We start from the raw sequence: 140,064 nt of genomic DNA on the forward strand, positions 1-140,064 counted from the left end.
TGATTGATCATCATCGGGTCTTCTACAATACCCTATGGTCGAATGATGACATCACTTAGGCCACGCCCCCTGAGAACAGGAAGTGTAATGTTTTACTGTGAACTGTCGCTATCTGACCACTTTGACCTCATCAACATGAAACTGTGCCCAGACACAGAGAACATGTTGGTGTATTGAGGATTCCAACCCCGACCAGCTTCGATGGAGCAGGTGGGCGTGGTGGCGTGGCGAAGTCACCTGTAACGCCATCGCCATACGTTTGGCTCTCAATTCCACATTTTCGGGCCCAGCTGCTGCAAACTCATAAGGATGGACCCTCATCCACTCCCCAACAGGAATCCATCACAATATTTGGTGGGCGTGGCCTAATTTCTCTATAGCGCCCCCTAGAAAACTTTAAATGATCAGCCCCAAGCCATGCTTTAACCTACAAATACGAAACTTTGTACACATGTGTACCTTGTCAGGACGTACAAAAAAGTCTCTTGGAGCCATGGTCTAAACCCCACAGGAAGTCAGCCATTTTGGATTCAAGTTCGGTTTTTGACCCCATTTTTGCAGTTTACAGCCTTCATATTTGATCTATCTCCTCCTAGGGATTTCGATTGATCGGCTTCAAACTCGGTCAGTCTGTTCATAAGGCATGTCTCATCTAAAGTTATCTAAACGGTGAGTTTTTGAGTATGCTGAAGGGGGGTTAGCAGGGTCAAAGTTCACCTACTCGCCATAAAAACATAACTGCTATATCTCCTACACAGAAACTCACAGAGGCACCAAAGTTTCTGTGATTGATCATCATCGGGTCTCCTACAATACCCTATGGTCGAATGATGACATCACTTAGGCCACGCCCCCTGAGAACAGGAAGTGTAATGTTTTACTGTGAACGTTCGCTATCCGACCCCTTTGACCTCATCAACATGAAACTGTGCCCAGACACAGAAGACATGTTGGTGTATTGAGGATTCCAACCCCGACCAGCTACGATAGAGCAGGTGGGCATGGCGGCGTGGCGAAGTTACCTGTAACGCCATCGCCATACGTTTGGCTCTCAATACCACATTTTCGGGCTCAGCTGCTGCAAACTCACAAGGATGAATATTTATCCACTCCCCGACTGGAATCCATCACAATATTTGTAGGGCGTGGCCTAATTTCTCTATAGCGCCCCCTAGAAAACAGCAGCCCATAGGTTATGTTGTTATTAATTATTTAAATACATTATTATAACTTTTTATATATATATAAGTTTATTTTGTGGGTTAAAGTACAAACATTCATTCATTTTTGCTAGAAATAATACAAACAAAGTCATTCAGCAAAACTTATGACACAGCGAAGTAAGAACACACTGGGGTCAGTGTTGATGGAGTACCACTGGCACCTTGTGGAGAAATACTGGTACTGCTAGTGCAATACCAGTATTGCGACAGCAGGAGGCAGTGGTACTCCATCAATGAGAAAACAGATCGACGCTACATAATAACAGTCAGCCGGCGACAGCTGGAGCTGCAAAGTTTTCCTGAACATTTGCTTTTTGGAGCCACAGAACTGGACTACGCTCAACATTTTGCTTGGATCTTGGAGTTGCAAATACGAACCACGCTTTGGAGCAAGAAGGCTCTGTTGGACCGGAGTTGGAGAAGTTTAAACTGAGCAACAGCTTCCGCGGTGCGGGCGGAGGCGCTGAAAACTGCGTGAGAGCTTCTGTGGTGGCTGGCGTGAGGCGGCGGTTGCTCGTACCCCGCGGTGGCAATAGGCCGGAGCGGCGCTTGGCTGCGAGGGCCGTTCGAGGCTGCTTGCAGCTTTAATTATTATTATTATTCTTCCACCCAAATGAATTGGCTTTTTGGGGCTTTATCATATTCAAAACTCACCAAACTTGGCGGAGGCCTTAAGCCTGTTTAAAATTTACGTATTTTAAAGTCGTCGCAAAAATTGCAACAGAAATGTCTCTACGGCGCCACTAGAAATTGGAAAAACACCCTTTTTTACCCTCTGCTATTCACTTATTTTATCGTAGACACATGAAATTTGGTACACTTGTAGAACTCCCCAAGACGCTCAAAATTTACAATTAATGTCATAGTGCAAGTATCACAGGAAGTCAGCCATTTTTGATTGAAGTTCCCATTTTGACCCCATTTTTGCCGATTTTTGCCGTTTACAGCCTTTGTATTTGATCTATCTCCTCCTAGGGATTTTGATTGATCGACTTCAAACTCGGTCAGTCTGTTCATAAGGCATGTCCCATCTAAAGTTATCTAAACGGTGAGTTTTTGAGTATGCTGAAGGGGGGTTAGCAGGGGTCAAAGTTCACCTACTCGCCATAAAAAAATAAACTGCTATATCTCTTACACAGAAACTCACAGAAGCATCAAAGTTTCTGTGATTGATCATCATCGGGTCTTCTACAATACCCTATGGTCGAATGATGACATCACTTAGGCCACGCTCCCTGAGAACAGGAAGTGTAATGTTTTACTGTGAACTGTCGCTATCTGACCCCTTTGACCTCATCAACATGAAACTGTGCCCAGACACAGAGAACATGTTGGTGTATTGAGGATTCCAACCCCGACCAGCTTCGATGGAGCAGGTGGGCGTGGTGGCGTGGCGAAGTGACCTGTAACGCCATCGCCATACGTTTGGCTCTCAATTCCACATTTTCGGGCCCAGCTGCTGCAAACTCATAAGGATGGACCCTCATCCACTCCCCAACAGGAATCCATCACAATATTTGGTGTGCGTAGCCTAATTTCTCTATAGCGCCCCCTAGAAAACTTTAAATGATCAGCCCCAAGCCATGCTTTAACCTACAAATACGAAACTTTGTACACATGTGTACCTTGTCAGGATGTACAAAAAAGTCTCTTGGAGCCATTGTCTAAACCCCACAGGAAGTCATCCATTTTGGATTCAAGTTCGGTTTTTGACCCCATTTTTGCCGTTTACAGCCTTCATATTTGATCTATCTCCTCCTAGGGATTTCGATTGATCGGCTTCAAACTCGGTCAGTCTGTTCATAAGAAATGTCTCATCTAAAGTTATCTAAACGGTGAGTTTTTGAGTATGCTGAAGGGTGGTTAGCAGGGGTCAAAGTTCACCTACTCGCCATAAAACATAAACTGCTATATCTCCTACACAGAAACTCACAGAGGCACCAAAGTTTCTGTGATTGATCATCATCGGGTCTCCTACATTACCCTATGGTCGAATGATGACATCACTTAGGCCACGCCCCCTGAGAACAGGAAGTGTAATGTTTTACTGTGAACGTTCGCTATCCGACCCCTTTGACCTCATCAACATGAACTGTGCCCAGACACCGAAGACATGTTGGTGTATTGAGATTCCAACCCCGACCAGCTACGATAGAGCAGGTGGGCATGGCGGCGTGGCGAAGTTACCTGTAACGCCATCGCCATAAGTTTGGCTCTCAATACCACATTTTCGGGCTCAGCTGCTGCAAACTCACAAGGATGAATATTTATCCACTCCCGACTGGAATCCATCACAATATTTGTAGGGCGTGGCCTAATTTCTCTATAGCGCCCCCTAGAAAACAGCAGCCCATAGGTTATGTTGTTATTAATTATTTAAATATACATTATTATAACTTTTTATATATATATAAGTTTATTTTGTGGGTTAAAGTACAAACATTCATTCATTTTTGCTAGAAATAATACAAACAAAGTCATTCAGCAAAACTTATGACACAGCGAAGTAAGAACACACTGGGGTCAGTGTTGATGGAGTACCACTGGCACCTTGTGGAGAAATACTGGTACTGCTGGTGCAATACAGTATTGCGACAGCAGGAGGCAGTGGTACTCCATCAATGAGAAAACAGATCGACGCTACGTAATAACAGTCAGCCGGCGACAGCTGGAGCTGCAAAGTTTTCCTGAACATTTTGCTTGCTTTTTGGAGCCACAGAACTGGACTACGCTCAACATTTTGCTTGGATTTTGGAGTTGCAAATACGAACCACGCTTTGGAGCAAGAAGGCTCTGTTGGACCGGAGTTGGAGAAGTTTAATGGGCTCTTTGCATCTCAGCTTACACGTTCGGGAAAACACGGCTGAAATGTTTTTCCAAGGTAACAATTAATAATGTACATCGATCCGAAACCCCAACAAGTAAGGCAAAGAAAGGTTTTAAGATGTTCTCCTCGTTATACATTCACAGATATGAAGGTGAGTTTTATTTTCTTTAAACTGCTAGCACAAGCCTGCTAGCTTTCTAGTAAAAATCTGCTATTTAATTATCTAAAGATTTCTCAGCCATTCTAACGGACACTGTTTGTGCCTTATTTTCAAGCATATTACGTGTGTTATTGTTAACGACAATAAAGCAGCGGGGAGGGGGAGGGGGGACAGATTACAGTTCAGACTTTTTGCTTGAAGTATGACGAAGAAAAACGAGCACAGAGCTTACTCTGGTATCGGAGTTCTAGTTCAGCTGACTGTTCAGATTCAGAGTTATTACTTTTAGAAAAATATGGCCGTGTTGCTTAAGATTTCTGTGTTATTTCGTTTTATTACTTTTGCATGCTTGTTGTGAATGGCTCATTAAGACGGTGTTTAGAGCGGTGTGTACGGCGTTAGCTTCAAGTGGGTAGCTTTAACTTGTAGCAACGAATATTTACAAGCTGTCTTAATTGAGGATGGCTTGGAAATCCATGAAAACTTAAACAAAGTACATAGTATTGTTTTATTTGTGTCTTAAGTACGACTTTGTCTTTTATAGCAGTCATAGTTTCTGAAAGTGGAAAAAAAAGCCGCATTCGGGTATACAGTTGTGACGTCAGCGCGGCAGGTGCAAAGAGCCCATTGCTGTTCGTTTAAACAGTCGTAACTCGCGGTGCGGTGAGTAATTTATTCCTTCCTACTGGTTCTGGAAGCCGTCATGTTTGGAACAGTTATTCTGAGGAGGATGCTAACCCAATGCCTGAGGCCTGCAACGTTTTTAATGGTAACGAAGCGCTTTACTAATTCAATAAACTGAATAGTGTGTGTGATACATCCAGTTTCATACATTGAGAGTTGTTTGTTATTATGTATAGAAGATGTTTAAAATGTCGTTTGAAAGAGCTCTGAAAAAATGCTAAGTATCTTTTTACAGATCCATTGGGGTTGTAATATTTAGTTGCAGCACTTCCTGTGATTAATACCTAATTAATGGATGGGATTCAGCCTGTGCTATTGTTCTAATGTGCTGAAAGTTAACTGTGCTCTCTTAATGTGCATTGCCCTTGGTTTATTACTGAACAGTGCGGTTTATTAAACTGATACATCTTAACCTTCACCATTTTCCTGACTCATTTCACGATAACGTTAAAGTTGCACTGCATTTAGATCTCAGTTGTAGTTAACATCAAGCATGTGGTGTGGCTTAGTGTAAAACTTTCACTATTTACCATGAAACATCAACATTAAATGACTTCCAAATGCAAGATCACAGCTGCATCATCACACTTCCTCTGTCTTTCTAGAGAACAGCCCTGAACACATTTCATGGTCACTTGATGACCTCACTGTAGCCCCGCCCACTTTTAAGAGGCAGTCACATGTTTTTTCTGCTGTATGTTTTACTGTTATTCTATAATTTATATGGGTTTCATCATGTGAATACTGACTAAAAATGATAACATAATGAACTCTATGAATGCTGGCTGCTGACCGAACCGCATTGGGGTGTAGAAATGACGAAATGCATTACTTCGCCACGTGCATATGATCGGCTCTAAATGACACGTGGATCATCGGACTGGCGCCAAATTGAAAACGTATGACCTTTGTTGACCTCTAAAGAGCAAAACAGCATTGAAATGTATTTTGACTCCACTGCGCCCCTACATTAATCCGCCAGCTGTATTTCCTCGCTAAACCAATGAATCTATACCACATTTTTTTGCATCTTGAAGGATAGCCGCCGAACGCATAGATGCGTACCGCCTGGAGGACGGGCGCGGAAACTGCGCAACAACTTCTGTCTTAGCACGTGCGCAGCGTTGATGGAAACTGAGCAACAGCTTCCGCGGTGCGGGCTTAGGCGCTGAAAACTGCGTGAGAGCTTCTGTGGTGGCTGGCGTGAGGCGGTGGTTGCTCGTATCCCGCGGTGGCAATAGGCCGGAGCGGCGCTTGGCTGCGAGGGCCGTTCGAGGCTGCTTGCAGCTTTAATTATATGTGTTTTCGTTAGGATACTAAATATTGAAACTCATAGTGTATGCCATATTAAAGTGAACTGAAGCTGTGTTTGGCATCAAAACCACAAATATTTTTTATATTAAAAATGCAGACAGTAAAGGTTTAACTTTCATTTATAGGGTGACAATTTAAAGAGTTGCACAAAATTATTTGAAAGATTTTGCAAGTTAATTTTTGGCTGAATCAGTGTATTGTATGATTTTTTTTTTTTTTAAGGTCTGGAGGCACTGGTAGTTTTTATTCAACCGTAGTTAACAGGAAAAACAACAAGAGGGCATCCAATTTCGGTCAGCTGTATCAAGCATGTCCTCCCTATATGGTGCACCTGCTCTACCAAAATAAAAATTATCTTTCAAAATATATGTCTAAATTATGGCTTTATGTCTTAATTGTGGTTTGATTTTATTCATTTTATACATTAATTTTGTAACACCTTTTTGTTGTTTCACATCATGATTTAACTAATTTAGAGGAATTCTTTAATAACAAAAAATTTGCCAAAAGCAAAAAATGCTTGAAAAGTTAAAACTATGCTTCCCTTTTCTTTTAATGAGATTAATAAAGCTGTGAGGACATATTGTTCTTTTATAAATTGCAATCATTGTGAATTTATAAGCACAAAAATAAGCCTGATTAGCAGCTCTATCTGTATGCCCAAATCGGCTGTGATGCTCCCCTAAAATGATCATTTGCATATAAAAAGCTTTGTTGGCACCACAATTAAACAACAAGATGATGAAAGGAAAAAAAGTCATGTGAAACATGCTTTGTGTTCTATGGGTGCAATGGGAGGAAGGGACTAATTTTACATTTTTAAAACAAATTAACCAGTGGAGACAAATAACAAATAGGACGTGAAGTAACAAAAGCAAATCAGGCAAAACATCTAATCTCAACATGTAGCTTGTTTAAAATTTAAACACATAAACATGTTTAAAATATTTCATTTTAACATAAAACAACTCACTGACATTCACTCAAAACTGGTTTGAAGCTCAGAAAATGAAACCCAAACAAATTTAATCAGATTTTCACTTTTTATTTTCTCACAGACAAGAAAAAGGTACTCATGAAAGTTCAGATATAATAAATAAATTAACTACTAAAAACTGTTGGCTATTAAAGCAATTGCAAAACAGCAGAAAATGCGTAACTTTGCCAAATTACAGCGCTCACATGAGGATCCATGTTGCAGATGAAATGATTACAAACCAAACGGAGGCGTGATTCGACAGTGCACCAGAACTGATCGTTTTCTTTGATGTGTGCATACCCTGACATGATTCAGTAAAAACAAGAAGCAGAGGAAAGCAACATAAGATAATTTTTTTAAAATATATTTCTTAAAGTCTTAAAAAGGTAAAAACGGAGCCAAGAGATTATTATTTCTTATGCCTAAAATAGAATGTAATTTATTTGACACAACCTGAAAGTTTAGTTTACTAGTTCACCCGTATCTGAGTCGATAAAAACACTAAACTGTCCATTGTTTTCTAAAGTTATTCATTTACTTTGGTGGCAAAGACATAATAGAGAAACGCCTTCTGAAAGACATCATTACTATGTACTCATTATCATGCATACAGTATTGAGTTAAAGAAAAACCATTGTGTGAATATTACTAAATGTCACAATCTTACTGAGTGTGTAGCTTAACTGACTGAGGTAATGTTGCTTGTTTCCTGAAGAGCAAACTGTATTGTATTCTGAATGTGGAACAGAAATTGAACCCTTTTTTTTTTATTCAAAACATTATTTGGGTTTGTTTAAGAATGCTACAAAACTGTGGAGGCAGTCAATATATTACATCAGGATTCTAACCGATTTCTTTTTTTAATGCTTTTAGCATAATTTTCTCCAAGAAACGATCAACACGTTTTACAAATATTTAAAAATACATTTTTCCTGGTTTTTCCAATAATTCATAGGTGTCTATAAGAAAATTGGCTAGAAAACGTAGGCAGAATTCATAAAAGCCAGTACAGATTTTTTGCAAGTAAATTCAATGACATTACAGTTTCAGAATTCACAAATAAGTTTATAAACTGAAGGTTGTCAAATTAGGCACTTTGTCCTTAAATGTAAGTCAAGGAATGGTTTACTTTAGAGGGATTCTGTTGAGAAATTGTGTCTAATTGCCATTTTACTTGCAGTAGTTAATTTTCCAACTGATCTTAGTTTAACAAAACAGATCTGATTTCCAGCCAACAGCTTGCCAGAGTAGAACCAAGAAAAAACACTAAATTATTGCAAATCAGGACAAAGCTATTTGCATTTTCATGACTTTTAGTATTTAAAATAACAGTGATGACACTTTATTTACTACTTATTAAAATTTCTCCTATTCAACTTTGTAGTACCTTGTTGTCTTGCTTAATTTGTAGTTTTGGAATAGTTTATGTAAATTATACTATAATTATTTACATAAAAAGGTAGTCTATTTAAAGTCACACCTTGCTGAAGTTAATTTGTGTCAAGTGAAATTTTCTTAATTTGACTCAGTGATGTGACTCGAGTCTACAAAGAGAATTCAGCGACACTTGTAACCACAAGCAAATACTATTAGCAGACCCAAACATTATTCCATCTATTTCTACAACAGCTGCAGTAGTGCTCAGATCTTTGTCCCTCTCCATGAGGCATCAAAATAAGTAAAGTTCTACCATGTAATCCCGCCCATAACATTGCTCCTAAGACATTTTTGTAATGGGTGTTGTTGGTGTTGTAAGTGGCAGAATTTCACTTAATCTGACAAAATGTTGACTGGAAAACTCTTTCACCCAAGTGTTATTTACTGATCACAACCTGTGAAGTGAACCCAATAAAGTTCACAATTATCCCTTTACGAGCAACACATTTCAATGTTGTTTAAATTCTTAATCAGTCTGTTTTTATAGTAGTTGGGTTTTCAGAGTTGGGAATTTACTGCATTTCTAATGCTGAACACATTTGTGGTGCAGGATTTTGGCTCTGGCGGGATTACACCACACCTCCTCTATTTGTTTCAGAGAAATCAAATTTAACTGAAACTGAATGGACCCCAATCCCAGTCTGTATAATTTTTAAAACAGTATAATTGATCCAGTTATTACAAATATTGTTTTAGGACTGTAAACTGATTTGGGGAAAAACAATACAAAATGGTTAAAACACTGATATTGAAAATTGTTCCAGTGGTAAATTTTCTTAATTAAAAAAAAAAAAAAACTGAACTCAATGGCACTAAATTGCATTTTTAATTCACAGAAAGCTCAAGTTTTAAAAACTGCTTTTCCTGCGAGGCAAAAAAAGAATGTCTACTGGGTTTGAGCAAAAAAAGTTTCCTTGAGAAAAATGTTCATGATTCACAAAAAGAGACAAACCATGCAAGGTCTCACATAAGTAGAAATGTTTTGGATGTCTTTTTTTTCTTTATACAAAGTTTCTTTTATAAGAAAAATGGACCTAAAGGTCCTAAATAGTCCCATTCCTTATAAGACGGCAGCAAAGGAACTTGCGTACATATTGTTTGGTGAAAGGCTTTGCTTTGTGCATCCACTTGGTCCCCACTGTCCATCACCCAGAAGAAACAAAATCCACGCAGGGTGTGAGTCCTGCATCACCTCCGATTCAGTAATTTTTCAGCTGCATTATTACCCCATCTTAATTTCAAGGCACAAACCTCAATCATGTAGCATTATTTGATGTGGCATGATCTGTCTGAGCTTTCTGTGGCCGTCTGTGGGGCCCGACTCGCCAGCTGAGAAACACTAATATGGATCATCTTATGTGTTGGCTCCAAAGTGGGGGCAGCAATGCTGAATCTGGAGAAGAAATATGCACAGTAACTTTATAAATGTACAATATTGTGAACTGTGAAATTCATACAACAGGTTATAATGTAATAAGTATACTTTAAGAGCTACACCATTATCATTTCTGTCATTGTATGTTTAAAGTAAGTGGCATGGTTATGTTTTTCAACATATTTTTTTTTTTTGTTTTTGCCATTTCTTGAATCAAATAATGTTAATATTTACTGTAAAACACCTAGAGGACATTAAATGTACCTGCAGTTATTATGGGAATGGATGTCATTCATTTAAATTTTTTTAATTATGATTTGATCATTTTTCTAATGAACAAAAACATTAATTACTTTTATAAACAAGAACTGGGCTTTGAAATTTGAATTTTCTCAAAAGCAAAAATTATTGAAAAATGTATGCACTGTCATTACAATTAATTCAGGTTCCCTTAAAACTGCCAATCACTAAACTTCTGGCATTTTGGATGAAAATTTGACCACTCTTCTTGCCAGCATCTGTTGTCTCACTTGATTGCCTGACTTGTAAGTATAATTCAAGAAAGACTGAAAATTGAGTGTAAGCTTGCAAAGACTTGCCAATACTTTTATATTCGGAAGCACTGTATAGTTTTAGATGAAATTGCACAATGATTGATGTAAATGTGCTCCCCACCACAAAAAAAACATCTAATAACATTATGGTGACACAACAAACAGTGCAGTAAAACTCCTTAACCTCCTAACACAATGCTAAACGGTGCATGGAGATGGCAGAAGAAATATTTTTCAGGAAGTTTCTGTCAAAAAATGAAACAGAACTACTGGCTTTGTTGTAAGAATGACCCAGCACAAACTTAAAACTATGAAACTTAATCTAGACTTCACAGTCTCTTCTCTCATGTGTGCATCCAATTCTTTTTTTTTTTTTAAATGATAGCAGTTGTATAATCACTCCATCTTAGGGGGAAAAACCTGTCCAAACAAACCATTCTGAGCACCAATAATGAGTGGGTGTGAGTAAATGTCTAAAAATAACCCAACCTGCTTTTACAGGTTGGTGTTTCAGCAAAGCACAAGAATCAAAAAAGAAACAAGCCCACCTGCTGGCTCATGTCTGCTCCTCAGTCTGAGGCTGTGAATGGCTGACACCTTCAGATTCCTCCTGAACAGCATCCTCCTCCTCCTCTTCCTGATTGGGGTCCTTCTCCTTTTCTTCCCTTATGCACTCATCATTTGATGCCACCTCTCCTTGTTCTTTTGCTTCCATTTCTCCTTCACTGTCTCTACACTCAGCTGTTGCCGCCTCGTCCTCTTCTTCCTCCTCTTCGCCATCCTCCTCTGCCTCCTCATCGCTGAATGGCTCCTTTCCCTCCTCTGCCTTCCTGGTGGTCTCAGAGAACCAGTCTCTCACCTGCTCATAGCTCATTTTGGACTTTGTCACCAGATCGTCCAGGTCTCTTTCGTTCAGAGCTCTGTGCTTGAGGTAGTAATCCTTAAGAAACATCTTTCCAGACTTCACCTGTAGAAAAAGCACAGAGAGAGAAGTTACAGCGATGTTCATCCACTAACTCCAGTGACAGTACAATTAATTCTTGCTTCAAATAAATATGTTGGCAAAATAAATGCTCAATAAGAGCAAGGATTCCACCAATTTGTTTTGATCCAGAATTGATACCTTAGTTGAGATGCAACAATCACAATTTAAACTATTTTTGTAGCATTTCTACTATAAACTGTCAACATTTGATAGTTGACAGCAGGCTGTATTACAGAGGTCTAGAAAAGCCTCTGATCGAAGACACTTGTTGTATAACATTCTCATTTAGAGGATGCTCAGGATTCTCCATAATTTTCTTGATTACATGAAGAACTCTTCTTTGCATCATCATCTCCAAATATTCCAGTCGTCAGAACAGAAGTAGTTTCCTTCAACAAATTCTTTAGCCTTTTGCTCTTTTTCTGCCCTCAAAACATCCTTCTGACAATAAAAATAGATCTCTTTACTTTTGCTTTACTCGTTATCAGAATCAACCTGATAAAATGTTTACGGATCATTCAGTTTGAACTGGCTAATCAACGATAATTTGATTTGGGTCACCAGCCTTTTCATCTCCACATAAAATCTTAAATTTACACACTGTAATAAAACCAGAGCTGCTATGCTACAAAATTTGATCATCGCAACAAAAGGTTGATGTAATCCAAAGTTTAAGCACAGACCTTGATGACTCCTACGCCACCTTGTGGAGAACGCTTGCAAGGGTACGGCCGGCGTGTCCTCCTGGACCAACCACGAAACCGCTTCCTGGACTTTTTCTGGCCTTTTCCTGCACCATTCAATGCCTCGTCCACCTTAACGCCACAAAACAGCAGATAAGACTTCAGGAGCCTGAACAAACTACCAATATTGTAAAGCTGGCATCCTAGTTGCAAGCAATTAGGAAAGTTTGTGTACCTTGCCACTCTGGTACAGGTAGTACCACTTCAAGTTGCTGTTTTTGCAGGCGTAACGTGTGTCTCCAAACCAGTTGACGATGTAGGTCCGTGGCAGGCCAGTCTTCGTCGCCATCTGATCGTACTCCTCAGAAGTTGGCCACTGTGAGTGAACAAAGGCTTTCTTCAAAATATGAAGCTGCGCTGGGGTCTTCTTCAGGATTTTCCTCCCAACATGGCCGGTGGTCTGTGTCTCCTCAGATCCTACAGGCGTCATGGATTTCACCTTTTCCTCAATCTCAGTATCGCTGTCTTTTAACAGCGCTGCCAAAGGTGTTTTCCGTCGTTCTGTGAACCAGGCGTCCACCTCCCGTCTCGTCAGCTTGGTTTCCGCACGCAGCCGGCTCAGCTCCTCGTCTGAAGGCATGTCTGATTTCTGGAAGCTGGCCTCCAGGACGTGCAACTGCTCTGTAGTTTTTTCCTTAAATCTCTGTGGCGTAAAGTCGGGAAAGGCGTGGCGGAATTTGACACGTGGTTCGCCGGTTGACCCAGAAGAACCGGGAGCGATGGCGGTGGTGGGCGAAGAGTCACTGGCATCGTCGCTAGAGTCTATAACGATGGTGGTGGCAGAGGTGGTTGTGGGTGCATTGACTGCGGCGGTGGTGAAGTCTGACAGTGTTTCACCGCTGATGTTTTCAGTAAAGCTGGTGCTGCTGCTCCTCCCTGCTCTGCCTGCTCCTGAGAATGCTGCCCTGCTGGATGAAGTTTCACTCAGCAGCAAGCTATGGTGATCCCTTGAGTTCCTCTGGTTGTAACGTGTGTCGCTGAACCACTTCTTTATTGCCCTTTTGGAGAGTTTGGTAACCTCCATAAGCCTTGAGATCTCCTCCTCCGTGGCAAACTGCCTCCTGCTGTAGCTGGCTTTTAGCTCTGCCAGCTGTTCTTTGGACTTCTTCGGTTTGGTAGCTGTTGCATCCAAACTGAGCGATGTGCTCGCAGACGAAGCTGAAACCTCTGCGTTGGATTCAGGGGCTGAAGCTTCGGCTGCTTTGGGCTGGTTTCCAGGCACCCCGGCGACAGTCAAAGTGATGGGAGACGCTACGGGGACAGTGCTCCCACTGCTGGCCACCTGAGTGAGGACAAGACCTGGCTGTCCAACAATCTGACAGGTCTGAAAGATGGACTGCAGTCCGTTTGTAGCTGCGCCGATGTTTGCGGGGATGACAGTGATGGTCTGGGGAACTGTCTGAACTGTGCCGTTAAACTTCTTTCTCCTCGCCTCCTCCACCTGCATAGAAGAGGGGACATAAAAAGATTATTTTATGTCATGGATATCTTTTTTACCCTCTCCAGGCAACAGAAGCTTTTCCTTCTTGCTTTGCATCATGTCAACTTGTCAACTTTACTGAGGTTGAAGTTGACCCGTCAGCAGACTGAGATACACAAGTGGTTGCTAGATTTAAACAATTTCACCTCTTCTCACAAAATGCCTTTCAAAATCAATACCAGCCCTTGAATTCCTTTAACTTTTTGGAAGTCTCTTCAGTATTTCTACTGACTTTGCAAACCAAGAAACTAAGAGTTCTTCCTCACTAGGACAATCTGGAGTGGTCAGTGCAAGTTGTAGTTTTTCTCTCAAAGGAAACGCAACTTTAAAAAAAAACTTGAAAAAAAGAATTACGGTAGAATAATGTAATTTTCAGTCATATTGACATGGATGTATTTCACAAAACAGCATTGGAAAAACTATTAACGCATCATACGAGTCAATGCCAGATGTTACTACTCGTGAAAACGACAAGGAATGATGGTTTATATTTATTCCAGACAAAGCTTCCCCTTTCCATCAATATGCTGTAGAACTGAATTGGCAATTATAATTTTTTGCAGTTTTTTATGCAAGATGTGTATTTTTTGTACAATTTTGGCTTAATTATCTCAATATCTTGTTTTTCCACTATTGGTATATTTTCGAGTCTGTGGACTGGCATCCTATTTGCATGCAATTAGGAAAGTTTGTGTACCTTGCACATACTTTATTTTATGATAATTAAAATTATTTTATGATTATTTCAATAATTGATCACAATGCATATGTTTATTTGTTTCAGCTATACAAGAGGCGAATGGAATAATAGTGAAAAAGTCTGCAGAAAGGGAGAGACTGCTTGGTTTGCAGGACTGAGCAGCTGCATTTTAAACTACAGCAAATCCACATCAGACGGGACAGAGAATATCTGAAGCTTAAAGCTGATGCTTTAAGTCGGGGTTTGAACTTTGTCTGGGCCATTCCACCACATGACCATGCTTTGATCTCCTCCATGCCATTGTAGCTTCGACTATATTATCATTGATGTCCGGAGTTAAATTTTGACCCTGGGGTTTTTGCAGCTTTTAACAGATATTGGCCGAGTCCCCTACAAGGCTTGTGACTCTTTGCAAACAAGACATCTTGTGGCTCTCTTCCCGGCACTCTTACGTAAGTGTCACATTAATGGAATGCAGGACTGCAGGAATGCTGCACTGAGGTCCAACAGAACCAGCAACGTGGTTCTTCCTCAGTCCGTATTTACGCAGATGTCATTGAACACTTTAACCAGAGTGGTGTCAGTACTGCAAGACTAAGAACCAGTGATAATAAAATACTTGGGATAAACTGATGTCTTTCCAAATATTTCAAAAAAGCATTGTAGAGATGAAAACAAAAAGGGGCATTAAGAAACGTGTTTCCCGCTAAACTAAATTAAGAGGTGAATGTACTTTCTCACTTTTTTTTTGACACACACTAAATGCAAACAGCCAAAATTCCCACAGCAAATTATTTAAATAATGTGTCGTAGGTCTAAATTACCCAATAGCCACAACAAATTACAGCTGGAAGGAGATGAGATAAAGAGCAATAAAACTCAAGCACCGCATAAATGAGGTCATACAATCAATAAAGTCATCACTGCTTCCCAGCAAATCAACAGAAATTACTTTAAAAAAAAACCTCTGGGTCTGCCAGGCAGCTTGCTCCAGAGTGCTGAGAGTTAATCAAACACATTCTGTTTCATTTGCACTTACAATAAAATCCACCCTTGTCTCTACATCATCAGGCCGTAATGCTGAACTATGTTCTTTGACAGCGCTAAAGACCATTTCAAAATGAAAGCAATTGGTTTGTGTTATCATATTAGCAACACAGTAACATGTAAAACTGGAGCAAGAAATGTGAACTGCTTGGCTGGAGCACTGACCTCCTCTGGTGTCCAGCTGACTCCATGTTTGAGCCTTTGGGCAGAAAACCAGACTTTGATCTGCTCCTCACTGAACTTTGTCTGTGTCGACAAGCCGATGATTTCTGATGCCGAAGGATACGGAAATCTGTGAAATAAACCAAATTAAAAAAATTTAAAAAAACATTTTTTGTCATATAGATGGGAAGATATGGGAAAGAATTTACAGTGTTTTCCCTTTGCCACCGTTTGAATACTACTTAAATGTGCTCTGTTTCTGTAAAGTGCTGCGATATACGACACTGAATGTCTGATTCTAATGATAAAAATATGAGATGAAAACATTTAATCCTTTAAAAACACCAAAGGTAGTTGGTTTATTTTTCATACAGCAGGTTCACTTTCCAATAACGCAGAAATTGAATTGTGGAGAAAAAAGTTTTAAATCTGACAGCAATTAAAATTTTCACAAACTTTAGTGTTTTTATTGTGTCGGGTCTCATGAAATTTATGCTGCTATAAAAATTGTTAGATTAAATGCAATTACTAAATGGCAATGAAAGTTAGTGAAGCATGTTTCAGGCTACTGTAAACATGCCAGGAGAACAGAAGGTGAATGCTCCCATGAGTTTTGTGTCAGGCCGACAGTGAACCAACTAGAGACCATTCACATGTGAGGTTGCCTCTTGTCGAAGGGAGTGGACTCACTCACAATTTTCCATAAAAACACTGCCATAGAGAAAACAAGATCAAAATGTCCCCAACAGCAAACAGGGCAAAATGGTTGAGGAGCATTACATTTTCCAGGGTGAAGGAGGTCAAAAGGAAAAGTAACTAAAGTTGCACAATATATAAAATCACAAATGTCTTTCCAAAATGTGCTGAAAAATCAGCTTGAATTCATTATTTTATAGATGCTAAAACTTTTATAGAACAAACTTTGGTTTCCTACAATACGCTTAGGTACTTGGAGAGATTTTTACTGTCTTGTGTCCGTAACTGACAATAACTTTGTAACACCCAGGGAAAAAACTATGATGACAGAAAAGACAGTCAGTAGAGATGAGAATGCAGGATAAACCTACTCAATATTATCACTGGAGTATTTAATAATAATACTGCAATTTCATGAGTCATAAGCAGGCAGATTCTCGAACAGAAAAGATGTTTTCAGTCAGGACACAACAATGAATCTCTGGTCAACCTTCAAACAGTTAGAAAACAAATAAAAAGAAACAACCTGAAAGCATTGATGAAGAAAAAAATGGGTCAGTGTGCCAGGATCAGATAAGTGGACAGTGATAAAAGGCTTAAAGCACTTGTTAATAAAAGCTTTGATAACTTATGAAATACTGATGAAACAAACATCAGACTGAAGTATAATAGTTTGCGAAAAGCAAACTTTATCAGTTTCAAAGAATACTGTTGACACTTTCATGATGACTCAGTTTGAAACTCTGAATTTAAATATCTTAAGAACAGAAAGTGACCCATGCACTGTTTATAACAGTTATTTTCCGTGAGTTTCTTTGTTTTGACCATTGTGACACAGTGGGTGTTTGTCCATATAATTATACTGGAATTGAGAAAATAAATATGCTAAATGGAAACACGGCAATTACTTTTTTTCCTCCAATAACTTTCATGTTAGAATGAGGTCGTTTTTCAGCTGTATTGAAATTGGTGTGTTCCGCAAAACAGCAATGGAAACACTTTTTTCACAACACACCAGTCACGAAAAAGATGCCACTGGTGTCGTTTTCACTTTTGGAAGAAAACAACAGCAAGTGAGACACTTTGAGAAAGACGATGAAAGCATGAGGAGGATTTACCTGTTGTAAGCGCTGACCAGCAGGACGTTGTTGTCCATGGCGCTGTTGTAGGTGGGGATGCTGCTGATGGGGATCAGGAGCTGGGTCTGGGTGCTCTGCTGGTTCTGCAAGGCAGACAGAACCTGGGCCAAAGTCCCCGGGGGCAGAACAGAGCTGCCTGCTGCAGAGCCCCCTTTAATCTGCAGCATGTTGGGGCTGTTCACCATGATGCTCTGAGGGATGGTCTGAACCTGCACCGGTGTGGAGACGGGGATGAGACGCGGGGTGGACGCAGCAGGAGTCGGAGCTGGGGACAGAGTGGGCGGCTCCTGACTGTCGTCGTATTCATCATCGCTCTCTACTTTTATGACGTCGTCAACTGCCAGCTTATGAGCTGTGGTGAACTTTTTAGGCTCCGGTCTGCTTTTGATTCTCATGATGGGAGTTTTGCTGAGAGGGATGGCTTTGCGGGATATTTCCTCCGCCTCGTCTTCCTCCACTTTGACAAAACTGCCATCGAAGGTGAGATCATTGACCGTCTGCTGGAAGATGGTCTCGTTGTTTCGCTTCACCATCGTCCGCGTGAAGTTGTCCTCGCCTGGGTGCAGCCGAGCATTGTGGGCCTGAAGTGTGTCATAGCTAAACACAAAAGAGCATTGACACATAACAGAAACATAACATCCAACTGTAGTCCAGTTTTGTATATTTATAATTTCCTTGAAACTATGGTGAAAATACCACAATGATATTCAGTACCTTGAGAAGGTATTCACACCCTTTTTTATTTTTCCCCGTTACAATAACTATTTCCAGTGTATTTTAATAGGATGTTATGAGATAAAACACCAGAAACTAGTGCATAAAGATGCAATGAAAAATAAATAAATAAAACATAGTTTCTAAAGTTCCAAATAAAAATCAGAAAAGTGTGGTGTGTTTGACTTCAGCAATCTTTAGTCTCTAAATAAATTCAAACATTTACCTTTATGTGTTATAAATGGTACAGTCAAAGTACAAACAAATCAAATAGAGCGACTCTTGTAACACTTGGTGTTGAAGGACAAAAATGTCTGTCTCTGAATATGCGAAGCTGATGGAGACAAACTTTGTAAGACTTGCTGTTGTAATTCCAAAGTATTTTCTCTGTGCGTATTTTTTCTCTTTTAAATGTCAAACATTTCCAGAATTTCCAGTTGTTTTCTGTATGTTTTATAACCTGTCTATATAAATACACATTATTAAAATTATTAGTAGGATTTTGTTGCGTGAATGTTCCTCACATAATTAAACAGGCCCTGTAAAATTTGCTTCTGATCTGGTTTTGTGGCATTTTTACTGACCGAGATCAGCTGCATTACAAAACCTCTAACTTTTGGAGCTGACAGGTAAAGAAGGGAGTATTTATTGTATTGCTAATTCCTAAAAAAATTAAGTTTCAATGCTTTGGTGGAATTTAAGATCCAGTTTAAAAACCACAAGTCTATCTTACATTCTATGACTACAGACATAATATGTGAAAAAACATTTATTCACTGTTAGACTTTGTCATATGATGAAAGAAGGGGGTTCTGGAAAAAGCATTTTTTTTTTTTCCTGTTCAATTTGCTTACTTAACAGAGACCTGGAAAATTATACAAGGAAATCCCAAACGGTTTCAGACTTTTAAACACTGCATTGTATTGAATGTAGAATATTGCAAGCAAAGCTTTTCAGACTTTTAGTTGTAAAAAAAATTTAAAAACCGTAAATCATTGTTGTGACTTGTGTTTTTCTACTACATAAAATCTGCTCATAGGAATTTGTGAATACTCTTGCAAGGCACTTGACATGAGAAAACTGTTGACTATAGCCCAATAAGACTTCATATTTATGAAGAAGCACAATGTCTACAAATATATGAAACTAGTGTCCAACACTGACAAGAGAGTGATCATTTTACCTTTTGGTGTGGTAGTCACACTCCACACACACATAGGAGGCATTAATGACGACATCGGGGTGCTCTGTGTCCACATGCATGGTGAACAGGTTCAGCTCTGAAGTCTGGAAGCTGCAGTACTTGCACTCGTATCCCCCTTCAGCTGTGTTCAATTCCAAGTACGGATCTGACCCGACATCCTGCCCAACATCAGCATCCTCAGCTTGATCCTCCGACAGACCAGGAACCTCAGAATAAACTGCAGCCACTTTGTTGCTATCCTCAGGGTCTGTGATGTCCATAACGTCCTCCACCTCCTGATCTGAGTCTATGGCTTCTTGAGGAGGAACCATACAGGGGGTGGTTGATTTCCTCCTGCTCGCCATCCTTTGTGGTCAGCTTAGCAGAGTATAGAAGATGGTGTGAGCTGTCCTGTTATGGTTCCTTATGCAAGGATGCTGGCAGTTGAAATTTATCAGTTATTTTTGACTCCTGGGGGAAAAGAAAGCATGTTATGTTGTAATCTTAGAAGAAAGCGAAACTGAAGTCATTTTAAATCTGTAAATAGCAGTGCAATTTACAGGTTTTTCTGACATTTAGCAGCTCTACTGTTGTCATGATAACAGGAATAATTTTGTACTGTTTACTAAACAGTTTCAGGTTTTATTATTTGTGATCAGCCACTTCTGATTGAAAACTAAAAAATCTCATTCTTAATCCGATCTGAGAACAAAACGCATGCCAGGGTGGGCTAACCAGAAAACTCTTCAGTGTGTAAGTGGTTACTGAGTTACTAAAGCTCAGGGTTAGCTATTTGAAGCAAAATGACAAGTTTAAAAATAAATGAAGCAATAGGGACAATATTAAAAGATAATTGTAGTTTCTGAATAGGGGTGCACTGATTGCAGTTTTATGGCCGATCACTGATTTTTTAAAAAGCCTGACTTATTGATTCCGATTTTGGCCGATACCATTTTTTGTCCGAAATGTTGTTCAATAAATAAAGAAAGTTGCTGAATTGGCAATAATGGGGTCACTATTGTTAACTGCCATCCCATTGCAGACGTGATGTGGTCGGCTGGTTTGTCAGTCAAACTCTCATGGGAGAAAAAAAAAGACCAGAGTTGGTTTTTAAACCTTTGCCAAATTTGATAACATCGGTGGATAAGATTAGCTTCACATGTAAAAATCGGCCGATCACTGATCTCCCGAAATTATGAAAATTGGCACTGATAAGCCTATAAACCTTCTCTGTGGTTCTACCAGCTGTAAGTCTTTCAGTAGATAACAGGAAGGAAAGTTGAATGAAATAGGAGTACTGGATTTGGAAATTTTGGAAGACTTTTGGAAATTTTAGTATTACAGTGAAGCTCAACATTCTCTGGAGAACACACACTAGAGTACATCTCTAGTTTCTCTTTGGATGCTGGCTGCTTTTCCAATCATACTTTATTATGGAACCAGAATGCTGACGCACATATAATATGTACTTTCTTAAAGTTCTGGAAAGTTGTGTTTGTGTTGTGTAATAGGGCTGAAAGAATCAGGAAAATATGTAACTGCAATGAGACAAGGACAACATTGATCATGATTGATGTCTGTTTTCTTCTTCACCATTACACAATATTTCCACCAGCCTCCCTCACCATTAGTTTCTCAGCCACTAAAAATAAACATCCAATGTGAGCATTAAGGGCAATAAGAGTGTATCCAAAATGCAGAGTGTAAATGTATAATACTTGAAACATTTAAAATATCTGCAGTCCTTTGGGATTGTAACATTACATACAGTTATTACAATGACAGTTGCATTATTATATAATATGTATAATAAATGAAAGAAATCCGAAAACATAATAAGAACTGGGCCAGTTTTGCTATGCAGATTAGGTGAAATGACTTAAATTTTTGACTGAATTTCTGTCTGTTGCAATAGTAATTCATCACATTAATATAAACACAATTCTTGAAGACATAAGGACTTTTACTAAATGGTTTGACAGCACTCAGTTGTATGTTAAAGTATGAAGTTAATAGTTAGCAAATGTCTACTTCCTTATATTAATTAATTAAATGTACTTGAAAATTAATTACATTAATTACATTGACAGAAACTAATTACATTTACTTGAGTAACTTTTTAGGAAACATTAAGATACAGTACATAACTACTCATACTTGACTGAAACGTCTAGTTACTGTACCCACTGGGAGTATCCTTACTGAATGAAGAACAAACATGTTTCAACCAAAATTGCATGAGACACAGAAACATCCCTACAGTTTATTCTAAAGTGAGACGTCTTGTTTTCTCACAAGCTGTGTGCGCAAGACTGTTGCGAACATGACAATCCACATTAAAGAGTCTTCATGAATGTTTGTGACTGTTGTCATGAAGTGTCATTTGGTAAATAATGACATGTTTAAATGCAAAGCTGATTCCTGTAATGGACATTTATGCAAGTTTTAGTGCAACATTGCATAAAAATGTCATTTATCAAATAATGCTAAGCTGACATTGTTGATGCACTTATAACGCAACTTTTGATGCAACTTTACATTAAAACGTAATTATTCACCAAGTGATACATCATGACAACAGTCAAACATTCATGAAGACTCATGTTATATGTCATGTTATATGTCATACCTTATATGTCAGTCTTGCGCACACCGTTTCAAATAAAGTTACCTTCTCATGTTATTTACTATGTGCTAAGGATCTTGGGCCATTTGAAAATCAAAAAGAAACAGTAAACACTATATATTGTCACTAAAAATACCTTATCTTGTTCTAATATATATATATACATACACATTTTCTACTGTACTTATTTGCTTCATTAACCAAAACATTACAAAATATTTGATTTTGAAATGTGTTGTTTTGTAATTAAATGTAATATTTTTGTCTTTTAAATACCAGAATTTGCACATAATTATCGCTTTCTGATTGCATAACTTTTCTGATTATTTTAGATGTTCTGATCATAATAAAATAATAACCCTTCTGTGAAGTACTTTTTAAACTTTTACTTAAGTACAAATATGTTGGAGTAGTGCCATTCTTGAGTTTAATTTTAGGGTAAGCTGCCCACCTCTGACTAAATGTAATACTTTATGCGTTGGTGGTGTCAACCCTGACGACCATGCAGTCATAGTAACAGACACACTCAGCTTTAATGTCCCATGTCTCCACAGCTAGCTTTCTGCCTGAAACACCCAGAGGAACGACAACATCCCCATTGCTAACGTTAGCTATCCCCCCCTTTCTGTGACACTGAGCCCAGTCCACATGAGTGGCAGTGGGTAATATAGCCACCACCAACACCCACCTGCCAGCTGCATGTTTACCTGCCTTGTCGGTTTCCGCTTACCTGCATGCTGGAACAAACAGTTAGCTGACTAGCGGTTGTAGCTGTGTAGCATCTCTGTTTCGCCCTGTTGATACGCAGTCTTCCGCCTTTTACCCAAATTCACCATGGATCCCATCTGCTTCAGCCCGTCACAGAGCCGCTCTAACATCCGGGCTTGAGCTCACCACCGCCCATCTGCGGGTTTCAATGGCGCCGCTATACAACGCATTGCTTGCTCTGTTATTCTGCTCATGGGAAGGACATTTTTATATAAAAAAAGCACCGCTAGTTTACCGAATACGAACAATTTATTTTGTACTGCTAATGAAAGCTAGCAAGAACTGACAACTGCATCCGGTTGGAAGATGTCACAATAAAAGTCATAGTAAAAGTCACTAAAGTAAAACAAATTTCTCCTTCAAAACGGTGTACCAGGTAGGAGTAATAAGTATTTTCATTTTTTTCTTTTTGCAAAAATATTAAATTTGTATAATACAAAAATTCTGTTTTCATCAAAAGATCTCAATGACTAATGTTTACGTATTTTTTTTTAAATGGACTTTGAATTATTATTATTTTGGCAGAAATATAATATGATGTATTATCAAATAGTTTGTTAATTCACCTATATATATAAAATAAAGTGTAGATTATAAAACTAAATATTTTTTTACACGAGTTACTTATTCTAAGCTCCAAGCTATTCTTCTGGTTTTTGAACTATTTCATGCTCCAAGAAAGAAGTAACAGTCCTCTTTTTACTGGAATATAAAGAAGTGATCATTTCAGGGAACTATATCTATCTAAACACCTCAAGCATATTGATCGGAAAACTGCCGTCATTCGAACCTGAATTATTTATTTTGAAAGCAATCAAACAAGCGGAAGTGAAAGGTTGACGTAATGAAGTCAAAGATGTTATTTTTTTCCCGTACATCAGCGTGGGGTGAGAAGGTTCATGTACGTCATTACGTCAGGCAGACGACACACTTAACTCCTTTCAGTTCAGGAACATAAAAAGTAAAAAAAAAAAAAAAAAATACATTGCTAATAAGAGCTGCATTAATTTAATAAAAAACAAAAAGTAGGACATTCAAATATCATATTGGAAATATGAATATCTCTTAAAATATAAGAAACACCCGCACAGCTTGCTCTAAATATAATGTCACATTCAAAACTATTTATTTCAACCAAACATGTCATCTACTAACATCAGCATATAGAAAGCAATTAGCAATTTTATCTTAAATTATCTTTGCTGCATTTGAAACTGGAACCTAATACCATCATTGGATATAAATGCAGTTCTGTGTTTAAAATTAAAAATACTTAAAAATGACTTAAACAGAACACAAACAAACAGGCAAACTTCAATGGGCTGATGCACAAAACACACAGTTTTTCATTTACCCAGAACAACACTTTTATAAAGTGCATGTGAAGATAAATTCAGTAAATAAACACACTGGTCAGAAGCTTTGCTTTTCTTGTAAAATGTCACAGCAATAAATATTTAGAGAATTTAGTGCAATACCATAAATACTAAGATATTTAGATTTTTTTGACACAATTTATAAATATACTTTCAAAGGACAGTATCATGTGCTGCCCAGCGACATCGTAAAATTTTGTAAAACAATCAAGTAACTATGTCACCTTCAGTTTTTATAAAATGCTCCATATCTCAAATATAACTTAAAAGAAAAATCAACTTCATAACTTAACGCCTTGAAACTGGGCCTCTGTCTCCATCCAACTGTCCGCCTTCTGGAAATCGTCACAACATTGTTCCTCTATTAACCCTTTAAAATGTTTTAACCAATGTTGCACTGAGAAGTAGCTCATACAATGAGGTCAGCAGATGCACAGTTCCATCAGGTGTTTGCTAATTGGTGCTGGCTAGTCAGCAGGAGCTGAAAGGGGAAATCACGTGGAAGAAGTGCTTTGTGAGGTGATAGCTCGGAAGTTTGAAAATTGCAGCTCCAAGGAGGAGCGTCGTCCTCAGTCCCCCCAAGCGTTCTGTACTGCTGAATGGTTGCCAAGGGAAATTAAATGATTTCTCAAACATGGATGAAAGAATCAAAGCAACATTCCAAGAATGTTTTTGATTAGGGAATAACATTATAAGATGACGTAAAGCTCAAAAAACTCAAATTAATACTGCCACTTTAATATAAAAACAAAAGAAAACTTTACATTTAAAGTTACTCGGGTTTTATTATTATAGCTCAGGAGAAGTTTTCAATTTCCTTCTTCATTTCCTAGAGAAAGAAAGAGCGAAAAAAAGAAATAATTAAATAAACCTCTTGCAATGTTTGCCAAATAAACTCCCTCACAAAGTATCAGTTTGCTTTTTCTGTTTCTTTACAGGCACCTAACGCCAAAACTTGTTTTTTCGGCAGTTATGTTGTGGTTCATTAAACTATGAATTTTAGCTGAGTAGCTTTTACCTCAACTTGCCCATAATAAAATCATATAACGGCTAAAATAAAACAATAGCATGTGATAGCCTTTAGCAACTTCTGAACTCTTAAGTAGCCCCCATCTAAAAGGTTTCAGAATAAACAAAGCTGAGTGGTGTTGCTGTACCTTAAGGAGCTCTGTCTTGTTGTAGTTGTTTCTGTGTCTGTAGATGGATTGAGCCAACAGAGCATAAAGTTTCTCCAGTGTTTCCACCTCAGCATTCTCGGTTTTAACTATTGCTCTGCTCAGCAGCTCCTGGAGAAAACAAGAATAATAACTGAAAACAAATTACTTTAATTCATTTTAGTTTATTCATATAGCTCCAATATTCTATTTTAACAAACCTCATAAAACAAAAAGGTAAAATTTATATCCAGATACTTAGAAATTATATGATCAAATTGATCAATGTAATTAATGTAGCTAACTACATTAAACAACTACATTAATCAATGTAGTTAACTACATTAATTACACCTTTTTTCCTTTTGTGTTGTATTTATATTCTTTGTTTTGTATTTATATTCTTATTACATTTACTGTGTACCTTGTATTTAATTTGTATTCTTTTGCGTATGCTTACTGTGTGCCACTTTTTTGCCTGTGAGCTGCTGGTAACTTTAATTTCCTGAGGGAGTCTTCCCAAGGGATCAATAATGTACAAGTCTAAGTCTATTTTAAAACTGATAATACATTTCAAAATATTAGTGAAATGTTCTAAAAGATGTACAAATATTTTTAACCTATTGTTTCTTGTTAGAACCGTCACAGTATCAATCAGAGCAAAAAGGGGCAGGGCTAAGGTTTGGGTTGTCATTTTAGATTAAAACTTAGAAACAGCATTGATATAAATATGATGCATCAAATTTTGAGCTCAAAAAGTACAAGGGAACTCCATTCCTTGGTTACCAAAAAGGGTGATAATCGCTAACCAGGTATTAGACGCTTTTAGGATATTCTACAGTTGCTGACTTATTCAGAGACTCTCCAAAACAGGAGCTTGACCAAAGCAGAATGGTTAAAATTTCCAGTCTCGAAATGAGCAAAGCTGGATTATTTTTGTTTCAATTCAAGATTATGCACTACTAAAACCTGGTCTGTTACAAATAATATTCCAGTAGAAATGTGCTTAATTTATGTCAAAGTTTTAAGAACCCATGAACAAAAATGGCTAGGATTTTATTTCTAGCAGTGCAAATAAAAAAATAAATAAAAAAATTGGTGCAAAATATAAAAACATTACCAAAGTTAACTTACTTTCAGCTTTTTGTGATCAACTACCAGGTCGGGTGTTTGCTCGTCAACACTGTCTGCAGATCTGTTCTTGTTGAACTGCTGCATTTGCTCAAAAACAGCCTTGTTTGTTCTCATCTCAGTCTTTCTCTCCCTCTCTGGGGAAGACAGAAAAGAAAGGTGCTCTCCATTTAGCTGAGAAATGATGTTAAGGTTTACTGTAGGGTGCACACAACAAGCAACAAAGACAAAACACATAACCACAATTACATATTTTTGTATAACATTAAAGTTAAGAAGTAAACTTTAATTCTTATATCAAACTTATATATTTGTAATTAAAGCTTCATTTTTGTTTTCATCTAAATATACTTATCCTGCATCAGTCACATTTTTTGTTTACAGGGTACAAGTACAAACACCAACATTTCTAACTAAAATAATCCTGTGGAGTAAATCAAAAAATGGTTCTCTTTTGAGTTATTTGAAGCGAACATTTATTTCTGTGACAGAATATCAGAGAGCATCTGTTCTTGGCTCAGCTTTGTGCCAGTTTGGCTCTGTGCCCAGAGTTCTGCCTGACTGTGAAACATTTGCTCTTCAGATCTTGCTCAGCAGCATCAGGAGAAGCAAAGCAGGAGCAGAAGCAGCGCTTTCACTACCTGTTTCGCACACTGCAAGGTTTTGAAGCTCAGTCAGAGTCATCAGAGTCCCATGAAGACCAGTTAGTAGGGCAAGAGCAGGGCGGTCACACAGCCTGAGTTAGAGGTCAGGCTTTCACTCCGAAACCTCTGTTAGACAAACACACACCTAATTTCTTTAAATAAAACTCTGTCAACGATTTCCTTTGGATTGGGTCAGACTTTGAAGGCTGGCTGGACTTCAGTTTGATTTTGGGAGTGTTGCTGCTGGACTCGTATCTTTGCTTTAGACGTTTTTGGAGAGCTTTAAAGTCATGATGGTGCCTGTTAAGCTTCAGGAAGATATTCTCGTCATCATCGCTGCTGTCTGACAAACTGGATGAGCTTTGGCCGACAGAACTACTCTCCCCTCCCATTCCATCTGTACTTGAATCTGAACTGGTTATGCTGAACATTGAGGAGGTAGAAGCTGTCTTCTTTCGTTGCTGTTTCCTAATGACACCAGTGCTCCACTTGGATTTTCGGGATGATTTGAAAGACTTTTTCTTACGCACTGCAAAAAGAAGTCAGAAAAGAGTTGGGATTGAGGGTAGAGAGAAAATAGGAAAGGTCATTACACAGAGAAAAAATGCGATGGAGTGGAGCTGAATCTCTGTTCACTCGATCTTCTTGTTCTGCTTTAGTCTTTTATCCCTGAGCTGCAGACTCTCTCATTCATTGTTCTCCCTTCAGTCAGCTCTGCAGATTCTATCTCTTCTTCTCATCGGCTCTGTGACTCTAATGCTTTTACATTTGAATAAATATTTTGTAGCTCTCTGTCATTGCACCTTTACTTCACTTCTTTCTTTCCCTTTGATTTACTGAACAAAGGTGTTTCTTTAAAATGACAATATAGGTTATTACTTGAAAATATGACAATTTAAAAATGGGTGTTAATGTTTTTTTTTTTTTATCAGTTTGAGCTAAAAGAAATATATATATAGTATTGTCCATAATATAATATTGTTTGATTTTTCTTAGACAAATTTGTGTAAGTTAATTTAGCCATGCAAACAATTTTCTTTGCTTAACAGTAAGTATGTCATATATTGTAATTTTTAAAAAACTTTTCCGTTTTAGCTAGGAGCTTACAATATTAATATAAATTTTCATAACCACAATGAAGACTAAAGAAAGCGAGGAAGGCAGCCCAGTACTACAAATTCATGAAGTGAATGAACCCAGTGGCCCCCTGAGACATAAGTAGAGATAGCAAAGGCTGCATGTCAAGTCTGAAGTCAAAGGGATGATTATTTATCCAGCAAGAGAGAATAGTTCGCTAACAGGTACCTTGGAAAGCTATTAAACCTGCAGCCTACAGATGGACTGTCTTCCTCAAGTTCAGCCATTTCGTCACAATGATGGCTACTTGTGACAAAACCTGAAACTACATAACAAGTCTGTGTTTCACTCATAAGTGTTTAACTGCACTTCAGAAATGTCAGTGCAAAAATGCTATTCTGAGGATACTTGACTCTCACTGCAGTTTTCTCGCATGAAAAATGAATGCTGCAGACGCAGTGGTGGTGAAAGGAAAATTAACACGCTAATTTACAAGACCTGCTGTCAAATATTCACTCGTGTTTTAGTTTCATTTAGCTCAGACACGCAAACAAAAAAACACTATTACATTTTGAAATCAATTGAGGTTTTCAATTCTTTATTTCTGTTTCGCTTACAGTTACTAAAAACACAACATTAAGGATTAGAATAATGTCAGGCAAAAATAGAAAAATTATTTTAATAGAAAACTGTGGGATAATGAAAACAAATTTTTTTTACCCATTTAAATATTTTTTTTTCAAAAGGCACTTTCTATTTGATAAATGAGTCTCATCGAAATGCTGTAATAGTTTATTGAATCCGACTGTATTTAAGTTGAGAGCAAAAATAATTGCCCATTGAAGTTTTTTTTTTTTTTTGGAAGAATATTAACCATTGATGACTTAAACTTTTGAAAAAGTTACATTTTGGTGTTAAGTTACAGAACTTTTTTCAAGGCTTACGTTGAGGTCCAGTGCTGTTTCTGGGGAACACAGAGTTGTAGAAGCCATTGGTCAACTCTAGATTGGCTCTGCCCCTGTAGGATAATGCTGTCATAGAAATAAAAGTCTTAACTTGTGGGTTGGAGGCTTAAAAAAAATAAGCACTGACTATGTAAATACATACCATAGGAGACATTTTTAATTCAAAGGGATGTTTTATTACTTCAGAACTAAATAGCATTTGAAAGAATAAAATCGAGAGTCCATGCTGAACACCTGGTGTAGCTTGGCTACAGTGAACAAAGTTTTACCTCTCTCAAGCCGAGACTCTCGAATTTCCTCGCAGACCCTCTGGAAATCCTTGTCCAGTTCATCTCTGACGATGACTCGCATTGTGTCTTTCAGGGCGCAGGCACGGTGACGGATATGACGATCTGACACAAGCAAACCATTTCACATGAATATTAAAATATATAAACTTTGAATTCACATTAGGTAAAACTCTAAGGAATAATCAAATATATTTTGAGAAAGCAAAATGGCACACTCAATGAAGAAAGCACAAAAACCTTATAGTTTAGCTTTAGTTTTCTTCAAAAGCTCTGCACCTGGTCATTTTAAATGATATATAAAAGGGCTTGACACCTCTAGCCCACAATAAAGCATTTTAAGCTTGAAACGCATGCTAAGCCTAAAACCTCGGAAGTGATAGGCTCAAAAATCAAGATCACTGGGAAGATCATTTTATTTAAGTGATCTATTTAAGTGTGACCCAGAAGACCTTAACTGCCAAGAAGAGAGACTGAGTGAGACAGGACTGAAAGCCTTTCAAGATTCTGCTGGTTCTGTAAGTGTGTATTTGACCTGAAGGTACTGTGGTCTTTTGGTTCCGTTCAAAGTGTTCTTAAAACATTGAGTTCATTACATACAGAGTTATGTATTTATTCCCACCTGCTGGGTCTCTGTCTGGGTTGTACTCGAGAGCGTTCTGCCAGATGAGGTCTGCGTCTGACATGAACTCATCAACGGTGACATATTTATGCTCATCAATGTTGTACAGCAGGGTGGAGAGGTCCATGGGCTTCTGGATCACCATGAGGTAGTCTGGGACCTGGAAGATAGAGAGTTTATGGTTTTACACTCTTTCTAAAATATCCAGCAAGGAGCAGGAGCACAATTGCCTAATATTAACTTTATTTCAGTTTTTTAAACTTTAAAGCCTTTTTTATACAATAATGGAAACACAGTTAAATATGAAAATGAAATACTGTAATTAGATTCCTTTTTAAATAAGAAAAACACTGAAATCCAATAACATAACATTCTTTTAGCGAATTTGAAGCAGCTGAAACTAAAACTATGGCATTTGAGGAATTTTGGGTAAAGCATACTTACAGACAAAACATGTTTTTGTATTAAATGCAAAATGTATATACCGTATTGTCCAGACTATAGAGCACACCTTACCATAAGCCGCATCAACAAAATAAAAAAAAAACTGGAAACGTACATACATAAGCCTCTGTTATCTCCGCCACTCTCGGTTTTAATAATTCTGCTATTAAAGAGGCAGTCCTGCGTCTCCAACGTCGAACCATGGTTCACTCCAAGCTTACGTGCAGCAGCTCTATTTTCCTACTGTCCTGCCAGATCGATAGCCCTCAACTTAAAAGCTGCATCATATGAACTTCTACTTGTTGTTTCCATGATGAGGGGGTTTGAGTTTGAAGAAATTTCTCAGTCATGCCTGCAGCTAGCATATGCTTGTTCTAAATCAAAATCAGCACTTTCTTCTTTGATTTCCAGTTTTGACTTCCAATGATTCACTTCTTGCTAAAGAGCCCCCTGAAGGTTGAAGAAAAATCCACAGAAAAGGCGCACCAGGCTATAAGCCGCATGATTCAAAGCGTTGGAAAAGAAGTACTGGCTTATAGTCCGAAAAACAAGGAAAATGTTATACAGCTTTGGCTTAATTATTGCTCTTTTTTCAATTTTTCCAATAGTCTCTATACTTTAGATGATAACTAATCGATTACAAAATTAGTTGAAGATTATTGCAATAAATGATCAATACCTCATGATTAATCCAATGAAGTGTTTCACTATCCTACTACGATGAAAACAGTCTTTCAGTTAGAGCTTGATTAAAAAAAAAAAAAAGAAAGAATGAGATTACCTCCTCGATGTCAACAGGTTTGGTGAAGGCCTTAAAGCGGCGGTCCACCAGCAGTCGCTCTGTGAGGTTACGGAGGAAGAGGCGGAGTTCGCGCAGCACATCCTCTTCCTGCTCCTCCACACGGAGGCGCTCCTGCTCGGTCATCTGTCTCAGGGGAGGAAGTGGAGCCACAGGAAGGATCTCCATGTGCTGGCTCACTGATGGCAGACGAGCAGGTGAATTAGGCTAACTTTTTAAACTGTTACTGAATACTTGGTATACAGTAGTCAGCATATGAGTGGAACAGAGCATCATGGACACATACATGGTGCTTTGTGTCACATACTTCCTTTATTCTTAGATGGTGGAGGTTCAGCTGCCTGGTTCAAAATGAGATCCTCAAAAAACTCTGTTCTCTCCTGGCGGGAGGGAAGAGCCATTGTATATATCTCCCCATATTCCTCCCGAAACAGAGTTTGTATCTGATGATAAAACAAGATATGTTTAGGTATAATATGTTTATTTTCTTCCCTGGAATGATTGTTTCTGGCTTTGTTTTTCTGATATCAATAATACCTCAAAGAAACAGCATAAAATGAGTGATTGCACAGAAGAGGTAAAGAAAACTTTAAGGCTTCACCTCTGTGTCGAGCTTCTGGTGAGGAACGCTGCAGGTGGCGAGAAGGAGGATGGGAGAAAAAGAGGGGATGCTGCCCAGCAAGCTGAGAAATGAGGCTCTAAGTGCTGCTCCTGCCGTGTCCCACCACTGCTGGATGTGAGGGATGTAGAGGATGCTGGGAGATGTCCGTTTGGCCTCGCAGAAAACCTGATAAGGGGAGACATTTACTTGAAAGATTTAATTTAGTTTTTTCTAAGTTGTCCTGTTATTTCTTTTGTTTCTATCACCAAATGCTGATGAAGGAGAGTAGTTCACTTTGTGGTGTGCAAGTTGGTAAATAGTTTCAGCCTCTATGTATAAATCTACATTTTCATAAAATAGCTTAAACATTGCTATAAAAGCCTTGCAGCTGAGTCTAATTAGAAAAATAAGACCTGATTTAGACATTCCATATCTAAATTCTAAATAAAACAGCAAGAAATCAAATACTTCAGAAAGATACACATATCTTAAGCTATGAGTATAGATGCTCAATAATTTGCACTACAATAAAGTCTATGAATTTGTGACAGCATCTGTGTGGTCTTATCTAACAATTACCTGTGCACAGGCTTCCTCGGGAGAAGTCCAGCTGTAACCAAACAACACAGCAGAATCTAGGCTATGGACAGTGAAACGCTCCAGGGCGTGCAGAATTGCAGGGGCCAGGTGGGACGTTTGACCAGAGTCCGGGCGACCAGCCAGGAGCATTCGGGGGCGGTGGGACGTTGGGTGTTTGACAGCACTCCTGGAGGAGCCAACAGAACAGAGTACAAAGGCATTTATAGATTAAGTTATAAAATTAACATACATATTACATGTTGTTTTATGTTAGATAAGAGTTCTGTGCTAGCACGATGTTTCACCTAGCAAAATGCAGGAAGTTTTTGTTGTCGGAGGTGGAAGGAGCAGAGATGCTGCAGGTTGAGGTCCCTTCATCTCCACTACTCATTAGACCATCATCGAAGATACCAGAAGTCAGATCTTGCACAAGACAAAGATGTAAAAAATTAGATTCTATATAATAACCCAACAGAGATGCTTCCAGCATTCAGCACTCACTCACCCAGCTCCCTCTTCCTCTTCATCCCCTGCTCAGCGTGTGGAAACAGCTTCTGCAAAACCTCCAAGATGTGGCTGAGGGCTGAGCGCAGCAGGGGCTGGACAACCGGTGACAGTGGTTTTGTAGGGCAGGCGTTAGAGCGTTGAGATGCCGGCTTCATCTTCCTCATAGCCGCCACAAAATCACAGCTGCTGACAGAGATGGAGGAGACGTCCAGCAAGAGCTTCTGCGAAGTGCCGTAGATCTGTGGGTAGCGGCGCCGCAGGGCACACAGCGCCGCCTCAGTGCACACTGCCCTGATGTCGGCACCGCAGTAACCTGTAGCAATTAAGGAGTTTGAAGTCCCTTTAAATAAATTAACGTGGCAAATTACAAAGGAAGTGACTTTCATCCCACCTACCCACACATTTTTCTGCAAGTTCATCCAGAAAGTCTTCTGAAGGAGGAGGTTTCCACAGCCGTGTGTGGATCTTCAAAATCTCTTTACGAGACTGAAACACAAGGAGCAAAAATTATATATCTTAGAATTCCAGTTAAATTGTACAAGTATTGAAAATTAAACAGGTCCAATATTCAACACTTCCAAAAATTGTATTTAACTGAGAGTAATATAAGTTTCTTATAAAATATATACTTACAAACTATTTCAAAGAGTCAAACTACTATATAAAATATTAAAAACTAAGTTAGAAATTTCAGGCAGATGATGGAAAGAAAAGAATTTATTCTTTTCTTTTACCTCTTTGTCAGGAAGGCCAAACAGAAACTCCCTATCGAAGCGTCCTGGACGCCGCAGAGCTGGGTCGATGGAGTCCAGCCTGTTTGTCGCTCCGATCACCACGATCTCTCCTCGACCGTCCAACCCGTCCATCAGAGCCAGTAGAGTTGACACAATAGAGCTGCAGAAGTTTAAAAATAAATTTGTTATCATTTACAACCACAGAAAGAGGGTCAAGGTAAAATATGTATATTTAAAGACTATAAAGACCTGTGAATCTGATCTTGCTTGCTGGATCGAACAGGAGCCAAGCCATCAATCTCATCAAAGAAGATGATGGAGGGACGTCTCTGATACGCCTCAAGAATGAAAAAAAGTGTAGCGCTATTTTGATGGAATGTACTTTTTTTTATTTCAAAAACTGATGACATTGTTGTATCTTTGTATTTCTTGAACCTATTGTTTCAGTCTTCTTTGCAACCAGCCACAAGGGGGCAGCACAGCAACATCAGATAACTAGTTTCCTTTACCTGCTCAAACAGCAGCCTCAGCTGGCGCTCTGACTCGCCCACCCACTTGCTGAGGCAGTCAGCTCCTTTCCTCATGAAGAAGGACACCTTCTCATTGCCGTGGCTGCATTCATTGGCCAATGCCCTGGCAACCAGTGTTTTCCCAGTCCCTGGAGGGCCATAGAACAGACAACCCCTGAAAAAAAAGACAAAACTATGTTTCTTATTTGGGTTGAGCTGAACATTTTATTGTTGAACATGATTTAATGTTTGAGAATGAACATAAATCCTGTAAAGTTCTTCATCATCTGTGTGAGTCACCTGGGAGGCTGAATCTTAAAATTATCAAAGACTTCTGGGTAGAGAAGAGGGAAGACAACCATCTCCTTTAGAGCTGAGATGTGACCCGACAGCCCCCCAATGCAGTCAAAGCCCACCTGAGGAGAAAATACAATTAACAAGAAAGGAAAAAAGAGAATCAAGCACATATATATTTGCAAGAGAATCACATATTGTAAACAATAAAAATGTGGAAGTGCAGAATAGAGGATCCATGAGGACCTTAGAGCGGTTAGAGACAGATGTGATAGCTGTGATGTAACTTACCATCCGATCAATAGCCATGGGATCAATGTCTGCCAGACCTGCTCCCATGGTTAGCTTGTCTCTGCGTGAACTGAAAAGCTCCTCCGTACGCAGACCAAGTGCACGGCAGTTGCTAAGTGGAGTTAAAAAAAACATGATAATTGGTAAAATAGGGGAAAAAACACCAATCAAGAAAAACTGCACTTACATTTCTTGTAAATACAACAGATTTACAAAGTCAAACATGAACAAGTTCAACATTATAAAAGATAAACTTAATCAACTTTCAGAAAGTTGCAAGTGAGTTGATGTTTCTGTAAAGTCTGTGTAATAACTGATTTACTTTTTTTATTTATGAAAAATGAAAACTAAATTTTTAGGATTAAAAGGATCTACACGGTTAACTAATTCCTGGACTCTTTTGTTCTGATACAGTGGATTCTTTCATAAAAGTTCTTCTACTGTCTTTGTTAACACTGGACACTAAAAACCAAAAGAGATAATTTATGTTACAGTCATCAGTGAAGAGATTCAGTGTCTCTGCCGACCTGCTAGAGGCCTGTTCATCATCTGAATCAACGTCGTCAGTCGACCATGCAGTCTGAGCGGTCCTGATGGAAAGAAAAGTAAACAAATATATGTCTCAGAAAAGAAGTAGTTCCTGTCAGATGATAAAATAAACACACTTTACTGGTATCTGTGGCCCTTGAATGATGGATTTGAACAGTATTTGAAAATATTTTTCCCCACATTATCATATTTATGGTCATGCTTTTTCTAAACAACAGAAAAACATATTTTACATTCAGACAAAAATACATAGGTCATCTGGTCAGTAGTTTCAGGGGTCAGTACAACTGTTCAAATAGTTTTTTATAAGTTATAGTGATTAATTATTCCAGTGATCACTGTATTTAACAGTTTTACAATAAGTTATTTCAATGCAAAACGACTTTTCCTAAGACCCAGAGTTAAATTTTCAGCCAAATATGTCAGATGGTTGTTGCTGTAATCATCTTGTTTGTGAAAATCATGAGAGTTGCATCATATTTTTGCAATGAAAAATAACTTTAAACAGCAAAAATGTATAGAAAGCACACAATCATTCATAACGATTTTATGTAACTAAATCTGTTTTAAATTACTCAGTAGATGGTCCAAATTAGTAGTAATGAGAAGGTTTTACAACAACATACGAATGAGTCTTAACAATCAAAGAGAAAAAATATCAGTTTGTAAAATATTTCACTGAATAATGTAAGGTGTGAATAATTGAGAAATATTTTCAGTAAATTAAAGTAAAATTACACTCCAAAAACATGATTTGGTTCATTACAACCACATCTTCCTGTAATGCGAGCCAAGTCACTTACATATTTAGGAAATACAATAAAAAATATATTGTTTTTTTGTTTGTTTTTTGTCAGCCAGTCCGCAAAGTGCTAAATATAATTTTAGAGTCTTTTTGAAAGTTGTCTATAATAAACTAAAATACAATTAGATTTCTTATTTTTTAAAGTTCTAGTCACTCTCTTCCAAGTGCATTTCCATCTAATTTGAGCTTATTTAGATGGGTTTAATGATGTATTAAAAAATTATGCTTGTTCTTCTATTGACTTTCAAACAGGTTAAAGAAGAGAGAATGTTGTGTCCATGGTCTCACCTGAAGGTTCGCTTGCGTGGTATGCTTTTTCCCAAAGGATTGACCTGGAAATTTCCTTTTAGGAACAGAAATCCAAAACAAGGTTGAATTATTACTATTTTAATCAATCTTATTAGACTAATGACACTATTCCTTGTTATCTGGTTCATTGTTCCTTCCTAAAATAAAAATGGAAGTGATACAGTTGTGTTGTTAAAGGCTAGATTTAACAAGATAATATTTCATTTCTTGCTCTGTGTTTAACCATTTTAGAGAAAATGCAGTTCATTTTTTCATATTTTCTGTGCTCAGAGTACAGACACAGCAGAACTGACCTCTTCTGGGTTCCTGGTAAGGAGACGAGGCCTTGTCATGTATGGCATCATAATTGTCAGTCACGCTGCAGTTACTCTCCTCGTCTGCTGTTGTTCCAACCCCACTATCTACATCATCAACTAGCAATACCACAGAAGAAGAAAATAAGATGAAACACCCATCTTGTTTCTTCCTCTGCTTCGGTGCTTCATATTTGTACAAACCGATGTCATTTGTGGTGTCAATGATGTCTCTTTGCGGTGGTTCTGGTGTTATCTTCTTCTGTTCTTTAGAGGCAGTCTTCTATAAATACATAAATGTAGATTAAATATAATTAATAAAACTAAGGGGAAAAAAGGAGCAAAATTACATCAGAAATTAGATTAGACATCAGAGATTATTTCAAAGCAACATTTTACAGCAGTTTAAATAGTAAACTTTGTTTTTTCTGTTAGCTGAAAATGTTGTAATTGTGAAGCCACATTTCTATTATTTTTGAGAAACTATGAAAATAATTAGACAAAAGCTACTCAGTGAAATCAAATTTAGTGATAATTTACAGAAACTGCTAGACACAGAAGTTTATTGACAAGTTGTTGTCAGAAACAGTGATTTCTAAATGGGTTTACACAGTTTGTAAAGGATGCCTCAGTTCCAACATCTAGAGAGGCTAAAAAACAGAGATAAACAGCTGTAACCTTGGTCAAGCATTTTCATCCATAATGGCACTCCTCCCAGGACAAGGGCACTCCCCTTGTCCTGATTTCCACATGGGACCTTTGATTACAACTATATCTCAGTGTGATCTTTTCTCAGTTGTTTCAGTTGGATAAAACAGAGGGATTGACAGAAATGAGTTCACACCGGTTGAGAAAGATGCTTCACAACCAAGAAGATCTGAACTTTGTCAGTCTCATGTGACATAACCACATAGACACACTCTGAGGCTCCTCACACTCTCATCTGCACCCCTCCTCTGCCCAATATGGTGGCAGCTGATAGAGTTGTCATTCCCTCCCCAGGAGCTGTGAGCAGAGAGGAAAGTCAGCGTGCAGCTGGGTGCACCTCCCTCACAGTGAGCTGATAAGACAGGGTGCCCACCCATACAGACTGAGTACAGCATGAACCGGGGCTTTAAATGTAAACACAGCATGAGAGCATGCTGTCAAAACAAACCCATGCTGCAGAGAGCTACTGGGAGCTGCGTTCAGATGCAGCTTATTCACAAACATACAGAAGAGGTTGCTTTATTTATTTACTCCAAATGTTTCAAGATTTTTGATGACTTTGGTTCCATTTTTAACAGCTTAGAACAAATTAATTAAAAGTATCCAAGATGCAATCAGGTGATATTACTACCAGCTGCATCATATTTTCATTGACAATAACCCAAGCCAAGAGTTGTGGTTCTACTATAATGACTACTACTACTACTACTACTACTACTACTAATAATAATAATAATAATAATAATAATAATAATAATAATAATAATAATAATAACAGTAATATAAATAAAAATAATTAAATAATTAAAAATAAAAAAACACAACATAAAGTTGAACATTTTTCTTTAATAATAGAGTCCAACATTTCATGAGCAAATTTGGTTCTATTCTATCATGAGACTATTTTTTGTGTCCATTTAATACCAAAAGACTAAAAATAACTGAAGGTCAAAGCTTCGACTGTTGCTGCAAATGAAGTAAATAAATAATTATGCTGATGGTTTTCAGTCCAGACTTACTCCATCTTTCTTGTTCTTAACAGGTTGTTTTTTCTTCTTCTGACTGGTATTATCCTTCTGGTCTCCGTGGCTGCAGAAATGATAATCAAGATGTATGAATAATGAAGATCAAATCTGTTTTCATCACAGTCCAATTTTCCTCCCTGACATAAGACATTATGACTAGTAACCAGAATAAGAGCAAAAATTAAACATAAATGTGACAGTTCACATGCGTATCATTAGTGTGCACAAGAAAAGACTGAATGTTACATCTGCTAAAAAAACAAATGAATAAACCAAAATTATCTATTGACTTTAATTTTAAGGTCATTTTAAAAACTGCATCACGATAACACACAGAACTTGTTTGAACAGTGTGTTATACTTCCTGTTTATGTTACTGAGTCATCTTACTTGCTGTTGATGGCGTCAAACTTTTTGGAGGCCTCACATGTAGTCGTCTGTGTGGCTTTCCTGGTACTCTTCCTGATTCCATTCTTCTTGCCCCCTGACATAATGACATATATGCTTAGATTCTACATGCATGTGTCCTTTTTTGTTTTTTCAATCTCAATATGGAAATGGAAAAAACATTTCCATATTGTTAAACAGTTTAAAACTGTGTAACCTTTTCTGGGCTTGATAATACCTGAGACTGAAAGAGGCCAAGAAGAAAACATCTGGATTTATTTGGATATATCAAAATGTGGACTGACATAAAATAAAAAGATGCTAAACTGAGCTTTGTATAAACTAATGAGGAGAGATTTTTATTCAAATATCCATTTGAATTAGAACTTTAACATTTGTTACAACGTTTTCCCTTAAGGTTTCAACTTTTATTTAATTTACCTTTGGGAGCAATAGAGTATATTTGAATATGAATTAAATTCAATTCAAAGTTTAGTAATACTTATATTTAATATAAGAAAAAAACATGTCTTACTTGTAAGGTTCTTAAGTCTAGATGATCTCCTGTCAACATAAGACAAACATCTGCATAAGGAAACTGAAAAGCAAAGCTGCAGAATGATAACTAGCATCATAGTTTAGATCAATTGTGATCAAACATTTGTTCTTCATCTGAATAAAGAACAGACAATGTTTGATGATTAGAATTTGTGCAACAAATTTTAATATTTGGAGACTGAGGTTTGAAAAACTCAACCAAATCACAAATATTTGCATAAGCATCAATGGATATTTTGCTAACTTCATCAAACTACATCAAGCAAATTTTTTACAAGCAATCTTATGAACACTGTGGTTCCAACTTAAAAAACTAATTAACTTTTTATATTTGTTATATAGCAAAGTCCTGTATATAGTCTAAATATAAACTGGAAACTTGAAGTTAAGAAGCAATTGTATGAAAATGCAAATGTATTTACATATCTTACTTAGAAAATGTATCCTCATTTATTTTAGATCTTTACTAGCTTTTGAAATTTCGGTTCTGATGTCTGACCTGATTACTTTTCTTGCAGGTTTTCTTGCAACTTCTTCATCACGTGCGTGTGAATTAGTGTGATTCTCTTCTTCTTTCTTGGCAGGAACTTTCTAGAGAACATTTCATAGGTCAGTATCTGTCACAGTTAATCAAGTAAATGTATGTATTACAGAATAGTATAATGCCGGTTGTTAAAGTATAGGGTTATAGTAACTATATCAGTAAAGCATGTTTAGAATATTGATAAACATCCCTACAACCATATTACTTGCAATGAATACACATTTTGCTCCCTTCTCTGTTTCTCATCCAACACTATTGATAATCCTTGGTACTGAGATCTGTCTGAAGTGTAAACTTATACTTTTAATTTATTGTCCATGAATTACTAGAAGTAATATATTATAGTAATACATTACACCCTTTCTAATTTTTTTACTGGTTTGTTTGACCAAGCCACTTCAGTCAGACCATCACAATAAAAGCAAAAGCGGGATACTGACCTGAAACATGCACGTTTTTCATATATTCATTAAAATTAAGATATAAAAGACAGATCGTTTTTGTTGTTGTAGTTATCCAAAACAGCAAAAAAGAAAGTTGGATGAAATTTTACAGATTTATATTTTGTATTTTGAGGACTCTTTCATGCATAAATATTTGCTTTTCAGGTTCAGTTTGTATTTTTCATCAATTTAATTTCTCTAGCACACACAGCAAAAATAATTTGAATGGTGTTAAAATCAATTAGAGATTCTGCTATTAAGTTTCCAAAACATCAAAATTAACGCAATTTTCAAAGCAGTAGTTATTAATTTGGATTAAAATAAATCTAAGTACTGGAAAAAAATTTAAGAAATCTTGCAAATATATAAAAAAATGTGCTAACTACATAGTTATGCTCTTAAAGAAATTAAGACATTGCAAGCTAAAAATAAAATGTTATCAATTCACGTGTTTATTAATGTTTCATGTTAGTACAAATTATACATGGACAACTCACGTTATTAAGGAAAACGCTTTCGTAAGCAGACAAAAGTGAGAACACGTAAGGGGAAATTAAGGAAAAGATTATGTAAACATAGGTGTATCATAATAGAGCTAAAGCAATTTAATGACAACTAATAGAAATTGTTAAGCCGATTGACAAAAAAAAACACCATCTACATATTGAGAAAATATTTTATATCACCCTACATAATCTTTTTCATATATATAATATTTTCCAATGTTTTTATGAGATTTGTATTTCCTGTTTTGCTTTCGTTGGTTGGTTCGTTCTGACCAACAGCTAAAAGTTTAAACTTAAAAAATGCAGCAACGTGAACACACTGACTTTGGGAAGCTTTTTCGCCTTTGAACGAGTCACCGCTGTCCTGATGCTGGCGTCTTTCCGGGCTCGCTGGGGAGTCTTCGAAACCTTGGCCGGCTTCTTTTTCAGCTTGCGGTTCCGAACTACATCCCTTCTGTTTCTGGCTCGACCACGGTTCATCACCATGGTGACGCTCAAACGCTAACCCGGAGACGGTTAATGTGTTAGCTTACGAGCTATCGTGCTAAAAGTGTAAAAAAACCAGCAAACACCGACATTGTCACCTCGACCTGTTGAGAGATGTTTTGCAGAGATGATGGCAGAGATGATGTTATAGTCACCGTCTTACTGTGACTGAAGAGAGAGCTGAAAGTCAAACACACCCAGACAGCTTGATAAGCTCTCGGAGCCCAACAACCCGACTCAATTCAAACGGCTGAGTTTTGCCGCCGCCTAGTGGTCGTCACGACGTAATGTACGTGTGTTCAAGAAATGTGAGGTTTCAAAATTGAAATAGAAAACCACATCTTATCTTATAAACGGTAAATTTTCTTAATCCTACAGATGCTTGTATAAAGTTTTAAAAATCCAGATATATCAAGGAACTTTATCCTGCACTGTATTTTTGACAAACTGTGTAGTTTAATATTTCTAATGCTGATAATCAAAGTTACTATAATTTTCCATACAAACAACTCGAATTTCACCAATCTTCCATGGAAATTGTGTTTTCTGTAGTCTTTCACATGATAAATTTTCCACTAATTCTTTAAATGTACCACAAATGTACCAAATGTAATCTTACTGTTTAAAAATATTAGACATTAAAGCTTTGATTAAAAAAAGATAAGTTTTAATTCACTTAACAAATGCTAATCACACTGTGTCATTTCAATAATATTAGAAAAACAATACTGTTTTGGAACTAACTTAATAGCTCAAATAAAATGTGTTTTTCTTAAGTATTGTCAAATCAAATAACCTCATTTCAAGGTATTGCACAATATGTACTCAAGTAAAACAATCATTTGATCATTTATAGCACACTGTGTAGAATATGCTTGGATTAGAGACTGAATTAGAGGTTATTATCCATCTGCTTTGTAATTGTCTTGCTTTTCTGTATGGTGGAACAATTCATTAAGACCAAAGTAGAAACTTTGTGGTGATTACACCTGGAAGTCTTCTGGTAGTTAAGCCCTGTAAATAAAGCCTTTTTCATGAGAACCCCAATATCATGAAAATCATGTAATACAGATTTTATACATTTTCTAGATTCTAAAAACACCTTCTTGACATTAGCTAAAAAACAAAACAAAAACACCTTCTCCTTTCTAAAGAAAACTGGACAGGTTGATGAAAACCTACAGTAATATATTTCAGGTAAACATGAACTTGCATCATAAAAAATGAACAACTCTTAATCATTTGATTTATTCAATGAGAAACAAAAACAGAGGTTTCAGTATTCAGTACAGTTTAGGGTTAAGTCTTAATCTTTTGAAAAAGTTCTCTCACAAAAGTGAACAAAAAACATGTAAAGACATGAATATATAGGTCATATGGTAAAATTTGTAAACATTTTGTTCCATGATTTAATTGTTTGAAAGAATGTGCTTGTTAACATTTTACTCACAATCTTACCATTCAGCAATAAAATATGCTTGGTAATCTTTGTACCACAAGAGCAAATTACATTAGAAAAAATGTATCATTTATTATACAACTTTAAAGCAAGGCAAATAAAAAGAAAGAAAGCCCAACAAAGTCCCACAAAACTAAACCAAAATCTTTTAATCAAGCAATCTTGTATTCCATTAACATTGGAGACCATAAAAAGTTAGAAAAATTAAGAAAATAATCAACTCATTAAAGCAGGTGTTCAAAAGAATACATCTGTGAAAAATAACTTGTTTCAACATTGTAAAGATCCAAATAATTTTGAAAAGAACTAAAGTCCCTTAATACACAGTTGAGTGCAAATAGCATATGTATTGTAAATCTGCATACTACTACATATTACTTGGCTAATCTAAAATATGTTCACATCGTGAGTTTCGTTTATTAGAAGTATACAACAAATGAAGTCTTTCAGGCTATTTTTGATTTCTAGAATTTGTTTTAAATAATTGCAATCTTTTGTTCAATAGTTTTAGTAAATTTGATAGGTGGAAAAGAAGAAATCTTATATTAATACATAAAAGTGGAAAACCTTCATCCCACCACTTGCTAATATTATGAAGATGTCCAATTGATCAGACAAAAATGTAAATATATTCACCTGTCCAATTCTTCCATTTCTAATTAGGTATCGGTATCTTTACAAATCGCTGGATGACTTGTGTGTTCAAAGCTTTCTCTGAGTTTTCCAAATACACATTTACTGCTTTTATGAAGAATGTAAAGAAAACCTTTCTACATATTTCATAGATCCACTGGGAAACAAGACTTATTTCAGATTTATTTTGAAAAAAAGTAAAAAACAACTTGTCTCCATTTCAACAAGTTTAAAAAAATTTTTGTCTTTTGAATTGGGACTATCGGGTACAAATCTTGTGATAATTGTTTTATGCAATCAGGTAAATCTGCTTCCAAGTGATGAAGATAGCTAATTTACTCAGACTTGAGTCACTCGCTTTCTCTGCTGGTAGTAGATCAGCCCACTGCAGAAGTAAAAAAATTAAATTTTTTAAACAAAACAGTGAACATAGCAAACATATCAAGCTTGCACTTCATATAGTTTGCAAAAATATTGTATTGAAATGCAGAGCAAACATTCTAAGTGTGAAGCTACTTACACTGAGCACCAGAATCTTGGGATGGAAGTGATCGTCCTAAAATATACAAAGAATATGTTCAACTTCTGGACATGGAAATGTGCATAAAACTGTTCTTGTCTACAAGGTTTATTAGCAGAATAAACCTAATAAACATTCAAGGACATTCTTTGTCCTTGAATGTTCACTCATTCAAGGACAAAGAATGAGTGAACATGGTATTAATCAACATTATGCTTTATAGGCAAGATAATAGGTTAAGATATTTGAATGCTCATAAAAAAAGTGTTGAAAAAAGAAAGTCTAATGAAACCTCACGTCTTAAATGTTTTTTTTTCATGTAAAAGCAGATAATATCTTGTCTACAAGGTTTATTAGCAGAATAAACCTTGTAGACAAGAACAGCTTTTAGAATGTAACTTCATAAACAAAGCTGTACAAATAATCTTGCTAGATGTAGCACATTTTACCAGAATACTCAATTAGACCAAACAGAGATTAGTTTTTGTACTTAAGACTAAACAGAGCAGGCTGAGGAATACGTGAGCATCTAAAAAATGTTACTGAGGTTCATGAAAACCCAGTTATACGAGACATTAAATTCTGTGGGACTCTAAAGTTTACAATTTTAAAGATTTGAAAATCAATGGATGTGACTTACCTGTTCCAGAGGAGTCTGTGGAATCTATTAATACAAAAAACAAAGTTTTAGAGGAAAATCTTGTAAAAAAAAATAAAAATATTCCTTTCACTAAAATTAGTGAATGATCAGTTTCATAATACATTTAATATACATGAAAATATGTATTCAGTAAATTTTTGTCAAACCTAATTTCAGACATAAGAAGGATAACTTTTCATCAACTTTTGCATTTTGATAAACTATTTTAGGTTTCCTGATTCATATTTAAAACTAACTAAGTGAACAAGAACATTTGGGGAAAAAAGATAAATGTATAATAAGTAATTAGCTCAACAATTTTTCATCAGGCATTTCATATCCACAACCTGCAATTTTACACACTCAAGCTTGAAACTGAAGACAGAACGTTTTTGAAAGTTTGGAAAATGAATGGGTGTAACATACCTGAACCAGAGGTGATCGCAGAATCCAGACCTACAAATAGAAACACATGTTGGTAAATCTTTATACTTATAAACAGTATACCTGATATTTATACTTTCAATGTGTGACTAAGGTGACTGACAAAAGTATAGCAAAGATCAAAAGTACTTACTTGGATTGGAGGATGAATCTTTAGGGCAGAGAAACAAAAAACAGTTTTTATAACATTTAACAATAAACTGATCAACTAATACAATAAAAATGTAGATATGATATTAGTAAAGAAAAGAGAATGTGGCACAAAATGTTAAAAAGCAAATGGCATGATAGATGGCAAATCCTTGCAAAAATATTTTTCTTGAAATCACTGATTACATAGTTTGATCAAACTCCTAATCTGAATCAAAATATTCATCATTCAAATTTTAGCCAAGTTTATAAACCTACATACAGATATTTGGGGGAAAAAGATAAATGAGTATGAAAGCGTATTGGTTAAGAACCATTAGAATGTGTCCCATCTAACAGAGAATAACCATGTATGCATGTATTAAGAAATATTAGGGTATGAATTTTCTGAAATTAAAAAAGTATATTTAAATAGGTAAAGAAAACTTACCACCATTGAGAAGTTTATGATTCTCATCTGGTGTATTTATATCGGTGACTTTTTGATCTACACACAAAGATTCAAGCATAGACATTAAATACAGAACTGCTGTTATCTGTTTTTTTTATGAATATATCATCATTCATTTTTGGACTGTGTTCAGGTATTACATTTTTTGCTAACATTTGCCCATGACATATATAATGTGCCAGGTTGACAATAAGAAGCTTATAGGAAATCGAATGCGCTGTAAACAATCATCCTCCCCTGCTGAGTCCAACGAGGCGGCTGTTCATTTTAATTCAATGCTTGGAAGCGTCACCGATATGAACTGAACAACATTTTTCACTTCCTCCGCTGCCATTGCTAAATCTATAGACAGACTACAATTCTAAAACATTATTGTCTTCATTTTATCCTCTTGTTCGCTGTTTGTTTCAGTGAAAAATTGACCTGAGACAGAACCCAAACTGTGCTGGGGGCGAGATTTTATTTTTTTTCCCCCGAGGAAATGCATATGAAGGCAATGACCAGACCTTGAAAAGAATCTAAAACAAAATTAAAATTCGGTAAAACTAAAGAATATTTACTATCTATTTTGATATGGTTGAATCACATCATAGTACAAAAACCTTTCATTGAGAAGCATGTTGTTTTTCTTTACAGTGGCGTGTTTCTATTCAGCAAATTTATATTCATAATTAGCATTTGCGCAACTATATGATCAATGGAAATGCAGCTTCTGAACTTCTTTTTCTAGGATGATGTTTAGTGACGAGTCCAGCAATTATCTACCCTGCAATGAACTCTATCAGAATACTCAATTTGACCAAACAGAGATTAGTTTTTGATCTTAAGACTAAACAGAGCAGGCTGAGGAATAAGTGAGCATCTAAAAAAATGTAACTGAGGTTCATGAAAACCCTGTTATACGAGACATTAAATTCTGTGGGACTCTAAAGTTTACGCTGTGGGGTTTATAAGGAATTTAAAATATTACAATCTTAAAGATTTGAAAATCAATAGATGTGACTTACCTGCTCCAGAGGAGTCTGTGGAATCTATTAGTACAAAAAACAAAGTTTTAGAGGAAAATCTTGTAAAAAAAAATTCCTTTCAATAAAATTTGTGAATAATCAGTTTCATAATACATTTAATATACATGAAAATATGTATTCAGTAAATTTTTGTCAAACCTAATTTCAGACATAAGAAGGATAACTTTTCATCAACTTTTGCATTTTGATAAACTATTTTAGGTTTCCTGATCCATATTTAAAACTAACTAAGTGAACAAGAACATTTGGGGAAAAAAGATAAATGTATAATAAGTAATTAGCTCAACAATTTTTCATCAGGCATTTCATAACCACAACCTGCAATTTTACACACTCAAGCTTGAAACTGAAGACAGAACATTTTTGAAAGTTTGGAAAATGAATGGGTGTAACATACCTGAACCAGAGGTGATCGCAGAATCCAGACCTACAAATAGAAACACATGTTGGTAAATCTTTATACTTATAAACAGTAAACCTGATATTTATACTTTCAATGTGTGACTAAGGTGACTGACAAAAGTATAGCAAGATCAAAAGTACTTACTTGGATTGGAGGATGAATCTTTAGGGCAGAGAAACAAAAAACAGTTTTTATAACATTTAACAATAAACTGATCAACTAATACAATAAAAATGTAGATTTGATATTAGTAAAGAAAAGAGAATGTGGCACAAAATGTTAAAAAGCAAATGGCATGATAGATGGCAAAATCCTTGCAAAAATATTTTTCTTGAAATCACTGATTACATAGTTTGATCAAACTCCTAATCTGAATCAAAATATTCATCATTCAAATTTTAGCCAAGTTTTTAAACCTACATACAGATATTTGGGGAAAAAGATAAATGAGTATGAAAGCATATTGGTTAAGAACCATTAGAATGTGTCCCATCTAACAGAGAATAACCATGTATGCATGTATTAAGAAATATTAGGGTATGAATTTTCTGAAATTCAAAAAGTATATTTAAATAGGTAAAGAAAACTTACCACCATTGAGAAGTTTATGATTCTCATCTGGTGTTTTTATATCGGTGACTGGTTGATCTACACACAAAGATTCAAGCATAGACAGTAAATACAGAACTGCTGTTATCTGGTTTTGAATTAATAAACTATTATACTTTAACAGATGTATTCATTTTTGGACTGTTTTCAGGTATTAAAATTTTTGCTAACATTTGTCCATGATGTATCACATGTGCCAGGTTGACAATAAGAAGCTTATAGGAAATCGCCTACGCTGTAAACAATCATCCTCCACTACTCAGTCAAACAAGTAGTGGAGGATGATTGAAGGTAATGACCAGGCCTTAAATAGAATCCCAAAAAAGAATAAAAATGTGTCAAAATCAGTGTTATTAAAATAACAATACTAATGTGTGTGTTGATAATTATAGAGGAAAACACATTTCATCATGCATGAATTTGCATCTCCTGCTTTAATGATAGTACTGTATGAATGAATGTTCTAAATTTGAAAAGAGTACTGGAAAGAAATCTTACCAGCATCAAGAAGGGGCTTGTTCTCATCAGGTTTCTTTATGTCATGGACTGGTTCATCTGCACAAAATGATTCAAACACTGACAGTAAATACAGAACTCGCTACTGTTACCTGTTTTTGAATATATGTAACATAATATCTCAACAACAGAAACATATCTTTTTCTTCTGTTATGTTAGATGCATTCCAAGTGTGCAATCAGTTTAACAGTAATTTGATCCAACTTGTTCAATAATTTCACAAGGCACTTTTTTTTGTTTTTTGGATAAGACTGTTGTCAAACTATCAGCTATATAGTTAAACATTTATTACACCAGATAAAACATTAGGAATAATTCACATTTGCCTGAAAATAACATAACTTAAATGTGTTATAGGGGGGAGAAAACTGCAATATCTACCCACATATAATGAGCAATGGGTTAATTCTGCAAAACAGTTACATTACAAAAATATCCCAAAAATGTCTAGTTTAAAAGAAAGAAATTAAATATAATTGTTGAGATGTAGTGTATTTTGATGAAAGTTGTTATTGTGTGTTGGTAATAGAGAGCTCAAATATAACATAAAATATGTTTCTGTGCATGTAAAACTGTAGCATATATAATGTGATTGACAGGAGGCTGCCACAAATTTTAAGGATGTTAACAAATTTCTTGGGAAAATCTTTTGCAACCTTATGACTGACTATATATATGAGAAATTTGCATAAATGCTGCACATGAAAAGTCTCCGTCACAAAGATGATGATTTACTCTCCTTGACATGCTAACATTTAGTAAACATTAGGTGACTGAAATTAAACTAAATCAAAAAAGAATACAAACTGAGACGTCAAGATAACAATATTTATGGCTAAGACAAAAATATGGCTCTAGAAATGTATTTAATTTAAAATCCATATTTTGTTTAAATGTACTTAAAATATATACATTAAATACATATTTAAAGTACATAGAATGTCAAAACTGCATCCTATACTTGACATTTGGCCTTTAGAAATTACGAAAGTATTTTTCTTAATTTCAAGAAAACATAACTGGACCAATCAGAATTTGAAAATATTTTAACTCTGCAATGATTTGTGAATTTATTTGGCATAAATAACCAAAATTTATATAACAGAAAGTATCACTTACTTTGCAGCAGATTAGCTTTCTCAGCTGATTTTACATCTTTGGCTTTTTCATCTGCAACAAATATTAATTATAAACAGCAGGATTCATGTCCTAAAATTTATTTGATATATTTTATCTTAACATCATTAAAAATTTCCACTGTTGAAAGACTGAGTTTCCTTGCCAGAGTTACTGTCTGCATGGACTGATATACACAAGACATAAAGTTAAAATTATTTCATTTGTCAGACTTATTGCAAAGTGCTGTATTTATTTTTGAACATACTGATGAACATTTTCAAATGACCAATTCTGATATGCTTTAACATATCCTTAATCTACAGTTTTACTTTTAAGAAAAAAGGAGCTCATGATGCTCTGTGACAAGTCTAGAAATGATCTATCTTGCAATGGACTCTATTAGAATAAATTTGACCAAACAGAAATTTGTTTCAACACTTAAGATTAATCAGAGCAGAGTCTAGGAATAAATGAATGTTTGTCATCTTAAATGGCTCTGATTAAAAAAAGTCACTTTGTTTCTTGAGTACCCTTTTATATCAGACAGATATTTACCTCAAAGTACATGAGACTATGGTTAACACTTAAGGCTTTATAGAAAATTGCAGACAGAACATTTTTCAGTGTGAAGAAATAAATGGGTGTGACTTACCAGATCCAGAGGTGGCCAAAGAATCTAAGCCTTCAAATAAAGACATATAATGGTTTATCTTTAGAACAATGAACAACTCAGTATTTGCAGAAAAACATTGTAATATGCTTGAAAAAGACTACTAAGTTGACTGACAACTGCATTGATATTAAGTACTTACTTGAATGAGGAGAATTTTCTTCATCACAATCTAATAATGAAGACACATATTTGTTAAAACATTCAAAACAAAATATCTGCATTTCATTTTCTTCAATACTAGAAATGTTTTAACACTTTTGACAAGACATTCTGATCACTGCTAATCATGCTACAATCTCCAGTTCAGTGTTTATGGTTGACCCAAACGAAGATTCGGGGTTATATTATTTAAGTAAAATAATCAACTATACACATGACAATGATTGGGAGGCTTTCAAGGTTTTCTGGTAAAAAAAAAAAAAAAAAAAGAAATGAGTATTATCCTGGACTTCTTAGATTCTTGATAAATTTGGAATATTATCAATATTTGAATATTTGAATATTTGAATTGATCTAAAACCTCAGTATATATGCTATCTTGAAAAAAAAAACATATTGATGATGCACTTGTTCAACCATTTACTTTGACTTTTGATACCTCATTTAGTTAATCATAAAAGAATAGAGACCTCTGTACCTGAAAAGAACAAATTTAATAGACCTATTTATTTGTATAATTGAAAGAGTGTATATTGGTGTAAATCTGAGATTCATTACACTTTAACAATGACTTTTTACACTTTTTGATTAAAAATTATCATCAGTTATTTTATCCTAAATGGATAAGAGATGAAATGTAGTTAACAACAGGAATGTAAGGAGGTATCAACTGTATATTTCCAATAGACGGTAAAATAATCTTACCAAGTCGGTTTGTCTTCAGCTTAAGGACAACAAGTGTCACAGCAACGGCCACGACCACAATCCCGAGAGAAACAGAAGCACCGATGATGAGCTCCATATTTCCTTTGTTTTCTACAAAATGGTTTTCTACAAAAAAAAATCATAGTAGTTTTAGTTCACTTTCAATATAAAAGTCATGTGTGGAATTTTATATTGGACCACTTGAACTTCAGATGTTTATGAATTATTAAAAAAATAACTTACAGTGCTGCAAAAGAAAAAGCATATTTTTCCCTTTTCTATTCTATCATTGTCTTCTCTCATATTTAAATGTTTCAGGTGATCAAACAAATGTTATTTTCACTTGCTCTGGATAATGGAAATCAATTTCTTTAGCCACACTTCACTCCCAAATTTGCACAGTCAAGTGATCACTGAGATAGAAACTAAAAAACAAAACAAACAAGACAAAAATCTATATTTTTAAAAATCAAACTATCATGCTTTGATATGCTTTAGAAAAGTTCTGTGACGTTAATCAGTCAGGGAAAAATTACAAATCCCTGTTAAGCCATGAAATAAGGTTGAATCTTCTCAGGAGTGTCTGACTTGTCAAAATTACTCTAAAAGCGAATGGACAATGCATCTATGAGACACAAACAAACTCCAAACTTGTAAAACACTGAAGGTGTCAGATAGTCAGTGTTCAAGATTCAACAACGAGAGAGAGGCATGGCAAAATGGCAGCCATAAAAAAAGCCCTAAAAAAACATATTCCAAAGAGTTTGGGGAAAATGTATTTTTTTAATAACTTTGATGTACTTTTACAACAATATATTGATATAGTTACATTTTATAAATTACTATATTTTTTAAATATTTATTTTAGTATCTCAATTTATTGAGCGAAACATTATACAGTTTCCACCCTCATTTTTCAAGCCTGTTTCGGATAAATATGATTTTCTGTATGGTATGATTATTTTCAAAGCAAAACATGATATTTAAGATTGGACTACTGTTTCAGATCAGTGAAACAAATGTCAATAGAGAAATGTTGAGAAATATGTCCAATGCCTGCTTAAAGTTTTTTCATTTTCAAAACGTACCTTTAATCTGACAAACAAGCCTCATCTACACCCATATTCAAATGGATTGCATATCACTATAGTTATGGTTATTTTCACTCTAGTGATATGAACAACATATCACTATAGTTTCCCACGTCTTTCTGAGGTGGAAAATATTTTTAGTACAATCAACATTGTGTTGTAATGCAGTTTGTCTTTCATTGCAAATAAGCATAAACCTATATTAGTATTGTCCTTTATTTTCAAGAAACAGGACATTTTCTTTCATACTGCAAGTGTCTAAATCAATAGACGGTCAAAAGGGATTATAAATTACTGAGCGGTCAAAGGTGTTTATGTCATTGTAAATGTATTTTTATGTACATGCCTGCTGACAGTACTGTATTAGGAAATTGGTTTGTTCCTATAGAGCCTATAGGAACAAATAAAGCCAGCTGGTCACCCAGAATATCTATCTAAAAAGCCTGGCCTTTATTGTTAATCTACTTATGTATGTTTTAATTTTTGGTATGACTTAACAAATCCTCTTATTTGCTGCAAGCTAATACAGTGGCAATGCATTTGTACGCTGGGTGTTGAATGACAATTGAACTAGATCAACCAGCCAACAACTCTCATTTGAAATTAAATAAATCAACTTTGATGTATGTGAAGTACAACTAATAGTTACTCACCCCATATCTTTACAATGTGTATTTTAGAGGCAAGATGATGGACTTCACAGGTGTAGGCAGAAACATCAGACTTCAAAATCTCTACATGATCTCTTCTCTGGAAGGTATTGTCATGATTTGGCCGAACTCCAGAGGTCATCAACCCATCATCTTTAGTCAGGACACGTCCTTCTCTTTTGATCTCTAGGATAATTTCAGGAGGATAGAAGCCTGTAGCCATACACGTCAAGATGATGTTTTGTTCAATGTTGGCCTTTCGTGAGAAGAAGTGGACTTCAGGTGGAGCTTTAAAGAGAAAATGAAACACGGCATTAGCAGGGAAACAATTCAAATCATTTGAACTTTTCCATATTTTATCAATTTAGCTGTATTTAAAAGCAAATCCTTTCTGAAGAGAAACAAATGCTACATTTATTTGACAAAGGAATCTTACAAACATCTTTGTACTTTAAATATACACCTACAGATCTTTAGACAAATGCTTGGATTTAGTAGAAAAGAAAAAATACATTTTGTGGTCTCAAAAACTGAATGAATTCACTATTTTGATCAAACTATATGAAGAATATTGAAGAACTCTGAGCAGCATTAAACCAAATTTTTATGTTACATATACCGGCTTTTGAAAGCTGTTCTCTCCCAAAGTCTCTAAACTTGGTCATCCATTCCATGCACTCCTTCTCCAGGTAGCCCTTGGTGTATTCCTTCAGCACCTGGACCTCATCCCACTTCCTCTTGGTTTCTTCTGCTGCATGAATGGGAGCAACCCAAACCTGTCTGTCATCGTCAAAGGACAGAAAGTCGCTTCCGTCATAGTTGTACATGTCCATCCCACGGACAAACTTCATTTTCCCATCAGGTTGAGTTTCACCCTCACAGCCGTGCATCCACTGAAGAATATGAGTGTCTGAAAGAAAAGAAAAAAAAAATAAGCGAAAAAAATAAAAGATTTCACATGCAAGAAAATATGAAGAGAATAAATTAAGTGTAATCTTGATGTTTAGATTGGACATGTATCATTCATAGTCGGCAGAAAACATTATTTTAGTATTTTTATCAATGACTTTAGGTATCCTAATCTCCTTGGATCTTACCTGTGTCATTCTGTCTCATTCGTTTCATCAATATGTCGATGTTGACCTTGAACCATTGCTGTTTGCTCTTTCTGGACTGGGTGCCTTTCTCCCAGTACTCTGGTTCAAGATATTTTTCCATCCAGTCCTCTTTAGGAACTTTTTTTTGGTTGTCACTGTCATAGTAGTCAATCATCCGGTTGTCCAGTAAACCCATGGCAGTGAACTCATGGAGCCCTGGCAGATCCACAGGTTTGGAGAAGGCCGTGTAGATGTAGGTGAGGGAGTGCTTTTCTGTAAGACAAAGGATGGAAATTACTTTTATAACATCAGTGACTACTTATTACTGTGCAAGCCTTTTTGAAATGACAATATTTAGGCTAAAACATGTGTACAAAATGCTCTTGCCATTTTATTATGGTCAAGTCTGTTTTAGACAAATTCAATTTCTAACTAAACACTTTATCAAAATATATTTTTAACATACTGACATTAAATTATATTATTTGTGAAACAGCGAATTGTTGTTGCTTTATCGTAAAAACGTTCTTAAATCATGCGAGATCATAAGTCTCATCATTTCTTACTTTACATAATGCTCTGACAAATATCTGGTTTTTCTTATTTAGTTTCCTTTAACATCACATTTTGCTGTGTTGGTTGTCTCTAGTTGTTTTGTACCAAAGTTAGACCATTTCATAGATGCTTCATAATTGTAAACTGGTCAAAACAGGGGTCAACGACACAATCACTGGAAATAGATTATTTAGAGCAACAGAAAACAAATCACACAAATTATTTTTTTTAACCTTCTTATCAGGGCTTGTTAACCCTGATTTCTGAAATGCGGCCCTGGTGTCATGGGGGAAATATTTTCTTAAGAAAATAAATAAACCTACCTCTGAACCTTTGTTAGAAATAAACAATAGAGCCACCTTACTTAGTAAGAAAAAGGTGAGCGATACCAAAAATATTCAGATCTTTAGACTTCAAGAGATCTCACTATGGCAGAAAACTTGTCCACTCTACACTTTAAATCAACTTAAATAAACTGTCTAAAGTCAGATCCTATGATGCTGGTTTAAAGAAATTTTCAATGTGATGTACTTTCAATTCAGTATTTGGACACACTTTACAGATTTATTAAACTTATCTTTCTTCTCGAGACAATAAAAAACCAGGAGAGGACAAGTAACAAAGGTCACTTATAACGTCTTATCATATTTATTCTGTTATTGCAACTATATGAGTGTCACACCGTCACAACTGACAAACATCATTTAGTAATTGTGTTCTCCCCTCACCATTTGTTGTGTTATCTAACTGGTTGGGAAGTAAAATACCCTTTATATTGCACAGGACTCCATAGTGGAGGAATGTGGGCTTTTTCATAAAAGACAAAGATATAAAATATAGAAAAAATATGCCAAAGCCACAATAACTTTATGAGGGCTATCACATTTTTACAGTCTGCACTTTGGACCCTTGGTTACCACTCAGTCTATTACATTTAGACCCAATCAAAGGTGAGAGCTCAATGATTTTTGTTTTAGATTTTCACCTTTTTAGAAATTCTAGATTTGTTTCATTAATCATCCGCTATCAGCATTCTTAAGACTTCTGTTTTTAACAAGCACAAAAGGTGGAATTTAGGTGAATTTCTTAGTCACCTGAGATGCTCCACCTTTCTCCACTGTATCAGGTTTCTATTTTATTAACTACATCGATATTGGTAAATCTTAACAACCATTCTTAGAAATGTAATAGCACATACAATCAGTTACTAAGACAAATGTCACATTTTTGCTTTCACTTTTAAAAATAAACTTAAAATCGTCAAAAAAACAAAACAAAATAAAAAAACCAACACAAAAACTCCTCTAACTTACCGCTGTTCACTGTCATTAAAGTCCCCAAAAGGACCAAAACAGCCAGGAGCGACATTCTGAACCCAAAGTAGGTTCCACTCTTCCTGGAGAAGCTCTTATGTTTGGCTGTTCGACGGCGCTCCTTTCTGTGTCTGTTACAAAAGCTGATTTGTTAGAATGTCCTCTGTGTTTTATGGTGTATTCCTGTTAATCATTTGCCTATGTGCCTTCAGTACATAGTCATAAATTAGAGAACTTTTGACTTTCTTTTTAAAAGACACAAACTTTCCAACCACCATAAAATTACAAAACAAATAAACATATTTCATTAATAATTTTTATATTTATTATCATAAATAATATATATTTTTTAAGAATCCAAGGTTTTGTGTTGAAACATATTTTACAAATTACAATGATACATCCAAACTGTAACATAAAATTATTTTATTTTTTTTATATAGAAATTACTTAAAAAAATATCCATAAAAACATAATTAGATGGGACCACAAAAAAGCCAAATCGCAAAAAAATAAATAAATAAGAGCTAATCCAATTCAAATAAAACAGATTTTGAAAAAAAATACTTATAGTCTATATTTAATCAAGTTAAAATCAGATGTTGAATCTGTACAAATAATGCATTTTGCAGTTTATCAACCCATCATAACTTTTCTTAACTTGGGTCTCATTGCTAAATTTTTATTGACTGATTACTGGGGTGTATCGGGTTTTTTGGTCTCTTACTTTGTTTAGTAGATCAACCAATCACTGCCAAAATAGACCTTATAGATTTATTTAAGTTGCAAAAAGTAAAAATTACCAGGCCATTTTCTATTTTTTAGACAGACTACTTTGTATGACAGGATGACGAGATGTTTTGGGAAGATATTTGATACACACTTCTAAGCAGATGGTGGCAGTAAATAAGATAGAAGAGGAACCAAAAGACGGTGTCACACCTAGCGACCGGGTAAAATACACTTCCTCTCTAAGATGAGAAATTCTGTCATCTCTCCATTTCAGACTGAACTGAAATGGAGACAGAATCGCTCTCAAGTTAAGACACATTGGCAGTAATTTTTATACTGAGATTTAAGCGGTCTGAGAGAACTCTGGGAATCTTTGTGTAATGTAAAACTTTTCCTGATGCATCTAAGCCCCTTTTAAAAAAAATTCTAAAGATCTTTTCACATAAACTACAAACCTTCTCAATTGTAAATAATCTGGATGGAATGAAGAAAACTACTGCAGAAATATATTTCAGTGACAGTTCATTGGGTAAAAATAAATTTGCATAATAAAAAAACCAACTTAAAGAATTCTTTGTTTTATTCAGATAGAAAACACAGTTACATGAAGGTACATTTTCTTTTTGAAGTCTTAATCATTTGAAAAAAATCTCAACAGACCAATGAATAGCAAACATAACAATATGATGATTTAAGAGAGACTGCAAAGATTCTATGTAAACATCTAGTTGCACACATAACTTGATTCGAACATTCGAGAAAAGTTGCAAATACTTCGTCTTTGCTCATAATGCTACAATTAGATAAAGAAAAAAAAATCAATCTTTGTACCACCAGTGCAAATACAGTACACAATATTTAGCCATTAAAAGCCCTGCAAGTCCCAAAATACAAGTAAAAACTTTTAAAGCAATAATGCAAAACAGAGTTCAAAAGGTAATCAAAAACATCCATGAAGTAGATCCAAAAGAGAATAACTAAATTCCCCTTATTCATAGATTACCACAAATAGCATGTGTAATCTTGTAACAAACATGATCTGGTTATCAAACTCAAAATACTTTCAAATTGTGAGTTTGATTTATTAGAGGTCTCCAAAACAACTCACATTAATGTATTTTTTCTTATTTTGAAGTCTCACAGTCTTTTTTTTTATTTTTTATTTCAAACTCTTTTTTTGAATAATTCCATATCTTTTGTTGGGGGGATTTTAGCAGCTTTGACAGAAGAAAAACAAATATTTTACATTAATGCATCACAGTGTAACATGTCCTCAACTGAAAAGACAAAAACCTGAAACTCATCTTTCCAATTCTTCTTTGTAATTAGGTATTGACATCTATATGACTACTTTGTCCCTAGTGTTTACTACAGGTTCTCAGATGCAATATGGATTAAATATATTTATGAGAAAACTTATTTTTTCATTCTTTAGATAATTTTATATGTTAGATTTCATATATCTGCTTGGGAGCATAACTTATTTCTCAATACTTTTGCCATGTTATAATTTGGTTCCAAATGACTGAAATAGCTAATTAGTCAGACTGGTGTGACTTTTCTTCATCGCTCTGATTGTTGGAACTTGGAAACAAATCTGCAGGAAAAAAAAAGATGTTTATTATTTTATGATACAAAATGTGCACAGCAAAAGTTTCAATTTGTGTAAAGCTACTTACTCTCAGCACCAGAGTCTTGGGATGAATTGGTTTATTCTAAAGAATATACAAGATATGTTTCTGTTAAATCAACTTCTTCAATACTTTTAAGAAAATAAGACATATTTGCCTTGTCTATTTCATCTATGAGCTTCTTTTTCTTGCTCTGTGATGACAAAAGTGATTTTCTATCCTATTCTCAACTCTATTATGAGGAAGTCTTAGTGGTATATAGTTTTAATACCCAAGTGATCAAAGCAGGGAAAAAATGGACATCTGTCATGATTGAACAACTCTGAATAAAAAAAATAAAATAAATTCTTACTGTGAGTTCTGAGAACCCTCTCATTATTTATACAATGAAAATCTGGGCTTTGCACTTTGGGATTTAAAAGAAATTTTATATAGAAATAAATTTAAACATCTTAATCTGCCTGACACTTTCTACAGAGTACTAAGGTGATTCATAAATGGATTGGCAAAGAAATAAATAACTTACTTGGATGAGAAGCACTGTCTGCAGAGGAATCTATAAATATAAAAAAAATTGAAACATTCAACACAGAAATATTTATAAATTGCATTATTTAGTGGAAATGCAGGTCTTATATTTGGAAAGCAGAGGGAATGTGGCAAAAAAAGCTGACATTGTCTTTTTATACTGAGATTTAAGCGGTCTGAGCGAACTCTGGGAATCTTTGTGTAATGAGTCAAAACCTTGCAAATAAATAGTATTGTTGTAGAAATTTTTACACTTGTAATATGTATCTAAATATTTATCTTTCAAATTTTAGCAAAATTATGAAACTTAGCCACTGGTGTATTAAAGGCTAAAGTAAATCTGTTTGAAAAGCACATGTGTTTTTTTTCTGACAGAAAATGGTTTTGAATGTGCTATGGAATAATACCATATGATGGTGCTTAATTTAAAAAGGTTAATGAAAAGAAAACGTACCTCTATCCATGAGGGGCTTCTTCTCATCAGGTGTGCTTGCACCAGTGACTGGTTCACCTACATAGAAATATTCAAGCACAGACAGTAAATACCAAATTCACTACAGCTAAATTTCTTTTTAATGTGCCATTTTAGGTGTATTCCCATTGTAAAATCTGTTTTTATTTAATTAGTTACATTTGTTTAGTAATGTTACAACAGGAGACTAACGTTTGAGGCAGGACAACTGTCAGTGTTGGTAAAGGATTACACAAATTGCTTGGAACCAGAGTTGCAACTATAAGACAACCTACAGGACATGACGTTTTCATAAATGTTAAAGTGTCCAGCACTGACCAACACAAAGCAAAGACTGGTTGGTCAGTGGTACACACTGGTTGACTAAAACTATATTAAAGCAACAAAAAACTAAGCTAATAATTTTTAGTTTAAATAGTATGTTCAAAACATTCAAATTTGCAATCAAAACAAGAGGCTGATTTCAGAATTTGAAGGAAGCAAAATATTCTAGAGAAAATGTGGAAAAAAGAGAGAAGAAAACAAACAACTTAAATTACATTGCACTCAAGACAAGAAGATAAAATGGTGGCCATCTTTTTTGTTGTCCCACTTCTTACTCTGTGGCGTTTTTATTTTAAACGTACCAGCAAACATTTCACTTGATTCTGTTCAATGCTCAAAAAAAAAAAAAAACAGACATTTATGCTAACTGCCTAACTGTGAGCTTCTTTTTCTACTGTGATGCTCTGTGCCAAGTCAAGAAGTGATCTATTCTGCAATGGACTCATTCAAGACTAGTCAGAGCAGGGTAGAGATGTGACTTTTGGTTTACACCTTCAAAAAGTCAGGCAGGTTTTCTGTTGTTTTAGAAATTAAAATTAATTAAATTCATCTATAACTGATGCTATATCTGTCAGCAAGTGTGCAGTACTTACACCCAGCTTCAGAGTTCTTCATGTTAATAGATTCATCTGAGTCTGAAAACAAGCAGTCAAATAAATAATCAAGTTTCACCTGTATATGTAAAAAATTTGACATATTTTCTGTGTCTTACAAAGCTAAAGCAGATGCACAATAAACCAAACTGTTTCACTATATATGCAAGCAATTCTCTCTCATCAAGGATTTCTGGTACAGTTCTTTTCTGTGATACTTAATATGGATCTTAGCGGTACTTACCAGTTTCATTTGATGATTTGGATGAAATCCCACTTTCTGCAAGCACATAGGAAAATGTTGAAAAAAATTCAAAATTTAAATGTCTGTGGTCTTGCAATTGTGTGATTCATTTGTAATCACAAATTGGTGTCAATATGCAACACCAGTAAAAATGTTGGTGCAAGAGTTTGGTAGGCTTGTAAAGTCTTGACTTTTCTTCCACAACATGCATTCATAATTACAAGTCAGATGTAAATGCAAAGTTTTCACATACGATATGCTGTAAAGGTAAATAGATAAATGGTTCTTACAAATTCCAGCATGAAAAAAAAAATCTTTTTACCATTATTAAGTTTTGGTGTCTTATTTAGATGAAGCAGATTTATATTTGAAACAGATAGGAAAGATCACAAAAAATGTATCTTTATTGTATTGATATAAGTATCATTAAACCTTGGCTGCAGTTGTCTCCATCTCCACCATTGCCTCCTGTAAAGAAACAGTTTGAAATGATTGATGACTTCAACATATGTAGGACAAATAACATTAATGATCTAGAAAATATGCTGTTCAACAACAAGAATAGCTTTTTAAGTTGACATTTTTAGAATCCTCAAAGGAAAACCTAAATTAAAAGCATCTGGAAATTTGCATCAACTAATATATTTTAGCTTTTACATTGATATTTTACCTATAGTATGCACTTACATTACTTTTACTGAGAAGAACTAATGTTATATAAACAAATTATTTCAAATACATAAAAAAGCAAAAATATATCTTTGCCTCCATTCAAGAGGGGTGATGTGACGTCTGCACATAGAAGCACAGATAAGGTATAAGAAGAGCAAACGGCTTGACAATCTTTTTAAACAGGTTTTTTAATTATTTTCATCCATCTATTGTCTATTTTCAGTTATTCATTAAGGGTTGCTGAGGAGCTTGTGCTTATCTACAGCGGTCATTAGAATAAACTAGCATCATTTCCCAACTAAACAAACATGCCGGTTGGGTAATAATGTCTTGCGAGGAACCACTAGGACTGGTCAACTGACATGTATTTAATGATTTATGATTTATTTAGCAGATATCAGATATTGTATTCTGATTGGTTGAGTAAATTATGTCAATACTGTATTGAATATAAATATCTGGGGAAAACATTCCCATTGCTACAATTTTCACAGACACTGCACTAATGTAGAATCATACATAAATAAAATAAGCAATTAAAAAAATCCTACATACCCTTGTTTTGGCTGGTGTGGTCGCCTTTGGGGTCTGCAGATACAGAGACACATACATTTAAAAGCACATGAGTTAAGAACCATAAGTGTCTCCTTTCTGACAGAAAAGGGTTTTGAATGTCTTATGGAATAGTACTGCTGAATTTACAAAGTTTAATGAAAAAATAACTTACCACTATCTATGAGGGGCTTCTTCTCATCGGGTGTTCTTGCACCAGTAACTGGTTGACCTACATAGAAAGATTCGAGCACATACAGTAAATACTGAACTCACTACTGCTAATTTTTTGTTTTCCTTCAGATTTTAAAATAATAATTTTTAGTTTGAATAGTATGTCTAAAACATTAAAATTTGTAATGGAAACAAAAGGCTAATTTCAGAATTTGAAGGAAGCAAAAGATTCTTGAGAAAATATGGAAAAAAAGAGAGAAGAAAACAAATTACATTTCGCTCAAGACAAGATGATAAAACAGTGTCCATCTTTTTTTGTTGTTGTTGTCCCACTTCTTACTCTGTGGCACTTTTATTTTAAACATACCAACCAAAATTTCACTTGATTTTGTTCAATACTCCAAATAAAAAATACATTTATACTAACTGTGAGCTTCATTGTCTACTGTGATGCTCTGTGACAAGTCAAGAAATTCTGCAATAGACTCTATTAGAATAATCAATTAGACCAAATAGAGATTAGTGTCAGCATTCAAGACTAAACAGAGCAGGGTAGAGACATGACTTTTGGTTCATGTATAACTGACGCTGTATCTGTCAGCAAGTGTGCAGTACTTACACCCAGTTCCAGATTTCTTCATGTTAATGGATTCATCTGAGTCTGAAAACAAGCAGACAGATAAATATTCAAGTTTCACCTGCACATGTAAAAACTTTGACATAATCTCTGTGTCTTACAAAGCTAAGGCAGATGCACAATAAACCAAACTGTTTCACTATATATGAGATGTGACTTACTGGAGGAGTTTACAGACTGTAGACCTAAAAATAAAGACATATGTTAGTATATCTCATTATTCATAAGCAGCTCAGAAAACTGAACAAACTTTTGTACTTAAAACAGAGTGTGAAAGTGATTGACAAATGCATTGCAAAGAAATAAAGCACTTACTTGAATGAGGGGAGTCTTCAGGGCAATCTATTAATACAGAAATATTTATTAAAACATTTAACAGCAATTTATTTGTATATTAAATTCCCCAACCTAATGATCACCACCTGATAAGAAATATCTTTAGAACTTCATGGTTTTAAATAACGCTTTAAAATAAATACATATATTCTTTTAAATAAAAATAAAACAACTCTATGACCATTGTTTTTTTTTTTTTTTTAGATTACCAGGGTTTTAAACAATAATAATATTTCTTTAAACATGATTGAAGACATGAAACCTACAGACTAATGGCATAATAACGCTGATTTTCTGGAATGTGTGTATGTGCATTCCAATGGTTGGGAAATCCAGGGGATGAATGTTAAGCCAGAGATCAGAAGAAAACATTTTCATAAATGAAATATTTTGTTTCCCAAAGTATATTTAAACATGAGTAAGTGCTGGGAATAATAATCAGAAAGTGGACAAGAGTTTTTCCGTTAGAGTCAATCACTTTAACAACTACCAGTGGTTGTATAAAGGAAGAACTGTGAATGCAAATACATTGCTTGATGTTGTAAATACGTGCAAACACAGGGCATGTAGAGGAACATGTGTATTTAATATTGTATCTGAAAACAGACTTTCCCATGAAAATGATCTTAAATCTAACCAGCCTCATGAACTGATCATGTGCTCTTCTACTCGCTGAATATGAAATCAATGTACAATATGCAAGAACATTATTCTTGCATATAACTCATAAAATGTAATGAATGAATATAACCTGCTGGCTTCCAGAGTTTTCCTTGCGAAAACCAGAAATGAATTCTTGATTTTTTTGATAAACCTTATGTATTATGCACAACGACTTTTTGATGGAGGTGAAGTTCAATGGATCAAAAAGCTCAGTATAAATTAAAAACTACATGAATAATGGAAATTAGTCTGCTATGTAATGATGGACTATTTAGCCACTCATTATGACCTGATATCTCATAAAGTACATAATAAAATAATAACAACCTCTGTTCCTGAAAAAGAATCTTGAAATACTTTTTTCTGTTCAACTGAAACACTGTATAAGTGTGTTTAAATAATTGTAATTGTGACTTTTAGTCATTTCAGTATATTTTATTAAAAGTTAATTTGTTGTCTTAATGAACATCCAGTTATGGAACAAAAGGTATATAAGTGATCTTTAATGAATAAAGAGGAAAAAAAATCTTACCAAGTTTTTTTGTCCTCATCTTAAGGAAAATAAGCGCCCCACCAATGGCTACAATCACAATCAGAACAGTGACAGCAGCACCAATCATGATGGGCATATGTTCATTGTCTTCCACAATAATGTGATCTAAAACAAAACAAACTTCATATTAATTTTAGTTCACTTTTAGATTATGAGACATGCAATCTAAAGTAAGATTGTAGGTGCTGTGACTAGAAGAAATCCATCTTCGATCACAAAACCCCTCAACCCTTAAGAGAGTTTATAACATGACAAACTGGTAGAAATGGTGAAGATGACTTTATTGAGCCTATGCGTGTCTTAAGCAGGGAAGATTGTGGAAAACCAACAGAAAAAATGCAGGTAAAATGGATTGTTTCTTCTATCAACCAATCACAACACCTAAAAGGCAGTGTAGCACTTAGCAACCAGATCAACCACAGCTCCCCACTAAGACCGAATTTTCTGTCATTGGAATTTATGAGCTTGATATTAAAACATAATTTAATATGATGGGTGTCGGATTAAAATTGAACTTTGTCAACACTGCTTTGATTTTAAGTAAACAAACTGATATATGAGACAGTTTGTTTCATACACAAATGATGGGAAACTAAAAGTTTCTCACCCCATTTCTCTTCAACATGCACTTTAGAGGCAGGATGATTAACTTCACAGGTGTAGACGGAAACGTCAGACTTCAAAATCTCTACATGATCTCTTCTCTGGAATGTGTTGTCATTATTTGGGCGAACTCCAGTGGTCACCAACCCATCATCTAAAGTCAGGACACGTCCATCTCTTTTGATCTGCAGAGTGATGTCTTTTGGTAAGAAACCCGTAGCCAGACACGTCAAAATTGTGTTCGTCTCAGACTTGGCTTTACGAGTGTACAAATGCACTTTTGGTGGACCTGGTGAGAGAAAAATGGAAAAGCTTGTTGCAGGATAGACAACATATATTGCAGAAATTTTAATCAATGATCTTTTTATAGTCATATGCTTTCATTCATGAGAATTAAAGTATATTGAAGCATAAAAGGCCTTTTGTTTATAAAGTTTCTCTTTAAAAGTACACCAAAAGTTTTCAAAACAGCTGATTTATTTTTGTTTGACTTTGTTCAGGAAATTATTTTTAAGCAAATCTAAGCATATGGAAAAAAAATAAACCAAAACATTAAAGGCAAGAAAATATATACATACTGGCTTTTAAAAGCTGCTCTTTCCCAAAGTCTCTAAACTTGGCCATCCATTCCATGCACTCCTTCTCCAGGTAGCCCTTGGTGTATTCCTTCAGCACTTGGACCTCATCCCACTTCCTCTTGGTTTCTTCTGCTGCATGAATGGGAGCAACCCAAACCTGTCTGTCATCGTCAAAGGACAGAAAGTCGCTTCCATCATAGTTGTACATGTCCATCCCACGGACAAACTTCAGTGAGCCATCAGGCTGAGATTCACCCTCGCAGCCGTGCATCCACTGGAGAATATGTGTGTCTGTAAGAAACATTAGAGAATTAATTGTTATATCTTGTTGCTGTCGTAAGAATATTGACATTTACATTGGACCTCTGTCAATGATCGTTCACAGTAGTCATTACTTTAATGCTTTGATTATTGATTGTAGGTATCCCAAATCTCCTTGGATCTTACCTGTGTCATTCTGTCTCATTCTTTTCATCAATATGTCGATGTTGACCTTGAACCATTGCTGTTTGCTCTTTCTGGACTGGGTGCCTTTCTCCCAGTACTCTGGTTCAAGATGCTCTTTCATCCAGTTCTGTTTGGGGACTTTCATTTGGTTCTTGCTGTCATAGTAGTCAATCATACTGTTATCCAGTAAACCCATAGCAGTGAACTCATGTAACCCTGGGAGATTCACTGGCTTGGAGAAGGCTGTGTAGATGTAGGTGAGAGAGTGCTTTTCTGCAAGATAAAAGACGGGAAAAAAAATTGTGCAAACCCTGTAATTATTATTTAGGTGAAACTTGGGTCAAAATCTCTGGATAAAAATGCTCCTGGTATGAAGCCCTTTTTCAATTTGAGTTTAGACGTTCATGATACTGAATATTTTTTATGTAGTTAAAAAAAAAGTTGACTTTTTCAGAGAGGGTGAGAAAAAAAGTAAAACATATGTACTATACTGCTGGGACAAAAAAACTAACAAAAACACCCTAGTGTTGATGCCACTCATGTCAAAACTATCCCAGTAATGTTGTCTGTCCACATTCAGCCAGACTGCCGCACCTTCATGCTGTTACCTGGAACTATCGGAAAGTACCGATGCCTTCCTGGAACATTTTATATAATGGTGAACGATATTTGTTGGATTTAAGTACCGTATTTTCCGGACAATAAGTTGCACCAGCCAAAAGAAATGCATAATAAAGAAGAAAAAGACAGATAAGCCGCACTGGAGTATAAGTCGCATTTTTAGGGGAATTTATTTGATAAAATCCAACACCAAGAACAGAAATGTCATCTTGAAAGGCAATAAAAATAAAATAAGAGGCAACAGGCCGAATAATTGTACGGTATGCTAACGTTACATGACACATGAACAGAGAACTGAGAACGTGCCTGGTATGTTAGCATGACATTTTAAGAGTTATTCAGATAATTATAGCATAAAAACATGCTAACAAGTTTACCAAACCAAATCACTATACGAAATCAAATCTTCGCCCTCGATGTCGCTTGTAAACAACTCTGCTAACTCCAAAGGCAGAATAACACAGGCCTAGAGCGCCCTCTTGCGATTTAGTGTGAAAATAATATGTGACATGATATAATGATGCGTTTTCCACACATAAATCGCTCCATAAAATACGGTATATATTTTTTAGTCTCGTACATGACAAAACTGCCATAACCATTTTACTTGTCTTAATGTTCCATATTGCAAAACGTTATTAGATCAGTCTTAGATTAGAGCTCATTAACTATTTTTCTTTAGTTTTTACCTTTCAGAAATTCCAGACTATTATTAACCATGTACCATCAGCATTCTTAACATTTTAATATTTAATAACAACAAAGGCAAAGAGTGATCCTATGTGAATTATGAACACAGCTAAATATCAACAAACATATTTTAAGTTTAATAGAACAATACATTGAGTTAGACAAATGTAACAAGCAGTTTTACTTTCGCTTTAACAAATCCACCTGAAATTGTCAAAGTAAAATAGAAGAAAAATACTTACCGCTGCTGACGGCTATTCCAGTCCCCAAAAGGACCAAAACGGCAAGGGGCGACATTATGAACCCAAATTAGGTTCGGCTCGTCAGGAACCGACTTATGTTGGGCTGTAGGACGGAGCTCCTCTCCGTGTTTTTCCAAAAGCTCACCTGTCAGACTGGTTCTCTGTTTCATGATCTCCTCTTACTCATTCACCGCTGTGCCTTTAGGGACCGTCGGAAATCAGAGAACTTTTGACTTCCTTTAAAATCAACGTAGTTTTAAATCACTTACCCATCTGCCACAAAAATAAAAAGCAATAACAATAAAATAAACACGGTAGAGCAGTTGTTTTGCAACACATGCCACTTTGATCAAAGACTTCAAAATTTTTCATAAAATATGTTTTATTGAAAATTTAAAACCACAATCAAAAAGCATAATCCATGCATGACAAAAAACTTCAAAGTTTTAAAACATTCCAATTCAAAGCTTCATTTTAATCCCAATTCAATATAATTAAAATGAGAATCAACAAATCATTATAAAACAAAACTATGGGAGTTTGCAAAATTTGTTAACTGCAGCATTATTTAGGTTCTCTAAAATTTTATTGCTCCCAATTATCAATCTGTGAATATTTTTCTCATTTATTAACATAAAAACAATTAAAAATACAAAGAACCCCAAATACCCAGGTAATATACAATAAGACACGTAATTTAAAAACATAGAAGATTAAATTTATAATCCATTAAAAAAAATTCCAAATAGCTCCAAACAAATACAGATACATTGAGTTTGAAAACTATTTTCAAAAATCTTTTCTCATTGTTGTCCTGTTAAAGTGTAACCTAACAAGTTTGTATTTTACAAGACGTCATTTCTTTACAAGTTCACATTTGATGCGCTTTCATTTTTTAACCCTTTTGGAACCAGATTCATCTTGAAATAAACAAAAATAATAACAAAAAAGAAACTTATTAAAATGGATAAAAAGCAAAAAGGGCTGGGCAATATGACTTAAAAACTGGATCTCAGATTCTTTCCATACACCATCCGATTTTAATGTAATTTTTTCAAAATAAACTAAATATTTTAAAAAACTTGCTTTTATTTCAATCATCCCTTCTGTGTGCAGACCTGACTTATAAGTCCAACTAAAATACAAGCAGCTTGTAAAACAAAATGGTTGGCACTGAGGGTGGGTTGACTTCACTGAACTACAGTAGCCCAAAGAGTTAATTGATGACAAAAAAAATCCAGATTTTCTAAAAATTAAATCTTCAAAAACAGAAAATACTCAATCAGAATGACCTATTGTTCAGCCCTAATAACAACATTTAGACTTAACTACTTCGATACTTAAATTAAATATCATTATGATTAGACATGAAAACAAAAAAAATTAAATGTGGCTCATTTGCTTTCATAACAGTTGCAGTTTATGCCAATAGTTTAGGCTCAGAAGAACAATCGAAATGTTCAGATTTACAGAGAGCAGTGAACGCTCCACCATGTCTGAAAATGGGTTTTTTACAGTTAGCTACTTCCTTGTGTTGTGTAGCAATAATAAACTTATGGTGCATGTTACATTTCTGTTTCTGAGGAGAACTTTAAATGTTCCTAGAAACTAAAGAGTTTATCTTAAACTTTTTTCCCATCTAATGTTTTTGAAATGCTTTTTTACACCACTGGTGCTAAATGAAAAGGAACACCAAATCAGATTTTACTCCTGTAATCTGACAACTAAAGTCAGAGTCATTAATCAATTCAGTTAGCCAGTTGTCTCTCATTGTTCATATTACATATATCACATTTTGCATCAGAAATGCATGACCTCGTTAAAAAAATATATAATTTATAAGCTTATTCAAATTTCAGTACTTTAAAGTTTCCACGAGCCCATCTTAAATATTTAGCATTACCATTTTCAGCATGAACTCTTTCTTTCCTTCAGTTTTAGTTTCCTCAATTGTAAGTACATTCCAGTTACTTTAGCATGTATTGACAACGTTACTTATCTAATGTAAGAAGCCTTAACTTATGGAAACATATCTTATTCAATTGTGTGATTGCCCTTGAGTGTCTTCATATGTGCATGGCAACACATTTACTGAACAATATATAAACGCAAAAAGTGATCTAAACCTTCTTGCGCTACCACCACACAATGTTCTGAATTTTCACTCGATCGAAGAAAAACCACAACCATAATGAAATCTGCATTTCTATTAGTGGTTCTGCTTTTGAATATGTTTGAAGCATATATACATGTAGAAGTGAAATGTAACCATATAAACTGTGCTTCCCCAGCTGTTTAGAAGTATCTGCTATGAAAAATACCAACTGAGAGACAAATAAGTAATCTTCTGGAACAAGCTCTCATATCATTTCAACTCCAAGAATGATTTGTTTACTTTATGCATTCTACTACTCTTAAAACTTTCTTTGAATGTTTCAGTTACTTTGAATTACAACAAGCAAATATATTAGTTTTTATGTTCATTTGCTGCTTAGGTTGAGAGAGCATAAGTTAATTTGATTAAGTTTTTACAAGAAATGGTATAGGTTTTGTACGTTTCAGTTGGTTTTTGTAACGTCGTTTTTACTGAGAGACAGTGAGTAACAGATTAATTTAATAAGCTTCCCTAACTCAAGTTATTGAAATGCTTTTATGACTGTAACAGAGTTCTATCGTCCTGTAGATTTTAATGCAACAGCTCACTCAAAATTTGGTAGTTGTTGAAATGAAGTTCTGTTAACAGAAGTTGAACAATAAAGAAAAAGCGTGCAAGTGTTTCCAAGTAACATTTCAAGCATCAAATTAATAGCAAAATTATTGGCCTATATGACAAAGCAGCTTAAAGAATAATAGCATGATTTTTTAAACACACGTAAAGAACAATATTGAACTGCAGCTTCCCTAACTACAAAGAGCCTCAGAGAAAGCCAACAGAATAAAAGTGCTCAAAGCTTTTCACCCATTTTTTTCATGAGTGAAAATTATGCGTCAAACTGGTTATTCAGACGTTTGCAGTCATCTGACCAGTGTTCAGATGATCATCACTTTCCATTGAACTTTGAATTACTTGACTGAGGAGTCTGCCTTTAATCGCTGGATTCTCTGGCTGTTGGGACAAAATGACAAATCTTTCTTCAGTATATCGTTATTTTCTTGTCTTACATAAATATGTAAATTGAGTTTTTTTTAGGTTTTCAGCTACCAAACTAACAGAACTACATTTAAGCATGAATACTAACAAATTCCCCTTTTACTTTTGGATTACACCACAAAAAAACAAGAAGGGTTTTTGTTCTTTTAGAAATTACAATTCATGCAGCACAAGTTATGCTATGCCTGCCAGCATTGTGCAGTACTTACAACCAGCTCCAGAGTCTCTGGTGTTAAGAGATTCTTCTGAGCCTGAAAACAAGCAGTCAGATTGAAATGCAGGTTTTACCGGTTTGTATAAAAACTTTCACATAATCTCTCTGTCTTACAAAACCAGTGCAGATACACCACAAACCAAACTATATCATTTTATATGCAAGAGCACTCCTGAAGCAATTCTCTCTCATCAAGGTTTGTTGGTACAGTTCTTTTCTGTAAATACTTAATATGTATTTTAGCTGTACTTACTATTTTCATTCGACGTATTTGATGAAATCCCACTTTCTGCAAGCAGAGTAAGAAATGTAAAAGTTAAATGTCTATGGTCTTGCAATTTTGTAATTAATTTGTAAATGATTTCAGATTTCTTGTGCCAGTTTCCCCTTTTCTTTTATTAGCTGCTAAATATTAAGTATTTAGCAGTATATAAAACTAATATTAAATTTTAACAATGGTTAGAATGTTCCCTAGAGTTTGGTAGACTGATAAAGTTTGACTTCAAACTTTATATTGTAAATATTTTTATTTTGTTTTGGTCTCTCATTTAGATAAAGTAGGAGTGAAACATAGGGAAAAATGTCACAAAACAGAATATTTTTATTTAATTATTCAACCTTGGCTGTTGTTGTCTCCCTGTCCACCAGCGTTTCCTGTAAAGAAATAGATTGTAATGATTTAGGACTTCAACATAGGAAGGACAAATAACATTAATGAACTTTAAAATAGGGTGTTCAACAAAAATTTTTTAAAGGTAAGCATTATTTATAATCCTCACAGGAAAACCAAGATCTAAAGCTTTGTGAAATTTATATAAATTAATGTGACAATTTTATTTTTGCAGTTTTTACAGATTATGATTTTAGAACTTTATGACAATCAGAAAACCTGCCCAGAGTTTATTTCACAGGACCCAAATTGGAAGCAAGTTGATTTGAAATGGACACATTTATATTTCACCTTCAATATGGCGTCAAATTGTGCTCATAACTGATCATATATAAATAAAATGACATGACACATACTTAATGAAATAAATTTACCTTCAGTTTCATTCATGAGTGGTATGGTAACACCGTCATTCCCTGTACCTGCAGAGATGTACATACAAGGTATATGAAGACCAAATTGCTTCAAAATATTTTAAACACTTCTGTTTTTCATTTTAATCTATCCAGCATTGTTTACACTCAGTTATTCTTTAAGGATTGCAGGGGGAATGGTTCCTATCTCCAAAAGCCATAGGGTAGAAGGTGGGCTTCACCCTGGATAGGCCTCCAATCCATCACAGTTAAACAGAGGGACAAACAGCACTAACAACCATGTACATACTAACAATTAAAGACAGTTTGCAGTAACCAGTTAGCCAAACATGGGTGTTTCTGGGCTGTGGGAGAAATCTGGAGTACCCAGAGAATCCACACATGAATGGCGAGAACCTGCAAACTCTTCACTGCTACTCGGCAACAGTGCCAATACCTGAAACCACTGCGCAATAAACTCATTACAGCTGACAGCTGAAATGCATTTTTAGAATAAATGTCTAAAAGACTATCAGGATATTCAATGGTACTAATTACTATTGAATTAAACAATACAAAATGACAAACACTTACCATTGTTATGGGTGATGTGACCATTGGTGCCTGCACAAACAGAGACACACAGATTTATTGATAAGAAGATTGAACTGCTTCACAAACTTGTATTTATTTTATTAAATAATCATAACTTAGCATCATGAGCATAAAGTAGCATTGATACCCAACTAAAGAAGCATTGATACGCAACTAAAGCTAATGTATTGCTTATTAGCTTATTACCCTAAGTACATACTAACAATTAACAATTTGTTATTAATTATTTCAATTATTCAATTATTACATAACATCAATTATTAATGGATGGAAACATTTTTAGAGGGGCATTTGTATAAAGCAACTTTTTGCACATTGACACAAACAACCATGCACATACTAACATTTAAAGACAGTTTGCAGTAACCAGTTAGCCAAACATGGGTGTTTCTGAGCTGTGGGAGAAATCTGGAGTACCCAGAGAATCCACACATGAATCGCGAGAACCTGCAAACTCTTGACTGCTACTCGGCAACAGTGCCAATACCTGAAACCACTGCGCAATAAATCCGTTACAGCTGACAGCTGAAATGTATTTTTAGAATAAATGTCTAAATAATTATCAGGATATTCAATGGTACTAACTACCATCCATCCATCCATTATCCGGTCACCCTTCTCCCTAACGGGGTTTGGAGGTTCTGGTACCTCTCCAGCTGCATTCCACGCGAGAGGCGGGGTAACACCCTGGACAGGTCGCCAGTCTGTCGCAGGGCAACACAAACAGGACAAACAACCATCCACACACACACACACACCTAGGGAGAATTTGGAAAGACCAATTAACCTGACAGTCATGTTTTTGGCCTGTGGGAGGAAGCCGGAGAACACGGAGAGAACCCACCATGCACAGGGAGAACATGCAAACTCTGTGCAGAAAGACCCCGGGCCAGGAATCGAACCCAGGACCTTCTTGCTGCAAGGCAACAGTGCTACCAACTGCGCCACTCTGCAGCTCGGTACTACTTACCATTGAATTAAACAATACAAAATAACAAACACTTACCATTGTTATGGGTGATGTGACCATTGGTGCCTGCACAGACAGAGACACACAGATTTATTGATAAGATTGAACTGCTTCACAAACTTGTTTTCATTTTATTAAATAATCATAACTTAGCATCATGAGCATAAAGTAACACTGATTCCCAACTACAGTAGCATTGATACGCAACTAAAACTAATGTATTGCTTATTAGCTTACTACCCTGGCTAACTATGCAATTATTAATGGATGCAAAAATTTGGGGGGGCATTTGTATAAAGCAACTTTTTGCACATTGACACAAACAACCATGCACATACTAACATTTAAAGACAGTTTGCAGCAACCAGATAGCCAAACATGGGTGTTTCTGGGCTGTGGGAGAAATCTGGAGTACCCAGAGAATCCACACATGAATCGCGAGAACCTGCAAACTCTTGACTGCTACTCGGCAACAGTGCCAATACCTGAAACCACTGCGCAATAAATCCGTTACAGCTGACAGCTGAAATGTATTTTTAGAATAAATGTCTAAAAGATTATCAGGATATTTAATGGTATTAATTACCATTGAATTAAACAATACAAAATGACAAATACTTACCATTGTTATGGGTGACGTGACCATTGGTGTCTGCACAAACAGAGACACACAGATTTATTGATAAGAAGATTGAACTGCTTCACAAACTTGTTTTTATTTTATTAAATAATCATAACTTAGCATCATGAGCATAAAGTAGCATTGATACCCAACTAAAGAAGCATTGATACCCAACTAAAGAAGCATTGATAATGTCTTGCACATTGACACAAGCAAATTCAAAAACTTTTAAAGCAAACCATGAAAATGTGGCAGCCAGAAAACTTGTCTAACCACAGAGAGCATTGAGTTACATACAAAACTAATGATGTGAGCTGATGATTATAAATAAAAAAAACTTGGACACTAATGAACACATTGTCCTCTGTCACTGTAGTATGTATGTCTGTAACTAAATGCAATTTAATTAAAGAATACAAAAAAAAAACAATAAGAAAATACTTACCACTGATTTGGATTACACTGACACTACTGTAACCTGCACAAAGATAACACATGACCAAAAATAGAGTTCAATTCTCTTTTTAATAACATATTTTAAAAGTATTTTTGCTAGGTAATAACACATTGCTAAAACGTACCCTATAAATTTCAAAGCAAAGTTCAAATTTTCTTGATTTATGCTTAATTTATGTCTTAGGTACACTGGTACTTAATGACATTTCTTTTGAGTATTTAAATGTTTTTGTCCTCTTAGACAATATTTCTGACACATCCTTGCATCTTCTGTACCAGCTTTGAAACAACTATCCAGATTGTAAAGGGGGCTGTGATTGGTTGTATAAATAACGTCGGTACATTTAGCATAAATGTCCAGAGCCCACATACACTAGACCACACAAGGTGACCAACCCTGTCCTACAGGACCCCCAATCATGCTGGTAATCATGCTGCTGCACACCCGACATAAATAAATAGGTGATTAAAAGGCTTTTACAGCAGTTAGAGCCATGCTAAGATAATGCAGTCATTTGAGTCAGCACAATAATAAAAGACACAAAGATACTTGTTTTGCAGAATAATTTTTGTCTCAATTCTTTCCCCATTTGTCTTCCATAATATGCCTCCATGTCATATAAAAGAACTAAGCCATGAAACAAAATGAAGAAAAACAAACACCTACCATTGTTTTGGGTTTCTGTGACATCACTGTTGCCTGCACAAACAGAGATACATACATTTACAGATATAATGACTAACCTTATTTTAATACAAATTTTTAATGCCACTGCAAAGAGTTTTTAAAAAAAAATAAACTCCACTATATGGATGTACTTACCAAATCTCCTCTTTTTGTACACAAACAGACAAGCAAGAACCACCCCAACAACAACAACCAGCAGAATAGCTCCAAAAGCTCCAATCATGATGCCGGAAAGACCTTGTTTATCTTCGTTGCAATTGTGATCTATAACAGAAAATTATTTCCTATTATTTTTATATTGAATTCACATTAAACATCAGTGTGATAGATGTAAATACAAATATCTGGAGCAACTTTACAAAGAACACTTAACTGGAATCTTAGTGCAAAAATAAGTAAGAATTCAAAATCAAATAATTACATTAAGAATGATTTGGATGTCTAAGGCTACATTTTGACAGTTGCATGTGGCTTTGATGCTGCAAACCAACTTTGACCAGACATAGCCAAATATAATGATTAAAAGAAAAAACAAAGTTAAGCAATTTTATAAATAAGATAAAGAAGGCTACCACCTGAATTCAAGCTCAGACCTAATGCATTTCTTTAATGGATTTGTTTTTATCTCTTTATCGCAAAAAATACATGAGCAATCTACATCTGTATTGTGACCAGACTATTACGCCAGTCTTTGGTGATAATGTAGAAATTAACAGTAAAGTTTGAAGAATGACCAAAGATAAATTAGGGTAAAGATTCTTTAAAAACAAATCTGGCTATTCAGATGAAAGTGACTAACAATTCTTTCTTAATAATGAAGTTCTTCAGCACAGATATGAGATTTAACAGAAACACTCTTTGCAATATGCATACTGTGCAATTGCATTAAGAATATATTTTCTGTATATTGTGTAGCCGTTATTGGAAAAAAATACTGAAAAAAAAAGTAAAAAAAAAAAAAAAATTATTTACCCCATTTCATTTCAAGATGCACTTCAGAGGCAAGATGATGGACTTCACAGGTGTAGATGGAAGCATCAGACTTCAAAATCTCCACATGATCTTTTCTCTGAAAGGTGTTGTCATTATTTGGGCGAACTCCAGTGGTCACCAACCCATCTTCTTTAGTCAGGATACGTCCATTTCTTTTGATCTGCAGAGTGATGTCTTTTGGATAGAAGCCCGTAGCCAGACACGTCAAAATTGTGTTCGAATCGACTTTGGCCTTACGAGTGAACAAATGCACTTCAGGTGGATCTGGTGAGAGAAGTTAAAATGTTTGTTGTTAAGTAAGTAATATTGGCTCAATATAAACACTTATTTTTTATAATAGTATTCTGTTATTTATGAGATCAATTGAATATTAAAATGCAGTTATTTATAAGCATTCATTTTATATGTGATAATTTGTGTGTATACTAGTTTAAAATTACACAACTGTTGCATTTTTTTTTAAATAATTGTAATGGCATTAACTCAAAGATAACACATGACCAAAAATAGAGTGTACAATTAATGTACACTTAATGTACAATTAATGGCCTCATTAATTGTACACTGCATAAAGCCATCTACTACAACCTTTTGTAGTGAATACTGCTGTGGTTTCTGGTTGATTTTGCTCGACAAGTTATTTTTCAAAACAAAACATGTTGTTGACACTGAACATTTGAAATCGGAATGCTAAGAATAACTTCTTTTTGTAAGAAGCAAAAAAAAAACAAAAAAAAAAAACAAACAAACAAAAAAAACCTAACATCATACATACTGGCTTTCACAAGCTGCTCTCTCCCATAGTCTCTAAACTTGGTCATCCATTCCATGCACTCCTTCTCCAGGTAGCCCTTGGTGTATTCCTTCAGCACCTGGACCTCATCCCACTTCCTCTTGGTTTCTTCTGCCGCATGAATGGGAGCAACCCAAACCTGTCTGTCATCGTCAAAGGACAGAAAGTCGCTTCCGTCATAGTTGTACATGTCCATCCCACGGACAAACTTCATTTTCCCATCAGGCTGAGTTTCACCCTCACAGCCGTGCATCCACTGAAGAATATGAGTGTCTGTAAGAAAATGTAGGAGATAAAAGTTATTAAAGCCCAATAAATAAAAAGTTTACAGACAAGTAAAGATTTTGAGAATAAATAGGATGTTTCTATTCACCTGTGTCATTCTGTCTCATTCTTTTCATCAATATGTCGATGTTGACCTTGAACCATTGCTGTTTGCTCTTTCTGGACTGGGTGCCTTTCTCCCAGTACTCTGGTTCAAGATGCTCTTTCATCCAGTCCTGTTTTGGAACCTTTTTTTGGTTCTCGCTGTCATAGTAGTCGATCATCCGGTTGTCCAGTAAACCCATGGCAGTGAACTCATGGAGCCCTGGCAGATCCACAGGTTTGGAGAAGGCCGTGTAGATGTAGGTGAGGGAGTGCTTTTCTAAAACACATATAAATAAAAGAACAGGTATTAATTTAAAGAGAGGCTTGTGAAAAACTGAAAGTGGTTATGCTTTAATGGAAAACTGTCTATTTTGGTCAAAGTCACTAAGACCAGAGAACCTTATGAAGAACACTACACTGAAACTTGAAGGTACTTTAAATATTCAAAATAAATAAATAACCAAAAACAATACATAAAACGGAAATAAACAAAATCACATACAACTTGAAACCATAAATAAAATGGATTATGATGTCTCTTTAAACAAAATTTCCCTTCATCAAATGTTAGTAATCAGAATTGGAATTACTGTGCTAATTTTAATTGATCATATAACTGATGGATTAATTAATTGCTTATGGCAGCAAGCTTAGTAGCCTATGCATCTATGGAAAAAAAATAATTATCACACAAAATGCTACAGTTTCCTCTTTACTTTGTTTCAGCTTTTGTCTGCGGTTCTAATGAGGAAGTTTTAGAGTCACACCTCATGTCGCAGTAATCTAAGCAATGCTGTTTGTCTGCATGACCCTTTGACAAAGCAGTTACTTACTAAGTTCTAGAACATGCTTCTGTAAATGAAACCCACAATATAATTCATAACTGTCTTAACTTTAAGGTGTTTTGATAAATTCTGTAAAATTCCCCAGACATAAACCCACCTAACTTTATGAAGTTGCTGATTACAACTGATTCCTTTGGACAGGAAGTTAACCTTTTGACGTTAATCTACTAAATACGTAACACCATTTAGTTAGGATAAAATCATTTTATCAGTAGATCATTAAAGTATTGTATTAGTTAAAACACCCAAGTGACGTGTCAGCCAGTGTTTTCTATCCTTGTCTCTTCCGCATACTTCAGATTGATCTTTGGTCCAAACACTTGATTTACTGGTTATAAATGACCTCAGCCTGATAAGCCTCGCTGTGAAAAGGTGTGCTGAACCAGAAAACAAATATCTGAAGTATGTTGGAAAGAGCTTATAAAAGGACGGGACGACGAACGCGGCGGCTTCGTGTGCTAATGAATATGCGCTAGACACGAATATGCGCCAGACATACAGCGACAAAGTTCAACTTAAAAGTTCTGGTGCCGGTTTATTTTAAACTGGGTCGACACAGAACATTTTAACTCTACTTAATATTAGCAAACGGGTCTAGTTAGTCGGTAAATAACAAAAATATATCGACAGAAGGCCTATTTTTATACGACGTCACAACTGTTTTTACTTTCGCTTTTAGCAACAGCGACAACATGTCAGAAGAAAACAAGAATATTACCGCTGTACACCGTAATCGCTGTCCCAAAAAGGACAACAAATGATAGAAGACTCATTCCGGGCCAGAATCAGGTTAAGTTCTTCAGCTGAAATGTATTTATTTTGGATTTTTTTGGTTATCTTTTTTCCCCGGGAAGCCTCGTTGTCCTCCGCTTTGACTGCTGTCGTCTTCGGTTAAGATGCTTTTAGGGTTCCTCGGACTTTAGACATTTTAGCTTTTTACTTCAAATCATTGCAGTGGAATTAATCTACTGCCGCAAAAAAAATTTAATAAAAAATAATCAAATGCCTTATTTTCTAAACAAGCATTTTTTTAAAGAGAGAAAAAAATATAGTTAAATATAGCTTATGTTCTTTTGGTCTTCCTAAACTTTAGTGAAATATTTCAATTTCTTGAAGTTCATGACCATTTTAAAATAAGCTGCTTTTGTTTTGCTGGTCAAAACTAGAATATCCTTAGAAAGTCTAAAACAAATAATTAATTAATTCATGAGTTATTTGTCTTTACAGTTTTTTTGTAATGTTATATTTGGAATAATCTAGAATATGAAGTACATTTCACTCTATTTAATCTTCTTTTTATTGCTGTGTTTGCTCTTTATAGTGCCGTCTCAAGGGTGCAGTGATTTCTCAACAGCACACTATAACCTTTGTTTTTAATCTCTGTGATGTGTTTATTTTACCAGCGTTGCACATTCCGTTTTCTTAAATATAATTCAACATTAAAAAGAAAAAAATTGGAATGGCATGTTTCCCTTTTCAAAATTATTTTTCTTTTTCACAAAGCCGATTGTGTGAAGGTTTCGATTAAATTTATTTTAATCATAAATCTCCGATCCATCAGTCGGTGGCAGCTCATAAAATTTCCTTTAAAAATATTTTGAGGAACAAACATTGCAAACTTGTATCTGGACTCTTTAAGTGTTTTTAACATAGTGCATTAACATTTTTAGTAGGTGAAAATATTTGAAGAAAATGATTTGATCACTTGTTTTTATGACTTCTTAATAGTTTTGCACTTTCGGGAATGAATGTCTGTTGAGTTATACCATAATCATGTTTTTTTCTTGATTCTGTGATTGCATGTTGGTTATTTTGTAACAGCCCATGTGCTACAAGCAGATTTTTCTAAATTTACAAAGATCCGTGAACGCGACACATACTTTTCCGGATTTCTTGTACGTCATCAGGCTTGTTTTTTATTTTTCAGCTGGTTGACATTTTGTGGGGCTTCACATTTTTTTCGAATGACAACGAAGTTGACGTTGCAAATAAATCCTCATGTTTTTGCTTTTGATTATATGCAGAATTGAATACCTGCACTTCAAGTGGAGTAACGTGCGGGAGCTTTTGTTTTGCTCCTTTAAGTGTGACGAATTAAAATTTCAAGTTCTGCAAACATGAGCTGCTTTTGTTTCATTAGTTGACTCTCTCTACGATCATCGACTTTTAAGACTGGCAGTGACTAGATAACGTCCACTAGTGACTAGTTAACGTCCAGTAAACGCACCTAAACCCATAAAACCGACCAGCCTCAGTGTCTCGCTTCAGGCTCAGCCAATCAGATAAATCGTTGTCAGTCGCTAGGCAGATTGCAGTGTCATAGGTTTGACAGAAGGCAAGTAGTAACGACGGTTCTGGAAACGTAAAACCGAAAAGTAAATACGATATTGCGGTAACCAACAAGGGCAAATGTATTTCTATTTATTTATTCATCCATTCATTTCCTTTTTAATACTCTTCAGCCGATTTACTGGAAGCTTCTGATGTTTAATATTTCTGTTGGATCTATGTCCTCTTTATTTATATTGAAGCAGATTAAAAAGTCAAAATATAGCTTTTATACAATATAATATTATCATGTATGTACATAAAAATGTCCTCCTCACTCTTAAAAAATAATGCTGTAATGGAAACAGGAAAATTGAAGAAGTTGCTGAATGGTTTCAAAATTCAATTCTTAAATGCAGAAAAAGCAGTTACAACAGGCTCTGAGGCATGGGCGGGCATTGGGGGGCTTAGGGAGGTATTGGGGGATTTTGGGAGGCATTGGGGGGTTTTGGGAGGCATTGCCCGCCCAAAGATTCAAACGTGACCCCCCTGGATTGGAAGCTGTTTGTTGTTTTTACCTTAAAGTGGCCAACTCTCTTTTATTCCTATATTGATTTGATACAGTAGGGCCTTCCGCACTTCCCATATCTGTGCCTTCTGTCTCTTTTTTTCAGCAGCTGAAACTGTTTAGTACCTTGTTAACACGCCGAAACCTAAGAATTATGGCAGCAAACCCACAAAACGCATAGAACTTTGCAAAGCATTAAACCCTTTTTTATTCTTAACCGGATCTCATTATTTCTCAAAGTAATGGCTCTGAGGAGTTTAATGGTTGGCCCCTCGAAATGGTAAATGTTTACTTTACAAAATTCTTCATGATATTGCTGTTCCAAGAAGTCTGGCGTGGTTTGTCACGCAGAGTTCCACTAAAATGATTAGAGTCACTAGGGCGCCATCAAGAGGTGAGTGCAGCGTCCTAAAGTTTAACATACTGCACTGGTCTTAAATTGGTTAATTCAAGCAGATATACTGTACACTCAATGATGGTGGTGAGTAAAACAGCAGCTTAATTGGTTTCAATGAGATGCGAATCATGATGTATTAGCTATGTATCGAATGCAACAATATGTATTTATTTTATTCTGATTTATCATCAATCACAAACTTTGTTAAATTGTACTTGTACCACAGTTTGCAATCATTTTTCCTTTCACCTGGTACCATCCAGCTTTCCTTTGAAAGGGTTGATGAACTGCTGTACAATGTCTCTGTGTAAAATAATAATAAAAAAAACATTAAAGGCTTGAGAAACAGGTGTAACTGATGGAAGTCACATATTTAATTTAGCAGTTTTTCATTTGTGCAATTTCATGAAGAGTTAATATAAATTTTAAGGCATGTAAATTATGTAATGTGAAAAGTTTATTTATTAAACAAAAATCTCCGTTATTGCCTCGTTTCTTATAATTATAGGCAGTGAAGCACAGAGCAGCTTCTCTCTCTGTAAAATGCATTCGATGCCACTGGTTGCTTTCTGTTGACAATAAAGTAAAGATAAAAAAAGTAATCTTGTTTAAGCCCACATTTCAGTTATGAAATCTCTCTTTCTGCTTTCTCTTGTCCTCCTCTGTTTTCCATTCCTCCTTATCTTTTCCAGTTGTCTCTTCCTTCCAAAGCGGAAACCAAATCCTCCTTTCTCTCGGCTGACGGCTTGAAGCCCTCCGGCCATGGATGTAAGAGCGTCGTTTCTTTTCCAGCCTTCTTCACCTTCTCCTCCCTCCTGATAGTTTATGGCCTCTAGAGAGATATCAGCAGCGAATGGGGAGAGTGGCAGATCCATAACATCCCCTCTCTGGTCTCTCAGCAGCTGCTCTTCTTCCCAGACACCCACTTCCTCAGGCTGTAGATGAATTTGAGGAGAGTCTTGAAGCCAGTCAGACCACATTTTAGGGAGCTTGGGGTCCTGCAGTGGAGCACTGAGGTCATACAGGTTGGACTCCAGCTCTTGACTGGGATAGAAAGCAGCAGAAGATGGGGGATTTGTGGAAACTGTGTGTGGGATTGGGCAGAGGAGGTTGAGGAAGAGGAGGATTACCTGTGAGGCACTGATATGGAAAGGCAGTTTCATCTGGACAGAAAGAGCAGCAATAAAAATGTTATAGGGAGTTTAAAATCCTTTATTAGATTCCATTTGCTTTAAAATTATTCAATTAGGATAAGATATGTAGGGCATTCATGAAATGAGAAAAATATATTTTAGATTGTAAAAAACTTAAAACAAAATTGGATTATTTTTATTCTTTGATTGATTTTGAGTTTGTTAAAAATAAAAGCCATGTAACCAATGTTAAAGGTTTTCAGGCCTCATTAATCAGTTTGTAGTTGTGACTATAAACAAAAGTATCATGTAAAACAATGCCTCTCTCTAAAAATGAAAATAAAATAAATGGAAGTTTTAGATAATTTTCTGATTTTCATGTAAATACATTGAATTTTCACAACAAAATGACACAAAGTATCCATAGCATATTTTTTTAAATAAAAGTTTTTGCCATTAGGTTGGAAACAGTTTTTCTGCCCATACAAGAAAATGTATTTAAAATCTCTTTGTAAAAGTTCTTTATTTTAAAACCTAAAAATAAAAATACAACTGTGCTTATTCAAAAATGGCATTCCTTGCACTTGATGTTTATCAAAAGTTATAAATTCTATTTTTTCTAAAGGTCAAGTAGCATTTGTTGTAGATACATTTTATTTTGCTGAACTGAGTAAAAATGACTAAAGATTGCAGTTGCTGGTCTAATTGGACATTAACTTATATTTAACACTTATAAAAAAAAAGCACTTTACATAAAGACTTTAAAGAGCACTGTGATTCTTTAAGAAATAGCTAAATATTTCTTATAGATATATAAGATATAAGCTGATAAAAGCGTGATTTAAATAGTTAATCAGACAGAGACTTAAGTTTTTACTGTTTCTTAAAAGAAACCAATTAGTTTGATCTTAATTTGAGGTTTGGTCATTTAAACTCTCATGCCTTCTGGCTCTACGTCTTAGTTTCTCTGGTCATACACATTTTCCATAAGGTATCACATTAATAGAAAAAACTAAAGTAATTTACAAAACATACAAGCAGCTCTCTTCATATTAAATATTTCTTACCTTGTTTCCTGTCAGGCACACCTTGTGTCTTCTGCAACATTTGTGCTTCGGACCTTTTTAAAACCGTCAACTTGTCTCCTCCATTCTGCCATCACACATTGGTTGCTCCGCCCTCTGACGCATTTTCACCAAATACCTTAAACTTCATTCTTATTAGCTCAGCAACATTTGCCTGGGTTTAGTACTGAGGCCAATTATGACTGCTTGTTTGGCGAGAGGTGAAGTGGATGCAAAAGATTAATTAACATGTTTCTGATTAGAGAGAGTCTCCGGGATTTCTTTTATGTATGTGCTTGTAATTAGCATTGTTTCGATAGGATAGCACAAACATACCTGAAAAATGTCATAGTAATCCCGTGGCAAATCCAAACCTCAAACCAAATGAGGCCTTTGCTTGAATGAAAATAACATCAATTATGTTCCAAAATATTTGTGGACCCATAAGCCTAATTTAACTGTGAATCAGGAGGTAGCTTCAAGACTGATTGTAAAAAAAAGGCCTTTTTTAAAATCTAAAACCACATTGTTACAGAGGAAATGTTTCCGCGGTACCAGGAAGTTGAGCTGTTAATTGAAATATACGAATCACAAACAGGGTTGGATGTAGCCAGGCTGCAAATAAAAGCACTGAGTTTTGTGCCAAACATATTTCAGAGTCATTATTCATGAAACAAAAACAAAACCAGAATGAAAATGTGGCTGAAAAGCTGCGTAGACCCAATGATTCAGGAGTGTTTTTATCATTGGCATATCATAACTTGAAGCAGCTGTTTCTATACAAATTTGTTCCTGCTCCATTTTTTTCAGCACAGTTTCATAGCTTGAATGGCCCAATCTCTCCCTACTCTTTAACTTCTGGCATATCATAGAGTTTCTGACTCTGGAATAAGATCACTGGCTCAATGATCATAGGGGTCATGCAAGTGACTCCAAAGCAAGACAAAATTTACCCCCCTTCTCCACCATGCTGATGAGCTTCACTATTTGAATCAACCGACTGAAATAAATTTAGTTTTATGATTGTTTTCAAAATGACTGAGTTGTTTGGAAAGAAAAAAAAATCTGTCAGGGATGTTAGAGTGCTTGTTGCTGGATTTCCTAATGAAATATTATTTCTGTATGAAGACATTTTACTGAATTTCTTCCATGTGGTGATTCAGTGAAGAGACCAAACTTTACTGAAGAAAATGTAATGAAACAGCAGTTTATTCACACAGTTAACTGAACTATACTAATATCTAGCAATCGCAAAGCAATCAAAACCGTTTTTGAGCTGAACCACTTATTAAATATCAACTCCACTTTGTCCACATTAAGTTGAGGCTGAAGTTATTTCTCTAGCTGTCATTTAGAACTGGGGGAAAAAAACTGTCACTGGAGAATCATCAGTTAACTGTAATTTGGTCCAAAAGTCTCAGCATCAATTTCTCTCTCTTCTCTTCCTTATTCCACCTCAAACTCCCGAAGGGGCTCGAGAGAAGGGATGCAGCCAAATGCACTCTGGGGATCGTAGTCCAGAAAAATGTTGGGGCTTTGCAACATCTGGCATGACTGATTGAGGTTTGAGCTTACAGAGGATTCAACGGCTGAACCAGTGAGCAAGGACAGCTGCAGCTGGTCGATGGTGCTGGCGGGGAAAGTCTGCGATTGGTCTAGTGAAGAGCAGGAAAGTGATGAGGGGGTGGTAGCCAGGGCAACAGCTCCAGGGGGAGCGGAAGGGGAGTTGGCCTGGGAGTCTTCAGAGTTGAGGGAACGTCTCAGCTTGGCCCGAGCGTTCTGAAACCACACCTGAGGGAATATTATGGAAGGAAGGAAAGCGTATGGAGTACGATAACAGAGACTGAAAACAGCTGCGAAACAGGTCAAGAAACGGATCATTGGGAGATCCAAACATTTATTGAATGTGAATTTTGAATCACGCTAAAAGAAGACCTTTCTTCTTTCATTCAGTTTTGGAAGATCATTCAAACTTTTATGGAGCCATTGACCTCTTTAAAAACTTGTCTTATCACCTGCCACAAACACAAACTCCAGATTTAACCATACTTTTCTCGTACTTTCAAAAAATTTGCTTCAAATTATTATTAAATGTCTGTGACCTTTACTGCACCAGGCATTATGGGAAATGCATTATTTTCATGTAATATTAGGTGGAGGACTGAGTGATGCATACCTGCAGGACTCTCTTAGGCAGACCAGTCTTATGAGCGAGGCAAGTCCAGTCTTTGCCGTCAGGGTTGTGCTTCTGGGCAAAGTATGACTCAAGTGCTCTGAGCTGCTCGCTGCGGAAACATGTCCTGATTCGCTTGGTCCGTCTGTGCGTCCGCCCACCCACCTCTCTGTCGTCCACTCGTGGCTCTGGACTGCTGACAGACTCTTCCCCTTCACCGGACACCTGGCTTTGACTCGTCTCTGACATCAGACAATGATCATGGTGATGATGTTAGCTAGATATCTTAAACATCCTTAAAATCAATGAGCTGAAAAAGCTGAAAGCCATGTTTTTGACTTGATATTTTCAGGTTCAGCTCAAATCAGATAAAAGCTCCACTCAACCCAGAGAAATCACTCATTTTATAAACCACTAAATCCAGTTAAATCTGATTTTGTTCTTCTCGCTTCACAATCGGCCAAGATATGTTGACATGGAAAGGAGAGTTAAAGTTGTTACACCTGAAATACTGTATGCAGTTATATGATAAAAATCAAACATATTACTTGTAAAGCAAATTCAATTTCCAAGTATAACCACCAGATGTCTAATTTCTAAAATATATATTTTTTGGAAAATTGTATTTATATATTTTATTTACTTGTTTTTTTAGGGACGGTATTACATTATGTGACAGGTTTAGATTGCTGTTAATGTGCCAGATTGAGACAATCATATAATTTACAGGCCATTTTATGTTGAGGATAAAGCTCAACAACTTTTGCATTTGTAAAGCCAGAGATTAAGCAGTAACTCAGAGCTCAGTCAGATGTTGGAAATAGGGGAAATTATGAAAATATATTTTGTGCATGTGCTCATGGCATTTGGACTGAGTTTCATGTCATGCCCCTTTGAGTCTATTATCCAGACATATTTTAGCCACATGATCCCACTGGACTGACTTATGTTGCAAAGCCTCAAAAGAAGAATTATTTTAGGTATTTTTCTTAAGTAATGGTTTCCTAAAGATGAATAGTTGATTAGTGACCTCACCAGTACCACACCAATGTGTACCTCATGATAGGCTAATAGTGCAATAATTGTTAATCCTGGAAAATATGCATGTATTATAAATTAGTGTTGAGATTTATCATTGTTTGTGTTTTAATTTTTAAAGTTTTAACCATAACCAAACAACAAAAAAATCACTCTCAACATCATGTTGCTTTGTTTACTGCCCCCTACTGGAGAAATTTCTAAAATTAGACATGAGACCTCATAAATTATTGCGAGTTGTTCACATGACACTCCTCCTTTCAGCTTGAAGCATAAAAGCTTAGTAATGTTTGCTGCCTTGGGCTCTAGTCAGAAGAAAACTAGATCAATTTTATTTGCCCTCCAGAGGCAAATAAGAGTGGAACTAGCTAATGTACAACTATAACACTGTACCTAAATGTCAACAAAACATTTCAAAGCGGTTTTAACATTCATCATCCCAAGTCATTTTTGAAAATACTCACAAACACACTGACCTTCTTTTAGATGTGATTGTGATGGGTCTTGCAGTGGCAGATTGCCTCCATCACCATTATAATGTGACTCACAATACAGGTTTGGGCCCTGCATGCAGTAGAGGTTCCCTGGCAATAATTTTACATCACATTCCTGCAAAATACAATTTTAAAAAGCATGCATTCATTTGTTAATTTGTTATTAAACTAGGAGAGAGTCGGTTAACTAACCTGGCAGGAAAAACAGTGGGGATGAAAGGTCATCTCACCAGACCTCATGACCAAATCAGTGGGTGGGATTGGCTGGAGGCAGCGAGCACATTGGCCGCCTCCAAAAGTTCTGATGAGAGAAGAAAACCAGATGTCAGAACCTGAAGTCACATGTCAACTCAATGATGTTAGGAAGTGAAGTGGTTCAGCATGCAGAATCACTTATACCTGCTGTAGTCCTGCTGGCAGTAAATGTTTCCATCTCTCCAGAAGAGGGAAGGGTGAGTTTGTAGCTCACAGTGGCACTGGCTGCAACGGAGGCAGATGCTGTGCCATACCCTCTCCGCAGCCAATAGGAAGAAGCGATCACATACCTGCTCGCCACATCCGGCACATATGATTGGCTCTGGAATGGACACACTTGATGGAACCTGAAAAATGTTTGGTATGATCAAAAATTAAAAATAAAGAAGGGAACTAAACATTAGGTTTATGGCACAGAGGGGTTCTGATCTCAAAGATTTAGATGTCAGCAGAAAAAATAAATTCCTTAAAAATAGTGTCAAATTGTAAAATATAATTTAATTTGTCATAGAGAATGCTATGCATATGTTTAAACAAAGTTACAAATTTCTTTTTTCAAATTAATACTGCTTCAGACATTGCTTTGTTTTGTTTTTTTAGCATCTGTCTAATTATATGTTAGATACCTACTGCTTGCTAAATACAATTTTTTTTAAAGAGGATTACTGCAAAAAAATTAGACTTTTTTCAGAAAACAATTTCTCCCGAGATTAAAATTAAGATTTTTTTTTCATTCTTATTTTATTTTTTGTGAATAACAAAATTTGAATAACGTTTGCAAAGGAAGTACCAAAGTTAAACTAAACAAGTAAGCATTTAGCTTTGATTAGCTTTCAGGATGACTTGCAGGTGTTTGCTAAAGTTAAAATTTTATGTTGTAGACACAAATATTTAAAGTATAAATTAGTAATTTAAAGAATGACATTGATCTTGTGATCTCTGCTTGTTAGCATGAAGCTCATGTTGCCTTTCAGAAGGTCAAGAAAAACATGCTTCTTTTCTAAAATATGTTAAGACACAATATTGCCTATTGTACCCAGAAGACGTAAAAAATATTTAAAGCATAAAATACAAGCAGGATGAATTAATGTTACTGATCTGCCAAGCTGTGCAGAAATTAACCTTAAGGTTCTTCTGCTGTCAACCATCTGAAGTCTGTTAAAGCTTCAGTGATTCAATGATTTAGGGTATAATAATTACATTTTCTGAAGCAGTTTCCGCCCCCGCTGCTGTTGGGCCACCGGCCAGCTGTACCACCTCCGGCTTGTCAGCGAGGTCGCTGCCATACAAAAGGTCCTCGAGGGCTTGGTCGTCTGGAGACATCATGATTAAGAATTCTGAGAAAGCAGGGGGTAATTAGCAGTCTTCTCTGTAAACACAGATCTATGTTTCTATTGATCAGCACACAGAAATTTTCGGCTGTTTTAAATGTTTACAATGTTATTTTTCAAAAATCTATTCTATGAGCAAAGAGAAAGGCAGCTGATTGTTTTTAGGTGAAGCAATTGTTTTTATGTGAACTAAACAGCATGTTATCAATAAACTGAAACAATACTTGAGGAACTTATATATAGATACAGCAGAGAACTTACCTTTGTCTATTGATTTGATTATTATTTGGTTCCCACTGTGTGTGCCCTCAGTACTAATCATGAAAAACGTTTCTCCAAGGAGAAACAAAAAGTATTAGATCCAGCTTTCCAGTTCCAAACTTCCCCTTTTATCTTGAAAACATCCCTGCTTTATAAAAATAAAAATAAAACTCATGTCTTTCCTTTCTACTGCAAACCACAGTGCTTCCCCTGTTGCAGGTGTCCTTGTAGCCTCTTGTTTTGTGGTTTTGGGATGAACCCACCTCACCTCAGGTCTGCCTCTTCACCTTAGCATTGTCCAACCACTTTCCCAGCATCCGATCTGTCGGCAGTCCCAGGTGACAAGCACCTGTAAACAAGAAGCCCAGCTGGCTCAGAGAGCAACAAGGAAGCACTGTGATTGGTTGCCTGGTGAGCAGGTCAAAGGGTGGGGTAGAGGGCTTTACACAGGGGGCCAATTAAAAAAACAAAAAGGTGTTTAAGAGGACATCTGGGAAATGTGCTGAAAGATTAAGAGACTTTTGCATTAGTCTTTGACATCCAACTCATTGTGTCAAAAGTGAGAGGATGACCAATAAAAAAAATAATACAATGCACATGTGTGACTTCCCCAAGAATACAGCAAAAAGAAAAACAACACGTCTTTTGTGCATCCAAATTCTTTCTTGCATGACTGGCAAGTCACCAATAGACTGACTTCATGAAAGATAAGGAATGTCCCAGGCTGAATGCAGAACGAAATCTAACAGAAAACCTGCAGCATCTCCCAAAAAGGGATGTGGACAAGAGATTTACTCACAGACCGATAGGGTTAGAGAATTTTTCTGATGTATAGTGGACAAATATTATCAAGGTGAAAGCTAAGACACTGATTGACTCAAAGGTGAGATCCTGAAATTGCTGGCGATCCATTAGTTTATGGGTGTAAATATCTATAAAATGAGGTTATTGCAGTTTTCTCTTTTTTTCCCCAATTTCTCCGTTTGTCCACGTTCCAGGATTCTGCTGTTCTGTTCTGTGGGATGTCTTGGGACAGATTTTAACCTAAAAGTTCTGGTTCATGATACAATACTCTGCAACAACATTTTCAGAAGCCGATCAACAACATCAGAGATCTTCCAACATACCCAACAGGTACGACATATTAATTCTTCATTTTGTGTTGGACTCACCCGAAGTGTTTGTTATATGAAAGTTACGTTTTAGGCTCATCTAATTCAAGTGGCACAATATGTGAAAGCACTTTCAGTATTTTGTGCAAAACACCAACCAATAAATAAATATTTATATAAAAAAAAACTTAACATATTTTAGGTCCAAATGTCACAAGTTTTAAACTCAAATCATTTTATTGTTGTATTTTCTTACAAGGCACCACAGGTAGACAAAACATAAAACACTGTTTACAAAAAGACAAAGTAAAACAGAAAAGACAAACACAGTGAGGACAGTGATGCACCTGTCATGGCAGCTGTACCACAGCAGGTGTTTTCTCTTATCTGTAAACACCGAAAAGCCAAGCTGAGGTGGAAAACTGAACAGTAGGGGGCACTGCTGAGCTTTAAAGCAGGGATGATCAGAGTCACAGAGGGAATCAAAGAGGTACAATCAGATCTTGTTTCTGGCTTGTTATCCAATTTATAAAAGGAAAAAAGAATTTGAGATTGGCATTCAACAATAAAAGATGCATACATTTGTATTTTCAATACCATAAGAAGCACATTCTAAATGTTCAAAGCAAAAAAAAAAAAAAAAAATCCCAGCATGCACAGTCATACTGAACTCTGAGCAACCAGTAAGTTTATTTACAGAAGAAAGAGAGGGAGCCAAAGAACATAAACTAGCTTGAAATGCTGGAAACAGAACAGTATATGAACAGAACTGTCAACACAGAACTGCAACCATTTGAAATACCACACAATACTTCCTCTCATTACCAGCTTTCCACTTCATAGTTCTACATCAATCATCCTAATGAGTTCAGTAATGCTCCTGATTCCAGCTTAGTTTATTAGTAATGTGTTACATTCCTATTTTACTTTAAGGTCTTCAATCCTGCAGCAGCATGCAAACTATTCAGTTTGGTCTAAGTGGATTTTTTTTGTTGGAGTTCCCTGTGACCTTTCCATTTGTTTTACTCACTTTTTGCTGCATCAGTTTTACAAATTTATCAGAATTTCTGTGCAGCCTCTTTGATACACTTCCAGTCCATGACATAATTACTTTTTTTTAAATAAAGCTTATAATACTCAATTAGCTCTATTATATACACTGGGAAAAGTACAAAAAGCTCAAAATCGTAAAGGATCTGCCAAGTTATGCATGAGAAACCCTTTTCAAAAACATTTTGACCAATAACAATCTTGTGATATTGAAGTAGAATCCACTTAACTTGGGAGTGTTTTTCTTTTTTAAATTGAATTGTGAAAAAGTTTTTAATGCCGCTCAAGAAATTTCTTTATTTTGACAATGAAGAGAGCATTCTATTTTAAAAATTGCTGAGAGATACTGCATACTGCATTGTTTGTATAGATGATGAAGTACTTAAACTTCAGAAAGTCAGATTCATCTGGTTTTTTTGTGTGACTATAAGGATTTAATGAGAAGCATCTTTATATTTTTAAGCATATAAGCACCTTTTCTAATATCAGTTTCTATCATCAATTAAAATATTTTTTACATCCTTTTATGTAGTGAAATTCATTTGATGTTCTGTTTCTTTTTGTTTTTTCTTTTTTGATTAAGATGAAAAGTTTAAAAACTTCACAGCCAAGACATTTGTATTTTTAAGGGTTTGGAAATATTTTACCTGGGTTAGCTTTAGATCGTACCAATAAAAAACACAAAATTTGGGTTTTGCATTTCTAAAACTTTTAGCATTTTGAGGTCACAAATGGCTGCTTAATAAGATACCAGCTAATCATTTTAATCAACTGTTTCTGAAAAAGATAAAAACTTCACAATATACAGTTACACACTGATAACTTGCTTTGTACACATGAAAAACATCTCTATTTCCAAAAGAGAGCAAGGCATTTGGTAAAATATGTGTGTACATATGATGACACCATTTCTTTATCAGTTCACCATCCTGTTTCTCACTTTGTTCTGCTGGCTGGAGGTCTGAAGGATGCTGGTCTCATCTTCATTTCCGTAAACTGGATGGAATGGTGTTCTCCTTTCCATGACTTCCAGATGACACCCTGGGACACAAACGGAGAAATAATCACATGCCACCTTGCAATTCTAAATATCGTATGGATCATACCTTCCCTATATAACTGTTTACATTTCATATTGCATGCAAAGTTGTTCAAAAAATTATTTATCTTATATGTAAAAAAAAAAAAGGAATATCTTGTCTATCGCTATAGCTGTGCAAATAAGTATCTACAATGTGACAGATGCAAAAGTATAGTATGCTCATCTCACATCCAGTGCTCTCTTTTAGCATGTAGTATCGTACATTTGTTCATATATGTAGTTGAATTAACAGAAAATCTGGTTTTGATTTGAACCTGTGACTTCACATTTGATGCGACATCCTATAAATATTGCAGTCCCGCTTACAAAGTTTGCAATATTCTGCTTACTGTACAATTTGTCTGATGTTGCTACCTGATGTTTGTAGTCAATTCCATAACGACCATTCAGATTTGCTTGATGGCAGTTTTTGTACCACCAGCCGCCTTGATAAGAAATGGCACAGCGGGTGATCCACGGTGCCGGATCCCGGTCTTTGGTGGAGAAAACGCAGTTGTTGTGGTAACTAAGGGAGTCACCTGAAACCAGGGAACAAATTGAATAGGTTTCCTTTCATGCAGATCAAACAGTCAGGTTTTGGGAGCCAGTCTGACCAGGAAAGCTTTTGAATTTCCATCTCACCTGCAGTGCCGCTGTATCCACTCACACTCAGTTTGTAGTTCCTGTTGGACACCTGAAATGTCGAGTACTTGGCGAACACCTGCTCACTTCCATCTCGTAGGTCGACCCGTAGATTCATCTTCGTCATCTTAGTCAAGTTGTGAATTTTTTCAAGGCCTAAAAGAATAAAATTAGGCTTGCTTGAAACATTCAAGATTTTTTAAAAAAATGCATTTAATTTGTCGAAAATAAAAATTATATTTATATCACAATGCAGTGCCTGTAAAGAGTGACACAGAGAATAGTTGAACATTTCTGAATATAGATGTAATTAAGAGAAACCAGGTAAAATATGGAGACATCAAACTTTTTCCCTTGAATATCAATACATAAATTTGAAGAGCATGAAGACTAAAATATTAAAGATGTTTAAATCTAACTGCAGCTGAATATTTATGGTTGAATCACAGCAATAAAGTCATAGGCAGATATCACTACTCACCATCATGATACAAATTATAAGTCCTTTAATTGATTCAGTAACTAGCAAAATTGGAATTGAAAAAAGTTGTTTTTTGCATCAAGTATCAGTACTTGATAAAAATGTGATTAATCAAAGCTCCTACTTAATAGATTTTTGATTGTGTCCTACCACAAATATTTAAAAAATTATGTCTTCAGCTTGAGTTCAAGAAAAACTAGACACTTTTTAGGATAGTCTGTAAGCTGCAACACATTCTGACTAAACATTTCATCACTGTGAAGAGTTTCTCTCACCAAGCCAGAACTCTCCACTCAGGTTTCCAAAGCCAGAAACGTAATCCTTCCAACCATTGTAGAACTCCACCGAGCCGTCCTTCCTCCTCTGGAAGACCTGGACATGGATCGGAAACATAAAGAAGGGGAAACTAAATATAACAGAATGTGAGGACATCTTCCTGATTCCTGAAGTTTACAGCTCTGACTCTACCGTCCAACCGCCACCGTCCGTCTCCATGTCACAGGAAACGTGCATCGACTTGCCAGATTTCCCCTCAGGGAAGATCTCCACCACATTTGAAGAGACAACACCGTTCAACAGTTCCTGAGAGCAGTCAGTTGGGAATGGGAACTTCAGTGTGCCTTAAGAGAAAGATGTTTTTGATGAGACAAACTTTTCATCAGTTAATAAACAGGACTCTGAAAATAACCAGAGGTACCAGTAGTGAATTCAGTGTTGCTGCTGGCTGCCAGTTGTCCTCCCCTTATAGAGCGTAGTTCCACAATGTACAGAGACCCTGGATGCAGTCTGGTCAGCTTGTACTGTGTTAGGTCTGAACTTACAATAACTTCCTGTCAGAATGCAAAACGTCAAGAGTTATCAGCAAAAGGATGAACATGCCCGTTATAAAGCAGAAAACTGGGAAAAGGTCATATTTTTAAAGCTACAAACTCAAACTCCTGGCAAAGTTTGACATTTTATACAAAACTGTCATAGAAGGGAGTGCCATATAACAATGCAGTAAATCTCAGTTTACAGAAACTAAAATATAAAACACAAAAAGGCACTTGCATACTGACAGTTTTCCTACCTGTGGGCTTTCGCCTTCGATCCTATAAACCAGTATGTATTTATCCACAGGCTTTGACAAAGGTATCCATGACACAACAGCACTCCGAGGGGTCACATTTTTGGCCTTTAGATCTTGAGGTTCATTTTGATCTCGCCCTGAGCCTGCAGAGCCTGAATAAGTTTCATTTCATGATTGATTATTGACTTCTAAATGAAGTATTTTATAATTAAGAAAATAGCATACAAGCTCTGGCTCGGAAACATGTTTTGTGCATGTGTCTGCATGGTGTGACTGGTTGCTGACCGCTATTGGTGGTAAAGCTGGTTGTAGCTGGTGAACTCTCCAGGTTTCCCAGCTGACTTCTTACAGTGACGGTGTAGGTGGTGGATCCTTCAAGACTGCTCAGCTGCTGCTCAGCTGCATTTCCTGAAATTGTAACAGTCACTTCCGATCCTGGGGAAAAAAGCACAACCATGTCAGTTTAAAGCATGCATTTTGGGCCCGTACAACCTATAAATATTTTTAAAAAACAATGAATAAATACATCATGTTTCTCATTAAAGCCCTTTTGGTAAAGAAAGCCATTTGCAACCATGCCTATCTCACCAAAACAAAATGTTTGTGTCACCGATGGATGTCAACATGAAATCTGCATTCCCATTCTCTGATGAACTGCAGTTGTTTTTTAGATCTTTAAGCCTGCTTTTAAGTGCTTTTAATGTTTAAGTTACTAATCAGGCTCGGGTGTGACTAATGAATTTGAACTCAGCTTTCCAGAACATATGACCAACAACTTTCAACTCATGACTTTGTAATGAGGTCAAAAGCATAAAATCATGATTTGAAAAGCAGATGAAATTATGATCAAAGCTTTTAAAACAAAAAATGAATGCAAGAGAATTTGAAACTCTAGTTGCAGTTGCCAAATAAGGAAGAAAACATGAAAATGTTTCAGCCTGACACCATCAGGACTTACCTGTACCTGAGCCATACACAATGGTGTACTTATCAACAGAGCCAAGAACTGGACGCCACAACAATAATGCTGTGGAGTCAGTCACATTGACAGCTTGTAGGTCAGTGGGTGGGTCAGGCACTAAGAGTGACAAAAGTGGAGATAATGACAGAATTATAAACAAGAAAATGCAGTATTTCCTAACTATACAAAATTCCACATTGAGAACAGAGTCTGGATTTAATCAATCCCACAAGCTGTTAGAAAGCATTTAACTAGCCGAGAAGACGATTGAAATAGATCCAGAATGACACTCATGAGAGTACAGACTTGTGCAGACAATTTCACACGGTCCATTTATTGTCAAAAATGTTAAACTGGAATACATGATGGGACGGCATTAATGAAATCACCATGTTCCACAGATTATCATTTCAATGTTCTTATATATTTGAAATGAATTATTACCATCATCTTTTTGTAAAACTCTCAGGACTCACGTGTCATGACAGTATCTTTAATTGGATCGCTCTCATCCAGTCCGAGGGTGGAGATGACGGTGACTTCATAAGAGGATCCTGGAGACAGTTGAGCTAGATTGAGGGTGGAGTCCTGGGAGCCAACCGTCACTGACACAGGCTCTCCTACGAGAGACAAAATAAGGATTAGCAATTAGTTTTGTTTTTGTTTTTTTTTCAGGTAAGAAATGAGGAAAACTCATTCAAAATTGTTTTAAGTCATTTTTGTCTTACCCTCATCTGCGTGGGTGTAGGTGACTTTGAAACCATCAACAGAACTTTTTGGTTTTGTCCATGACACTGTCACTGAGTTTTCAGTCACCTTGCTGAACATTATGTTGGATGGAGGCTCTGGTCCTGGAGGACAAAACCCGCCAAGAGTAAAGGTACATTAAAGCAAGAAAGTTGGGACAAACAGTAGAATATATGACGCAGTAAGACAAATTGAGAAACACATATAAGATCATTTAAAGACATCAATAAAGGAATGTAAAGAAAAAGAAAATTTAAAGAAAAAGGTAAAAATGAATAAATGGATTATGCGCAAAAGACCAAAACTCTTGTCTCAATCATATTTATCCATTCACACATTTTCTTTTGGTACTCCAGTAAGTTTGAGTGTATATATGTACAGCGCAAACATATATACAGTATACATTTTATACAGAGACAGACAGTAACAAATTCAGGCAGATCATGGCTCCTGGGCAGCAGAAAATGAGAGAATGACAACTTTATGAGTCTTTACAAACACAGTAATTAATTAGCAGGTCAGTCAATTCCTGAAAACAGAAGCACTGCAGGAATGAATGATAAAGACACACAGGGAAGAAGAAATTATTTTTATGTTATTAAAAAGGGAACAAAAACATATATTTACATATTAGATGAATACAATAACAAGCTTGAAATGAAGGATGGTGTAAAAAGTGTTAAAGGTAATTTTGGGCCATTGCATATTTCTATTTTATTTAGCAGAACTGGATTTTTTTTTTAAACTTACTGAGGCCATATTTAAAATATTATAAAGCACTATTCTACCAAGTAAAATCATGAATTTATGACAAACATAACCTGAACCCAAACAGTTTTTACCTTTTGACACCCAAAATAATTTAACCTCAGAGTAACTTAACTCTGGTTGTCTTACATTTAAATATAAATGTTAAAGATATAGACCAAATGTACAATGACCAGCTGTGGTCTTACCCTGGTTTGGGTGAGAGATGAAGGGGTGTCAGTGAAGCTGCCTGTTAGTTTACCCTAAATGAGAGAAGGCCAGAGCAGCAGTGAATAAATGGAGATATGGGGTGACTGTTTTTGATGTCTACTCAGCTGATGATTGCATAAAATCAGTCATGTTAAAAAATGAGTCAGTCAGGACAGAAACTACCAAGACTTGGATATCTAGGCAGAAATACAGAATCCATACAGGTGTTCCTCAAAACTTAGTACTAGATCCTTGGAAAGTTTAGATTTGCACTTTTATTAAACTATTATGAAAACTTGATCAAAATAGATATATTTTGTTTTCAAAGCAAAATAAAATGTTTGCTGCAAGATATGTGGTGTCAGTTAAAAAAACATATTTGATCTATATGTTATCAATAGTTTCAAAGATAATCAATATTTAATACTGATACTCAAAGTGAATATTTGACAATTTGTAGTTTCAGAAAAAAAAAGTCAATCTTGCAATTTCTGGAGTGTTAAATGACAATTTATAGCAATAACTTCTGAAGGTTGACATCAAATAACTCAGATTTTATTGTAAGATTGGTGGCGATTATGGTGTAGTCATTCATGAATATGCATATCTCTCATATTCATGGAAGCTGGAAAATTAGAGTACAACAGCAACATTTACGCAAATCATTAAACAGACTATTTAACACCAGTGTGTTCAAACATAATAGGAACAAAAAAAACTGGTTATATAAGAGTGAACATGTGTTCACATGACGGACACAGGACGGCGAACCAGACACAGTTTACAAGAGTACAACACACTTATGAAACAGAAATGTAGGGAGCATTTGATCGCAAGCAGATATATCCAGTGGTGGTCAAGCAAAGTGACAATTGACGTGATACACTGTGAAGACATGACACAAATAACATTTAATAGGTTGAAATTCATGGAAGGTTGTAGATTGTAAGAACAAGAGTGACTCTTTGGATCAAGACTTGACAATAATAACAGTGATGTGGTTCTTCTACCTGTCACCATTGGTAGTACCTGTACTGATGACAAGCTTGTGCAGTCTGGACAGAATGCCGGGGCCTTTTCCAAGCAAGGTTATGGTGTACTCCGTCTGAGGAGGTAGATGTTCAAACTGGTGGGAGCTAGCAGAACCAGGCAGCACTTGACTGAAGGTTTTCTCCCTCTCTATTGGTCTGTCCATTGCACCTTTTTGGGTTATTGGGACTTGAAGATCTTTAGGTATTTTGTTATTGTCCTCGTCACCTCCATTTTCTGATGAGAATTCTTTGGTGTCTCGATCTTTATCTTCTTCTTGTTTATTTTCCTTCTGTTTTTGGCTTTCATCGTTATCAACCTCTGTTCTACTTATAACAAAGTTTTTGTACTTCCCTTCAGGCGAATCCCACATGACTGTGAAGCCATCAGAAGTCTGGTTTGTCACATCCACAAAGTTCAGGGGTTCTCTTTCGTACCCAGAAGAAGAAACCTCAGAAGCGAGACCTTTTGTCCCTTCAGTTTCAGTGTCAAAAACAGTGTTTACATTGGGATTTGTTTTTTGAAACTCTTTCTTTTGTATTCCATCAATACCTTGGGAACCATGATGCTCACCTGTGACAGTTTTGGATGTGGGTTGTCTCTTTGGGGGTGTAACTACTCTTGAGGGCTTAAAATCAGGTTTGACATATATACTACTTTGATTTGTGGAACCAGTGTCCCTGTCAGTATCATGTCTCTCTTTGATGTCAGGATCTATAGGTGCTTCCAGTTTGATCAGGACATCATCTCCATTATGTGACTCCTCTGTTTGTTTTTCAGCACTAGTTTTCTGTTCATGCATAAGGACATTTTGTCTAAATATGCCATTTACTTGTTCACGTGGTTGATTACTTTGGAGGCCATGGGTAAGCCTCTGTGTATTTAGGTTTTCTGATTGTGATTCAGGATTCTCACTGGTACTGTCTTTTCCCTGTTCATTAGTTTTGACTCCAGAAATAAGAGCGCCTCCATTTTGCTTTTTCCCGAAGAAAGGTCTGCGTATTGGGCCTCGGATAGGATTTTGGCGACGTCCAAAGTTCATGAATGTTTTATTTTGCACAGATTCGCCACGTTGGTGTGGGTAACGAAAATTTGGTTGAAGGGAGGAAGGTGCAACCCTTTCCCTTGGGGTGTGAGGGAACTCTTTTGAGATGCTGGTTTTGGGGAAACTTATCCCAACTCCTTCTTTTCCTTCAGTTATAGGCAAAGGATCAGATGGTACAGATTCTCTAGAATGAGATGTGGAATTTTTTAACAATTCAGTGGGAAACATCTGTTGTTTCAAGGTATCTGCGTCAGGATTTATAGATTGGGAGAGTTGAGTCGAAATCTTTGGCATTGATCGGGTTCTGTTCTGAAGATTTGAAAGCATCCGACGTGGGAATACACCCTTCAGAGGGAGGCGACGGACAGGGAAATGTCTACGTTCTGTCAGCATCCTTTTTTGGCTTTCTCCCACCCCAGAGGTTACATTTCTGGATATTTCATCTCGCTCTCTGTTTCCGTCTTTCACAGGACGATTTCTTTCCAATGAGGGAGTTTTTCTTGAAGCAGACAAAGATGGTGAAGATGATATATTGTTTGTTTCTTTTATTAATGTGTGCCTCAAATGAGGAGAATGGATGGGAACTTTCATGTTTTGATGGCTTTTGTTTCGAAGCAAGTCAAAGTTGGGGTAAAGTCGTCGTACAGACCCTTGTTTTGGATCGCCGTGGTGGAAAGGGAAACTTTCACTTTCTTCTGAACTTGTTAGTTCACTATCCTCAGTAGATGTTGAGTCGGAAGTAGAATCCAATTTATTGCTTCCATTTAAACCTAAAGCATCCATAGTGGTTGAGAGGGGTGATGGTGAGGGGAGTGACACAGATGATTTTTTTGAGGAAGGTGACAGTAATGACTGGTGTGATGATGACGTTAAATCTGTTGGTGAGGAAAGTGGTTTTGCATCAGGTGATGATGTCTTGGTAGGTGATAAGTAGGATGATTTTGCAGTTAATGATGAAGTTGTTAAGAGTGAAGGAAACCCCTTTAAAATCTGTTTCCTTACCATTTCTGCATCAGCTGAAAGGTTTAGAGGTCTTGCCAGGTGAACTGAAATTGTTGTGATATTAAGGTCATCAAAAGTTTCAGTTATTAGTTTGTGTAAGGGGTCTTGTGGCAAATTAAGGCCTTTCTCTTGATTAGAAGGCATTTCCTCTTTACTAGAACTTAAAATATTTTCTCTCAAAACTGTCCCATCCTCTTCACAACCATTGCCTCTGTTCTTTAAAGGCAATCTGAAGTGAGTTACCTTAATTTTATTCAGACATTTCTTCTCCTGGCTTCGGATGTTCCCAGTTGGCTTGGAAGACAATGAATTAGTATCATTTTCAGCCATAGCCAGGTCAGCATCTGGTTGTTCTTTTGAGCCAATGTAGAGCAGTTCCTTTGAGCTACTTTCCCTATTTGGTTCAGACGGGGGCGATGAAGGTTCAAAGTCATTCCCAGGAATTACAGCTGGAGTTTGGGTACCACTCCTCTCAGAACGTAATGTCTCTTCACTCTGGTCTGCCACAGACTCCCGGATGATCTGAACATCTGCTTTAGTTTCATCAATTTCTTTTGATTCACCTTTTTTCAACACCACTGGGTTTTTGAGTTTAGAATCAGGTAAAAAACGTCTTCCTCCAGGCAAAACTCTGGTTGCATTGGGACGGAGCAGCCCAGGCCTTGTCACCATAGGTCTTCTGGTTTTGGGTCTGGTGTCATTTCTTGCTACCACTTTGCTCACCAGAGGTCTAGTTCTGGCACTCACAAAAGATGAGGAGTCTCTGCTTTTGCTGCCAAGGTCTTGTCCTGGTGCTTGAGTAACCTGCATGGTCAAGTCCTCAATGGTAGCCCTTGGGAAAGTGGTGCCTAAAGATGTGAGAGCAGTGATCATTTGTATTAAGTGTTAAGGTCATCATATGTTGCAGTAATCCAGAAGATGTCATATCTAATAAAGGAAGAAAAGCATGTTTTAGTAGAAATTATAAAATTTTAAAGACATATTTAAGAAATATGCAAGATGTTTGCCAGCTTTACACAAACAAGAAATGAGGGCATGTTGATGAAGAACCTGCAAAGAGAAAATTAACACATAAACAATGTTTTCCCTGGACAGACTTGGCATTTGTTCCTCTGGAGAGAAGAAAATATCCACACTGAGCTCAGGAACAGATTGAGAGGTTAAAGCATTGCTCTATTAACTTTTACAGACTTTCCTGTAATGTGTTTTATATGCTGTTATGCTTGGAATGATGAGGTGTTTGAACACATATAGGTTCACTTCTCACAGCTGTCTTCACTTGCCTTGGGAAACAAATATTTTACTTGGATATTTGAAGTTATATCCAAGTACTACATTGACTAAGGAGAAAATTTTGACCAGATGTCTTTTGCAGTCTTCAACCCAGTAAGTTTCTTTACTCACCGGGAACTACCTGGGTAGTTGCTGGCTGGCTACGGACCACTCCCTTCTCCGCCACCAATAAGATGTCGTACAAACGCCCTGCCTCCAGCTGCTGAATATGGGCAGAGTTTTGGCCAGCTTCTATGGTCATTTCCTGAGACCTCCCTGCTCCGTCTTTGGGTGTGATGGTCAAACGGTACCTGTCAATGTCTGCCTGCGACTCCTCCCATTGGACTACTGCTGAAGTAGAGGTGGTCTTTACGACTTGGAGGTTCGTTGGACCAGAGATAACTGAAGATGTTGAAGGAAAAGATAAAGACACAAGTTATAGTTTCTAACTTGTCAAAATATTGCTTCATGACTAACCGCCATGTTGTACAGCACAATGCACTTAGAGTTTTATAATTTAACCTTTTAATACATTTCTAAACTTCTGCAGCTTCACTCCCTCTTCAGAGTTAGGGAAACAGGATGGAATTGCTCAAGCCTTTTCTCTAAATTTTGCAATTACAGCTGATCACAAGAGCCAGTAAGTTAGTAAGAAGTCGCTGTCTCAGCTTGTATGCTCAAAACTCCATGTTTTGCAGATGGGACATTTGCAAAACATAGGACATTTTGCATTTGCAAAAATTACAGTAAAATGTATTTTTAGTGAGTGGAACTATAAAACAAATGTTGACATCAACTTGAAACATGTCCAAAATATAGTTTTAAAGAACTAAGAAAAAGTTTAAAGTTGGGGGTCATGAAGTGGTTGACATCCTTAATAAATTGCAAATAAACAGCAGGAATCTTACGGGTCACAAATTCAGCTGTGCTCTCAACTCCCCTTCTGCCATTAATCTCTCCAACAATGACGGCTATGTACTCCTGTCCAGCTGCCAGGCCCGTTTGAGTGAAGGTGTTCAGGCCTCCATCCACCTGTACAGTGATCTGCTGATCCTTTTCTTTCTGTACGATCAAGACAAAGAGAGAATGAAGTAAAAACCACAGATATCCCCTAATTTGAATCTACCTCTTAGAAGTTTAATGACCTTAAATTATTGATGTACTTTGCAGTTATTATTATTAATGAGGTGCTGATCAAGAAGTCAGATAATACACACTTTGTTGAAAGGCTATCTAGGGCTATGCAGGTAATAATGTTCATATTTTGGGGGGTTTGTTACAGCCACTTTTTTGTTTTGATTGTTTGGAAAGAAAACCTTATGACGAGTTGGATAGGGCTTTGCAATGACAATAAATTTAATTTAATCTAATTGAGATGACACCACAATGTTTAAAACAAATCGGAATATGGATGTATTTGCAGGGTCTGGGTAAAGTCTTCTTGTGCACATGAGGACAGCAGATCACTCCCCATTAAACATGACTGAACATGAGAGTTTTCTGGAAATCCATAAGAGATCCATGAAGATTAAGCAGAAAACCTCCTCCGGGAGACCATGGTGTTTTATTATTATGCAAACAGCATATCTAGAAGCTTCATAAGCAGTGGCAGCTTATCCATGATGTCTGATATGTTGAGCTTAAAACATCCATGACTCATACGTTTCCTCTTGACTTGAAGTTGTCATTATACGGTTTCAGACATTTCTTTCAAAAATCTTTAAGCAGTGATATGAAAAAATGATCATCTGTTCTTGCATCTCAAAACCTTAACACTTTCCATGAATCCGAAGCTGCAGTGTTAAATAGTTGCTCAGCTGAGTGCAAATGGCTTTCTAACGAATGGATACAGAGCTGTACTCTAAATGGACACCATCTGGTTGTTAGGTTGGCCACTATGCTGGTTGCCCAGATCAGTGTCCTCGTGTCAAAGCAATTCCATTAATTTCCATAATAATGAGGGTGACATCATTTAAATTGAGGCTTCTAATAAAATCAAGACATGCATTAAAACAGAATCAGCCCTGTGGTGTTAAAGTGTTGGCTCAGCCACAGAGAAACTCCATATTAATACTGGAAAATCAAGCTGACGGCCTGAAGTCAAGCTTTTTTTTGTTTGAATCCATTTGCATTAGTGCGATTCATGCTACGTTGTCAGATATAGTTTGCTTAGTGGTAGAAATATACATATATTAATTTAATTAACTTACTGATGATGCTTAAATGTTCTTCTGCTCACACTGAAAGCAGTTTTTCCACTTTTTGTATCATTTTAGGGTCTTTGAAGATAAAAGACATTCCTATAAAATGTTCCACTGGTGACCACCAATGGAAACTGGCACTGAGTTAACTACAGTTAAATAAAACTGAATGACCTGCTTCTACTGCAAGATCCATTTGACTACATTTAGATTTTTGTGATTCATCGACATGAAACTTTATCCTGTAATTTGATTCAAATTAACTTTATTTTATTCAGAAAACCAAATTTTAACGATTCCTTTCATTTGGCATTACATTGTTCCCCTGAGGAAGCTGATTACTGTTCATCACATGAATACATATATACATAGATTTTTTTTTTGATTACTTGAAAGGATTGGAAGTTATTATTCACTGGTCATTCCTTAAGTCTATGCCAAATTAATGGCAAAATATATGCATTTCACCCTAAACGAGCAGCAGTTTCTGAATCATTCTGCAATGCCTTACTATTGAACTAGAACTGTCTATGGGTTTGCAACAAAAAACACATTGTTACAGTAAAGAGAAAACTAGTAAAATTTAAAAACAGCCAACAGTTCCAGCTGATGCAAATTAAAGGCTCAGAAGGCCTATCTAAAAAAACTCCCTCGGAGAAGATTTTGAAGGGGGAATGTGGTGGTTACACCCAAAATCAAGATGAGATCAGCCATGGAAGATGAGACATTTCTTCTTTTTTAATGGCCGGCTGTAGCACTACATCGAGGAACAACTTCAAAATATCTTCCAGGAAGCAATGATAGTTTAAGAATTTTTTAGATTTTCAAAAAATATGTGAATAAAACACTACATTAAATATACTAAATATAATGCCGCACTGTTGTCTGTGTAGAAATGTTTTTCTTCATTCGTATTGGAAACTTTTAAAGAATATTTATTTCTTGACCATGAAACATATTGATTTCCAGTCCAGCTTTAACTTTTGAGTGGATTTTCTCACAATATTTATTCCAGAAATGATAATAAAATATAATCCTCTCATTACATTGGATAGAATATTAAAGGTTTGATTAATTTTAAGGTCAAGACACTGCAACAACACTGCCTTACTTTGTAACCAACATAGTGAAGTGTCTGTTTTTAGTGAAAAACTGAGCAGATGTTGACAAATGAAAAAGATAAATGTCTCTGTATCTGTGTGAGACTTTAGCATTTTTGTGATGCATAGAAGATTTTAAACTGATTAGTGTCTTCAGTAGTGTTATGCATGCATTTGGAAAGAGGTCAGCTATAATTCCATGTAATTACATAAATCACAGCGCAAGTATGTAACTGCAGTCGGAAAAACAGGAGGTGTTTATGAAATCCAAAAAGGAAAAAGAGCCACCTCTTAATCTCTGGCTGTTTTTCCACCTGTTGTGTCTGTGGTTGGTGTGAAATTAGGTGTAAACTACTTGCATCAGTTGCTCTTGGCTTGTAAATTCATGGACATAGTGCAATCTATCACATAAATATATGCAGGTGTGAAGCAGCCACTGCAAGTGAAACATGTGCAGTGCATTTGCAGAAAATGGAGAACAGTACATTGCTCTTTTGAGTTCACCAAATTATTTACTCAGAGAAACAAAAGCCGTCAGAGCCTAAGAAAGTCTACATTAATGTTTCTATAATAGTCCCCTCCCCAGGAAAACCTTTGAATAAGCAAAACAAAACAAAAAAAAAGCTGTGGAGTGCTGTGGTGACACAGCGGTAAAGATCAAACATGAGTGGAGGTCGGAGTCCTCGCTATGGCCGCCACAGGTTTGAGTTCTGGCCTAATGACCTTTCTGATGACCTGTCTGACCACTCTCAAATAAAATTATCTGTCTGACCACTCTCAAATAAAAGTCTCTAAAGCCAATAAAACCTTAAAAATAAAACAAAAACTATACTGTGACGTCAGCTTGTTGCTGTTTGCAATAAGGTCTGGTAGGTCAAATAAAACAAAGGAAGATTAATGCTGTAACCAGGACACAGAAAAACAGTAAACACAACTTCTCATGTTTCTAAAAGCTAATCTGTTGTTTGTATGAGTCTGCAGAGAGCTTCCAGACTGAAGCTGAATTTTTCCTCGACGTTTATCTGTAAACGCCGACGGGTTGAAGAATGTTGTCTCTCTACTTCTTTCTATCCGTGGGTCCGGTCCTGTGTCACAGCTGTGCCTCGGCTGTGAGGTCATCTCTCTGGCAGCCACCTTGTTTTTGACAGTGTTTACATATTTCCATAACAACAAGCATCTCACATCTGCATTATTATTTTTTTTTTCTCTGGAGCAGTTCACGTCATTCATTACTCTTGTTTTTGATTAAATTGTGCTGGACGTAACCTCTGAGTTCAGAGTTCTTGTCCTCCTGTCTTGAATGATAATTTCAGGATCAACTTAGAGGTGATGAAGGCAAAAAAGGGCAGACAGTGACTAACAGTTTAAACACCGTTAGACTTAGTCCCAGGATATTAGAACCTGGCTAATAATGACCACATTTTCATACCATAGATTATACATAAATGACAAATAAATGACAGATTTATGTATAATAGCTATGCAAAGTTTTATTCCCAACTTCCAGTCATTTTGACTGAAATGTGATATAAATGTGTGAATAAAATTATATATTTTTTAAAGTTGATAGTCCTTATATATTACATGTTATTTATATAGAATAAAATGTCTGTTAAATCAAAATCTACCAGGGGTATATAATTTTAGGCTTAACTATATTTAAAGTTAATAACAGATGATTGTATTTGGGTCATCCATCCAAACATGCAGATATTCTACGGTGTATTTTTTTTCCAAACTTATTTCGAATCTTAAAGTCCTCCATAAACTGCTGGATCGAACACTGGCCTTTCAAAAATACATTATGACACGGTTTGCCTGGGAAAAAAATTTTCAAAAGGAAATAACGTGTGCCGTGTGGTGGTAAAATGTCCAGACTTTGTGCGGTAATCTAAAACAGTGAGTGGCTTCCCTTTCATCTTCCCATCTTGGTGAGTTTTAAATTTAAATAATTTTGAAAAGTGAGGCTAAGAAGTGTTTTCTCTGTTCAGTTGCCTTTTCCTTTTCAGTGACTATCAAATGCATGTTGTAATTTTCCTCTTGTTGAATGTCCTCTGGAATGGATTCATTACACATGTTTATGAACAAACCATGCTGGACAACAACTAATTGTAATGTACCTAATACATGAGCTGGCCTTTAACTGCTGTATAAAAAATGGCATACTATAAAGATGTTTACCTTGTTTATTGGCCGTACAAAGGACAACCTAACTCTACAAAAGAGATTGAGATTGTTTGACAGTTTCAGAAATTTTCACTGCCACACTTATTGTCCTTGGGAATTGAGGACTCCAGATTATGAAGCTAAAAAAAATCCAGCTGTTCAGGGAAAAGCATGTGTAGGAATCTGGGAACTTGCTGAAAGGAAAACTTCAAAGCATACATTTGGGTTTACTGCTGGTGACCGTGAAGTTGAAAAGAGACAGAATCTGAGTCTGTTGTGCAGAGATCATGATCCTCAAAAACGAAAACACAAATAATTAAAAAAACAAAACAAATCAACTCCTTGGGCTAATATATTTTGCCTGAAAACACAGAAGAGATACAAATGTATGCACTGACAAGCCACTTAACCAGGTACTTGTTAACCAGGTACATGGACAAACTCCCATTTCCCTCTGCTTTATTCATGGCAGATATCAAATTGTGGCAAGAAAATATCTCCAAAATAATTTTCCTGTCACCATCAGACTAAAATATTGGAGAGATTTTAGCTGCATCTATAATGGTAATCTCCTCTTTCATCAGATCTCAGACGTGTTCTGCTGGACTGTGGTGATTTGGGCAACTGTTATAATACGGTATCTTCATTTTTATGTCAGAAAAATAGGATTTCCATGACTTGAGCCAAGTTACATGGATTATCCTCCCAGAAGTGCTCATAATCCAACACTACTAGAAAGATTATAATATTAAAACAATGATGCTTTGGTAATTATATGCAAAACATCACACAGTGTGATTTATTGTTTTCATGTTTCTTCAGCAAAATGTTGAGCCTATTCTTGCCATTCTGCTTCAAGTTTCAATCTTTTGTATTTCAGAGTTGATGGTTATTTGCCTCTCTTAAGTAGCAATCCAGCATTCCCTTTCTCTTCTGACATCAATTTATCATTTTCATCCACCTAAATTCTGCTTCCTGGATACTTTTTTTCTGACTCAGCCTTTTTATTTAAAACTGAAATAGAGATAGTTGTGCTATAAAATCTCTGTGGACTACTAATTTCTGAAATACTCCAAATAGTCGTTACATTTTGAAAGTCAAAATTACCCCTAGATATAATGTTTTTTTTTGTTTTGTTTTGTTTGAATTAAACAAGTTATATTCACATATTTTGTTTACCACATATACAATAAACAGCATTTGTCCCAATGATGATTTAATCAATTATAGCTAACAAAGCATGTAGAAATGCTACTGTTCTGATAATTACAACATGCATTTGATATTGTTGTATGGGAGCAATACAACAATAACTCTTGAAAGGGAAAAAAGAGGAGCAGTCTGTGATTCATCTCCTTAGTGAACTTCAGCAACAGCTTGAGATGCTTCCTTCTGATTCTGTTGCTATGTTTACTGTTATGTTTCCTCGCTACAGCCAGAGCAGCAGATGGTTCAATGCCATTTAAGCTTCCAGCTTTATCACCAAAGACACCCTTTCAGCATGCAGAATCATAGACAGCTCCTCTGAGTGAAGGGAAATGTCCTAAAATCCTGTTAGAGAGGAATCGCTCAGGAAATGCAACATGTGTTCTGAAGATAAATGAGGTGATAGTATTTGGAAACCAATGTTCTGACTGCTGAGCTACTCCTCTGTTGTTAGCTAAAAAAAAAAAATCCAACATAAGTTTGATGCAGCAGCAAGACCAGGCTCTCTTTTTCCCTATACTAACGCTTCACAGTAAAAACATTCTGCAACATTTATTGTGAATCCAAAGGTTTTTTTCTACTTTTACCATAATTATTTTCATCTGACCTAATGGAGTCATTCTCTGAATATCTTATAAAAATTTAAGAATTATGCACAAAACACACTTTTGGATCATAAACAGAGAGAAATGTAAAAATAGGTTGAGAACTTACCTGGCTTGTAAACGTGATATAATAAGTCTCATACTGAACAGCGGGTTGAGTCCAAATCAAAGTGGCAGAAGAATCTGTGACGTCCCGAACCCCCAGCTGAGATACACCTGCCATGGCTTAAAGAGAACACAACAATAACTTGTTCAGAGCAGTGGATATTCTTTCCTCTGTAACTCCAAATACAAATGATTCAAAAGCAGGACTAAATTAGGTATTCCTACTGATTTAGTTCAGAAATCAATTATTTTGTTTTCTTGTGCCACTTTGCTCATCACAATGTGTCCTACTTACGGTGTCATTTAGCTAATTCACCACTGAGTACTTTATCAACTGTAGTAGTTTTGTACTGACCTTAGTAAGTCTCTTTTCATAATACCCTCTATTGGTCAATCAATATCTGTCTTTCCGACATTTTCTACTTTGACAGGAAATTAAATAAAGTTAGAACTGACTACCACAGGTGGGATCAGAACAACGTCTATGGGAGTAATGCAAACTAGTCAAAAACAATTATAATTACATTGGATGTGAGCATTTTTGTTTACCATTCTTCTTCTCTATTCTTCACAATAGTGGCCAACTAAATGAAATGACAAGCACCAGTTGATAGCATTGCCAAAAAATTACTAATTTTCCTGGTACAAAATGACAAAGCATGAAGGAGAACCAAAACTGGAAATAAAAACTGGTGAACAATCAGTTTAACATGGAGACTTCCTTTTCTACACCGTTTGGTGAAAAACCAAACATTGCAACAAAAAGGAAACATACTAAAGTTTCAATATCTCTCCTGCTTGCATTATTTTCTATTATTTCAGCTTTTAACTTCCTGCTTTCTCTCCATTTTTGTTTAATCTACTAGAAGCTCCATCTGGTCTGGGGTTCTCTTCAGTTGTGATGCCTCCCTGGAGGGTGGCATCATCTAAATTGCTGCTGCCAACAAATTAATGTTCCTCTTCTCCATCCTATAACTTTATACTTTTCTTTAACACAGAAAGCTTTTCAGGGTCCATGATTCTGTTTCTTTTTAGTGTGTATTCTCCCTTATTTAACTATTAAAGTTATAAAATCAGATATTGCAACTGTAATTGTATTTTAAATCATCAAAAAAACATTCAATTTATGCATTAGAGTAACCTTTTTTTTCCTTAAGACTTATTTTGTATTGAGCAAAAAGTAGATTATTGTTTTAAACAGCATTAAAGGAGAATCAGGAAACATATTCCCTCTGTAAACCACACACCATCCTGGAACAAACTCAAAAATTGACTTAGATGCCTATCTTTACCAAACATGGGTCAGTAAATGTATGCATTTGCATTAATCTTCAACTAAATCCTAAACCATCTGTTTCTCTGCACATTGAATACAAAACACAGTCAAACCTGATCTGTTTGAAAGGAATACAGTTCAGATGATACAGGGTGGTTTTGTCATTAAGAGTCATATACAGGGTTATGATTTAAAACTCACCAGGGCCTAGTTTTGGATCATGTGGCTGACATTCAGTCTTTGTGTTTTAAATAAAACTGGAAATACACAGGTACTTTTACCAGGAGTTGGTTGAATCCAAACTCAGAATAGAGCAAATGTAAAAAATGAATAATCCAGTGTACAATAAACATCTCCAGATATGTGGCTGAGGTAATGAAAATATAGACTGTACCCCATCAGCCTGGACTGATCAACCAGAATAATGGATGTACTAGCAATATTAACTTCATGCCAAAGCTGCAACCTCCTGATGCCAACATTGAGCTGGTACAACCCCAAACAGATATTGCAACACTCCTGGACATGAATATTGCCAATGAACAATCCTTTATCTCCAGACCTATAAATATAATGCCACAACTGGGATTCTTTACAGAGAGGAGTGCACACACCTCCAAATTGCACATGTAAGTTTAATAATCAGAACAAGAGGAGTCACAGTCTGCATATCAAATGTAAAATGAATTTGTCAAGCTGAGAAGCCCTGTGAAGCTGCTTCCTGTCGCTAGTCATAAACTTTTGGAGCTGCAGATACTCCCTTATATGGAGAAACATTTCAGATTGTTAAGTGGCATTCCGGCAGAGACTTTATACCAGTAACCTTTTGTTAGAAATGGATATTTAATTTTACTTATATTTCCTCAGATGTCCACACCTACAGAGGACAGATTCAACATCTGTGAAGAATAACTCCACTCAAAGTCCCACCAGTTGTTTATTGCACTAATTTAATTCCTTTCACAACTTTAGTGCATTCTAAAAGTTTAGGATCTCTAAACTGTGGAGCCCCCCACTGATGGATAACTGAACAAAAAGATGACTTACTGAGATAATAATTCACAGACTTGTTTTACTGCAGCAAGGCCCTCATAAAAAATAACTGACAACTCACGACTCACTGAGAATATGATGTAATATTCCCATAAGCAATTATCCAAATCCAACATGAAGATTACAAAAAGTATTGTGCAGAAATCTGAAAGCAGTTTTTTTTTATCATTCTCCAGTGTCTTCATTACTTTAAGTATGTGAAGTTCTGGTAAAAAAGCAATTCGATGTACATCTACAGTAGATGTCTGCAGGAAAACAAAGACATCAATCTATATATTGTCTCTTCCTGTTTTGGTAAATATTGAATGAATGAAATATATATGTAAATATTTTTGAGTGAACATTTGTGATAATTCTGAAGTTCTGAAACTGTTCAATCAACAGTGAATCAATAAAAAAATGTAGCATTTTCACAAACTAAGAAAATCCAGAATTTCTCTAGTCTAACTTTTTATACTCCTAATGAAAATCCAAAAACGAATAAAAAAAAACCTGTGAACTGGGATTCGGTTGTGAGTGGCCCCATTGCTCTCGTTATCCATTTTCAAAGATTTGGTTAGAAATGCTTCATGTGTTTCCAGAGGGTTGGTGGGATCGACTCCCCATGTGATGAAGATTACTCCACGAAAGAATCTAATGTCTGGAACTGAAATCCTCAAAAAATTTACAAAATTGATTTGGAACTGTTGAACATCCACAAAATAAATAAATAAAAATAGATCTATAACATTTGCCAAATGTGTATGTGAACAAGTTTGTCATCTACAGTTAGAATTGTGTAAAAAAGTGGATGTGAACTAATAAGTCTCTCTTTGTCTTTAGGGAAGGTGGTGAAAAACAGAAAGAGCTGCTCACCTGTGGAAACATCCAGGCAAGAACCACTAATGTTCAATATAGTCCAAACCAAGTAGAAAGAATTAATAACTGCAATACTGTCTTGTTGAAAGACCCAGTCATTGTCATACAGATGAGGCCCTCCGTCAAACAGGGAAGCCTGATGCAACATCTCCACAGAATAAGATGTAGTCACAACCTGGAGCGCTATTGTTTACTTAAGGTGAAGATCTCCAGAAACATATTCACTGTACTGGATAAAATAAACATCTCCAGCAAGATCTTATTGTCATGCCAAATTTATTGGAACCATTCAGGACAGCCTACTTATTTTCTTTCTCGTCAGAGAATAAAATGTTTTTGGAGGGACAACCAAGTTTTGGACATTGCTTAGGATTTTAAAAGGTTTTTTTTTGTGTGTTTTTTTTTCTTTCACAGATACCACTCTATAGTTATTAGACTGCAATCAGCATAACAAGGGGTCTAAGTTCAGGCTGAAAATCTGCCTTTATCCTCATACAAATCCATGTTAAGCTTTCTTCTACTCAGCACAAGTATAACTCTGAGATCCACACTTGAATTTCTCTCAAACATTTTTAAAAATGTATAATTTTCACCATGGGACCAGTTGAGTTTTGCACAAAGATCTTGCTTATGCAACTCAACAACCATGAAACTTTCAAAGGCAGGAAATTGTTTTTTTCTGACATCAGGTCATGTAAATATGAATGTCTGCCAGAAAATAACAGCCATTTATTCACTGGTTGTGACTGGTTGTGCAGTTTTCAGTAGTTCAGCAGCTCTTTATTTAATATTTTGTTTCCGTTTGTTCTTTTTGCATTTTTACACCATTTATAAATGTTTTTGCCACCTGCTTACTGATTTAAACAAAACTTGTAACTAATATTTCTTCTGCATGTTTAGCTAAACTCCATCTACTTGTCTTGTTATTTAGTAAATATGCTTGTGTATTTACGTATTAGTTAGGATTACATTTGAACACTACATTACACTCAAATACCTAAAAATAAGAGAGACAGTCTGGACATTTTTTGTGTAAATGTGAAACTTTATCTTGAACAACTACTAAAGGTCAGTGTATAATTAAGTCTTAAAATGTAAGCTTTTTCTTCAGCATTCTTTCCCATGTTGATTTTCTTTTCTTTGATATCAAAGTATGTTTGCACAAATTCCAACAACAAATTACATGGAACGTTTATGCTACCCACTTAGCTTTTCCACCAGAGGACTCTAGATTGTGGGGCATCCCTCCATCAAGTCCTATAAATGCTTGCACATATTTGGAGAAGCACATAACATACTGAAACACACTCGTGTCTTGTGTCAGATTTGAGCATTGCAAACACCCATTACACAGGAGTATGAGGCATTTTATGGGCAGTGGGTCTTGGTTCTGCTCCACTGTTAATGAAACGGTTCCGTCAGTGGAATGATTGCAGCTTTAACCGACTCCAGGAGAGCTTATGTAACACACCCTGACAAAAGCGAGAAATCGCAACTGCACTGAATTAAACTAACCTTGCTCTTGATAATACAAATTATTTTATTCTAGAGCAGAAAGAAATAGCAATTTCAAAATTTTCTGTCGGGAAATTTTGAGGGAAAATGATGTCTGCTTATGGCTGTTTGCTCCTTTGCCCAGAGTTAAGGTTTCTCACATTGGAAACAAAAGAATAAAAAGTTAAACCTTTTGGTTAGTTTTGTCTTTACACAGAGAATATTAACATGCAACTTCAGAAAGAATCCAGTAAACAAAATATTTACATTTGCCTGTCAGTGATTTGATTTGGATTTGATCCCTTTCAATACTTTCACATAGATGAGTTATGTGCCAAGCAAAACAGTCTTTCCATTGAGTGTAACTTGCCATGTGCATAAAGACCACCTGATTAAAGACCGATTGTAAGACCTTCAGCTAAATTAATGGTGAGGGTTCCAACTCTTCGTTTAATTGCCCTTGGGCTGAAGTTCAGTCTGATGTCTCCCAACATCAGACTGAACATGAAGGGTGAGGAATCAGATATATTAGTAAAGAAAAGTGCAGCTATACTAGGGCCTCTTCACACTGTTTTAAAGAATTGTAGTAATGAAACGTTTTTCCACCAAATGCCTAATCTAAAAAGACTTGGCTCAGTATGAGGGGCATACTGAGCCATCGGAGAATCCCTCTTTTTTACTGGTCATTTCAATGAAAGTACCCTTGAGGAGAAGAACCCTTGTACTTTTCCTTGTTTCCCTGCACCAAAACCTTCTCTTCCATAAAAAGACACTGAGGAAGACCTATACTAGTAAATATAGATTACAGTGACTCTGACTTACCAATGTTGCAGTTTGGCCCAGTCATGCCCTCTTTGCACTGGCTGCAGTCCCGTCCAATAAATCCTCGCCGGCAAACACACTGTCCTTTGATGCATCGCCCTTTGTTGCTGCAGTCATTGGGACAACCTCTAATAGAACAGTCCGGTCCAGTGAACGGGACATTACAAACACATTTCCCATTCACGCATCTTCCAAGGTTATTGCAGTTGTTGGGGCAACCTTTTTCAGAGCAGTCTTCACCAGTGAATCCCTCATTGCAAACACATTGTCCATCGATGCAGCGCCCCCTGTTGTTGCAGTTCTCAGGACAAGCATACTCAGAACAATCATCACCAGAGAAGCCACTCTCACAGACACATTGGCCATCAACACATGTTCCACGATTGCTGCAGTTATCGGGGCAGGTTCTTTCAGAACAGTCTGCACCTGTGAAACCATTGTCACAAACACATTGTCCATTAATGCAGCGCCCCCTGTTGTTGCAGTTTCCCGGACAGGCGATCTCAGTGCAGTCAGTACCGGTGAACCCATTGTCACAGACACATTTTCCATCTACACATCTCCCACGGTCGTTACAGTCATTAGGGCATGTTCTTTCCTGGCAGTCCTTGCCAGTGAAACCATCATCACAAACACATTCACCATCAACACAGCGCCCCCTATTGTTGCAGTTTCCAGGGCAAGTGTCCGCAGAGCAGTCAGGACCAGTGGAGCCAGTGTCACAAACACATTTACCATCAACACAGCGCCCCCTATTGTTGCAGTTTCCAGGACAAGTGTCCTCAGAGCAGTCAGGACCTGTGGAGCCAGTGTCACAAACACATTTACCATTGACACAGCGCCCTCTGTTGTTGCAGTTTCCAGGACAGCCCCTTTTGGAACAATCTGGACCAGTGAATCCAGTGTTACACACGCACTGGCCATCAACACAGCGTCCTCTTCGGTTGCAGTTTTTAGGACAAGATTCTTCAGAACAACTCGGACCTGTGGAACCAGAGTTGCATACACACTTGCCGTTCACACACTTCCCACGATTGCTGCAGTTATTTGGACAGGCTTTCTGGGAGCAGTCGGGACCAGAGAAACCAGGGTCACACACACACTCTCCATTCATGCACCTCCCGTGGTCTTTACAGTTCCCGGGACAGCCGGACTCGCTGCAGTCCGGCCCGCTGTAGCCTGGAAAGCAGGAGCACTTGCCATCCACACAGCGACCCTGATCACTGCACTCATTGGGACAGTCCTCCTTTTCTGGTTTTATGGAGCAGCCAGCACCTAAAAAAAATAGATTGACCAAGACAAAACATTTCTGTTAGATTTGTTGAACAAAGTTGCCACATGATTCACCTTCCCACTGAGCCACAGGATGCCCCTTAAGAAATTTGTTCAATTTTTTGTTGTTTTAAAAGATTTTAAAAAAGCAAGAAATTATGGATAAACTTTAAGGCATTACCATTTTTTTTAATCAAGGTTACTAATAATTGGGGAAGGTATTGTAACTAAGTGATTGTATTTCACTTATTTAGATTCGGTTCAGATGAAAATGAGTTGAAATGTGTCTTGCATGAATTACATAAACATTCTGTTGTGCATTAGGATTTTCTCTTGGGGTGGAGGTATAATTTTCTATAATTAAGCTGCATAACCGCCTTGTTTTGTGTGATGAGACCTTTGTGTGTGTGCACTTGTAAATACTTCATGTAGAGAACCATTTCCATAATGTTGACCAAGAACATCATTTGTAGAAAGTGAATACCTTCTCCTGCTCCTAACTTGGCTTTACAAGTAGGCCTTCAAAGTACGGTATGAATTTAGATGGGTTAAAGTTAGGCTAAGAAATAATGCAAAGTCCCCAGTTTTTATAGAAGTACAAGGATGATGTGCGTGTGCACGTGTGTGTGCGCGTGCATATAAATGTGTGTGGGTGTGTGTGTATCTACTGTTGAAACTGAGGGTGGAGGAATGCCACTGGTGTGAGAAGAGACTGAGATCACAGTGGGCAAAGAACTGAGGGGTAACACACATACACACTCACACACAGCAGCAGCAGCAGATCAAGTTGTGTTTCCATAACCTCACAGTAGATTTACTTAAATCCTTTCCTGAAGACTAACTCAAACCTAAACTACAACCCAATTAAATTTTTTTCCTTATACACAAAATCAAGCAAAGCGGATAATAAACTGAACTGTATTAGCTCATAGCTTGATTTCTGGCAGTTTATCATGTTCTAAGTCAAATGCTTCAGCAAGAATTTGGCTATAAATTAAGCTATAGTTTAATATAGCTACTTTATATTCTCAATGACAAATGTTCAACAACAACAACAAAATGGATAGGAAACATTTTTGATCAATCTTGACTATGTTTTCAAATCTAGATGACTAAATTATCTACAATAATAGAGTAAGGGTTATTACTTTCAGACTTATTTTGGTAGCTTTAACATTTGACTAAAGTATTGTAACAGAGTTTTTAGGTTGAGACCTAAACCAGCCAAACGCAAAAATTTAATTGTGTTGCATTAATTAGGCTAGAAAAAAAAAATCAGGTTGGGTTGATTAGGATAATTAAAAAAGACTTCATCATTAACATTTCATTGCTCTCCGTTTACATTCCAGACTTCTTTTTTCCCAGAGACTGTTAAACTTTATAGCTGCATAAAATAAATACAACTTGTTTACTGAGCCTTTTTAAATTTGTGCGTGAGAATGTAACGTATTCTAGGAGGATCAATATGCCAAATTGTTCTGGCTTTGTTGGTGGCCTCACAAATAAAAAATACACTCCATATGTGAGGCCAGGATCAAAGATTCAGATGTTCCAACAATATCACTTGTTATGTTTGTGATGTAATACACTATACTGAAAAAATACAACTCTGAGTCTAAAATTAGAAACATCTGTCCAACTATCCATTGTTTATAACTTTCTATCCTGCAGGAGGCTGGAGTCCATCTCCAGCTGCCACTGGGTGAGAGGTTTGGTACACACTGGACAGGGTGCCAGTGCATTGAAATAAAAACATATTTTCTTTGTTTAACAAAATGAGTTTGTCCAGTTGTTGATCATGTGACTTGTGTTTCCATGGTAGTTTTGAGAAACAAAGCAATTTCGAATAAGGACAAAAAACACACCTATCCTCCTAGAGCCAAAACAAGAGTTTTTTTTCAAAATTGACTTGTTCCCATTGAGTAAGTTTGTGTTCCTAATGTCAAATTTAACAATTACATGGCCCATAGAAATGCATTTAGTCGTGCCAATTTACAGCAGAAAAGGTAAGCAGTAAAACACACAAACACATGTTCTGTGTAAAATAGCTCAATATAACAAAAGAAGTTTAATAAATTACTTTTGACCTGTGAACACATTATTTTATATCCAACCCCGCTATTGTTAAACAGAACATTTGACTGAAAGTTGAAGTTTGAATTTCGGGGAAAAAATAAAAAAATTTTAAAAAAATTCAACCCTGCTGACCTTTGCTCTCTGAGGTGCAGCAGCTTTCTCCTGTTTCTCCACACTTCCCCCGAAGGTCAGACACTTCCCGCTCCAGACTTTCTAATCGCTCCCGCAAGGAAGCAAAGTCTGCATCGCATCCACAAGACCCAGAACCTGACCCTGATGAAACCAGTTTGATCTTATGGGTTAGCACCAGGGGAGAGCCAGGTGCCAGATCAATTTCTTTACCTGAGGAGAAACATTTGGAGAATGCCATCATAACTGCCATGAGTTAAAACGGGGGTAAGGAAAACATGATATTGTGATGAAGAATAAAAATCTGTTCTTCAACCAATTATATGCAGTGTTGTCATAGTGTTAAATATATAGCTAATTACCTCCTTGGCTCACATCAGATGAATCCCCCTGAGAGGAACATCCCTCAGAGATCACCACCTGTAAAAACAGCGCCTGGTTAAATTATCAGATTTATTATTGGAATTTTCCATTGTATAAATGCATTTCACACAACCTCACAAACATAAGGGCTGCATGTTTGGCCGGAACTCAATTCATCCTAACATTTTAATTGAATTACTTCTGGGCTTTTGACCGGTGGCCATTGAGAGCTGGTGATGATAACTCAAATCACCTTGATGGCATCCTGGTCAGTATCCCTTGGTGTCCTTTCACCCCTGACCTGTAGTTCCTTGGAGGTTGATGGGGTCAGGATGGCTGGCCCAGCCAGAAGAATCAGGATGAGTGAGGGAAGGAGGGGAAGCATTACTGGTAACAGACTGGAATCCATTCCAATGGTTAGTGGGAGTAAAAGGGAAAGGAAAGCTGTTGGACAGTTCAGGAAAACCAAGCTCTTTAATTGATCTGGACCTTATTTTTTCAGGATCTTTCAGATTATTATTGTCTGCAGGACAGGGAACTCTCGGCTGCTGTCACTTTGCCTCAGCCGGGCTCTCGATAGGTGATGACGTCTATCGTCTTCTTCTCTCCAAGAACTTTCCACTTGGAAGAAAACCAGAAACAACGATTAAATATCACGTTAAATTCCATATTAGCCCAGCAGACATTACATTAACTAACACAAATGGGGACCATTATTTGTTTATGGGCCTCTTAGAGTTGCATGTCAGCCAATGAACCCCATTCAGTTATCCTACGTCTGGCTTATCCACATGCAGAATGCAGCAAACAACTGACATAATGAGCATATGTTTTCCACAGCTGTTGATTATTTGGGTAAATTTACATATTTTATTTAAAAGATTTGATAAAGTTTTTAAAATGCATGAAATGCTCCTCCTTAAAATTACCAAAATTATACTTAATTGCATGTGTAAACCTTAACAGACTGAAAAACATTTGTACTATAAGCTCATAAACTTTGGGTAAAACTAGAAATCTGTTATAACCCTTTTCTTTCCTATGAAAACAGGTAAAAAAAAAGGGATTAAGAATAGATTTCTCAGTTTTTGACTTGTGAGCCCATAATTTCCTTCCCACGCAGATTTTTGGGGTTTTCACACTTCATGGGTTAAACTAGTAAGAGTTGATTTTATCTTATTGTTTTGGTGAAGCATAAATAGGTCTGACACACGGTTTATTATTTGACAGGAAACAAACAAACAAAAAACAAGCAATAAGATTAGCCCCTTTTATGATTAAAATAATATCTTCTCAACTTCTGAGTTGCATTAAAAACTTAGTTTATGCATTTATGAACTGGAAACACTTGATAACATTTTTTAAATGCATTTTATATATATATATATATATATATATATATATATATATATATATATATATATATATATATTCAGTCTGTTTTTCAGTCTGTTAAGGTTACACATGCAATTAAGTATAATTTTGGTAATTTTAAGGAGGAGCATTTCATGCCTTTTAAAAACTTTATCAAATCTTTTAAATAAAATATGTAAATTTACCCAAATAATTAACAGCTGTGGAAAACATGCTCATTATGTCAGTTGTTTGCTGCATTCTGCATGTGGATAAGCCAGACGTAGGATAACTGAATGGGGTTTCATTGGCTGACATGCAACTCTAAGAGGCCCATAAACAAGTAATATATATATATATATATAATATATATATATATATATATATATATATATATATATATATATATATATATATATATATATATATATATATATATATATATAAACTAAAAAAAGACCTGCTGCTCCTTAGTCAGGAAAAATTAATGACATTCTGGATTACATTTAAAATGTGTTTATATTTGAGAAAAGCTGCCAAAAAATCTGATCTGCTGTTTCATTTGACTTAAGTTGTGTTTTACATCAAATTAAAATGACGTTTACAGTGTTTAAAAAAAGGAAAACAAGTCATGTCAGAAGCTGAATAAGAAAATTCTTCAAATTTAAACTTGCAATCAAAAATTATTAACTTCAAAAATATATTCTAAAGTTAACACATCTTTGTAACTTTGTCGATTGTTTTTGTGTTGTGCATCATCCTGGAGAGGTGTGTAAAAGCTTAATATCTTTAACATTGCTTCTCATTTCAACTGATCATATCTTATACAGTTTGTTTGTGCCTCCATTCATTTATTCATGTTTCGGAAGAGGAACATGTTTTTCTCTTCCGCTTCAGTTGCAAAATGAGCCAACATAAAAATTATCCACTTGCTGATGATTCCTTTCTATGTAGAATATAAAATATCAGCTTTTTTGTGAGTTTTAGAGAACTTTAAAGGCCATGGTTTAATAATAATTTATCATTTCAGCAATAAAATGTGGTTATATTAATGTTGAGAGATCATTAAAGTGAATAATTTGATCAAAACCATAACATTGAGCAGGTGTTTTGTTATTCTCACTCACAAAATTAGCTGTGCTCACTTCTTTTATTTAGGGACATTTAGGGATGTCTCTTGCACATACTGGACAAGATATGATTGTTGAAGTGTCATGTGCGTCACAGAGCAACAAAAAAAACAAACAGGACAGACAACCATGCACAAAACCATTCATACTTTAAGGGTAATTTAGGAAAATGAATGCAACATACAAATACTTGAAATGTGGCGATATCCAGAGGTAAATCATTGCTAAACAAACACGAACATGTAAACTCCATGCAGAGTTTGGATTCAAACCCTGGACCCTCTTGCTGCAAGCCTATGGTGCAGAAACACTCAGACATCTTTCAGACTTTCAAAGGTTCATTTTCTAGTTCATGCAACATAGCTTTTAAGACAGTTTTAAACTATTTTCCTCAGGCAAGCTGTTTTCACTCAAACTCCTCAGGGTTCCACTTTAATCGAAGACCAAGTAAATCCCACCAAATAAAATTTCCTGTGACATGGCCTATAACACAAAAACAGTAGCTGATCACATTCTCATATACGAGTCAGCCCTTTAAATTTTTAGTAGCCTGGATCTCCCCTGTGAGGTTAACAACCAGAGCTAGTTAACATTTGACAGATCAACTGTTCAAAGCCACGTTCAGCGACAGCTGTGAATGGAGAAAGCAGCTGCTTGAGAGTTCACAAGAGTAGAACGTCATTCTTCCTGCTGGTGAAGCAATAAAATCTAATTAGTGGGCAACATATACATAGTTATTAATGTCTTGACTATTAAGGCAGATTTTCTTTATATTTATTATGGAAAGTTATTACACTTTTTATAACAGAAGGTATGTTAAAGAAATTAATACAAATTCAGAACAAAGCGTTAAGCAAATTCTTCACTTTATAGCTTTAGCCTTTATTGTTTCAACTGCATTTCAATTTTATCTCTGCATATTGATATTTAGCTTTGAAATAGAGCTTTGGACAGGTTTTCCAATTCGGACAATGACTGCCTGGTGTCGAGAGACTTAAAGTGTCCAAGAAAACAAAGGCACACCATTACAGAACCAGCAGGCTGGACTGTTACCACAATAAGTGAGGTAAGCTTTAAATTTCCCTCTGACTGTCAGATTTAGGTGAGCTGGTGCACGCCACCTTCTTAAATTTCTGTTCTTGGCATTTCCAGCAGCTGTTATTACCTCTATGCCTCAACAATGGAAGAGCTGTGTGTAAAACCGCTTTTAGGAGAGTCCAACTAGTCTAAAGCTGCAGTTAACTGAATGGATTATGTTTTTAAAAACCACTCCTCTGACTGCAGTGGAAATGCTGAAGATGACTTGGATGAGAGCCCTATATTAAATCAGCCAATCAGACAACCACAGCTAAACTAAATGATTTTGCTCCTTCCAGCTGCTTACAATAATAATGAATATTCTTTACATTCTCATTTCAGCTTTTGTGTTCTTTGCAAGTTTCTTCCTTTGCTTTTAATCTTTCTAAAACATTTTGTGTTACATTTAGCTGTAAGTAAAGGGTTCTATAAATAAAATCTGATCAGTCATTTTAATTTTGTTGCAGAAAAACTAGAATCTGTCACACACATCCTGGGTTTAAGACTGAATATTCATACACAGAATGTCAGGTTATGGAGCCTTCTCGCCATCTTAGTACATCTTAGACATTTTTGTTCTATTCCACTGTGAATTGATTGTAAGCCGACCCAAAGACTTAACATCTGTGATTTGATTTATAGCCGTCTGAATCGCAGCCAGCTGTAGAACCTGCACTACAAACACCAGTGTGAACAATTAGCTTGAAATCATGTATGGCAGCTGTCCCATTTACTATGTCTTTAAGTTTAAGAGGGCAACACATTCGAAACTGCTGACTCACTTCTTATTTTTACTTTATTGCTTTTTTTCTTCTATATAATTTTACAAATGTAAAGGTATTCATAAGAGAAAAAATGTGTCAGCTAAGCAAACTTATTTCTAATTTGCAAAGCAAATGACACCTTCGTCTCATTTATACGTTGCTCAGTATTATTTTTAGCTGATGGAAATAAACCTTGGGCGACTTCTGTACTTGTTCAACTAAACAGTATTCAATCTTGTCACATTCACCCAACTAGAGAGGCAAGTTCCCACAGTACCAACAACGCTTCTGCAACACTGCCAATTTAAAAACATGTTTGTCCCCTACCAATTCCTTCAGGTTTTTGGCTTACTTTCCGCACTGAGATTCAAAACTATCAGAAATCAAACAGAAATAACAATAATAGTGATTTTATTTGAGGAAAAAAAAAAAAAAAAAGATGTCCAAACCAACGTGGCTTTGTGGAAAAGTTGTAAAAGTCAGTCTTTTAAATCTCTGGAGAAATTGTTGCCTGTTTTTCTTACTTTGCAACAAACAAAAGTTTTCAAGCATGAGGAGCCCATCATGTCACAACATCGGTCTTAGACTTTGACCATTTAAAAAAATGAAAAGCAAAATATTTTAGGTAAAATATAAATAACTGTTTAAACAGATATATTTAGTAATCCATCCTTCTGCTTATTTTATAATCCATCCAACCTGCCATCTATATGTTCATATTGCCTCTTGATAAACACACAATCAGGCCTCTCATGATCTTGTAGCTTTACAACAGAATCACAAAAAATTCAACACACGTCTATATAGAAATATCAATGATGAGGTATAGTAATCAGATAAAAAAATCACTTAGTGATTAATAAAGTTTTCTTGATCCAAATGTGGTCAATTCAATGGTTTGATCAGTCGCTTCTGAGATTTGTTTAACACCGTTTCTGAAGTCATGACAGGCAGCCACTGTGAAATCGATCACAGAGCGGAAGGAAAAACACCACCACAAACCAAACTCATGAACACCACATAAAACCATAAGAAAACTCACAAATCCCAACATGAATTTGTATTTCCCACCTCATCTACTCCAAATCAAAAAGAACAGTCCTTGTTTTTGTTTGCAATCAGGAGATGAAAAGGACCAGAATTAAAACTTCAAATTCCCACAGACTGCCTTAGCAGGTGTAAAAGTGAAACATAAAAAAGCAACTTTCAGTCAGTCCTATAAACAAAATGAGTGACGAGTTATTATAATTGAAGGTAACCTATCTCTGGATAAGACTTGCTTGATTCACAGTTAACTGCTTAATTTGACAGTTATGATAAATCACTTGTAATTTTCCTAAAGTTTCACTGTAGTTTTGCAAGAAATACTCTCCGCATTTCTAAAATGCAAAAGTCAATAGTGAGTCAACTTGACATGTTTTTTTAAGTGAATAAATCAGAAAAACTGGAATAAGCAAGAATCAAATAAACTAATTCAGATAGTTTTCTTTAAAAAATAATAAATAACACCATTTATAGATTGATATAATATGCATATAATCAGCTTGTGAGATTGTCCAATATTATTTAATTTAACTGAATATATAAATATTCAAATTGGACTTTATCACAGAGGAAACATAAGCATCTTACCTGCTGAGAGATGTGAGGACTTCCTCTCCCTGTGGTCCAGAAGCCTCTCTACTGTTTCCTCTTTCTCTCTCTGACTGACCAGCAGGAGGAGGGGGATGGAGAGAAGGAGAAAGGAAAGAAAAGAAAGAAAGACGAAGAGGAGGGAAGGAGGAGAACAGTGAAGTTTTCTCATACTTGAAGAATTTGTCCTCCCTCTCCTCCTTCTGTCTTTCTTTCCCTTTCTGATGTCATGCTATGTGCTTCACAGGTCCCCACTGGGCGGAGGATATCCGATGGAAAACATCTGAATTTTTAAATGTTTTTAAGGAGACTGAACTTTTTAATGTTTTTAAGGGGTCTCCATCCCCTGCTGCTGGACGCTCCCAGATAGAGACAGTCTGCTCTGTTTTTTTTCTGTTTACTAACCGCCGTCCACTGTGGATGTGGCTCCGGCAGACTTGCTCCTCCGCTCTCTGTGAGTGGAGCAGCTCCAGGATCTGACATCACAAACAGACATTTGGCTGCATTCACTGTTGTTTTGGTAGGAAAGGGAGTAAAACTAAACTATGACATCTGATGGGTTGAGACTTTTTCTTAATACGTGAAATGAAAGCAAGATTTTTTATTTTTTGTGTGTGAGAAAATGTATCAGGATCAAGTGTAAGAATTTCTTTGGACTCAACTTTGCCTAAAATGACCTGAAATCTACCAGAACCATCAGTTCATCTGCAGACCAGATTACCTTCATAGGGGACTGGACTCTTATTCAAGTCGGAGTCTCTGAGGAGCATATCTCTTTATTGTGTCTTATTGAGTTTTGTGGTTCTTTTGAAGCCATATCAATTTGGTCTCATGCGAACATTTTAAATAAAACAGGGTCACTTTGCAGGTGATTAGAATGCATTTTTTGTTTTTCTAAGTTAAAGTCAGCATGAGCGCTGCTGATTTTTAGACCACATAAAATGAAGTGCACTGCAGCATGACATGTATGAGCCAAGAAAAGCGAAGTAAGGAAATCGGTGAAGGACAGAAAACAAAAGGAATGGCTGCACATCAGAAGACAAAAGCACCCTTCACTATAGTCATCCATTGTAAAAACATTTTTGTTCTGGAGACTCGGGGAGCCTTGGAGATTTGGTTAACATCCCATAAAATTGTCCTCTCCGTTTGCACACTAAGGTTCAGTCCACCATCTTTATTCTGGCTGTTTAAAATTTTTAAGTTGTTGCTCCAGCTGTTGATATTGCAAATTTGAGCAAGTAGCTGCTTTCTTGTTTTAAATTTGCGGCTCATAAAGAAAAGCATATATTTGACTTGTTTGAAGAGTGAATAGGACCAACACACACACACACACACACACACACACACACACCCATGCACGCATACATACATAGAGAGTCCTAATAAAAACACACAGAGACTCTTTTCTTAAAAGAAAAGAATAAAACTTCTTTCTACAACGTTTCAGGTACAATTACAAGTTATGTTACAGCAAACAAAAAGATTTTTGAAAAGATTTATCTCTCAACATGTTTCTCTCTGAAGAAAACCTTAAAATGGGTTGGATTTCTCAAAATAAATTAAAGTGACATTATTGTAATGCAGTTCAATTATTGAAAGCTATTTCTACGCAGGACCAGGGTTTCCAGTTTTTCTGAAGGGTAGTATATGTTCAGACTAATGGTACTGCTGTGAATTGATGCCAAGCCTGGGAGTGGGTTAGATTGTCATTTTTCCTTAAAAAATAGTTTTCAATAGAATATGATGATGGAAACTATACAATCTAAACATTTTTTTGATATGAATAGCTGATGAAATATGAACCAAAAGAAATAAACTGCACCAACAATATCTTACTTTTATTTATCTAGATAAACTACAAAACCAATTTTTAACAAAATTCTGACGGGGTCGTAGCATTAGAAACTGTTTTTCTGTTATCAATATCATGTGGTTATCTCTGGCTGTTGCTAGTGCTAAACTGAAGGCATTAAACAGTCATACTTGAGATTAATGTCATTATGACTACTGTTCCTCCTTTTGTGAAACGGTTCGTTAGCCATCCTTAAGTTGCTTTTTGAAGCTTTTTGAAAAAGTTGAAACTTCAGAACTTGAAGAATAATCAGATTGGAGATTCCACCATCTAGACTGTGATGAGGTCATAATTATCTGCACCTCATCTGGAAACAGATTTTGTTTACGTGAGGATGTAATGTATTTAGATTTAGATTTGAAGCAAATGAGAAAATCTCTGATGCCAAGAATGGATGAACTCCATTTTTTAACCATGGACTCCTAAAGTTTTCAGTTTGCCCTTTTGACTCCTGTATGGGGCTTTTGCAGCCGATCTGCTCCTAAATAACCGAAATGCTTCAGAAACCAAACACATGTGCACAATGAGGCCACAGCTAATTGTACCACATGTGCAGTTGGCCCAGCCCAGCAGGGCCTGCTGAAGCCGCTCTGAGTCTGCAGAATAACGAGAGTGGCTTTTGTAAAGCTAGGAAATGCAAATTTAAGGTGACATCTTAAAGTTGATGATTCCATCACAGATTCTGACAGTTTGTGAGATACTACATGTCTTCCATGGAGCTGTCTGTCAGTTTTTGACCCTACATGATAAATAAAGAGCGAGAGCACACACAGTGCACTACTTTCTGTCATACTTCTGGCAACAGATAAATGTCTTTATCTCAAACCTTTAAGCTCAAATTGCTTGAGTTCTTACAATAACTCACAAATATATTGCTTGCATCTACAAAGCTTGTGATGGTGTTGGCATAGAAGATTTTATGTGGCCACAAGTGATCTTTTACAAATAAAGTGGTTTGTAAATGTCTTAGAATGTATTTTTCTCTTAATTCACATGAAAACATCTAGTGCCAAAGGAAAAGTATCATAGCCATTGCAGAAACTGAGTCAGGAAACTTTAAGAAGTGGGATACAGTAATTTTGGTTATTTTCAGTGATGATGGCGGGTGGAAGTGGTTCCATACTTTAATGCACAGATGTTCAATTATGTTAAAATGTAATGATTGTTCCAATCAAGTGTTTTCAATGATGTTCTTTGTGCCAGTTTTTAAGTAGCCTTGTTGTATGAATGAGCTCAGTGATAGTAGGCCAGCAGCAAACAGTCAATTATCTAAATTTGACAGGAAGTAACCCTTCAGCATAGGGTGATTATATGACTTACGTGATGTAGCAACCCAAACAATCAGAAAAAACATTTCAGGGATTCATGGCTGGGGTTGGCAACAGATTCTAAACATTGAAAAAGAAATAGTTTCCAATCAAAATAAAAAGGTAATGTATTTCCACTGAACACATTGTTCCAGTGGTAAATTGTGAGCTTCCTTTAAACACCATGACTTTTTATTTTATTTCCATTTTTTTTTCAGATTTATGGGGATGATAAATGTGGATCGAGTCCCGCTGCCCTCTAGCACCAATTTGTTAACCATCTGTTTTGTTTAATACAATGTTCTCAGAATGTTGGTTTTGCACAACAATCTTTTTACTGGTTGCAAGCTGGTAATGTTACCCCACAATGCATTTACAACTGAGATAAGACATTAAATCTATCTGAAAGATCTCATTTATGTTATTCAAAAAAAAAACATTATAAACAACACAAGAACTCACTTTTTTCCTCTGGGGTCAAATAAAGTACATGAGCTCTGCATGGTACATGTCCTGCTCTATCAGTGGATTTGGCTGGCACACGTTGCTTACATCCAAATTGCGGCACATTTTCCCACTCACTGTGACCCATTTACCCACAGAAGGGCCAATTTACAGATGATTAAAGATTGGCAACCTCCTTTTTCTGCCTTTTGTTTTGTTTCCCTTTTGTGTTACCAAGCACTGACCACTAGTAACGTCACATGAATTCCTTTTGCTGCTTCCAGTAGATTAGTTTTAATTTACGAATGTCAATTTCCTTTACAATCTACGATGATGGCGTACCCCTATCAAGGTTGTGTATCAGACTCATAGTTACACAGAGAAGAAATATTCCATAGTAATGGATTGGACTGCAAACAAATAAAGGATCTGGAAGTGTCTACTGTGACCTACTTAATGTGATCGGCAACCAGGCTGTTTCTTTCTTAATAATCTAATATTTTAGTTCGTAGGAAAATTCAAATTAGAAATATTAAATTTTTAGCCAATTATGGTTGGGTCACCCTTAAGTATGGGGAAAAAAGATCACAGCAAAAACAATAAAAACTCACTCTGTCCTATGCTGTAACTTCAAGCTTGACATTCTAAATATGCAAAGGGGCGACATGATTAACATACCATCATGAACAATTGTTCTTCTTGGATCTTAAAGTTGCTTAGCTGTCTCGTTCTAGATCCTGAAGTACTTCAATAGGTGAGAAAGAAAATGAAAGAGTCTTTCCTGAGTTGAAGAAAATATGTTTTACGTTTGAGCCAGATCTAAAGACTTTTCCATGTACCCAAAGCGTGAGTGTAAGTGAACGGTATGAAAAATCAGGAATGAAGTTGACATTCTGTAAGCACAAAATGGTGTCAAAGTAAGAGTCGTTTGTGTTATGTGGCCCACAGTATACACAGCCACTGCATAAACATTCATTTGTCACGGTGTGTGTCGTGTCTGAGCTCATATAAACAAGAGACATGATGGAAGGCTGCAGAACATCTGGCCTATTGGATGTTCTGTTAATGGATTTACTCTGAAAGAGATATAAGCCCTAAAGATGTTCTTTATTTGATTGAAAATATTCATGGATGTCGTTTGCAGAAAACATAGCAGGTAGAAAATAAACATTTGTCGTAGAAAAATGACTGCTAAATGCAAAAGTAAGTCAATATTAGAAAAAGCCTTGAAATATCTTGCCTGAGAATCATTTCTTTTAGCACAAGTGGGAAATATTGTTCAGGTCTGGAGACTGCAAAGAAGATTCAAAACAATCATATCATGCCTTGAGTTTTTCTACCTTTTGTAAGGACTTTTGTCATGTTAGAACTACAAAACTCAGTACATTTTAATGTATTTACATTTAATACTCCAAAACAAAGTGTGACATAGTTGTATTGTGAGATAAAAAAAAAAAAATTAGGGGTAGAAGAAAATATGACATGCGCAAAAAGAAATGCGTAGATTTGTTAAGTAAGGATTTCTTTAATCCATGAAGAAGATGGTTGCGGAAATCAGATTCATGTACAATATCACCATGATTGAGATAAATGACAAAGAACTACGCCTGCATGCGGCTATGTGAATAAAAAAAAGAATGTCTGCCTCTGAAGTTTCTTTAATGTGTACGTAGAGTGTTTTATGTGGTTGGCTTGTTCAGTGCACAGATCTAAACGTTACTTTTTTTCCTCTCATATCTAATTCGGCCTACATTAGTTGAAATGAAGCAGGCGAACCGATATAAAAAAAATAAAAATAAAAAAAATATATATATATTATGGCAACACAATATGCTTAGAAGCTGAATGGAAAAATGTGATTTAAGAAAGAGAAATGGTAAAATTGTTTGAACCAAGTGAGGGAGTCATTAGGGCCACAGAAGACAATAACCAAACATCAGAAACATCTGGTTCAAAGAGGGGAAAGTGATTAAAGAAAGAATTGGCTTGTTAAGTCAAACATATGCATTCCTGCATCATTTTTCATGTTTTTTTTCTTCAGCTTTTCATTATAAGAATTGAGAACATGTTTCAATTTCACAAAAGCCTGTTTAAGACAAACTAAAAAAACTCACTGCTGTCTAATCTCCAGGCCTCCTCTCTTACAATTCCAGCTTTTTGAATTTACCTTGTACTTAATTTTACTGAAGTCCTTCCACAATATTCAGTTACACTTTATTTTGTCCTGTTCAAGTTATTCATCCACTTTTAAAAAAATGAACATTTGTCAAAAAAAACATCTCTCCTGCCAATCTGGCCATGCTAAGCTTTCACTTATATCCAAAGTCCTTTCCCCTTTATTTTTCCACAGTATATTTTATAAACGACTTTAAGCTTAAAACATCCCAATTTATCTCCATCTAATGCATAAAATATTATTTAAAAAAGATACAAATTGGTGTCATCAGTTTAAAATATCATTTTAAATGACTACAATAAAAAGGACAATTAAAGCATTTAGAAATTCGTCACACTTTTGATCACTTTTTGACTGAAAATCTGTCACTGCACACAATTAGAGACACAAATTTTACACTGAAATTTAAACCAATTACTATATGTTCTTCATCCATATGACATTTACATTAAGTAAATCACAAATTATATATAAATACATAGTTTAACAGGTTCAGCTATGGAAGATCACAGTGACTTCAAACTCAAATTACATTAATATTTGGAACTTAATGATCAAATCAGCTTCTAATTTCCTCTCTTTAGCTCAGGGTTTGGGTTGTGATGTTTGAATAGTTCCTAACCTCTTCATGCTTTAACCACAACATGGGATCTCTGCATCGACCGATGAGCAGCACTTTCATTCTTACAAACCATCCTTTGTGAATGAGAATGAAACTAAATATGAAAAATATTTCAGAGGTGGCGTTACTTTTACTTTTCCAGTGATTTAATATATAAAAAATGAAATGCAACTAAAGCAGCCATTAACACGTACAACTGCTTCCACAATAATTTTTATGTTTGTGCATAAGGTTGACTTTCTCCAGCTGCAGTGAAATATGTCTTTGGGATGAGAATCTATTAGTGATGAGGGGATCCAGCTCGCTCCCTGTTCTCCGCACCGCTCCAATCCAAAGTGACTTCAGCATTACATCAGTAAGGATCAGATTTTCATAGCATGTACAACAGGCCCAGCAGGACTTGCCTGACTGGCTGCATGCCTGTCTTTTCAGGACCATGTAGCACATGGAGGTAAGACCAAGACAAAGAATAACCTATAACTCATTTGTTGTACCTGCCAGACCTGCCTTTCTTAATGAAGGTTTAATGGAGACTGCAAGTCTGATTCAGGTTTGAATGGTATCATGAGTGTCTCTACCCAAACCCCAGCAGAAAAGAATGAGAAGAGCAGATTTTAGATTTGTTAACCTGGGCAACTCAACAATCAGTTTGTTGCATCACAGATGCATATCTTCTCATCTGCTTCACTTTTAGACAGAATCTGTTCGACATGCATACAAATATGAAAAGTTTTGACAAATTTAATCTTTCCACCTGCAGAATTAAACAACTTCAAATAAAGCTTGGTGCAAACCTGGGATAAACCAGGTACAGCTGCTAAGTCAAGTTTATTTGTACAACACATTTCAGCAGCAAGGCAGCTGAAAGTGCTTTACATCGTAAAAAGTCACCAATAATGTAACAAGTTCTAAATATTACATTTTGTCATATCATCAAGCAAATACACATCAAATAAGCTCAATGTCCCACTTGCTAATAAATAGCAGCTCTGAACAGACTTAAAGGATCTCTGTGTTTCAGATGTTTTGCAGTTTTCTAGAAATTTGCTCCAGGTTAGTGGAGCATAAAAAATTATGCTTCTCCGTGTTTGTTTCTGGGAATGCAGAGTAGACTAGAACCAGAATATTTGAGTGATCTATATAACAGGTCTAATATATTTTGGTGCTGAGCTGTGCAGTGATGTACATATAAAAAAAGAAGTATTTTAAAGTCTATATTCTGAATTACTGAGAGCCAGTGGAAGGAAAATAGATCTGAAGTCTGGCTGGAGATTTCTATCAGAAACTCATTTTTTCTGAAATCAAGTCACCCAGAGCGAATTGTAATTGGTTTGGGTCTAAAAGATACACCCCTACTTTTTCTTCTGAGAACAGCTTGTGAAAGAGTCAGTGTAAACTGATACTTTAGTTTTCACTCAATAATTTTTAAAAAGCTTAAACACAGAGTTACACATTGGAAAAGCATAATCACAAAACACATTGAAACGCTTAAACTTGCTTGAAATATATGGAGTGAAGGTTTGTTGTGGTCTGTTTCAGACTTTTCTTCCCTTTAGCTCTTATTCCACAAGTTTGGAAAATCTCAGTTAAATTTCTTTTAACTGCTAAATATTGCCACGATGCATGGCTCAATTATATCACCATTAATTAAAATTGCTTCTATGCAATTAAAATTGTTTTTAATAAAATACCAAAGTGACCATGTTTTTAGCTGCATTAATCAAAACCCTCCTCAACCTGTCACTGCAGATTAATGGATAAATTATCAAAGTTCAACAACAGAAAACTTTCCAACGAGCTTCTTATAAACTCAGTCCTTTGGTCTTTGACTTTCAAGATGCGTACCATACATTTTAAATTCAGTTAACCTTTTTTGTTAATGGGCAAAACTAAAAAGCTAAGGTTTAGTCACTAGTCAAAAATGCTTCTGGAAGCAAATCTGCAACTTTATGTGAATGACTTGAATGGAAAGCACTGATGCAATTTTTGTTTTCAAGAAGCTTTTCCTTTAACAAAAATAGCCTTAAGCACTGACATTACGTTCTCCACAAAGCTACAGTTCCTGAACAAATTTAATTGTGTTTGATTATGTTCAAAACATCTCAGCTTTTTCTCAGTCTCTGCAGTGCAGAAAATAATTCCTCACAATGTAACAGGTCATTGTTGCCCAAATATAACACCTATGTTTGACCCAAAAGTAAGAACTTTTGGGTCACCTTACTGGATTACGCAGTTTTTCCATTTCCTGACAAATAAACAAGTCACACATGTACAAAGCCAAGTTTTATACAAAAAAAAACACAAGCTGGAGTTTAACAGTTGAATGTTTAAAAAGTTAGTCACAGAAAGGGAACTTTTGACTCAAACCCTTTGCCTGCTCTGAACTACGTTATTGTTTTAATCTCTGTTCTACAAATAGAACAATACCATTTGCGATAAATTCCTCATTCTGTTTTAGTTAACAATTGCACGAAAACATATAAACTAAACTGAGTTGTTTTGGATGAAGATGTGCAACAGAATCATGGGTTTTCTCCCAAATCAACCAGTGAGAGACGACAGTAGAAACTCTGATGGAGGCCAATTCCTGTTTGCAATGTAAATTTAACTATGAGGCTTTCACAGAATCTCCAGTCAGATTAGAGTCAGAAAATATAGTAAAGCAGATTATCTTCCAGAACAACTGCATTCACTTAAATCGGAAGAGACCCAGGACATTTTTGGTTTTTGTGAAAAATAAGTTATGTTCAGTTTCAGAAACATTGAAAGTAAGCACAGACCTCAAATACAACAAATCTTCTAGGTGAGAGTGAGTAAACATATCAGAAGACCACTTTCTACAGTGCATGACTATAACATGAGCAAACATACGTTGGGTAAAAGATGGGCACATATGCCAGTTTGATCATTGGCTACTTCCTCTGAGTCACAGTTTCCATTGAAGCATAACGGCCAGGCCTCAAGAATAGGAGCACCGTCTACTTGAATGCTCTCCCTACCTTAAAGCCAAAGAAAACACATAAAAAGGGCAGATGGAGCCACATAAACCCATGTCAAGCAGTAGGGAGTGTATATTAACCAAAGAGGGCAGATGTGGAGTTCTTCTATAAATCAGTAGGCAGAGAAAGCTTTAAAGCACCAGGACTTTATGCACAGTTATGATGGAGGAAAGAGAACTTCTCAAATGTTTGCTCAGTTGCCTCTTGTTGTTAATGCAACAGCAAGATCATACAATAAATAATGTCGTTCAAATAAATTTAATTTCTAAAATTCTAATACCAGAATCTAATTTGGCATGTCAAGCAACAAAGTTTTAAACTTGTGATGTTGCCTCTGACATCTGTTTTTGACTGCATTTCTCCAGAAGGAAATGCAGTGGAAGATCTGTCTGAAATATAGGAAAACATGAGAAAGTAATGGTAAGAGTGAACAAACATCTCACCAGGAGAACTTGTGTTTACCACAACCATCAAATGGTGAAGAAAACATCTGCTGGACCTCCTTAAGCTATAAACTGTCAGGGAAATATTTCGCAGATGTTAGGAACCCAGCAGCAGAAATTAAATTTTAACAATAATTTCCATATTTCTCAGATAAAAAAAAAATCCCCTGGAAAAGTTAATTTAGGAATTGTAGAGAGGGTTAAAATGAATGCATTCACTTACTCATGGAAAGTAAATTTACTTCGTTTATTTTTGTCAGTTTTTCTTTTCAGCACTTTGTGGCAGTTGTCAGAATTGCATAATTCTGTGCAATTATTCTTGCACAGAACAACTATCTGTGCAAGAATAATTTATTTTTATGCTTGTGTTTTGTTTTCTAGTTAGACATTTGTGACGAAGCTATCTTAAAAATCTGTTGTTTATTTTGGGTTTTTTTCCCACTTCAGAAAGCCTGAAAGAACATCAAGAAACAGCAAAGCTATCACTTCTCAGAAATGGACAAAAAAGTGACGTGGGGGTTGATTTTACTAGAGACAAAAAAAAAAATCTGCCCACCTTTATTTTTTTTTCTTTCCTACTTTTCTTCTGCTCAATCATTCCTTCACCATCTGGGGACACTAACCTCTTGTCTCGTAAAAAGGCTGGAGGATAGAAAGTTGGAACCCGGAGATGTGGAAAACACGATCTCTGAGAGAGAAGGAAAAATAAAATACATTCTTCCAGAATAAAATCTGCTAACTTTCATGCATCAGCATATCTGGGTTTTATGGTTGTGTTAAAAGGTTACCACAAGTTCAGTTTATATGTTTGGAATGTGTTGCAATCTGTCCTAAGTAGTACAAAACAACATCGGCAAAAACAACAAGAGAAGCGATCTCTCCCTTCTATCCTGACCGTCTGAGGAGGAAATATTTCATTTGTATTGTTAAAGGTTAACAGTTTCCCAGAGATATGATGCTTGGCTGCAGATTTGGATGAACTCCAGTGGTGGGGGCAGCCTTTTGCAAAATCCAGTTCCAGTAGGCTGATACATAGACGCTTGTGAAATTGCTCAAATGTCACAGAAACACAGACTGTTGTCAGCAGACAGAAGTGTCGAGACGGTATCAACCCCCGCTTGTACTGCAGCCAGGAACAAAATAAGGCTCAGTTGCCTGAGCCTTATTTTCATCGATGAATACCTTCTTCGATTAATAAGGTATTCATCGAAGATAAATTGTAGGGCATGCAAATTGACAGCAGGTCTATGACCCCTAAATACCAACATGTCTTTGGGTCAGACACTAAATGAATAAATTACCACCAAGCATTGATATATGATTCAAAACAGCCATGACAACAGTAAAAACTTAGCAGTTTGTGCAAAAACATGTTTGCAAAAGATGAAATCTAAATTAAAAACCATTGAAAAATTAACGTATATTAGCAAAAATACTCAGAATGATGGCTACACATTAATGATGTGAATATTCTGTTCCACCACATTCACATCGTGGGATTTGGATTTGAAGCAAACTGGCATACAACACTTTCCACACAAAGATCGTGATCTATTATAAAACCAACAACAACAACCAGAGAGTGCAAACTCTGACTTATGTGAATGTTTGTTTTGGAAGCAGGATAAAGTCACTATGTAGACTTTCACTCATAAGTTACTTAAAAACAGTCTACTTTTTTGCAAAATGGGCTTTGTTGGGGTAGTTGGTGTGTGCTTGTGTTGTGTGGAGTTGTCAGAAATACAGACTTGCACGGAGTCCCATTCATGCAAGAACCGCCACTGCTCAACTAAAAATGTGAAATAACATTCTTACTGGAAATTTTTTCTTATCAACTGAGAAGCAAAAACAGGCCTCAGAGACAAAGTGACAGATCAAAATTATGTGTTTCTGGTAAGTGTGACTCAGGAAAAACAGCCCCAAGAAACTGAAAGAAGTCATTGTACAAGCAGTAGTGGGTCAATGGTTTTCTTCTATAAAATTCAAACTATTCAGCCTCAAATGGCAACGCAGAATTCAAGCTATGCTGAGAGCCACAGAAATCTGAGGAGTGGGAAATGTCAGGCAGATGACAGAGGAATATTAAAAGTCAACAGTAGGGACTGTAAAACAAACTGACTACAAACAATCTGTCATGAGGCGTGAGGATATCTTTGGTTTCTATCATATTTAAAAAATGCGGAACATGGTAAAGAAAAACAGAAATAATCAACTAAAACCATGTATATTCAAGAGACACAATTTTAGAGGGTTCATGGAGGTGTATGGGATGTGAGGATCTTACCTGCAATGGGTGAGTCCTTGAACAAACTTTACAAACTCACTTTTTCCATTAGTAGCTCAGATCATCAGCCATTATTTCCAGCCCTCACTGGGTGGGTCGAAAGTCTTTCACAGAACAAAGACACAGTATAAACAACCAGTAACACATACAAACAAACAATTTAAAGAGACAAATTAACCAAAGAGTCATGTGTTTGTTCTGTGGGAGGAAGCTGGGGTACCCAATAAAAAACAGAGAACATGCAAACTGCCTGCAGAAAGACTTAGAGCCAGAATTCTGTATAAGACCTTCAAGGTGATACTGCTCCCAACTATCAGACTTTGGATAAAGCATTGCACTTTTATCAACAGATGGGAAATTTGTTACAACTGATGACCACAGTTCTGAAAAGTTTTTGTATACTAAGACCAAGCAGATGAAATTCAGTGTTTTCCTTAATCATTAAAAGCTACGTGAATGTTTTTGATGCTTTGCGTGTCCATCGTCAAAAAACTCATCAAATTAATCTGATACTTTCAGTTTCCACCATAGCAGATGCCAAGATGAATAAACTGTTTAAATGTTGTGGTTTGAGATTATAAGATGTTACTGTTATTATACTCTTCATACCCGTCTCTGATTTAAATGGCATGTTATGAGGCTACGTCTGCTACCTTCTAGCTTTTACTTACTCAAGTCTTGTTGTAACCATTATTTTTTATTTTATTTGGCAAAATGTATGATTGAAATGATTGATATTGATGTGATGTGCTGACATTTCATTTGCCTCATTCTATTTTAGATGCACACCGTGCCGCTTTAGAGTCCTTCTGTCAAGAATTTCACACCAAAACAAAAACAGTCTGACACTTTCACTTACTTTTGATGTGTCCAACTATGATAATCCTGCTTTTAGTAATGGTCTGCTGAAATCTTAAGATGAAGCCAGTTGAGCACCATCTGCGGCCTCTTATGAATCCAGCACACCTGTAAAAGCAATCCAAGCCGATTTTAGTTACAGCCAAAGAAATTTGAAATTTATGCAGAAAACATTAAACTATCCAATGTCAGAACTATGGGAATTTAACTAAAAATGCTTAACCTTTTGCAGACAGTTTTATGCAAATTGTAGTTCTTATTTATTCTATATTACAAAAAAAATAAATAAATACACAGCAAGCAATAAAAAAGGAACTGTTTGATTTGGAAAGAACAGATTTGAATCACTGGTATCTTTTTGAGGAAGGTGATCATCGCTCTCAAAACTGATTTTTTTTTTTACATGGATCAATTACACAGGAAAAATCAAAACAGCTACACTGCTGAGGAATTTCAATTGAATATTTAAAGTCTTAACAGGGGTGTGTACGGACTGACGCAAGACTTTCTTAAGAGCACAACTCCAAAGTTGAGTTGCGTTCCATCATCCGAGAAACAGGCTCGTTAAAGACAAAAGCACAAGGGCGCTTCTGTTTGCACAAGCAGCAGCTTCTGCAGTCACATCTGTAATGCAAGTTTGTTTTATCGCCGGGGGATCTGGTAACCAAATACTTCAAGAAAAGAACCACTGGAAGGACTCCACTGACAGGAATGATGTCATGTAGCTCCAGCAGGGATTTAAAGGCAACTCCATCATTATAACACCACCGTCATTTCCATCACCCCCAGAGATCTGGATCTTTTAAGCTGTGCTAAAACTTGCTGCAAATAGTGAAAATTTCTTATTTTTCCTCAGGCTATTTCCTCAGGTCAAACCTCAAGAGACTGACATATAAAATCATGAGCTGAAAACTGCCAATATGTATACGATTCAGTCTGATATGTTGAAATCCCTGTTGAACTGCCTGCTGATCTCAACAGCTGCATAAATGGATATAGAAAGCAATTGTTTGCTTTAGATATGAACAGTAAGGGTGGCATGGCTTGAAGGGCATCATGAGCTCCTACTGTGAATTGAAAATCAATCGATGAGTTTCAACCTGGTCTAGTTTGGATAATATTTGCCTTATTGGAGATTCAGTCATTTGTTAACTTTTGCCAGCCTGTGTGTAACAAGGCAGCCTTTTGAGGCTGGACTGCAGGTGGAGAATAACATTGTGGCAGTAAGTTGGAAACAGCGAAGATATATTCGTCCAGAGCAGCGTCAAGAACAAAACCACAGGGGCCACTGCAGGATTAATTAGTCCCAGCTGTGAAGGACAGAACCACCTTTAATTCAGAGTGGATCTCAACTTATCAATCGCCACTTATAGAAATAAAACAGCTTCCACCAAATAACACATTTCTGTTTACTTTTTATAAATATTTTACCCTTACACCATAAGGACCATTATAAAATACCACAAAAAAATGCCCACATTGAGAATATAGAGCTACTTCATAAAAAAAAAAAAAAAATAGAAGAAAAAAAAATGCTTACTTGCACTACCAGAGGTGATGTCAGGAAGTATCAGAAAATAAAGGTCCTGACCCTGGAACACAGGACCTGCTGTCCACCATGTTTTTAATGCTTCCCTGCTGCTGCACTATTGGCTTAAATGAATGGGTGATTAAAAGGCTTCAGCAGCTACTGGAGGCATGTAGAAAAGGTAATTAAATCATTATATTCGTGGGAAAACATCTAAAGCATACAGTGGTTCCCTTAGGACCAGGGTTGGGGACCATTGTAGTAAAAAAAAAATAATCCTGGATCTCTACAGAAACAGGAACAAGAAATGACAATGGCACCAGGCAAACCGATCACAGTTAACAGAAAACAGCTGAGGCAGAATGCAGGCAGAGGAACTGATGACAGGAGACTAATTAACTGAATCAAAACTCAAAGACTCTGGGAATAAAGGTGGGAAAAATGAACACTTATCAAACAGAATTAAATCTAAATCCACAAGAATAAATTCCAAAACTAAATACAGAGGAATTGATCAAAATGGAGAGACCTAAATTAATATAAATAAACAACAAGGAAATGATAAAAATACAAACACAAAAGTTAATAAAGAGCAAAATAAAAAAAGCAAAAAAAGACTTTAATTTCTTGAGCTGTACTTGTTAAAAGGAAAACAGTGTTTCACCAAAGTTCAGAAATTCAAACATTTTTAACATTTTTTTATTACGTAGAGAAGAATTTCTTCATGCACACATACACAAGTGTGTAAGTTTTAGTTTTACCTTTATGTACCTACCAAACAGACATTGAGGGCCTGGAGGGCTTTCCTCTACACAGCAATCCGGTAAAATGCCAAGATGAAAGATACTGATGAGGAATTCAGCCATTTGATCCATGTGTTGGCAAAGGAATGCATGTAAAAGATGCTGGATAGTAGCCATACAGAATTTTGTTTTGGAACCCTTGGGCTACAGCTTCAGAGCTGGGGTCTGACCTACAAATTTTAGGTCCAAAACTAATGGGTGGGATGTCTTCTAATTCTGTGGAGGGGTGAAGACATGTTTATTTGATTAAAGTATTTTCTTACATTGCAACAAATGTTCAAAGTTTTACTGTGAGTTTCTTTCTCTCAACATCTGTGACTTTAGAAGGGTTGATCTGAAGAAAAATATTTGCCATCAATGACTTAATATTTAGAGTGAAACCAAGAATCCGCCTAAGTTCATTGCGGCAGTGTTGAGCTGAATGAGATCAGCAGATCTCTTAATAAGACTAATGAATGTCTTCTGAATACATACACACAAAAATAAAATAAAAACACCTGTGTTACTGATATTTGCTAACACCAGGCTGTGCGTTCTTGCAACATGTAAAAAACAAGAGTCTTTCTGTTTAATCTCTACACAACAGTAGATGTAAATTGCTCTAGGGAAGTCCCGGTCCCACCTATAAATGCACCCGAGAAGTTATCTTGATCATTGTTTGTGTCATTAGGACCAGATGCTGACCTGCGTGTTTCCTGTTGTTTTGGAGCAGCTCTGGATCAAAGCAACAACTCTCCAGCTGCATCGCTGTTGGAAATCTGCTCCCCGTTTGCAGGCATGTCGACCAAAGGGGCGACAGGTTCTCTGCTCCGTCTGCAAAATTTCAAAACATGGATTTATGATGTCATAAATTCTTTTGATTCTTCCAGTGAGAGGATCAATGATGATGTAAACATTGGCTTGTTTTCATGCACTTTTTATTGACCATAACTAGCCAGGAGAAAACTCTTCCATTTTCTTATGTCT

The 140,064-nt window shown here is 36.0% G+C and overlaps 8 protein-coding genes across 16 annotated transcripts; all 8 read right to left on the reverse strand.

Annotated features, from left to right (window-relative positions):
* Positions 1-7,938: 7,938 nt before the first annotated feature.
* On the reverse strand, positions 7,939-23,066 carry LOC129375961 (zinc fingers and homeoboxes protein 1-like). The gene is made up of 8 exons (XM_055055355.1): positions 22,759-23,066; positions 19,403-19,873; positions 17,485-18,102; positions 15,674-15,800; positions 12,457-13,722; positions 12,222-12,353; positions 11,102-11,520; positions 7,939-10,017 (listed from the first exon to the last, which is right to left on the reverse strand). The coding sequence occupies exons 2-7, from the start codon at positions 19,765-19,767 to the stop codon at positions 11,110-11,112; spliced, it is 2,919 nt and encodes a 972-aa protein (XP_054911330.1). The 5' UTR covers positions 19,768-19,873; positions 22,759-23,066; the 3' UTR covers positions 7,939-10,017; positions 11,102-11,109.
* A 722-nt stretch (positions 23,067-23,788) lies between these two features.
* Positions 23,789-41,789, reverse strand: LOC129375936 (ATPase family AAA domain-containing protein 2-like). Of its 5 annotated transcripts, none has more exons than XM_055055321.1 (29): positions 41,621-41,789; positions 41,262-41,481; positions 39,944-40,035; positions 39,422-39,450; positions 38,890-38,983; positions 38,494-38,563; positions 36,971-37,049; positions 36,767-36,886; positions 36,453-36,507; positions 35,338-35,400; positions 34,811-34,922; positions 34,526-34,641; positions 34,226-34,400; positions 33,966-34,054; positions 33,717-33,876; positions 33,378-33,468; positions 32,981-33,295; positions 32,781-32,898; positions 32,476-32,662; positions 31,897-32,082; positions 31,603-31,738; positions 31,278-31,474; positions 30,053-30,212; positions 29,413-29,535; positions 29,123-29,209; positions 27,247-27,630; positions 26,461-26,594; positions 25,330-25,458; positions 23,789-25,001 (listed from the first exon to the last, which is right to left on the reverse strand). In XM_055055321.1, exons 2-29 carry the CDS (start codon positions 41,421-41,423, stop codon positions 24,969-24,971), a joined length of 3,696 nt encoding a protein of 1,231 aa, XP_054911296.1. In that variant the 5' UTR covers positions 41,424-41,481; positions 41,621-41,789; the 3' UTR covers positions 23,789-24,968. The 5 variants fall into 5 exon arrangements, with proteins under 5 accessions (XP_054911296.1, XP_054911295.1, XP_054911294.1 ...); XM_055055320.1 differs by having other exon boundaries at positions 41,587-41,789; XM_055055319.1 differs by having other exon boundaries at positions 41,262-41,789.
* An 866-nt stretch (positions 41,790-42,655) lies between these two features.
* LOC129375960 (H-2 class I histocompatibility antigen, Q10 alpha chain-like) lies at positions 42,656-55,776 on the reverse strand. Its single transcript, XM_055055353.1, has 19 exons — positions 55,640-55,776; positions 53,772-54,044; positions 53,294-53,584; positions 52,678-52,962; positions 50,934-51,059; positions 50,209-50,238; positions 50,049-50,078; positions 49,397-49,447; positions 48,259-48,315; positions 47,743-47,799; positions 47,296-47,313; positions 47,146-47,175; positions 46,728-46,751; positions 45,700-45,756; positions 45,253-45,270; positions 45,102-45,131; positions 44,676-44,699; positions 44,036-44,071; positions 42,656-43,900 (listed from the first exon to the last, which is right to left on the reverse strand). The coding sequence occupies exons 1-19, from the start codon at positions 55,692-55,694 to the stop codon at positions 43,893-43,895; spliced, it is 1,500 nt and encodes a 499-aa protein (XP_054911328.1). The 5' UTR covers positions 55,695-55,776; the 3' UTR covers positions 42,656-43,892.
* Positions 55,777-56,933: 1,157 nt separating this feature from the next.
* On the reverse strand, positions 56,934-67,082 carry LOC129375764 (H-2 class I histocompatibility antigen, Q10 alpha chain-like). Its single transcript, XM_055055017.1, has 17 exons — positions 66,932-67,082; positions 65,379-65,651; positions 64,932-65,222; positions 64,358-64,642; positions 63,730-63,855; positions 62,514-62,540; positions 62,360-62,383; positions 62,181-62,222; positions 61,563-61,619; positions 61,391-61,423; positions 60,596-60,631; positions 60,164-60,199; positions 59,920-59,961; positions 58,985-59,041; positions 58,529-58,558; positions 58,051-58,086; positions 56,934-57,968 (listed from the first exon to the last, which is right to left on the reverse strand). The coding sequence occupies exons 1-16, from the start codon at positions 66,984-66,986 to the stop codon at positions 58,082-58,084; spliced, it is 1,419 nt and encodes a 472-aa protein (XP_054910992.1). The 5' UTR covers positions 66,987-67,082; the 3' UTR covers positions 56,934-57,968; positions 58,051-58,081.
* Positions 67,083-67,293: 211 nt separating this feature from the next.
* LOC129375765 (H-2 class I histocompatibility antigen, Q10 alpha chain-like) lies at positions 67,294-78,555 on the reverse strand. 2 transcript variants are annotated; one of them, XM_055055018.1, is made up of 15 exons: positions 78,389-78,555; positions 76,830-77,102; positions 76,439-76,729; positions 75,643-75,927; positions 74,806-74,934; positions 74,650-74,682; positions 73,972-74,004; positions 73,527-73,556; positions 72,941-72,970; positions 71,914-71,943; positions 71,341-71,388; positions 70,915-70,950; positions 70,550-70,585; positions 70,292-70,333; positions 67,294-70,037 (listed from the first exon to the last, which is right to left on the reverse strand). In XM_055055018.1, exons 1-15 carry the CDS (start codon positions 78,441-78,443, stop codon positions 70,018-70,020), a joined length of 1,371 nt encoding a protein of 456 aa, XP_054910993.1. In that variant the 5' UTR covers positions 78,444-78,555; the 3' UTR covers positions 67,294-70,017. The 2 variants fall into 2 exon arrangements, with proteins under 2 accessions (XP_054910993.1, XP_054910995.1); XM_055055020.1 differs by lacking the exon at positions 72,941-72,970.
* A 2,370-nt stretch (positions 78,556-80,925) lies between these two features.
* Positions 80,926-82,258, reverse strand: qrfp (pyroglutamylated RFamide peptide). Its single transcript, XM_055055332.1, has one exon. It carries the CDS (start codon positions 82,064-82,066, stop codon positions 81,512-81,514), a length of 555 nt encoding a protein of 184 aa, XP_054911307.1. The 5' UTR covers positions 82,067-82,258; the 3' UTR covers positions 80,926-81,511.
* A 2,035-nt stretch (positions 82,259-84,293) lies between these two features.
* Positions 84,294-88,764, reverse strand: LOC129375908 (LIM/homeobox protein Awh-like). Of its 2 annotated transcripts, none has more exons than XM_055055277.1 (7): positions 88,653-88,764; positions 88,261-88,397; positions 87,205-87,407; positions 86,998-87,106; positions 86,788-86,920; positions 85,277-85,515; positions 84,294-84,891 (listed from the first exon to the last, which is right to left on the reverse strand). In XM_055055277.1, exons 1-7 carry the CDS (start codon positions 88,711-88,713, stop codon positions 84,547-84,549), a joined length of 1,227 nt encoding a protein of 408 aa, XP_054911252.1. In that variant the 5' UTR covers positions 88,714-88,764; the 3' UTR covers positions 84,294-84,546. The 2 variants fall into 2 exon arrangements, with proteins under 2 accessions (XP_054911252.1, XP_054911253.1); XM_055055278.1 differs by having other exon boundaries at positions 88,261-88,373; positions 88,653-88,742.
* Positions 88,765-88,911: 147 nt separating this feature from the next.
* LOC129375905 (tenascin-X) lies at positions 88,912-123,884 on the reverse strand. Of its 3 annotated transcripts, XM_055055273.1 has the most exons (21): positions 123,783-123,884; positions 118,080-118,447; positions 117,826-117,883; positions 117,467-117,676; positions 113,987-115,261; positions 108,488-108,603; positions 102,009-102,162; positions 101,233-101,502; positions 97,782-100,676; positions 95,777-95,899; positions 95,525-95,668; positions 95,046-95,165; positions 94,373-94,522; positions 94,088-94,239; positions 93,716-93,848; positions 93,487-93,638; positions 93,294-93,390; positions 92,538-92,693; positions 92,271-92,434; positions 91,755-91,855; positions 88,912-89,001 (listed from the first exon to the last, which is right to left on the reverse strand). In XM_055055273.1, exons 2-21 carry the CDS (start codon positions 118,233-118,235, stop codon positions 88,941-88,943), a joined length of 6,687 nt encoding a protein of 2,228 aa, XP_054911248.1. In that variant the 5' UTR covers positions 118,236-118,447; positions 123,783-123,884; the 3' UTR covers positions 88,912-88,940. The 3 variants fall into 3 exon arrangements, with proteins under 3 accessions (XP_054911248.1, XP_054911251.1, XP_054911249.1); XM_055055276.1 differs by lacking the exon at positions 97,782-100,676 and having other exon boundaries at positions 123,783-123,867; XM_055055274.1 differs by lacking the exon at positions 88,912-89,001 and having other exon boundaries at positions 89,983-91,855; positions 123,783-123,883.
* Positions 123,885-140,064: the final 16,180 nt, after the last annotated feature.

This window comes from Poeciliopsis prolifica, unplaced genomic scaffold (genome assembly GCF_027474105.1).
Source record: "Poeciliopsis prolifica strain line A6 unplaced genomic scaffold, Auburn_PproV2 SCAFFOLD041, whole genome shotgun sequence".
Lineage (NCBI taxonomy): Eukaryota > Metazoa > Chordata > Actinopteri > Cyprinodontiformes > Poeciliidae > Poeciliopsis > Poeciliopsis prolifica.

What these genes read in the sequence shown, in the direction of transcription:
- LOC129375960 (XM_055055353.1), bottom strand. Translation starts at nt 55,694, where the DNA reads ATGTCGCTCCTGGCTGTTTTGGTCCTTTTGGGGACTTTAATGACAGTG. An exon ending in TTTAATGACAGTGAACAGCG is followed by an intron (nt 54,045 to 55,639) that starts GTAAGTTAGAGG and finishes TTTGTCTTACAG; the next exon opens with AAAAGCACTCCCTCACCTAC. An exon ending in GCTGAAGACAAACCGACTTG is followed by an intron (nt 50,239 to 50,933) that starts GTAAGATTATTT and finishes CTTCATTATTAG; the next exon opens with ATTGTGATGAAGAAAATTCT.
- LOC129375961 (XM_055055355.1), bottom strand. Translation starts at nt 19,767, where the DNA reads ATGGCGAGCAGGAGGAAATCAACCACCCCCTGTATGGTTCCTCCTCAA. An exon ending in TGTGACTACCACACCAAAAG is followed by an intron (nt 18,103 to 19,402) that starts GTAAAATGATCA and finishes TTTTGTGTTTAG; the next exon opens with CTATGACACACTTCAGGCCC. An exon ending in TCAGCTGGACACCAGAGGAG is followed by an intron (nt 13,723 to 15,673) that starts GTCAGTGCTCCA and finishes TCTTCTATGCAG; the next exon opens with GTGGAGGAGGCGAGGAGAAA.
- LOC129375936 (XM_055055321.1), bottom strand. Translation starts at nt 41,423, where the DNA reads ATGGTGATGAACCGTGGTCGAGCCAGAAACAGAAGGGATGTAGTTCGG. An exon ending in GATGAACAGGCCTCTAGCAG is followed by an intron (nt 34,923 to 35,337) that starts GTCGGCAGAGAC and finishes AACTCCACTTAG; the next exon opens with CAACTGCCGTGCACTTGGTC. An exon ending in AACTTCCTGCATTTTGCTAG is followed by an intron (nt 32,663 to 32,780) that starts GTGAAACATCGT and finishes TGGCTCCTCCAG; the next exon opens with GAGTGCTGTCAAACACCCAA.
- LOC129375764 (XM_055055017.1), bottom strand. Translation starts at nt 66,986, where the DNA reads ATGTCGCCCCTTGCCGTTTTGGTCCTTTTGGGGACTGGAATAGCCGTC. An exon ending in GAAGAACTCTGAAGCTGGGT is followed by an intron (nt 59,042 to 59,919) that starts GTAAGTACTGCA and finishes ATTTCTATGTAG; the next exon opens with GTGAACCAGTCACTGGTGCA. An exon ending in GAAGCCCCTCATGGATAGAG is followed by an intron (nt 58,559 to 58,984) that starts GTACGTTTTCTT and finishes TTATATTTATAG; the next exon opens with ATTCCTCTGCAGACAGTGCT.
- LOC129375905 (XM_055055273.1), bottom strand. Translation starts at nt 118,235, where the DNA reads ATGGATTCCAGTCTGTTACCAGTAATGCTTCCCCTCCTTCCCTCACTC. An exon ending in CTGCACCTCAGAGAGCAAAG is followed by an intron (nt 115,262 to 117,466) that starts GTCAGCAGGGTT and finishes TATTTTTTTTAG; the next exon opens with GTGCTGGCTGCTCCATAAAA. An exon ending in AACTACCCAGGTAGTTCCCG is followed by an intron (nt 100,677 to 101,232) that starts GTGAGTAAAGAA and finishes TCACATCTTTAG; the next exon opens with GCACCACTTTCCCAAGGGCT.
- qrfp (XM_055055332.1), bottom strand. Translation starts at nt 82,066, where the DNA reads ATGAAACTGCCTTTCCATATCAGTGCCTCACAGGTAATCCTCCTCTTC.
- LOC129375765 (XM_055055018.1), bottom strand. Translation starts at nt 78,443, where the DNA reads ATGAGTCTTCTATCATTTGTTGTCCTTTTTGGGACAGCGATTACGGTG. An exon ending in AGAGCAGCTTGTGAAAGCCA is followed by an intron (nt 75,928 to 76,438) that starts GTATGTATGATG and finishes TTCTCTCACCAG; the next exon opens with ATCCACCTGAAGTGCATTTG. An exon ending in TCACATCACCCATAACAATG is followed by an intron (nt 71,944 to 72,940) that starts GTAAGTGTTTGT and finishes CTGTTTGTGCAG; the next exon opens with GCACCAATGGTCACATCACC.
- LOC129375908 (XM_055055277.1), bottom strand. Translation starts at nt 88,713, where the DNA reads ATGATTAGTACTGAGGGCACACACAGTGGGAACCAAATAATAATCAAA. An exon ending in AATCAAATCAATAGACAAAG is followed by an intron (nt 88,398 to 88,652) that starts GTAAGTTCTCTG and finishes CTGCTTTCTCAG; the next exon opens with AATTCTTAATCATGATGTCT. An exon ending in CCCACTGTTTTTCCTGCCAG is followed by an intron (nt 86,921 to 86,997) that starts GTTAGTTAACCG and finishes TGTATTTTGCAG; the next exon opens with GAATGTGATGTAAAATTATT.